The 144,179-nt window shown below is 32.0% G+C and overlaps 9 protein-coding genes across 10 annotated transcripts in view; 6 read left to right on the plus strand and 3 right to left on the minus strand.

Annotated features, from left to right (window-relative positions):
- Positions 1 to 17,044, plus strand: part of LOC134251040 (MAP kinase-activated protein kinase 2-like) — an 18,556-nt gene extending 1,512 nt beyond the window's left edge. Inside the window, exons 2-11 of the mRNA XM_062733405.1 lie at positions 4,176 to 4,328; positions 6,776 to 6,915; positions 7,207 to 7,271; positions 10,125 to 10,204; positions 10,788 to 10,914; positions 11,592 to 11,667; positions 12,089 to 12,213; positions 12,562 to 12,647; positions 13,052 to 13,132; positions 13,957 to 17,044. Coding sequence (XP_062589389.1) covers positions 4,176 to 4,328; positions 6,776 to 6,915; positions 7,207 to 7,271; positions 10,125 to 10,204; positions 10,788 to 10,914; positions 11,592 to 11,667; positions 12,089 to 12,213; positions 12,562 to 12,647; positions 13,052 to 13,132; positions 13,957 to 14,091 — 1,068 coding nt within the window. The 3' untranslated portion in view covers positions 14,092 to 17,044. The remainder of the gene's footprint in view (positions 1 to 4,175; positions 4,329 to 6,775; positions 6,916 to 7,206; positions 7,272 to 10,124; positions 10,205 to 10,787; positions 10,915 to 11,591; positions 11,668 to 12,088; positions 12,214 to 12,561; positions 12,648 to 13,051; positions 13,133 to 13,956) is intronic.
- Positions 17,045 to 35,677: 18,633 nt separating this feature from the next.
- Positions 35,678 to 38,182, minus strand: LOC134251014 (protein kish-B-like). 2 transcript variants are annotated; one of them, XR_009988651.1, is made up of 4 exons: positions 38,072 to 38,182; positions 37,747 to 37,878; positions 37,155 to 37,296; positions 35,678 to 36,563 (listed from the first exon to the last, which is right to left on the minus strand). XR_009988651.1 is itself a non-coding variant. In XM_062733376.1 (3 exons), exons 1-3 carry the CDS (start codon positions 38,079 to 38,081, stop codon positions 37,214 to 37,216), a joined length of 225 nt encoding a protein of 74 aa, XP_062589360.1. In that variant the 5' UTR covers positions 38,082 to 38,182; the 3' UTR covers positions 37,051 to 37,213. The 2 variants fall into 2 exon arrangements, 1 of the variants encoding a protein (XP_062589360.1); XM_062733376.1 differs by lacking the exon at positions 35,678 to 36,563 and having other exon boundaries at positions 37,051 to 37,296.
- A 2,094-nt stretch (positions 38,183 to 40,276) lies between these two features.
- LOC134251029 (isoleucine--tRNA ligase, cytoplasmic-like) lies at positions 40,277 to 60,098 on the plus strand. Its single transcript, XM_062733391.1, is given in 30 exon segments — positions 40,277 to 40,400; positions 41,158 to 41,294; positions 41,708 to 41,864; positions 42,078 to 42,197; positions 42,977 to 43,196; positions 43,461 to 43,589; positions 43,716 to 43,803; positions 44,194 to 44,254; positions 44,452 to 44,550; positions 45,022 to 45,144; positions 45,382 to 45,473; positions 45,667 to 45,765; positions 46,056 to 46,182; positions 46,558 to 46,631; positions 47,085 to 47,279; positions 47,666 to 47,752; positions 47,941 to 47,968; positions 47,970 to 48,042; positions 54,104 to 54,246; positions 54,538 to 54,658; positions 54,996 to 55,087; positions 55,285 to 55,362; positions 55,910 to 56,031; positions 56,485 to 56,773; positions 57,002 to 57,190; positions 57,592 to 57,687; positions 57,970 to 58,137; positions 58,694 to 58,930; positions 59,191 to 59,472; positions 59,844 to 60,098. Coding segments are annotated over 29 exon segments (3,846 nt in total). The 5' UTR covers positions 40,277 to 40,400; positions 41,158 to 41,172; the 3' UTR covers positions 59,979 to 60,098.
- A 12,650-nt stretch (positions 60,099 to 72,748) lies between these two features.
- Positions 72,749 to 90,793, plus strand: LOC134251026 (isoleucine--tRNA ligase, cytoplasmic-like). The gene is made up of 22 exons (XM_062733388.1): positions 72,749 to 72,903; positions 74,816 to 74,951; positions 75,448 to 75,604; positions 78,131 to 78,250; positions 78,921 to 79,140; positions 79,760 to 79,888; positions 80,082 to 80,169; positions 81,304 to 81,364; positions 82,865 to 82,963; positions 83,966 to 84,088; positions 84,227 to 84,318; positions 84,495 to 84,593; positions 84,760 to 84,886; positions 85,360 to 85,433; positions 85,565 to 85,759; positions 86,076 to 86,162; positions 87,120 to 87,203; positions 87,524 to 87,668; positions 88,129 to 88,249; positions 90,067 to 90,158; positions 90,333 to 90,410; positions 90,661 to 90,793. The coding sequence occupies exons 2-22, from the start codon at positions 74,824 to 74,826 to the stop codon at positions 90,784 to 90,786; spliced, it is 2,445 nt and encodes an 814-aa protein (XP_062589372.1). The 5' UTR covers positions 72,749 to 72,903; positions 74,816 to 74,823; the 3' UTR covers positions 90,787 to 90,793.
- An 8,206-nt stretch (positions 90,794 to 98,999) lies between these two features.
- On the minus strand, positions 99,000 to 103,184 carry LOC134251027 (uncharacterized). Its single transcript, XM_062733389.1, has 2 exons — positions 103,030 to 103,184; positions 99,000 to 100,810 (listed from the first exon to the last, which is right to left on the minus strand). Exons 1-2 carry the CDS (start codon positions 103,124 to 103,126, stop codon positions 99,318 to 99,320), a joined length of 1,590 nt encoding a protein of 529 aa, XP_062589373.1. The 5' UTR covers positions 103,127 to 103,184; the 3' UTR covers positions 99,000 to 99,317.
- A 9,284-nt stretch (positions 103,185 to 112,468) lies between these two features.
- On the minus strand, positions 112,469 to 114,903 carry LOC134251028 (galactoside alpha-(1,2)-fucosyltransferase 2-like). Its single transcript, XM_062733390.1, has 2 exons — positions 114,849 to 114,903; positions 112,469 to 113,605 (listed from the first exon to the last, which is right to left on the minus strand). The coding sequence occupies exons 1-2, from the start codon at positions 114,874 to 114,876 to the stop codon at positions 112,500 to 112,502; spliced, it is 1,134 nt and encodes a 377-aa protein (XP_062589374.1). The 5' UTR covers positions 114,877 to 114,903; the 3' UTR covers positions 112,469 to 112,499.
- A 1,860-nt stretch (positions 114,904 to 116,763) lies between these two features.
- On the plus strand, positions 116,764 to 119,409 carry LOC134251042 (uncharacterized). Its single transcript, XM_062733407.1, has 4 exons — positions 116,764 to 116,847; positions 117,462 to 117,693; positions 117,995 to 118,105; positions 119,072 to 119,409. Exons 1-4 carry the CDS (start codon positions 116,764 to 116,766, stop codon positions 119,407 to 119,409), a joined length of 765 nt encoding a protein of 254 aa, XP_062589391.1.
- Positions 119,410 to 128,155: 8,746 nt separating this feature from the next.
- On the plus strand, positions 128,156 to 132,477 carry LOC134251043 (cytochrome P450 1A2-like). The gene is made up of 6 exons (XM_062733409.1): positions 128,156 to 128,713; positions 129,487 to 129,696; positions 129,966 to 130,095; positions 131,157 to 131,422; positions 131,712 to 131,839; positions 132,258 to 132,477. Exons 1-6 carry the CDS (start codon positions 128,156 to 128,158, stop codon positions 132,475 to 132,477), a joined length of 1,512 nt encoding a protein of 503 aa, XP_062589393.1.
- A 3,419-nt stretch (positions 132,478 to 135,896) lies between these two features.
- LOC134251055 (protein rolling stone-like) lies at positions 135,897 to 138,426 on the plus strand. The gene is made up of 4 exons (XM_062733420.1): positions 135,897 to 136,156; positions 136,761 to 136,980; positions 137,211 to 137,321; positions 137,957 to 138,426. Exons 1-4 carry the CDS (start codon positions 136,028 to 136,030, stop codon positions 138,358 to 138,360), a joined length of 864 nt encoding a protein of 287 aa, XP_062589404.1. The 5' UTR covers positions 135,897 to 136,027; the 3' UTR covers positions 138,361 to 138,426.
- Positions 138,427 to 144,179: the final 5,753 nt, after the last annotated feature.

Below are 144,179 nucleotides of genomic sequence, written 5' to 3' on the forward strand. Positions count from 1 at the left end.
TAATGTAAAGCAGAGAGCAAAAGATTGTTTTATCAACGTTGTTCAAAGGGCCATAATTTCAGTTATCGAACTTTGTCACAAACGTAAATTATGCAAATTTTACTATATACTTACAATTAGTCGCAATGGAAAAATGTATATATAGGCTGTTTATCAGAAGGTGGAAGGTGGGGTATATTACCAACAAGAAAACTAAATGTGCTTGTTTAATTATAGGATCATTGAATGAAACTGCACTCTGCTGCAATACAATGCAACACATTGTAATATCTTGCAAATTGACCAATCAAAAGAAACTTACTAAGTGCAATTTGTTTCTTCATTGAATTCCAAATATGATTGGAAATCCACTTTATTTCTATTTTGTCTTCAGCAAAAAGGTTTTTCTGCAAAACATCCAGACGAAAAGGAAACTTGTCTTTGACTGATGAGTGTTTTTTTTTTTTCAGTTGTTTATCTCAATGAGAATCTAACTGCACTCCTTGCACTGGACTAGAATGCAATGTCAATCAAAAGAAATTAAGTCCAATTTAATTAAAATATGATTGAAAAATCAACAATTTTTTATTTTCTGTTCTGGAAAACTTTTTTAATTAAAAAGACTGGATAGGGATTTCATTTTGATTCACGATTCTTAACTACTAAGTATATGTTTTCTTTAATATGAATAAAAATTTACAATCAAAATATATCGAAGGACTTTTCGATAAAGTTACATATTACTATTTTTTCATCGAACAACTAGTTTGGGTATGCTCGGTCAAATGACTAGTTTAGGTATTAAGATTGAATTCTCGTGTTTGACTGGTGAGTAGAAATCTTGAGAATGGTGTAGATATGCACCAGGAAGGATAAAGGAATTTCATCTGAGAACAGTACTTAGAGCTGAGTTCTCATCAACACAACAGTTACTTTTGTTTGTTTGTTTTTTTTTTTAATATCGAAAACTTATTGGGTACTGGTATATGCGAAACATCCAGAGGAAATTTTGTGTTGAGTGAATTTCTTTCAATTGCAAGCTAATTCATTCTGCTTTTAAATAAAGATTTAACTGCACGGCAGTGCATAGCATGCACTGTTTGCAGTACTGTCAATTTTAAACATACTTGGTCAATATTAGTTCGGGTATGATTAAATGAAAATAAGTTGAAAATGTTTAGTATTACATTGTATTCATTAATTTCATTATTTCTTTTTCATATTAAGTGTTCGTCCTAGGTTTATATATAATCATTCCTAGGTTAATTAAAATCTTAGATACATTTTAAATAGGGTGTCGCTCTTACTATATATCTGAATTAGCAATCGAGTAAATCGACAAAATACTTTAAATAAAGTTATTTTTTGTTGCTGTAATGCACTTTTTGGGGGTAGACAAAACAGTGAAAAAAAGTAAACTCTCTTGTTTGACTAATAAACAAAGATTTTGAGAATCAATCAAACAATGCTCCGATTTACAATGTAGAGCAATCAAACGTGTTGTTTTACACTGCTTTGAAAGTAGCAGTACATATTTGGTGAGATAAACTCACACTAAATCCAAACTTTAGACGTGACATTACGGCTAATCACTCTGTCTTTATCACTTGATCTTGCTGGAAATGACACTCTGATTTGTCTTATATAGTTTACAAATTTGCCGTCTGTTAGTATTGACTGAACATTTGTATAATGTAAAGCAGATCGAGAGCAAAAGATCGTTTTATCAACGTTGTTCAAAGGGCCATAATTTCAGTTATCGAACTTTGTCACAAATGTACATTATGCAAATTTTACTAGTTACAATCAGTCGCAAGGGAAAAATGTATATATAGGCTGTTTATCGGAGCGTGGAAGGTGGGGGAATGTTACCAATAAGTACACTAATTGTGCTTGTTCAAATAATATGCATTCAGAGATACTGCACTCTGCTGCAATACAATGCAACACATTGTAATGTCTTGCAAATTAGCCATTCAAAAGAAACTTAGGGAATTTGTCTCGTTATTGAATTCCAAATATGATTGGAAATCCACAATATTTCTATTTCGTCTTCAGGAAAAAAGGTTTTCTGTTTTTAATCCACAATTTCTTTATCAACCGACAAGTGTTGGTATGCGCAAAACATCCAGTCGAAAAGAAGGCTTGTCTTTGACTGATGAGTGATTGCTTTTACTTGTTTATCTTAATGAGAATTTAACTGCACTCATTGCACTGGACTAGAATGCAATTATCAATCAAAAGAAATTAAGTCCAATTCAATTAAAATATAATTGAGAAATCAACACTTTTTTATTTTCTGTTCTGAAAAAAAAAAAATTTATACTAAAAAAGACTGCATGAATAGGGATTTTTTTTTATTCACAATTCTTTCATGTAGCTATATATATGTTTTTTAAAAATATGAATCAAAATTCTATTAAAGGACTTTTCGATAAATTAAGTTACATGTACGTGTAACAATTCTTAGGTACATTTTAATAGAGTGTCGATCTTACTGTAGGCCTATATCTGAATTACGTTTCGGGTAAGACCCATTTTTGTTCCTTGGTGTGGTTGTCTTTTAGAATGATGCAACATTTTATATATAGATTGAAAACCTTACCACAAAATGAGTATATATAATTGGAAGCTTGGTACAAAGGTCACTAATGTCAATTTCCTTATTTTCTCATTTTTATGCAAATTGTAATTAATTTTACAGCACATTTTCTTTCAGAAAATAAGAAAACAAGGAGAATTTTGTGTTGTTTTCCAAAGTGAAAATTTCAAATTTCGAAATTGCAGAAAGAAAAATTGGGATAATTGACCCTCTTGTGGCCTCCATGTATGCTTTGAATCAAAATTTATAGTGATGTTTTTACAAACTTTATCACAGTTTTAACTATGTTACAAGTAACTATGTTATAACTATATGTGGGGCCAAATTCAGTGGTAAGCATATACCTTGTCCTTTCCAAAACTATTTTCATCAATTTCGATTTTCCAGATTTTTTATTTTATTTATTTATTTATTTATTTATTTTTTACCCTTTATAGAAAAAAAATTCTTGTGTTCACTCAGAAGGTTACTTAAACATGATTGTACAGTGTATCTGTAGGCTGCAGGTGGTAACACATTTTTTAAATTTATTCATATCCTGTCACAGTGTGAAAGGATATCAAAATGATATCCTGTCACAGTGTGACGAATATCAGAAGGGTGGGAAAACTCTCGATTTCCCTTCCCATAACAAAGATGTAAAAAAAATTTAATTAATGGAAATAAATAAACCATTTGAATAAAAAAAATTACCAAAAATTTTCTAAATCCATTACAGTGTTTTCACCTCACTTGCTATGACGTCTCAACCGCTCAACTATGACGTCACGAGCCTATGATTCAAAGATTTTTTTTTAAAAATGTAATAAACAGAATATATGGGACAGGAAATTTTCAGTGGATCGTGAAAATAATAATCCATATTCAACTACAAAACATTGAATATCCTCTATATATACTCCTATATTTAATTAACAAGCCTTATTAAGCAAAGAAATATCAATCATATGAAAGACAGCTATATTACAGTAAATGTCAGCATTGCAATTTCAAAAATAAATTCCAGATATAGCCACACGATTCTTTTGCCGCGGCACAAATTAAAAAAGGTAATTGTTAGAAGCAAAGTTAATTTTGATAATTAAATTATGATAATATAATAAAATAAGGTGTGAGAATTATTTGATATTTTAAAAATAAAATCGGCGTTTGATGCAGGTACTTAGTAAATATGATAATAAGTTGTTCATTTTTTTCCTCCAATGTCATCAATAGGTATACATAAATAATTTACGGTACATATTTTTACGTTTGAACCTTTGATATAACATTGGATAAAATGAATCTGATAATTATAATAAAAAACAAAATTTTCGGGCATAATTTAATCGATTCAATAAGAATTGAAGTAATTAATTAAAAAAATCGTTTTCTTGTTCAAGCATCTCTACCGGAATACAGAAGGTTGAACTATTTGGTTCTGGATTTCATGACGAAAAAATCTATTTATAAATTTTGTCGTCATTTCCGAAAGAGATTGCTTGAAACGACACACAGACAGATTCGTTTACTCTAAGACTTCGGTGTACATTTTCGTTACGATTTCTTCCACGAGTGACAAATAAACAGTAACAGAAATATATTTTTCTTGAAGATGATGGGAGATTTCCAGACCCGGAACCTTCAACCCAAGAAGAATCCTATCAGTGACGATTATAGAATCACGGGGAGTGTTTTGGGTTTGGGTATCAATGGAAAAGTGGTCGAATGTTTTAACAAAATAAATAATAGGAAATGTGCTCTAAAGGTAAATAAATAGATAAGATTATTTTGTATAACTTTGACTTCCATTTTGTGGCTGACAAACTGGTTTTTAAACGCTGACATGTTTAAAAAAAATTAAAATCTCAAACCCTTCCCAAATTTCGTCATGGCCCTTCCTCGTCCTTTTACGTCAAAATAACGTTATAAAATGTAATCTTAGTTAATTTCGTTACATCATAGGTCTAACGAAGCCTTTAGATTGCTTTAATCCACTTATAAAAATTGGGAACATAAAAAATATAGAGATATTTAGATAGAATTCATAGCAGGGCTCTCACACCACTTTTTGCGACTGGGGCCGGGGCCGATCAAATTGGGAAAATTATCGTCATTTTGGGAAAAGTTGGATAACACAAATTCATTAAAAAAAATCCTCAAATTTTGCTTTTCTAGCATTTTATCATCAATGCTAACTCTGGTTTGAATAAACAGTTAAACAGAACAAACATGGGTACGTAGGCTATTTATGAAAGTACATTAGCTTTGTCATTACTATCTTTGAGTGTTGATATTGCGGTTATATGTCTTACTGCGTGACAGTCGCTGGTCACATTGTCCCGAATTTCCTCGATCACATGGGCAACTGTGCTTACCAATACAGCGCGAGACTAAACATGCCGAAGCACGGGTATTTTTCTAGGTGCAGCTTACTAATGTTTAAATGAAATGTCTATTTTAGAAACCAAAATGCTGGTTTTTGTCGAAACTACATACTCTGAACTCATATAGTTGTATACATTTTTGTAAAAACAATAACCTGGTTCCCCGAACCAGTTTACGAATGCATTTGGCGCGAACTAATAATATAGTAGTACAGTTTCACTTTCATTTGCAAGTGTGTTTTGTTTGGGGTTTTTTTTGCGATTAGGTTTGATGGACTTTTATTTTTTAATTAATATTTTACTCTGGATGGAAATTGGGAAATTTACACCTTTCTTTTGGGAAAAAAGGTACCTTTTTTGCATTGGGAACGGGGCCGTTGAACGGCCCTAATTTTAGAGAATCGAGAGCCCTGCATAGAATGGAACCCCTTTGCTGTGATTGTGTAGGGTAGTAGTACTAGTACCCAGTTTCTCAAGTGAAATGATATCATATAACAAATTCATTAAAAACTATAATTTTTATTCATATCCTGTCACATATAACAAATTACATTATACCCCGTTACGAAAGTTTATTCCAAAATTTCTTATGCTTCTCAAGATATGCTGGAGTTAAATTAATTTCAATTTTTTTCTGGACTCGAAATTCACATCAGCATCTGATAATTCACACAAATTATGCAAATTGTAAAGTGTAGGAAAGACAGGACAAGTCTATTCTCTCCAAATTTTTGCTTTACAGCACTAATGACAGTAGTAATGTAGAATTTTTTTTATGTATGGACAAGCTTTGAATAGAAAGTAAAATTTTACATCATATAATTTACTAGTATTTCATGGTTGGCAAAACATGCTAAAGTCAGTTTCATGTAATGTAAGTTCCATACCTAAATTTTTTCATTACATCCCTGTGTTATATGTCAAAGCTTAGCTAGGCTATATGAACTGTGGTTTCTGTTGTTTGTTGATATTTATCAATATTTGGCATAATTGGTTTCATAAATAAGCTAAAATGAAAGGCAGGTGCCATTTTTATTATCTTAAAAAAAACCATCATATTAGTTATTTTTTTAGATTCATGTGGACTTAAAAAAAGAAGAAAGAATCACCATTTCCAGTGAACATGTCATGCTGAAGACTATCCATTATATTTTCACTTTTGCCTTTTCTTACTCTAAAATTTTGCCATGCTATTTTTTTTTATAAGGGATTTTTTTGTCAGAATCTTGTTATTTTGTGTGATGTCAACACAGAATGTTAATACAGGACAAACAGGAATTCTAAAAATAGTTTTCAGGAAAAGTAGTTGTGCAATTTTCCTCATGGTTATCATTATATAACTCAGTATGTCAGTCAGTGACATATATACTGAGATATGAAACCTAAAGATGATTTCACTGTCTATTAGAGTAGACATAATGCCAGCTGCATGGGCCTTTTCTTCTCAATCCAACTTTACTTGAAGATTCTTTGGTATTTTGGTCTTTCACATAATTATATTTTAAAGCACAAAGTGGAGAAAGCTTAATATATATGTTCTAGAAATTTGTCAAAAATGTACCCATTATCAGTTTGTAAAGAATTTTTTTTTGTTAATAAGTTCCTCCCAAGATATCGTTTATATTTTCAAGAAACAGATGATACTATGATAATTTACTCTCTGCAGTTGACATATTCGGATATTAATCCATACATGGAAATTCAGTGATTTCTTAATTATGCTTTATCAGGCTGTATATACATATTTTCTGATTTATGAAACCAATGCATAATTTTTAGGTTCTACAGGATGTACCAAAAGATTCATTGTGACTCTATATAATTGTAGGTTCTACGGGATATACCAAAAGCACGTCGGGAAGTGGACCTTCATTGGAGGGCGTCGGGATGCCGACACATTGTGGCCATACTCGATGTATACGAGAATGTTTACAGTGGACAGAAATGTCTCTTGGTTGTAATGGAATGGTTGGTATATTTTAAAAGAGTTAATTTTGTGTAAGTTGTTATGTCCTCTTAGGTTTTAAGTGTGTGCTTGGCATAAAGAAAGAATGACGACTCCGAGAGGCTTTTTTATTTAAAATCTGAGAAAATAACAAATTTTTAAATCTCTCTAAACTTTGTGTATTGTAAAAAGTTAATGGTGAATCTGTATGTGAAGTTTAAAAATGCTGAAAATTAATCATGGTTCATGCTAATTATTGTAACAAATTCTTAATGCTGATGAACGCACCTTTTTTTTTTTTGTTTATTAAACAGCATGGAAGGGGGTGAACTGTTCAACAGAATACAAGAGCGAGCAGACTCAGCATTCACAGAAAGAGGTATGAAAAACTGCCATGTCCTTTCAGTTCTTTGTATATGTACCAAGTGTACTGTATTAACATTATTTCATAATTTTTTTTTTGTATTAATTTATTGGAAATATGCATAAACATGTAGTGACTTCTCAGGTTTATTTTCTGGTCTTTGTAAATTGATAGATACAAAATACTGTTTCTAATATTTGGCAGATTTTATACAAAAGTGATACATGTAAACACACAAGTCTTATTAGTCATGTTAATAAGCAAGTAATGAGGAAAGCTTGTAATTATACCTCCTGCTTCAAAGTTAATGGGCTTACAAGATATGTACGAATCACATATTTCCATGCAATCTTGTCCAGACTGTATCTTTACAAGAGAGAATCTTTTGAAGCACATACTTGGTACAAAGATTGTTTATGACTTTGGAGTGTTACATAAGTTCACGGTCACTTGCAAAGAATTGTTAAGTTTGAAAGTTTTCCAATGGAAAGATAATATATATATCCATTTTTCACTGATTCAGTATTACTTATGAACAGAGAATTTACAGATTGCAAATAGACGTTTAAAAATATAGCAGGAGGGAGTGTAATGGATTTAATGACCTCTAGTTTTAAAAAAAAAATTGGGTGGGATAAATGCAGGAATGGAAGTGAATAAATTCATTTTCTGTAAAGCTATTTTTCAACCCTCAAAACAAACTTTAAATGCAACCCTGGATTATACATGTAATGATTTTCATTTCAGTTCCTGGTACACATATAGCTAACAAAAACAAAGTAAGATGACATTTAAACAGTTTAATAGAAAATACAACATAAACAATTCTGTACTTACAGCAAGGTGTTTGTGTCAGTGTTTAAGATGGAATTTCCAGAGGTTTTCGTTCACATTAAAAAAGCAAATTTCTGCAAATTATCCCATGTTTCCAACTATCGTTAATGCCTTGGCATACCCAACAAACTAGACAGTGATTCCTTAAATAATTTGGCAAATTATCATTAAAAAAAGAGAAATTCTTATAATGACCACCTGGCCCTGTTGCAGTTAAGTTTCATTACATCAGACAACGTCATTATTTCTCTATGCCCACTCCTTCTGCCTCAATACAATTATCTTGATGAAATTCTCATGAGAATTTTATCAAAAAGCTCCTACATTTTATCAAGTTTCAACCTATGGAAAAAAACTAAGTTTTTGTAAAATTTTACGGTTATATCTGATATAAGTACGGATATCAACCTATGAAATTTACATCTTTTTTAACAAACCTTCAAAGATTATTAAAAAAAAAAAAAACTAATGGAAACCTAGAAAATATTGAAACGGGCTACAGAAAAATAAAAAGCATATAAACCTTTCTTGCTTATACAGTAAAACTCATTTAGTACGAACACGGATATAGCGAATTCACAGATATAGCGAAATTTTTATGGAACCCCAGCAAAATTTTGTAAAATTTTACGGTTATAACGAACTCTGATATAACGAATTTACGGATATAGCGTAAACTGATAATTTGGGTAGCCTGCCGAAAATTTGAGGTTAAATATAATGAAATTTACATCTTTTTTAACAAACCTTCAAAGATTATTAAAAAAAATGGTAAATTGAACTTACTTTATTTCCTTTTAGCATTTGTATATAAAATTCAATTCATAAGAAAACCTTAGTTATCGAAGATATGTCTTGTAATATTTGCTTCACTAACGTAGTTGGTTGTAATACTTGAAGAAAAACATGCATAGTGTGAATTCGCTGTAATGGTTATACGAATTCATTGTACGGATATAGCAAATTAAATTCACCGGTCCCAGGACTTCGCTATAACCGAGTTTTACTGTATATGATTTTACAATCTCTTGAACAGTTGATTTCAGTGCATATATATTGCATAGGAAATGATCCAAGCTTGATTATGTCGTCATAATGCAGTCGTCGAAGTTCAATCTCTACCACACATAACCAATGTCACTTTTCAACATGACTGGCTTTTAATACCCTTACATTAACTATGCATCTCTTCTCTCTCAGTATCTTAATAATTTTCATTTGAGAATAGTCAACTGTGAATGCCTTTTATTTTTCTGTAGCTGGTTTTAATATTTTCTAGGTTTCTGTTAGTTTTTTCCATAGGGTGAAACTTTATTGAATGTAGGAACTTTATGATAACTCCTCATAAATATTCCATTCGAAATGAAAAAGATAAATAAATAACGGAAAAAAGGAGGACTCAAGGAAGTTTGATGAAGGAGATAATTGCTTTAATAAAATTAAGTAACCAATAAATAAAAAGTGTTGTTAATTTTAAAATTAAATTAACACCTCTATATTAAACATGTTACACAAGTTGCCATTTATACATGTATAAAAAAAAAAAAAGAGCAGCATGCTTGTAAAATTATCCCACTAATTAGAAAATATCACTTTGGAAAAAAAAATGCACATTTAATAATATTTTTTAAAGTCATCCAAATGATGACTTTGGATATCTAGCGTGATATGGAAGTCATGAAAATATAATGTATATTTTCATGTATTTTTTTTCCCACCCAAATTATCTAAGCAAAAAATGGGTAGTGTACATGTATTTTACACCAATGGGCATTATATTCAGCCAAATACATTTGATACTAAAGTATATTGTTTTTTTTCTGAGCAAAACACATGTTTTATGACGTGTATTATAAGATCAATCTTTTAAAAAGCTAGCACGCATACAATAACACATAAATTATTTGAATCATCAAGCATGCAATATATGTCTAGTGCAAAAAAATGCACAAGACATAATGCTTGAAAAAGAAACTATAAAACGAACATAAGAAATAGAGAAAGGCAGTGAAAAGTTTTGTTTATTTATTTTAGAGGCAGCAGCAATTATTACAGACATTGCCAAAGCCATTCATTTTCTTCACTCTGTCAACATTGCCCACAGGGACTTAAAGGTAATTATAGCGTCAGGAAAAATCTCTTATAATGTCGTGTCTTGTTAATTTGGATGTTTGTGTTTCTAAGCAAGTTGTCCAGAGTAATAGAGTCTAGATTTCTTGAGATACATTTTTTATGAAAAGAGTTAATTTTCATTTATCAATTTAAGAAAAAAATCACACTTGAACGGGGCCTCAGCAGAGAGTTAAAAATTTATAAGTAGAATGTTATGCCTTGCACATTGCAAGAATGTATCAGACAGGTATATTACAGACCCTGCATGGAATTTTTTAATTTGAATTATACCAAATCTTTGATTTTCAAAAAAGAGTAAAATCCCAGGGTTAGAGATATCAGGGTAAAATATTTAAAGATGAAGTGGTTCAGACATAAAAATCACTTCAACATTTTCATGTTTTGTGGTCAGGATACCAACATTTGAGATATTGAAGTTCAACTTAATTATTGGTTCATAGTTGTAAGAAATTTGAAATTTGTTTGTTTTTCCAGAACAAAAAACAGCAGGAAAGAATTTGAATTTTTTTTTTTTTACTTACAATATGTAATGCCTTTGTGTTAATAAAATTGTTCATCTTACAGCCAGAAAATCTTCTGTATACAAAGAAAGGAGCAGGAGGGGTTCTGAAACTGACAGATTTTGGGTTTGCCAAAGAGATTCATTCAATAAAAAGTCTTCAGACCCCTTGTTACACTCCATATTATGTGGGTAAGTTTTCAGCTTACACTCAGGCTTAACAGACATTTATCAGATCATAGGCTTGAAATACTGTGGTTTCATCAATTTTCGTTGCCATCAATCTTCATGGATTTTGTAAAACGGATGTTTTCGAGGATACGTAAATTTGTGGACGAAAGCATTGTCTATACAAATGAACAGCACATTTCTCAATTCAATATTAAAACATTTAATTTCATGGATATGCTCAACAACAAATTCCTCGAAAATTGGTGCACAGCGAATATTGATGAAACCACAGTATACAGAGCATATGAATTTCTTAAGTATGTGAATGGTGTATTCTCTTGTATAAGAAGATCAATAATAGCAGGAGAAAATACCACTAATTATTGGTAGTTAATGAGTTTTGCTGCAGAGGCATCATTATTATCTGTAACTTAAATTGCACCAAAAAAAATTATAGGTTGAGAAAATGGAAATAATGATGATAAAATTAGTGAAAAAAAACAGAGAATTATGAGAACCTGAAGAACAATCCTTTTGACTAATTACATTCATGATGACAGTGACTAGCTAGTTTTCTTGGTAAACAATAATAATGGTCCATAAGCCAGACTTTAAATCAGGTTAACCTTGAATTGTATGTTTTCTTTTATTAATTAAAAGTACATAACAAAAATTGATTTTTCATGCGTATTTTATAGCACCTGAGGTTTTGGGTCCAGAAAAATACGACAAATCCTGTGATATGTGGTCTCTAGGTGTAATAATGTATATATTGTAAGTACATAATTAATTAACAAAAAGAATTAGGTTGATGTTGTTAATAGAAAGTTTTCTCTGATTCGTTTATTGATTCTTGAATTCATCCAATAAACTTCACACTAGAATTTGTCTTGCTTTTGCAATTACATTAAAGCACACTCATAATAAAGTTCCATGAACATTTTTTGAGCATATTGATTGAATCAGCAATTTGTGAAAATGCTGAAGTATAGAAATTAAAAACATACATGTATAATACATATTTAAGAAAAAATTTAAATAAATATGATATCATTTAAATGTACCGAAGATTAATGCTACTAGTGTGTAATTTTCTATTCAAATGATTTGTATGCTGTGAGAGTACAGTCATTTTCTCTTGTATGGTTTTTACATTCAGAAAGTTGCCTTTATGTAAATGCTATATTTGTTACAGATTGTGTGGTTATCCCCCCTTCTACAGTAATCATGGGGCAGCTATCTCACCTGGCATGAAGAAACGAATTAGGAATGGACAGTATGAATTTCCAAATCCCGAGTGGAGCAAAGTATCAAAAGACGGTAAGATAACAATTTAAACAGCAATAATTTAATAATTAATGAAAGTAAATTTTGTTGCAAAAGAAGTATTTTTGACTTTTAATTGTTAACCCTTGTGTATTTACTTCTACTGAGATTTACATTTAGTTGATCAGCCAAGGTTGCTTTTAAGAATATTAGCACAATAATGATTAAAAGAAGAATTGAGAATCAGAATATTTAACAACAAATGATTACAGTATTTATGCTTGTTGCATCAAAGTAAGATAAAATTGATTATAACGAAGCATTTCTTGCATTAGCCATTGTTAATTTTTGATCGTTTTAATCTATGTGATTCTTATAAGTGTAATTTGACTATTTTAACAGCAAAAGATTTAATACGAGGTCTACTTAAGACGGTACCCGAGGAAAGGTTGTCCATAGAAGATGTGATGAGAAACAAATGGGTCGCTGTACGTACTTCTTATAAATAATTATCACAGAATTTATGGAAATGATTAATCAGAAGAATACATTACTCAGTTCTAATTAAAATTAAGGCCATGGACTATTAAATAAAAAAGATGAATTTCCTTTTTGGAATTTCATGTATAAAATTATTGTGAAATTAAAGTGGTAGTGTGTTAGAATAGTTGAGCTAAGAATTGCACTGAAACAGAATAGCAGTATAAACAATAATAATGGACAACTATTGCTATAAATTATGTGCAACTCCTTTTATAATAGAATTGAAATCAATTGCAAAAATTGTTGAAATTAAGTTTTAAAATAAATGACACTGGTTTCAACTATTAAGACAAGAATGACTTGAAAGAGACAGAAGTAAAATATTTTAACTTCAATTTCCCTTATACAGGACAATACTGAAGTCCCTGCGACTCCCTTGTTTTCGGCTAAAATACTACAAGAAGACAAGGATATGTGGCTAGATGTCCAGGTAATTTTTTCCCTGTGTTATGCTTTAAAATTTCCCATGTGTTTTATTTGTGTATTTCCCCTGTGTTATACTTTAAAATTTCCCCTGTGTTATATTTGTGTACATGTATTTCCCCTGTGTTATACTTGAGAATTTCCCCTGTGTTATATTTGTATATTTCCCCTGTGTTATACTTGAGAATTTCCCCTGTGTTATATTTGTATATTTTCTCTGTGTTATACTTGAGAATTTCTCCTGTGTTATATTTGTATGTTTCCCCTGTGTTATACTTGAGAATTTCCCCTGTGTTATATTTGTATGTTTCCCCTGTGTTATACTTGAGAATTTCCCCTGTGTTATATTTGTATATTTTCTCTGTGTTATACTTGAGAATTTCCCTTGTGTTATATTTATATATTTCCCCTGTGTTATACTTGAGAATTTCCCCTGTGTTATATTTGTATATTTCCCCTGTGTTATATTTGTATATTTCCCCTGTGTTATACTTGAGAATTTCCCCTGTGTTATATTTGTATATTTTCCCTGTGTTATATTTGAGAATTTCCTCTGAGTCATACTTGGAAGTTTTAGAAGTTCTAAAATATATCAGATTGCTCAAGTTTTGTCCCACCAATTTTTCTGAGCATATTTGAAAAGGAGGAATTTGTGGTATAATGAATCATTCCAATTGATGTGTTTGTTTGTGTGTGTTCTCTGTAATATTTAATATATATGTCAATAAAATGGCTAGAAATTTAAGAAATATTAGCAAAAGATTAACACTTTTGAAATGAGACTTGACCTTAAACACATTTTGAATGCAATTTTTTTTCTTTGAATTTTAGGAGGAGATGACGAATGCACTAGCAACAATGCGAGTGGACTATGAACAATGCCAGATCAAGAATCTGGAGGACTCGGATAATCCAATACTGAAAAAACGCAGGCAGCAAAGGCAAGAAGGGGACCAACCCATGTAGTTCAAACCATAGACTAGCAGCAAAGAAATACAACTCATCTGATTGGCTAATCATCTCTGATCATGTGACTATAAATTGACCCAGGAGACATTCCATTTATGTTAAATCTCACATTTTTTTGAATGCATTTTAGAATTTGTTCAGGAGGATAATACCCCTTTTATTTGCATTCTTGCTTTGATCTTCTTGTTGAATTCAATCCCACCATTATATATCTTTAGTGCACCTTTTTATCATTGAATTTAAGGGTCATTTGAATGTACAATATTTTGAATTTTCCTTTTTTACAGAGAGGAAAAAAAAAATTTTTTTTGAAAGATTAAAAGTAATTTTAAGCAAGCTGGATAAATTGCTTGCTTATGTTCATTGTAAACCGGTATATATTCTACTGCTCAATTTCTGTTCAAAAACAATCAATCAATAAAAGTACAAATTTTGTCTATCTTGCTGAGAAAAGCATGCCTTATTACAGTAAATTGAAAAGCTAGACTGATTTTTTATTTTGCATTTTCTATATGTTTCTGAAATGCATATGTTTTAAGTAAACATTTTCCATATTGTGATACAATATGTTATTGGTAGTTGCAAGCAACTTTTTGTATTGATAAATTGATTAATATACTAACTTTTCATACTTTCCCTATTTATAGAGGAGTTGTATACCCCCCTTATGATCATAAATGTTAACATGCAATGTGTGTATTAAGTACTAAGTTAGTACACTGGTGGACAACAAATTATTGATAAATGGTCATATCAGATTTTGTCCATTCATGGACAAGTAAATTCCACAAGCGTTTGTATTTATGTACATCATAAATGAGACCTTCTTTTACCTTTGTTAAATATATTTGCTGATTTTTTTATGTCGCTTTTTGTTGTCCTATATTTGCCTATATAAATATTGTAAAGATTCTAGGTATATACATGTATGTTTAATTTTACCATTGTGTTGTGTTTTATATTTCATATGATTTTCAATCATTTAATCTCATACTGTAAAATTGTAGCGTTTATCCTTGTTGGAATGCACTTAAGAGGATAAAGAAAGTATGTAAATGTTATGTATGAATGATTTCGTTAGTGTTTGATTTTTCTCTCTTGTTTCACAAGTGCCTTCTTGGAATTTTTTTTTTGGTTTTCATGCTACATTTGTGGTTTCTTCGTTATAACTGGAATTTTTTAAAAAAGTCCTTCATATTTACATGAATTTCATTTTATTTCAAGGAGCAGATGAATATTATGTATGTACAATCTATTTATCTATGTATATACAAAAAATATGTTCATAATAATTATATATGAAAAAAATCTTTCATCAAATTAAATAGAGACATTCCCCTCCAGGAGAAAAATCAGATGTTTAAATAATTGCTAAATTTCAATAAAATTGGAGAACCTTTGTGATGGAATGATTTGTCTTTAAATGCGACCTCATATTACTTCATAATTACAGAAGAAATACTTTGCTGTAAGGAGAGAGTTGTTGCCCCTTTCTAAGTGCTATTGCAGAATACAACTCTTTCATTTGGCATTTCTTTTTGGATAAAGATAAAAACTAACTTAAAATTTTGACATTTTTTTCTTTAAAGGGAAATTTTTCTTCATTGAGAAAAGCACTTCGTTTTTCTAGGTTTTAAGATATTCGTATTCTATAATGTAAAGATTGAACAAATATAAAAGTGTGCTTTTAATTCAATATGAAAATATCTTGTAGAAACCCCTGATTAGTCATTTTACACAAGATGTCTCAAATCTACAGTGAAGCAAATTTCAACACCTGTTATCTCAATCTTGTTATTTGAGGCAATTCAAGATTTTGTTAAAGTTTTATAATCATGTAGAGAAGGTTTTAATGCATTTAAAAAACATTTTTCTTTCCATTTGTTAGAGTTATTTTGATGTGAATAAAACATCCATATAAACATATATCTCGGGTTAGTTTACAATTACAAATAGCTTGTGATACTAAGGTAGAAGTGAATATCTCTCTAGTATATACAGTGTATTCATGTCTACTGGTACAAATTTGAAGTAATTCTGCATGTAATTATGTAAATTTTAATATAATGCACACCTTTATTTAGTTATTTTCAAAATTGATGCATTTCTTTTATCAGTTATGTGTTTCAGTTTTAAACTATACCTAAATCTATGCAGAGAAATGCTCTTTAACATCAGGTTTCCTGTAATGTATTATTCAACCTTAAAATATTGTTTAAATTTACAGCATTCAGAACATTAGAATATCCACATTTTTAGTTATATATATACATGTTACATACATTTTTCTTCATCAATATTTGTGGACAGATTAGACTTTTTTTTTTCAGGTGCATTTTTGAAAACAATGAAAATTACTAAATTGGAATTAATACCTAATCAACATTTTGTGAAACTTCTTATTTTGAACGAAGTGTACAAAATGTTATTTTTGATGTGTTGAAAATGGCATCATTTACAATTCATTGTTTCCTACAGTTATTTAAAAATAATATACCGATAGTGTTTACACTAGTTAAAAAAATCAGAGGTTTATTACTCAAATAGAACAAACTGTGTGAAAATCATTAATCATTTATAATTACATCTTCTGTAAAAATGTCCGTCTTGTAAAAACCTGAACATTTTATGTTGTGTTTTCTTGTTTTGTTTTCACTGTCATGTTTCACACGTCATAATAACACACAGAATTTGACATTTGTACACTGGGTGATATGTAATGTGTACATTTTATTGATTTGTTTATTGCATTTTACTATTCAAAGTAGGTCAAAATTAACTTTTTGAAACTTGACTTTTGATTTTGAACAGATAGAATGAATTGCTAAACTGATAATGTTGTAGTTTTAAATATATTGAGAATTCAATACCTGTGAGACTAAAAGATCATAATTGTTAATTTAAAGGTCCATTTCTGAAAAACAAGAAAAAATAAAATTGATGAATTTTACTTTGAATTTCTCTTTTCTTTTATCTCAAGGCAGGAAAGAAACCACAATATCTTTATAAAAAATGCATTTTGTCCGAGGTCATGTGTGTGTGTCATATGTGTGTGTTAATCTGTAAAGATTTTCAGCTTCTCTAAAATCGTTAAACCAATGTCAGCCAAATTTAGCATATGGCATCTGTGGGTGTAGTGGAGCAAAATTTGTTAATTTCATGCCTAACTCCCAGGACATCAAGCAGTCAAATTGTTGACGTGATTGTAATACACGTAAGCATTGAGCCCTTACAATTTTGGTAAAGCATTGAGCCCTTTTACCAAATTGTGAAATTCGTGGCCCCAGGATTAGGAGTTCTGGAATTAGGATAGGGCTCTGTTGATCATGTGAAAATTCATGAATTCTATGAAAATCCTCTCGTCTGCTCCTGGGTTTTGATTAATGAAATATATACAAAGTTATAATGAGGAATGATGCCTCCTCCAGAATTTGTCTGAATCATCATTTTCAACTTGGCGTCAAAATGACCAAAAATTTTATGAATTCTATAAATGTTTTCATATAAAAAGAAAAATTGGTCACTTTGTCAGAATATATCAAAATTCAAAAGAAATATTGTATGAAAAGGCTGAGGGGCAATAAAAAGCAATATATCCTTCTGTCTTCAATAATTCGGAAGTAAGAAAAAAAAAACTAATTAAATTACACAAACAATGTTTAGTGGTCCGAGCTGACAAAATTTGAAAGGCTTATAATTTTAATTGAATTTTTGAGGAACTTGAATTTCATTCTGTAAGAGTTTATCCACTTTATAATCAAAATAATACAGTACATGTTTATATACGTTTTTAAATGTTTTAATATTCAGAAAACCAATTTGAGTTTGAATTATACTTTACAATGCTGAATTTCTAAACTACTAGTACAAAAAAAAAATACTTACAAAGATAGATGGTGGGTTCTGAAGAACAATTTCTGTACAACAATAATATTATATTATATTTTTAATCAGAAAAGGAGTTTATCAGATGTTGTGCTTAAAAACTCCAGGAAACTTTTAGAAAATTTGAACTTAATTTTACCAAAATTAATAACATCAAAAGGTACAAAACTTTATAAAACTATCCCCCACGATAAGTTAAAGTCCAGGTTTTTTGACATCACAGACAGTTGCTTTTTTTCAATAAAATTGGAACTGTTAAGCTAATTTTCCTTGCCATTGTTCATTTGCAAAATTTATTTGCCAAAAACATTCTGATTGTACACACAAGAAATTCTCAAAGACAATATCGGTGTGGTTTTAGGAGACCAGGTATTCCAACAAACTGTTGGAATTCCCATGGGTACCAATTGCGCTCCGTTATTATATAGTAGACGTATTTTTGTATTCATAAGAAGTAGAATGATTTATAAAGATCTTATACATAAGAAGAAAAACTGGCGAGGCATTCAATTCGACATTAAGTTTAGATATATCTACGATGTATTATCATTCAACAATAGTTATTTCTATTCATATATATGTCGATACGATATATCCGAGTGAGCTTAATAGTCTAATAAATCTGTTTCATGTTTGGATTATTTACTAGAAAAAGAAGGCAATGGTTTATGTATTACCCAAAATTTTTGAAAACTCGTGATGACCATAACTTTTCAATATAGTCTACCCCCCTTACCCATGCAGCAATATATCCATATTTTCTGCATATGAGGTTTATATCTCTCAGCTGAATCTGTCGGTAAGCAATAACATGCTCTAGATATGAATAGATTCTAAAATGAGGCCATTTATTGACAAACAAGTTGATGAATACAAACAGTTGCATTTCCTTTTTAAAGACATTATTTCGCTCTATGGTCGAAACAATTAACCATGTCAGCAAATGCAATCTATCACTAAGTCAAATGCTAGCTAAGGTTTTTAATTTTTGTTGTTATCCCATTATTTACACACTGAATAGTCTATGGATTTTACCAATTTTTTCCCGGTCATGACAAGGAGCACACGGCAGGTATGATCGGTCGGAAGAGAGGCTCCCTCTTTCATGACTCTTAGCTGATCCCACCTCTGATGTTTTAGAGGTCCATTTTTTTCTCCTAATTTGTATTGTTAAATGAACTTTTGAGCTTAAATTCTGATAGTCATCTCTATATATATCATTAATTCAATAAAGGCAATTGCAATAAATTTATTTACACTTTGATCAGTTCAAAAACACTTTCACAAATGTACTAGCAAATGAGGTTGAAAAAACTATTTTGCTTTGTTTCTTAAAACAGATTTGAGAAAATTGTTTTACAGAAAAGTTTTATGGATAAGAGAGCAAATAAAGTTCTTTTAATTAAATCATCTCACCGGTAAACAACGACGTGAATGAAAGAAAAAATCTAGTATTGCAGGTTAAAAACTTTTAAAAAGCAAATAATCATTTTATTTAATATCTAAAAAAAGGATATATCAGAGGTTGTTTGGTTAAAAATACTCTTCTTCATATACATTCATGTATCTTAGCCTAGTAATTTTGTGTATTCATTTGCCTAGCGATATTTTCATCTTTTTAAAAACAAATGCAATGAAATGCAACACATTGTTTAAAGAATAAGAATAGTCCTTTATTTAACTAATAAATGACAAAGTATTATGCCAGAACATGTAAAACTTTACAATAAAAACAACCAACTAGAGGCAAAACTACACTTCATGGGAAGGAATTAATCTTTGTCAAAAAAGGGACTACAGTAAAAAAAGTATTTTAAAGAAAAAAGCAAGGACTTACAGCCTTTTTTCAACTGAATGTTTAAAAACAATTTTAATGTTTAGGATTCCTACCTAAGGCATCATCTATTGATTAGTAAAAATTTGAGCATCATTTGTTGATTAACAAACAAGATACAGAGCCTAAAGTTCTTCATAATGTAAACAAGGCTCGTGCCTTGCTTTTGTTTACATTTAGAAAATATCATATTTATAACTAAGTGAAATTCAGCAAATCAATAGTAACTGTCGAATCATATTTAAAATTAAGAACTTTTATGAACAAATATTTCTAAAAGCCTGTTTTCTAATATCCAAAACTCTGAAAAATATATATTATCATGTGTTATTAACCCGTGTAAACAAAAACATTTCACATTACCTTGTTTACATAACAAATTAAGGTTTAGAGCTCTAAATATGTCTCGTATCTGGACAACTGACGTCCAAATTTTTGATGATCATAAGAAAGACCCTGGTAAAATATTTGTAAAAATGAAAATATAAATTTTGAAATTTTTGCTGAAACTGTGTCTATGCCCCTTTAAGAGAGCAAATGAAGGATATGGAGATAACGAACAGTATTCAATATCAAAGTCCATAAACCGGCGAATACAAAATAGGATATTTGACATCAAAATAAAAAACGTTCTACCTGCAAAGAAAACGATAGAATGATTTAATGGTGATGAAATTCACCTTTGTCAATGCACTACAATATTAACTAGTCCCTTGTCGACCGGTCACACCCGCCGTGTGCTCCTTGTCATGATTGGGAAATAACGGGAAACCCTTCGTCAATTCAGTTTATAGATAATGGACTAACATTTAGTATGAAAAAGTCAGTCAGCATTTGACTCAATAAACTGCATTTGCTGACAAGGTCATTGTATCGACCATAGCACTTACGAAATGATAACTTTAAACGAGTCTGCTGATATTCTTGTTTCATCAACTTGTTTGTCATTAATTAACCTCGTTTTAGAAATTGTTCATACGTAGAGTATGCTCTTGCGTATCGTAGCAACTGAGATATATAAACTCCATATGCAGTTGATGAAGGTATATTGCTGCATAAGTAAGAGAAGTTGACGATAGAAAAGTTAAAGTCATCACGTTTATCACAGATCGCTTGGTTGTTAGCCGCTTTAAAGGAATGTTTTAAATTTCAAAGAAATACAGAGAAGATACTGAGATTTTTGTTTTAGCCAATCAGTGCCCAAGATGCATGCGCGTGAATCGTGCTAAACCAGTCTTTGCCTTTCTGTACTACATGTAATGAAACAGACAGAGCAATTTGTACTGTAAAAACAGTGGTTTAACAGTGGTATAAATTATGAGAGTGTGTATAGTTTCAGCTTGATTGACCAAGGTCTTTTTCAAGCAACTCGACATCTTTGTTTTGTTTTGAACATATTTTATTGACAATGTGTCAAAAAAAGGGATTGGAACAAGTTAATAACAACTTAGTGCTAATAGTCCTCTCCCATACATAAAATCTGAATAGCCATACAACATTTACAAAATTTTACAATAATATATACATGTACATAGAAGAACAAAGACAATTGTTTTATGAATAAGGAAATATCAATTATTAATAATGGTGATAATAAATACAGTGTTGATATTATAAATATATAATAATTTCAATAGAGATAATACAATTCAGTGTTAATTAAAATGACCTGATTTCTGAATAAATTTTTGAACAATGCCGAATATTTTTTTCATTTTCCTGCGAAGATAAGGAATCATCTCCCCATAGCAATTTGTGCACATTAATCATTTTTACATTATGAGTTACAAGTATAGTGCATTCATCATTAAGCGTCTGGGTTCAAAATATTTTCTACAAACAAAGAAAAAATGATGACTATCCTCTTTCATACCACAAGAACAATTTGGATTACTTATGACATTACATCTATACAGATCATTATTCAAAATACAATTGTGTCTTAATTTTGTATGTAAAATGTTCAGATACCTTCTGCCATATGAAAAATACTTGGGAGGCTAATATATCATTATTATTACTCAATTTTCTAAAATTTAAAAATTCCTATTGATGGTTATTTCCCTTGTTTCGTTGCTCAGTGAATTCCATTTGCGCACAGTATGCGCGAGACAAATGATTTGTTGTATAATTCAAGCCTGCATTTAGGTAAAGAATTATCAAAAAAGTACCCAGGAAGAAGTATTGTAATTTGAAACAGTGTTTCTAACCATCGGTACAATGTTTTTTAAGTAATCAGGAGCTAGGTTATTGCGGATTTTAAACATTGTTAAAAGTTTGGCTTTGTCTCTTCTTATTATAAATTTTCTTTGCAACCTGTTTCAATATACAACGAATTTCTTGATGCTAATACTGAAAGACCAGTATATACTTTAATATACTAAATATAAAGCTTTTCAAGTTTAAAAATATCTGCATTCAGTGAACAGCCTGACCAAACTTCAGATGCATACTCAAGTTGTGGTCGAATAAAGGAAGTGTAAAATTTGGATAACGTACGTATCTCTAGACACTGAAAATTTAAGTTTTTTGAGAAGTCCTAGTTTTTTGGAGCCTTTACTGATAATACTATCAAATCTGACCAACCTAATTTAGTTGAGAAAATAACACCTAGATGTTTATGATGTGATACATATTCTAACTGACAGTCTTCAAAAAATAATTCAGGTAACTGGTTTGTATTTTTTAAGCTCAGATTGCAAAATGATACTTTTGTTTTACTTGGATTAAATTTCTATATAATAACCATTTTTTGGACCATCAAAATCATCCAGAATTTTCAAGTCATGATTTAGATGATGTTCAATGAGACGCACGTCACTCGAGCTTTTTTGTAAAGAATTATCGTCTGCAAATAGTCTGCAAACAGTTATCATGTTTTATATCAATTACATCATTCACATATATCAAAAATAAAAGAGGGCCAAGGACAGAGCCCTGGGGTACCCCAGCATGCACATTTTTCACAGAAGAAGATAAATTTTTATACATAACTTTTTGTTTTCATTGTACAAGTAATTTTCCAACCACGTGCTAACATATTACCGCAAAGATACATACATTTTTAATTTATAAATCAAACCCCTATGCCAAACCCTATCAAAAGCTTTTGATAAATCACAAAAAACCATACAACAATATTGCCCTTCATCAATATTTTTTACAATAGTATGATATGTTTCTAAAAGTTGCTACACAGTTGAGTGACCAGGCAGAAAACCTGCCTGATATTTGTAGAACAAATTATTTGTGTGAAAAAAATTATATACATGTTTGAATAACATCTTTGTTTACAACACTTCTCATATTTCTTGATATTGAAGTTGTTTTTCCATCTTATTGTCCTAGATGAAATCCAATAATCCATCAGTGATAATGGAGGTTTCACCGCCAGTCTGGTACTTTGGCTTGAATTGAGTGCATTTATTGATGCAATTCCTTATGAAAGGTCTCTTATGACTTTCCAAGGAAAATTTATGACAATTTATTTCTATTACCCGACATAAATATGTATCTTTAATGAAATAATTCCCATCAGTCTTCCACTATTTGATTTTAATGCAATGCATTGTGAATTTAGACTTCATATGTTAAGAAAATGGATCTAAAGGTAACCTTAAGGTAACAATAAAAAGGCAAAGAGAAGTTAAAGATCAAACATCTTTGATGTGTAGTTCAACATTTGTACAAATGTATCAGAAAAATTAAATGAGGTCTGATTTGAGAAAAGTGAGGTACACAGAAAAGTTGTATGGATTTATGCTAGTAACAGAAAAAACTGTAGAATTTTAATCATCCCGTTTTAAATCATTGTCTATGTGTAAATTCACAAAAAAATTCCGCTAAAGCTCTCGACTACTTTGTTAAAAAGACAGTGAATATGTTAATGCAGTAATACTCTTCTTCATATACATGAAACTTTAGCAGGTAAATTTTCGGCGAATTTCATGTAGGCCCGGTAATTTTGTAAATCATCTTTATGGATAACTGATAGGTTGGTGGTCAGGTTGACGCAAAGCAACACAACACATTTTTGAAGGAATAAGAATAATAATTTATTTATTTGTAAATGACAAAGTATTATGTCAGAACATATAAAACTGGACACAAAATACAACTAACCCAAAAAAAAATAAAACCCAAACAATACCATATTCCATGAGAAGGAATTGTGACAAGTTAAAAATTCAAAAAATGCCGCAATTCTAAATGAGAAATACAATATAACAATTTTTAAAGACATTATTGAAAGGGGAATATGACAAAAGTTACAAGACGAGAAATTTTCGTAGACACAAATAGTATACACAAGAATTGTGTCAAAGATGAGGTATCTTTCGCTACAGTAGAAAGGGGGAATAAAACATGAAAAAGGTGAGGAGGGTACTGGTAAAAACTTCCACCCAAAACATCAAATAAAATGGTGAAGGATGCTATTAAGTTGCGCATGCGCAAGCAGAAAAATAGTTTAAGACATTTTAGAACATAAGACATAGAAAATATGAAAAACATAAAGCAAAAAAGAACTTTTTACTTATTTTCCCCACAAATCAGTTTATTTAATGTAAGCATAAAAAGATTTCTTTGCAAGATTCTCGTTTATTTAAAGAAAGTATTTGTCTTATATTTTCTAAAACTTAACTCACTAATTTGCTATTTCGTTGACTCATGAAAATCCTTCAAGACTTTCATTGTTAAAAATATGAAGTAAATTCAGTATTTTGTAGTAGATTTGAAAAAGGTTTCCTTCGCCACCATTGAAAATAATTTAAAAATTAGTCCCTACTAGTTTTTAACAAAAATTTCAATTTATATGCCAATTTCTGCATTTGTGACGGAAAACGTATGTTGTAAATTCCAAAAATTAAAAAAATGATATTATACTTTATATATCATTTCTTTAGTACTTATCATATTTCCAATAATCAGAAACCAGACAGGAATCATTTTTTAATATAGATTTTCTTTAGTCATCGGAATTTCTTAGAAATTCAGTTTACCTCTTAAAACATAGAAATATATTTTTAAGACACTGTATCCGTTGCAAAATTTTGTCTCCGAAGCGCAGTGGTAGAGTGTTTGCGTCTTTTGTCACTACAAATAGGGCTCATCTGTTGCAGTTTCGAATCCCACCGCGGGATATGAGACACGTGCTTCAGATGAGACCATTTAAAAAAGTGCAGTCGGTTAAAACTATTTACCCTTATTTATAGATATTTGCAGGTAACCAACAACTGCAAGATGAATTTACTAGTATATATTTTGCAGAAATTCATATAATAATTCTTCACAATGGACTTGTTTAAAACTAAACAGAATTATAAAAAATTAAACGTCTATTTATAGCTTTTTCTGGTTATATTCCTTTAAAGGATTTTGTACTCATATTCAGACGCTAGCACTTCCTGTGGATGACTGCAAATTTTATACTCGGCATGGTGAACAGTGATGGATGTTTTACGTGTCAGCACTTACTGCGACATTGAACTTAATCTGGTTTATGCCGTCTCATCTGAAAGAAGTGTCTCCACACCTTACACAGTGGCTTCGAACCCGCAATGAAAGGTCGCCACACGTATGACGCTATTTGAAATATATGGAGATAACGAACAGTATTCAAGCTCAAAAGTCCACTAAACAAAACAAAATAGGAGCAGAGCAAACTCAGACCTCCAAAAAAAATCAGAGGTGGGATCAAATACCATGGAGGAGTGAGCATCCTCTACCGACCGGGCACACCCGCCTTGTGCCCCTTGTCATGATCAAGAAATAACGGGATAATTCGTGAATTCAATATGTATATAATGACCTAACAATAAGTATGAAAAATGTCAGTCACCATTTGACTAAATGGTAAATTGTATTTGTTGACAAGGTCATTATATCGGCCATAGAGCTAACAAAATTATTATTTTTAACGAGATTGCTGCCAATATTGCTTAAGCAACTTGTTTGTCAAAAAGTTACCTCGTTTTAGAAATAGTTCATACGTAGAACATACTCTTGTGTATCGAATCGAATCAACTGAGAGATATATAAACTCCGTACACAGGTGATGAATTTATATTGCTGCATAAGTAAGGGAAGTTGACGATTGAAAATTTAAAGTCAGTATGATTATCATAAAGCTATCATAAAGTACTAGAATACTAGTATTACAATGCCTTGTAAACATATTGATCTATCTTGGCCTAGTTAACCACAAATAAAATTATCACAAATAGTTGAAATACATGAGCACAAAACAGGTCACTATAATCATGACAACACGTACTTTAATTCTATACAACAGAAAGTAAACGAAAATAGGTATAACATTTACAATTGGCTCAACCTTGGTTATATTTATGCTTAATTGTCCGAAGGAAGCTAAGACTCCAAACCTGATGTTTCCATGGGTATTTCACCAGTACAACGTGAGCTCCTTATATTGGACTTTCTATGTTTAAATTTATCGGGTACAACCATTTCTTGAATCATACGCTTGACCCTTTCATTAAAAACGAATGAAATCATAACATAAAGCCCCTGTGATCCATTAAGAACAGATACCAAGTAAGAAAACGGAGATATTTCAAAAAGTCCATCAATTATCTGAAAGACCCATGTTATTCCTGTGAGCAGAAACAGCTTCAAATAAATGGAAAGGTAATTTCGCGAGGGACCATTTTCAATTTCAGGAGTTCTGTGAATTTTAAAAAAAGTTACCGAGAACAACAGGAAGTTAACAAAGCAAAAGACTGAAATTGGAATGATAAAAATGAATAATTTGTATCTCCCGCCGTTAATGAAACAAGCGATACCCCCAAAACCAGTCAAGAAGGAAGATGAAAAACTCGCATGATATCCAATAGTGACAACGATAAAAACCAGAGGAGTCAAATATGTGAAGAAGATGTAAGTTAGGAGGGTACGATTGCAAGGTTTTTTATTGTTGAACTGGGCATCAGAAGCAAAGACTCTGAACATGTGAATGCAGCAAGAGGTTGCACAAGTAAACGTAGAAAGCCAAAAGTAATACGTTACAATACCAACAGTTGCACAAGCCACATGATCATAAGTGAAAAGGCCCTTAATAAGGGAAAATAGTTGTGCAAAAAAGAGTGAAAATACAAAACACATCAAAGTTTGACCAGGTATAGTCCGCAGACTATTGAGAATGCCGTACACGGTGAAAGTTATTACAAGCGAGACAAGAGAAATACTTGTTGAAATGATAGTAAGTACTTGAAGCAAATTTAAAGAAGTTTGACGAGAAAGGGAAGGACTATTACTAGACATGTAATCACTGGCACAAATCCGTACTGTGTTGTCCTCAGCAATAGAGAATTGATTATAATAGAATGTTCTACTCAAAACTGGAACGAAAATTTGAAGTCCATCATTTGAAAAAGTGAATTCCATTACTGAAAGTGATATTTGTGGACAGAGAAGAAGCTTTGTAATATCTCGACTAGTTTCATCGACTTTCCTTCTTTTTACCTGAAAGCGCTTATTACAGTATGAATGTAAAGGTAAAACCCTCTCTACGTTTTGCATAAACCACCCTTTTACGTCGCTAAAATATTCAAAAGAAACGTTTCCAATTGATCCTGTTTTCAAAGTGGCTTTATAAAGGCGGTCTTCAATGAGAATTAGATCTACAATTTCTTGTTGTTTTATAAACATGTTATGAACGTATATTTTCATGAACACGGTCAATATTAGTGGATGTGTCCCTGAAAACGTCACGATCTTTTGACATTCCTTGTTAAAGCGAAAATGGTATTCTAAGACTGTGAGAAACAAATTGGTATCTTTGAACATTTGATCTGTAAAAGAGGTCGTTATCGATTTGATTAATAAGTCGATGTCCATTTTCTTTGGACCTACTTTACTGCTATAAGTGGCAGTAAATGCAACATTGTATGCTGTAGAGGAAAAGGTTGAGAAGAAATAAATACATTCTCCATTTACAAGCAGCTTTCCGGAGGAACAGAGGAGTTTGCGACAACGTCCCTGAAAAAAATAAAGACAACTAAGAAATTATAAACAGCGTTTTGTCCAACGATTAAGATGTTTTAGGAACTGAAATTCTGTCCAGGCCATCGTTAAAAGAACGAATTAATTCTCTTACCAAACTGACATGTCTGCCGCAAGTTTGCAACAAACAAAATTGCTCGTGGTAAGAAATATTCTTGTTCGCAGATGATTGCCGCTAGCTGCGATTGCAGCAATTGCTGCAAGCTTGCAGCAAATTCGCAGGAACCAAACATGTTTGCAGGAACATAGCAAGAAATATGCAAGCCAATCTAATGTAAGCAGCAAGTTCGCAGGAAATAGTTTGATTGTTCGCAGGAAATTCACAAGAACAGTAAACAAATCAAATCAGCCAATGAAATCAGATTGTACTGGGTTAACACAGTATTCGCAATTTTGAAATGTTTGAATTGAAGTTGTATGCAGATTTGCCGCAAACCTCATTTGCATGGTAAAATGTTTGCAGAAAGCTTGCTGCATACTTGCCACAAACTTGCTACAAACAATATTGCTTTGTATAGACTGTCATATCTTCTTTAGCTACTTTGCTACAAGCTTGAGACAATGTCTGATGAATGTTTGCATCAATGTTTGCTGCAGACTTGCAGCAAATATTTGTAGAAAGGCAATATTTTGGTAAGGTAACTGACAAAAAATTGCCCCACTCAAAACTTTTTTTTCACATTCCAAGACACGAATTTTCCTCTTTTTCTCTTAATTTCTAAACAAATATGGCGAATTTAGTTGAAAAAAAAATATCTTCTCACATACCGACCCAATAATTTTACTTCGAGTCGACAGAGGACAGGCAAACATTATTTTAAAGATGGTCTGAACATCAAAATTTTATATATAAGAAGAAGAACCTTACCTTATGATTATCAAATATTTCATTAGATGAGCATTGGCTTCAACAAGAACGACCAAACCTTATAATTATCAGATATTTCATTAAATGAGCATTGGCTTCAAGAAAAATGACCATACCTTGTAATTATCAAATATTTCATTAGATGAGCATTGGCTTCTGGGGTTTTTATCATCTGATTTATCATCGTTTTCTAATATCGAGAATATTGAACGAAGATCGGGGTTCCTATCATCGACATCTGGGCAGTTTTCACCAGCTTTACTAGATCGTTCACAAAGGGAACAGTACAATTTTTCTACTCCTGAAAACTCGCACTTTGGTGGTAAAAAAGTCAGGTATGGATGGACTGTTATAGAACAGTTTCTTGACATACTTTTTTGCATCATGGACTCAAACTTGACTTCGTGTTTAAAGTTGTAGATGTTTGGACATTCAAGGTTAATCTTCCATGGAATCGTTTGAATCTGCTCTGTATCACTCGTGTTCGAATTAAAACAAAAGAAGCAAAAATAATTTTTGTAGGTTTTAAGTGTTTGGATCTCTGTCACTGGAACAAAACTCAGCATATTAATGTACTTATCTGATTCACAAAGATTCCTTATAACAGCATTCTTGTATTTATTAGGACATCTACTTATCATAAAAAAAGAAGTTGGTCGAATGTCATAGGATCGTGGAAAGGATGTCGGCTCACATCCCCACTTCCTAATTTGCTTCAGTATACTTCCCTGAGCTTTACAACAACTGTTTTCTTTACTACAGTTAGAGATACAGGAACAAGGAGGTTCATGCATGATTTGACTCAAAGTTCGATTATCAGGAAAGAAGTATTGTTTTGCTTTACGACACCATTTCTTCTGCTTAATCCAACCGAATTCTTTCTTATCCAGTGGAATTGTAATAGTTTCCATTATTCCAAATTTAATTTTTGGTAGAAATTGACTCATTGTGGGATTTTTTGAATAATTAATTGTAGTTATTGTTATTTCTGATAAATAAAACTGGTATGGTGATTTCGAGGATTTTTGGACTGGTTTGTTGTAGATATTGACTGATATTACAGCGTCGGACATCTGAATATCTCCAAGTTTTGTTTTCACCAAATTACATTCTTCACAGTGCTTGTTTTTATATGGATATCGCAACAAATCCAAATTTTCATTGAGACATGTTTTCCGTAAATCATCATCAAAATTGCCCATCCTTCCCGATGTATTGCACATAGATATCGGTGGGGGTATTGTCTCATCTCGAATGTTACACAATAGGCAAAAAGGGTTCTGGAAAACTCCCGTCGGCTGATATAAAATGGCGCAGGCTTTTTCAACATTGTAATGAAACATACTAGTATAATTACGTGTCACACCCGTGGCATTACATCGCTTGATAAGAGAAGCATCGCATCTTTTAGGTTCTATCAACTCAGCCATAATTTCGATCGAAGGAATATAATGAAAGGAAAGATGCTCGTCCAGAATGAATTTCCACAATTCATCCTCAGAGGTGAAATCCTTCAGTTTGACGATGCATTTAGTATCACCGATCCAAGGTAAAACATCAAAATCATTGTTACATCGGGCACAATAAATATTACTATAAGTAATTTTGGTTGATTTGGAAGTAACTGGATTTTTCTTAAGCATATTTTCATATGTATTTGTAATTTGGCATTTGCTGATAAGTTCCTCCTCTGCGCCCGGGGGACAATAATTTTTCATATGGTACATTTCATCGGGCCACTCTGAACCGTGCGATGTTTGCACGCACGAGCTGAACGCGATGTCCAAACAACAGTTTCCAGTTTTTGAGCATGAATCATCACAGCTACACTTCAGACACGTCATTGAAAGGTTTGCTTTTGAATTTGAATATTCTACCGGAGTAGTATCGTAAAGAAGATTTTTATCACAAATACTTTCATTGCCACAAACATAAGCATACTCCTTTAGAATATGTTTCCATTCTTCATTAAAATTCACTGCACTTGTGCAGGACGCCAAAATCCATAATGGGATTATCAGCAACCTTATTATGTCAGCATACTTTTCACCTGCTAATGAAACACAGGAGGTATTTCATAGATATTACTTTTTTTAAAAACCATGGAGGTCAATACAGTGCCTCTTCAAACGTTAAAAAGCATCGTGCCTTTGTGCCATTTTACTGCTTTACTTTTATAGAGACTGTGAGAGTTCGTTTAAAAATATTTGAAAATGAACTATGGAATTTCATAAACGACGACCAACTGTTTACTGCCGATTTGTTAGTGCCAACTACTAGTACTTGAGCACTCCTTCAGGCACGTAGCCACGGGGGGCCAGGGGTTGGAGGGCCTGGCCCCCCACTTTTTTTGCCAACAATACTTTTACTATTGAAAATATTCGTCTAAAGACTGGTTGCCCCCCACCCCCCTTTTATACTAAAGGTAAGTATAATAGGAAGGAAATGTAGTATTGTAAGCTTTAAAAAATGGATATTGAAAGGAATTGGTAGTGAAAAAAGTTTGCCTCTACACCCCCCCCCCCCCCGAAATAGGATACTATAGTATTCGACTTCGGAGAGGTTTTCTTTCTTTCTTTCTTTTTTTTTTTTTTTTGCTTGTCAACTTCTTCAGGTAAGTAAAAAAAAATTCTGTGGCTGGCCCCCCACTTTCAAAATCGATCCTACGTGCCTGTCCTTCATGTCAATTTCTATACTGATTACCGATGATAAAATTAAACGAACGCCTCTCATAAATATATTTTCCAAATAACCAAAGAACATATCAGTGAAATTATTATCTCAGACTCTTTAGTGTAACTAATTTGACTTAATCAACCAAGTTTTAAACTTTTGAAATGTGTAAAACACTCAAAAAATATTTTCTTTTATAAATTGATATGTAAAATAATCCAATTTACGAATACATTTTTTTTTAACAAAAAATGTTCCATTCTTTTAAAATTTAGTTTGATTATTTTGATAAATTATCAATTAAGGTTTTTTAAAATTTTGTTATGACATGTATAAACATTTAATTTATTTGAAATCCATATGAAAAAAAATTCGGTTTACTTACACATGGTGGTTTCTGTCGTTATGTTGACATAAAATTATAAATTCCTTTTTATTTTCACCGAGATGTTATCGTACAGTCTTACTTTACTATTTGGAATTGGCGCTATGCAGCGAAATATATGGAATTTATACTACGTTGTGCTGCTATGCACACGGCACTAAATTGGAATGGATCATAATGAATTTGAGATCAATTAAATATAATTATTACTTAAATTCATTAGAACATGGTATTGTCAAAATTTTAATCTGCTTGTATAGGAACGTTTTTGTCCAATGTACTGATTTAAAATATTTGAAGCCATTGTATCGTCTCATTACCCATCACTTAACATTGTATTTCTTAATAAGAAAAACAAATTAATCTAACTGAAAAATTAAGCTTTATCCACCGAAATTTAATTCTGTTTTAACTACAAAAATTAACTTTGGAAAAAGTATTAGGTTTCGAGTTCAAGAAGATTAGAAAAAAAAAGCGTGAATTCGAACCATGATTTTATATATGTACTTACATGTATATGATATGTTTCGTTAGACGTTAGATTTGAAGACGTTGAAAATAAGATCATGCAAATACTTTTAAATATATTTTCTATATCTAAAAATTGCTGAAAAATATGTTGCACCTGTTCCCACCTTTGGAAGTTTTATCCCCTCTTAACATATTTGTATTATGTATAGATTTTTTTTAATCGAACACAACTACTGTTTGTTATTTTCACCTTTTAGATTGTAAAGAATTTAACAAAATTGTTATAACCGCTCAAATTCGGAATTAAATTTTTCTACCCATTGTATCAGTTAGGCTTATATCTTTATTATACATGCAAATTTTTATCAGAAAGCATAATCTTTAACTACTTAATATTTGAAAATTAATTTCTACAATTTTTTTTATTTGTTCAGAGTCAGACGAGTTAAAAAATGGCTTTGGACAAGTAACATTTGTTGGCAAATCATCCAATGAACAGGAGGATATTTCTTGTGTAAAGACAAATAATGACCCCGACAGTTCATGTTGAACTCTGATTTATATGTTGTTTATTATTCTAGAAGAGAAAGTCTAATCCAGCAACATTCAAAGCAGATCTTGCATTTTCCTTGACTTATTACCCAACCAAATTTGGAATATTTCGGCTTATTTTTCCTTGCATGCCCTGCTTCAAGACGTTTATTTTAGTCTTGTCGTTTATCTGAAAAATATCCAAACTGTGACTGATAATGTTCACATGTGGATACTCTCTATCCATGAACGTTAAGCTCACTGTCCATGGGAATGGACCCTCTACAAAACCATTATGTGTGCGCTCATCATAAAATTTAGCTCATATCCAGCTCTGAAGCAATTCTGGTAGTGGTCATCTCTAGATGCATCATCCTTGCACGATTGGTAAAGGTAGAGCTTATATTGTCCGCGTAATACTTATAATTAACAATTTAGATATCTAAAAATGACTTAGAGTCATAAAATACTAATACATTAGGTGGAATATATGGAGATAATGAACAGTATTCAAGATCAAAAGTCCATTAAACAAAACAGTTTTGAAGCAGAGCAAACATGGACCTTCCGGCAAAACATCAGAGGCGAGATCAGGTGCCATGGAGGAGGGAGCATTCCCTGCCGACCTGTCATACACGCCGTGTGCTCCTTGTCATGATCGGGAAATAACGGAAAATCTGTAAGCAATTCAATGTGACTAACAGTTAGTATAAGATGTATTTGCTGACAAAGTAATTGTATCGAGCATAAAACTTACGAAACGATGACTTCAAACGAGACTGCTGATATTCTTGTTTCATCAATTTGTCTGTCAATCATCTACCTCGTTTAGAAATTGTTCGTGCGTAGAACATGCTCTTATGTATGGAATCAACTGAGAGATATACAGTGTATGCCCCATATGCAGTCGATAAGGGTACATTGTTGCACAACTTAGGGAAGTTGAAGATTGAAAAGTTCTAAAATTAAATCATCACGTTTATCATAAAGCTTGGTTAGATAACCATTAACGTCTTTAAATTTTTAAGTTAAATATCCAAATATGATAAAGATGTGTCAGACTCTTAGGTAACTTATTTAGGTCAAATTTCTACATTTCAAAAATTCAAACTGATTTCGGTTACATGTACATGTACTAGTTTTGAAATTAGATATTTTAATTTAAAAAAATCTTAATTTTCAAATTTTCAAACACGTTTTTAAATATAAGGTTTTTAAATTTTTACATTAAATATTCAAAAACATTTTGGTATTTTAAACATTGGAGTTTTAAAACTATCGCTTGTTCAGAAAGTGTACGCTTAACAATCTTAAGTTCAGAACCTTTTTTCGTTTTTTTTGATATTTAAAATCTTTTGTCTGTGTAACACTTATAAAATCTTAAAATAATTTGGAGTTTTAGAATTTTAATACAGTAGTTCAAAATTCTAAATTAGAAGAAAAACAATGTACGAAATCATTTTGAGTTTTTGAAATATAGGAATTTGATCTTATTTAGTTTATGTATTAAAATTCTAAAACACTAAATCATTGTAGAAGTGAATTGTTGAGTGTTACATGGACCTTTTTGCCCTAAAATATTAAATTTCAATATACGAAATCGGTAAAGATTTTGAAAATAAAAATTCTATAACTAAATCATTTTAAAAATTTGTTGGTTTTTTTTGTGTTACACGGACCACTTTAGCCTCAATATCTCTAATCTATGGATCATCCATATCATTTTTCCATGGTTGCACAGAGTCTGAAATCATGAGGTTTTATTGTACATATTTATATCAATTTATATAATATACAAGGTACATTGTACAATTGATCTTTGGTATCTTGAACACCGATTACTCAGTACCTGCATTGAATACCAAATTTGAAGATTTTCCAAGTCCTAATCACATATTCTTATACATGTAATAGGTATTCAACACATGCTATCTTGCAACCTCAGATCTCTCTTTTTATGCGCCTGAATTTATTCGGGGCGTATATTGTTTTTGTCCTGTCTGTCTGTTTTCTGTTGTCAACTTTAACCTTCGCCATAATTTTTGAACCGTGAGAGATAGAGACTTCATATTTGGTATGCATAGTTTACTCCACTAATTAAGCATTCTCAACTGACATTAAGGTCAATGACCTTGCGACCTTGACTGTGACCTACATGCTAAAAATAGCTTTTTCGAACTTTCGCCATAACTTTTGAACCATAGGAGATAGAGACTTCATATTTGGTATGCATACTCCACTAATTCAGTGCTTTCAAATGATACCAAGGACAATGATCGTGTGACCATGACTGTGACCTATTTGCTAAAAACTGCTTTTTAAAACTTTGCTGCCGCCAGGTGCATAGTGTTTCACAAACACATCTTGTTTTTATTGATTCCAACAAGCTCAAGATAAATAGATTTTACTGTATATTGACTAAGCAAAACAAATTATGCAAGATTTGTGTAGGTTTTATTTAAAAAAAAAATAATTCATTATTTGAGAAACAAACTTTCACATCAAATACGGGAAAGAGAGATTTCCCCATTGATACTGTGCACTACATATATATTGCTCCTGGGTTTCATTTGACGCTCCCTTGCATTGAAATGAATCAATTAAGAACATTTTAACTTGACAAATGAAAACCCACATGTATATGTCAATACATGATTATGAAGCACAAACTTTAATGAGTTTACATGATGAACATGGAGAATAGGACTAAGAAAAATGTTCATGGTGTAACATAGACAGAAGTGTGAAAAGTTAAATTTCCATAAAAAATTCTTTAAAATATAATTCATCCACTAATTGTGAAATTTATACAGGATTCTCAACAACTTTGACTATGAGAAATAAAAATTCATCCAATATAGTGAAAAAGTAATTCTTAAAAATATAATTGATCATTTCCATGTACAATATGCACCAAAAATGTTTTTTCCAACTTATTCTCTTCAAAGATGAACATAAAAAAGAATATTTTTTTTCTTTTTATTTAATATTTTACAGACAATCAAAAAGCATGAATAATAAATACACATATTTAAAACTTAAGAATATATACATTTCATATACATGTATATGTTAAAGAATGATCCTGCTGTGTGACAGCAAACATTCAGTAACACTGAGTACATATTATCCACAAAACATCTGTTTGATAGTGATGTTTCTTCTACTCTATTTAATAAGCAGAATTCTACTATTTTCACTGTAATTCTGCTGCATACATAAAAAGTGTGTGATATGAGCTGGTACAAATGGGTACATGCACTGTACAGTACAAAATCATAACAACATTGAAAGGTACAGATAAACAAAAATAATTAATAAAAAGTTCAGATCCCTTCTAAATCGTCTATTCACTGATGTTTTTGATTTAACACCCAGTGTTTCATTTCACAGTATTTTCAATCCCACTATAGTATTTTCAATACATACATTCTTTTTTACTGTGCCTGCATCACTAACACCTTTTGTTAACAAAAAATACAAATTTTAAAAGATAAAGAAATCACATTTTTGAAACATGATATTGCATTTATTATATATAAGTCCTCTGGACCCTTACTCTGTTGCTTCCCAACCCATCTCTATTAAAAGTTATCACTTGACTTTGAGAATCCATTTCTTTAATTGTTTCTATCAATTCTTGTATTTTGTTTTGCAAATGTTACACCTACTGAATACACATATTTCATATGTAAATGTCAAATTACATCACAATTTTACAAAACAGAGCACAATACTTTTATCACAGCAAAAATGCATTGTACCATACGTCATGATTGTACCCACATGTTGTCAATGAACTAGGGCTGTCACGGTTAACCGAAAACTCGGTTAACCGCTCCGAAATGGCATTCGGTTCGGTTCGAGTCAGGTTTTCCGGAATTCGGTTCGGTTTTTTTTTTTATCTTTTATATAATACTAATTTGCTTGCAACACGCTTTGTGATTGGTTGTTTATTTCAATGAAGGGTTCTTTAACCAATGAAAATACAAGTAACATCGAAGACATTTAAACATGGCATACACATGTGGAAGGAAAACCAAATCACAAGTGTGGGAATACACCACGTTTTGAATGTTTCAATTGTTTGAAACAAGATAACTCTAGTCAATAACTATATTTATTTTATTTTAAACAAGAAGTTTATTAGTTTGTTATTTTTTGTTACATTTAACAACTTGTTCTGTTGAATAAAATGGATAGAAATTTGTGTCAGCAAAATAGTACTTTCTACAATGTCCTTAATCCTTATTATCCTTTGATATATATAAAGATGTTTTATTTAAATTCTCAAAATGAAAACCGAACCGAAAAAACCGAAAACCGAGAATTTATTTTCTGAACCGAACCGAACCGAAAAATGTCTGAACCGTGGCAGCCCTACAATGAACACCATTCTTTTTTTAAATATATATACATCAGTCACTTTCCTTCACTTGTTTGATTCTTATCACCTCAGAAACAGAATGTAGAACGCCATTAATATGCAAGTCAAAGCCACAGGAACATGAAGTCTAGTACCAATCACAGACGCTGAAAAGAGAATCAATTAGAAATTTATTTTAAAATCAACAATTCTTTTTTAAAAATGAAATAAACACGATATCAAGATCTTTTTCATATTTGTTGTTGATGAAGCAATCTTCCACCCTTTTAGTTACAATAATCGAACTATGTTTTGGGACAAGCCCTCACCACAGCTAAAATAATTTTCTCTGGATTGTTTGAATTAAATGCACTGGGTTTGAGTAATCAACTTTTTTTTATTTTGCTACATTGCCAATACATGGAACAAATTTCATCCCTAAACCAGGTCCGTAAAACAATGTCATTTTACTGAAAGAACATTCTATCTACCACCCCTCCTCTTGTTAAAGGCCAGTCAGGTATTATAAAGCTCCAAAGGGACTTAAAATATTTATTTTAGTTTTTAACCTTATTAAAAAGAATGTTTGATCTTGAACACTTTTTATTCTCATTTACCTTTATAGAACACCCCAAGAAACCCCTTTTTCTCTGATAAAAACCACTTTTTCAGTCGTGGAACTCTTCTCATGTAGGCACAGGTGCAGATGACCAACATACTGAACACAATGATTCCCTCGAACGAATATGCTAAAATAAATAGCAAACTAAGATAAAGTCATTGATATAAAACTACACTTACAAAATATTAATCTATTTTCATTTCCTTTCAATTTCATATTTTACATTTGATTATCTTAAATTCTCCTCCTTTCTGTTTGTTGTTTTTCCTTGAATTAAATGAAAGAGGTAGTTATTGTACATAATTATAAATTCAGCTTACCGTTTGTCATTTTGCCGTATCAGAATCTTCTAAATAAAATGGTATGCAGATTCAGACACAGTCAACAAACTCTACCGTGGCATTTTCTCAAAGCGGAAATAAAATTTGTTCGCTAAAAATTAGAGTAAAGCGGTACAAATTAATATATTCCGGTAGAGAGATGTACCGTTTAATTGGACTAAAATGATGAAAGCTTGTCCACTTCTCTAAACAGAATATGATGAGTGTTGTTGAAGAAAATATAAAGTTTTTTAAAAGCTTCTCATGTTAATTTATGTAAAAATCATTCTAGCTTCTTTTCTGCCACCCCCCCCCCCCCCAACAAAAAGGGGGGGGGGGCATGAAAAAAATTCACAAAGAGAAAAAATATTATAACATGCCCGAAAAATTTATTTCGTGTGTATAACTGTCTGAGTGTGCGTGGTTGTTTCTCGATTTCATTCTTTGTAAATTGCAACAATTAAGATTTTAGAAGAGAGGCTTTAATTAAGATGAAGCGATAGGGAGAGGAGAGGCCTAAAATAAGTTTTGCCTGCTGCCAGCGGATGCCCCATTCACTTTTACTTGTGAATATAAAATTGTATGAATAAAAATCATGCAGCGATTTTACTTAAAGAAAGAATGCCCCCCCCCCCCTCCACTGATCAAATTTAAACAAACAAACAAACTTTATAGTAGCTGTTAACCTTTCGATCTCACTCTGGTCCAGTCGTCTTTCAATGAATTCACTTCAGGGAAGTAAATTAATCGAGTTGTTCGGCATTTACGTTTTGAATGTATAAATAGAGAGATCGATAATATGCATGCATGCATCACAATTCTGGTATTTTTTAATTTTCATTTAAAAGTCTTGTCTGCAGACAGTAAACGGTAAATCGATGTCAGCAAAGAAAACAGATACTCGCAAAGAAAACGTAAGTGACCATAGTGACAAATATAAATTCTTATGAATTTTTTCAACTTTTTGACTTTTGATGATTCTGAGTATCTTTTTTTCATTCAAAAGGAATATATCCCATTGATTAAATCCAAAAATGGGAAAACAAACATAGGTAAAGTATATACTAGTATAGCTCTTTTTCGATCACGTTTATATACGCTGTACAGATGCGAGAGAATTTAACAAAAGGACTGACGTGTGTAAAAATATTAACTGTTTCCTTTTTAGCATGAAATGTTCTTATTATATTTTTTTGCTTACAGTTTTTGTGCATGTCATAAAGGAAGGGTAATCACAAGAAAGGAATTGAAGAAATCCGCGTCATAGAAATATTACAGTATTATTTAAATAAAATTATAAGGATTTCTTTGGATAATTTAAACAAAAAAATTAAGGACTTCATGTCAAGGCACGGTCTGCAAATCGGTTTAAAAGGTGAGGGAATTGATGATTTGTAAGTTTGACCTCGAAAATGATTCCTGTATGCATGTATGATGCAATCATAATCTAGGTCACTTAAAAAAGATCAATACTTTTAATTAGCGATTCAAAAAAATTTTTTTACATTTTTTTTATATAGTTTCACGATACATGTAATTTGATTTGATTAATTCCATTTCGCTGCAACAAAATTAAAGCAGAGATTTTTTTTACATCAAAATTTAAAAAAAAAGGAATTGTTTTTTTTTTTTTTTTCTGGCAACCAATCTTCAATGAGGGTGACATTCCTGATTTTATAGAATGAAGAAAACAAGCATTCACAACATTTTGATAGGTTGTCAAATCGCAGTATAATTTTCCTTTATTGCATACATGTACCTAAACAGTGAAACATGAAAAATATCAAGAAAGATCAGGCGCGGATCCTACACACGCCTTCCCCATCGGGGGGGGGGGGGTGTTCTACCCATTCATGGAAATTGGGGGGGGGGGTGTAGTCGATCGCTTCCAAACCGTCATACTGATGACTTTTCTTACCAACTTAGGTCCATGATGTCTACGGCGGAGGGGGTTCTGTCATTGATCGAGGTAACTTTTCTCGGTTTGGATATAAGGGTTAAGACCCCTAATTAATTGCAGTAAACTAATTGAATTAATTTGATTTGTACATCTTACCCCGCAAATTCCGCGTGTGTCTGTGTGTGTGGGGGTGGGGGTCCTCTGGATCCTACGTGCATTAAGATTTTAAGGTGAAAATTAAATATAGTTCGGATGAAAAAGAAAATCGGAAAAAACGCATCTACAATGATGGTTTTAGGTTTTATATAATTTATACTTCCGGTACACATGTTTTATACCGGTACAAACTGATGCAACATTTGTGAAAGTATTCCTCGGTTATCTAGCCTTGCGATGGTCCATTCCTCTTAAATTTCTCAAAATTAGCAGGTTTGTATCTTGTAAAAATAATCAATCTTTTTAAGATGATGTAAGAAGGCCAAGTTTCCGTGTATCCGTTTCAATGCTCAGTGACGTAAAGTATGGTTGAATTCCTAAAGCATGTACTTTCATTTTGATTCTTTATATTTTTTTTGTTGCTTTAATTATTTTTTCTTTGTGTCTGAAAGCAATTAATCTAATATTTCAATAAATTACTGGCAACTAGTATTTGAGCTACATGTTAGCTGCAGATATCTGTATGGAACCAGCTGCCAGAAGACACCATCACCACGGCCATGTCCCTGGAGTCCTTTAAGACCAGGATTCAGGGAAATAAAGCACCGTAAATGAAGCAGGGCATGTTTTAATCAGATTTAAAAATTGTAAATAGACGCGTGGACTACCCCACACATACATGTTTTTAAGCAAAGTGAGAAAATGCTGCAGCAGCGGCCCTTCACTTCATAGGAAGAAGAAAACTTTATATGCTTGAACTATCAATTCAAATATTACTCAGTTGATGGGCAAGTGTTCCTAGCATACATGTATGCTGTTGACTTCAGGGCTCATTATTTTCTCTTTACTTCAACAGGGTTAGAGATTGATTCAGTGCTTCAAGTCACACTAACTTTTAGATTGCTAAATAATGACCTAAAAAATTTTGGTCTTCATTTCAGAATTTCTGGTCGCCATTAACAAATACTTCTCTCGCCATGGCAAAAACATATACAACAAAAAGCAATATTCTTTGATTCCTTTTCTATAGTGAGATATACCTGAAATGGCACAGCCTGTACCTTCCACAAATATAAGTTTTCCAGATGAGGAGGAGAAGGTCCTTAAGTACTGGAAAGAAATTGATGCCTTCCGTACATCATTAAAACAGTCTAAAGGGAAACCCAGGTAATGAGGTGAAAAAGAATATTACCGTAAATGATTTAATTTGTCTCTCTATGGACACTTAGGAGAATTCTTATCCAAGAAATGTCATATGTCAAAGGTGGTGAAAAATCAATTCTCAACTGGGACATGAACCCAGGGCCTCTGGCATACAGTGGCAGTGCTGTAACCACTGAGCTATATATTGAGACCCAATATATCGACTAACTAGTGACACATGTTCAAGAAAAAGTTCAAAGAACTGTGTACATAAGCTTCTAAATTGAGTTAAAACCCAGGGTTCCAAACCCTTAAATTGATAAATGATAACAAATTTAAATTGTGAAAACTTAATAACTATAAGAAAAAGTTTTGTTTCCAAAATAAGAATGAACAATTTTCAGCACAGTCAATTAATGGAAAAATAATTATTACAGGTACACATTTTATGATGGACCACCATTCGCTACTGGACTGCCTCATTATGGACACATCTTAGCAGGAACCATAAAAGACGTAGTCACCCGCTGGGCCCACCAGACAGGCTACCATGTGGAGAGAAGGTTTGGATGGGATTGTCATGGTCTCCCAGTGGTTAGTTCTTAATATCCTTAAGGCTTAATTGAAACTAAAATTTTAAAAATGAACCGACTCATTTTTTTTAACCCCCAGGGAGAAATTATTTTTTTTATACATTCTAGAGAATATGTTTTCAAATTTTATTATTCAAATTGAAATTTTCAGAGAAAATGATTTTTTTACCTAGTGTTGGTACGAAGTGTTGGAATATTTAAATCTTTATAATAGGAGTATGAGATTGACAAAACATTAGGGATCAAAGGGCCAGAAGATGTGGAGAAGATGGGGATAGCAGCTTACAATGCAGAGTGTCGCAAAATTGTCATGAGATACTCAACTGAGTGGGAGGTGAGATAGATATAAATTGTCATGAGATACACAGCTTAGTGAAGGTGAGATAAATTATCATGTAATTTTCTGCTGAGCTGGAGGTGAGATAAATATAAAACGTAATGAAATCATCTTCTGGGTTTAGGGCTGTGTATTGAGCAAAAAATTTCGATACGATACAATATTTTTTGAAGTGATATCCGATATACTGGATTCTAAAACAAGTCCATCAAAAAAGGCTTATTAATCATTTAATGTATGGATTTCATAAAAAAAATTGTGTTTTATTACCCATTTCAAAGTTCTCATCAAATAGTCAGTAAATAAAACACTTCCAATCGAAACTTTTAATGACTGTAAAATCAACATGTTAAAATAAAATTGTTATGCAATTTACAATAACTATAAAACTGTGTTATTTCTTTAATAATATGATTATTGATCAGTTTTAATTCAAAAAAGTTAAATATAATCTTTGCTGATTAAAATTCCCATCTTTTTAGCCGAATTAGAAGAAAAACTGCTTGTCTGATACGTATTGGAAGTAATTTTTCGATGCGATTTTTTTCTTGAATATCGATACGTATCGATATATTGATACAGCCCTATCTGGGTTCAAGGTGAGATAAATCAAATTTGTTGGGAAGTATTCTGCCGGTTGGGAGATGAGATATATGCATATTCAAAACTAGAATGATATTCAATTCCTCCCAGCACAATTAATTATTACTTAATACCAGTATTAATTAATTATTAAGAATTATACTACACATACTGTACTTTGATGGTCATTGTAGGAGATTGTGACCCGCCTTGGACGCTGGATTGACTTTGAGAATGACTACAAAACCATGTATCCCACTTTCATGGAGAGTATCTGGTGGGTGTTCAAGGAGCTGTACAATAGTGGACTAGTTTACAAAGGGTCAAAGGTCATGCCCTTTTCCACGGCCTGTAACACCCCCCTGTCAAACTTTGAGTCGGGACAGAATTACAAGGATGTGGTGGATCCAGCAGGTAATTTTTTTTTTGAGCAACAATATTAGACAAAAAACAACAAAGATATAAGAAAGGAAAAAGAAAAAGAAAATATATTTCTTTGGATATATATGTAGATGAACTTGTTGGTAGATGATCTGAAAATTAATTTACATTTTGCCTTTTTTGTTTTATTTTGCAAGTTATGCTGATTTTAGATATAAAAAAAAAAAGAAAAAACAAAACAGCGTTTTAAATCTAAGCTCTATGTATTTTTGAAAAGCATTTTAATCTTAATTTTAGTCATTGTGAACTTTCCCCTACTTGATGAACCTGGTGTAGCAGTCATTGCCTGGACGACAACGCCTTGGACATTGCCTAGCAACTTGGCTGTGTGTGTGAATCCAGAGATGATTTATGTAAAAGTCAAAGGTACATTCTCTGAGTAATAGTCACCGTAGCTAATACATGTAATATGCTGAAGATACTTACATATATAAACTCCCATTTTGTCATAATGATATGGCTCTAATAAATTAAAATTTTTGTTGTTGATAGATAAAGCCACAGGAAAGGTGTACATAATGATGGAAGCTAGACTTGAAGCTTTGTTCAAGAAAGAAGATGAATACACAGTTTTAGAAAAGTAGTGATTTTAATCAGTACATAGAGGATCTTGCTAACGAGGTCAACCGCAAGAAAATGCATCTGAAAAATGACTGATGAGATGTTTCAGATTTAGCTTTCAATTACTTTAAAAGCAGAAATATTCCTGGAAAAATAAATTTCATTTATAGTGTTTATCACAACTATCGATCAGATTATTTGTATGAATGTATATATATGAAAAGGGGATTCTTTTGAAATTCAGCATTTACAGCCCATGAATCCTTTCAACCCAAATCAATGGAATTTTAGCTCTTTCATGGAGAGACCTATAGGTCATTTTGTGCATGTGTTCTTGCTGTCCATGTTTATATGTCAGGCAGATTACATTTATTTGAAAACTCAGACTATCAATTCATTATTTTCACAGATTTCAAGGAAAGAAGCTGGAAGGCAGAAAATATGAACCAATTTTTCCATATTTCAAATATGTGAGTACCATGCCTTGGTATTTCCATATGCTCTATCCTTTCAATCTTGAAAGTATCATCAATTGAATAACTGACAAATAAATAATGAACTGCTTTGAAGGAAAGACTATTTTTGTAATAAACTTACATGTATGTATGTATAGATGAATTAAATGAAAGTTTTTGATCCAAATTTTAAAAATTTGATTGACCTGTAGATGAGAGAGAAGACTGACGCCTTTAGAGTCTTGATGGATGACTATGTAACCGCTGAGAGTGGTACAGGGGTTGTTCACCAGTCACCATACTTTGGAGAGGTACCTTAATTTTTGTCTTGCATTGTGTTTATATTCTATTTGTGAACATACATGTAACTCAGTCTCATTTTAAATAATGGATCTTTTTAAAATGATGAATAAATCATAAGTTGCATATAGTATCCCCTGTTTTCTAACAAGTGTACTTTTTGTAAAAATTTGTAAAGATATGGTAGTTCAAGAATGTACATTGTATTTTAGATCAATGCCATTCCCCTGTTTATATTTGCCTGTATGTTTGCAGCTGCAAATTTGGTCAGAGCTTTTAATGATAATATGAGATAGACACTATGTTTTAATTATTGAAGGTTAAGGTCTAACAAATGAATGTCAAGGTTACATTTAGAGGTGAAAGATTATATATATTAACAGAATCATAGGAATTGCCAATGAAATGATGTAGAACAAATATACAGGTATTTAGACATTTGTTTTTGTTTTTGACCTGTATCATGCTGTTTTGTCCTCCAGGACGATTATCGAGTGTGTTTGAGGTATGGTGTCATCACCCGAGACATGAAAATCATATGCCCTGTTGATGCCTCAGGAAAGTTCACTGAAGAGGTCACAGACTTCAAAGGTCAATATGTCAAGGTAAGTTAATTTTATTTCTTGAATTATACACTACATATATTAACTATAAAGAGTTAAAGCATTTATTTATTTATTTGTTTCATATATATCTGCGAGTTCATGAGGTGCATGGACTGCAAGTATGTAATTTTTGCAGGAAATTGAAAATACATATACGTCTACCTGTATATAAATAGGCATTGAGTCTTTAATATTTGTAGTGAATTTGTTTTGATGTGTTGCTGTTCTTCTATATAGGATGCAGACAAAGCAATCGTGAAAAACCTGAAACAGAGGGATCGTCTCGTTCATCAGTCCACATTTAAGCATAGCTACCCATTCTGTTGGAGGTACAAGCTCAAAATGTCACTTTGTTTTAAATTTTTGTAGTGGATCTTTTAAAGCATGAAAAACATGTACTTTGTCAGAAAAAAAATGTTTTGAAATTAGTTGTTACAGTACAAATGAAATGAAAATACACTCACTGACTAGGTATGATCTTATATAGGATATTGTAGCAATAACTTGGAATCTTTTATTCAGGTCAGAGACACCATTGATCTACAAGGCTGTGCCCAGCTGGTTTGTGAGAGTGGAACAAGCAACAACACAACTTCTAGAGAACAACCAAAAAATATACTGGTCAGCAAATAACCATTTCATTTTTCATCGAAATAAAATTACCAACTACCACATAGTATAGGAAAACTCCTTTAGTACAAACACGAATATTGTGAATTCACGGATATAGTGAAGTTATTTTGGGTCCCCAGCTATATACATACGGATATAACGAATTACTAAATAGCCCGAAGTAATTACACAGGTCCCAGTTACTTCGTTATAATTGAGTTTCACTGTATACATAAAACTTTAATTTGCTTCTCATGGATTAAATCAGTTAAGAAAACTTACATATCTTTTTTTTTCAGGGTGCCAGACTTTGTGAAGGAGAAGAGGTTCGCTAACTGGCTGCGGGAGGCGCGTGATTGGGCGATATCACGTAACAGGTACTGGGGGACACCGATCCCCCTCTGGATCAGTGAGGATGAGGAAGAGGTAGGATTTCGAATACAGAAATGTCTTTTATAAATAAAATACAAACAATTATAGCATAGCTTGCGGGGCAAAATTGGACAAAAAAAAAACCACTTGAACTTGACAATTCTATAAAGGAATAAGAGAAATTTATGTCATTAAGAGTTATCTCTCTTATTAGAGTATCAATGAACCTTAAAAACCTAAGAGATTTGTCAAGATAATTACATTATGGCATGAGAATTCTTCTGATATCCATTTTTTTTTCTAAAAAGACTCATGAAGTAGCAAAATTATTACTGATTAAGAAACTTTATTGTAAAAAAGATGTTCTGATGTACACTGTATGCCTTTTAAAAAAAAAAAAAGTGCTTTATTTTGTTATGTGAATTTCAGATTGTGTGTGTTGGGTCCGTGGAGGAGCTGAAGAAGCTGTCTGGTGTAGAGGTCAAGGACCTTCACAGAGAATCGTAAGGGAGATTCTGTCATTACATTCAATAGTCACATAAAGGAATGTAGACACTTTAAGGATCACAACCCCTCTGCTCACTCATACAAAATATTTTGTAACTCTTATGGTTTTTTGAAGAGAAATGAATTAATTTTGTTGAATAAAATACAAACAATTATAGCATAGCTTGCAGGAACAAATTGGACAACAAATACACTTCAACTTGACAAATTTTTAGAGGAATAATAGACATTTATGTCATTAAGAGTTATCTCTCTTATCACAGTTATGATGAACCTTAATCAAATATTGTCAAAAAAAAAGCATATGTTTACTTTATACAGAGAACTGTGATGCATTCCAATTGAATAGAAATGGAAATAAATAAAAATTATTTTATTATTTAGAAGGAGAAATCTACCTGAACATTAATTGAAACCATGTGATTTTTTCAAATTAAATTTTTGTTAAGAGTGGATCATATCACCATTCCATCTAAGATGGGAAAAGGAGTTTTGAGACGCACCCTAGAGGTGTTTGACTGTTGGTTTGAGAGTGGGAGCATGCCCTATGCCCAAGTCCATTACCCGTTTGAGAGGAAGAAAGAGTTTGATGATGCGTTTCCTGCCGACTTCATTGCAGAAGGAATAGACCAGACCAGGGGATGGTAATTCTATAATGAACTATACAGCAAAACTCCTTCAGTATGAACACTGATATTGTGAATTCACAGCTATATATAGTAAAATTAACTTTGATCCCCAGCTATATAAATTTAACAAATTCCTTATATGGATATACTTAGTTGAAATATTTTTCTACACTGACAACAGTACTGCAGGGATCAAACTTAACTTTTTGAATTATGAATATAGCGAAGTGATTTCACAGGCCCCAGTGACTTCATTAAAACCAAGTTTTACTGTATTCAGTTTTCATGATTTGTTATATAATACCTTCATTTGTAAATCTGGACATTTAATAAATTTAGTATTATAGAAGCTATTTCTAAAGTAATATTTTGAAAATAAAGATGTTTTGCTTCTTTTCTAGGTTCTATACCTTGCTTGTACTCTCCACACTTCTGTTTGGAAAGCCCCCATTCAAGAATCTCATCGTCAATGGAATAGTGTTGGCTGAGTAAGTCATTCTAAAAGACAAACCTCTCAAAAAATTCTGGGATGCATCACACATACATAAACATAAATGAAAAATCATTGTAAAAGTTTTGTGTCAGTTTGTGCTTTCAAACTCTTTGTTAGAGACATGGATAATATACATTAAAAATTTAAAAATACTTATACTGATATGAACATTGAAAAATTCAGGGATGGAAATAAGATGAGCAAAAGATTATGACAATATAAAGAACTACCCAGTTATAAATCCAATGCTGATAGTCCACAAATATGGTGCTGATGCACAAAGGAATTAACAGGTAAGAATATAATCAGTCCAAACATCTGGAAAATTACATAACTTCTGTTGTATCATTGAAATTCTCTTCAAAAAAAGGGAAAAAATGTTATAAAGTGTACTGTAGGTTTAAAGGACATTTAAGTTAAAGTTGAAAAGGTAGTTAATAGAGATAAATACTTATTTAGCCTGTATGAAATTTACTTAATCTGTAGGTCATGAATTACGTGATTTAGAACTGTATTCCTCTTTTTATCTTTACACCTTTGTGAAGTATTATTGTGTTGGTGTGAAACTACACTAACAAAGATTTTCATTAATTAGTACCACAAATTTTCATGGGGAGAAAATTTTACAATTTGTCGAATATTTGTGCTCTTACACTATTTCTGTTTGTGAATCTTTGCTGTACTGTTGACTTCATTAAAACCAAGTTTTAAAAGATTTTCATTATATCTGTCTATAATTCCTGGCTGTACTGTTTCAGACTGTACCTGTGTAACTCCCCCACTGTGACACTACTGTAGATTTTCATTATATCTGTCTATTATTCCTGGCTGTACTGTTTCAGACTGTACCTGTGTAACTCCCCCACTGTGACACTACTGTAGATTTTCATTATATCTGTCTATAATTCCTGGCTGTACTGTTTCAGACTGTACCTGTGTAACTCCCCCACTGTGACACTACTGTAGATTTTCATTATATCTGTCTATTATTCCTGGCTGTACTGTTTCAGACTGTACCTGTGTAACTCCCCCACTGTGACACTACTGTAGATTTTCATTATATCTGTCTATTATTCCTGGCTGTACTGTTTTTTATTTTACCTGTACCTGACACTACTGTAACATTATATCTGCTGTGACACTGTTTACTGTATTTGTGCTCCACCTGCTGTGACACTATAGATTTTTCATTATATCTGTCTTTATTCCTGGCTGTACTGTTTCAGACTGTATACCTGTGTAACTCCCCCGCTGTGACACTACTGTAGATTTTCATTATATCTGTCTATTATTCCTGGCTGTACTCAAAACAATTCTTCTTTCAAACTGTGACACTGCCATGTGTAACTGGCCCCCTGTACCTGTGACACTACTGTAGATTTTCATTATATCTGTCTATAATAAGGGTACCTGGCTGTACTGTAGAATTATACAATTCCTGGCTGTACTGTTTCAGACTGTACCTGTGTAACCCCCCTGCTGTGACACTACTGTAATTTTCATTATATCTGTCTAAATTCCCTGTACTGTTTCAGACTGTATTGTAACTCCCCCGCTGTGACACTACTGTAGATTTTCATTATTTCTGTCTATAATTCGTGGCTGTACTGTTTCAGACTGTACCTGTGTAACCCCCCGCTGTGACACTACTGTAGATTTTCATTATATCTGTCTATAATTCCTGGCTGTACTGTTTCAGACTGTACCTGTGTAACTCCCCCACTGTGACACTACTGTAGATTTTCATTATATCTGTCTATAATTCCTGGCTGTACTGTTTCAGACTGTACCTGTGTAACTCCCCCACTGTGACACTACTGTAGATTTTCATTATATCTGTCTATAATTCCTGGCTGTACTGTTTCAGACTGTACCTGTGTAACTCCCCCACTGTGACACTACTGTAGATTTTCATTATATCTGTCTATAATTCCTGGCTGTACTGTTTCAGACTCTACCTTTGTAACTACCTTTGTAACTACCCCGCTGTGACACTACTGTAGATTTTCATTATTTCTGTCTATTATTCCTGGCTGTACTGTTTCATACTGTACCTGTGTAACCCCCCGCTGTGACACTACTGTAGATTTTCATTATATCTGTCTATAATTCCTGGCTGTACTGTTTCAGACTGTACCTGTGTAACTCCCCCGCTGTGACACTACTGTAGATTTTCATTATATCTGTCTATTATTCCTGGCTGTACTGTTTCAGACTGTACCTGTGTAACTCCCCCACTGTGACACTACTGTAGATTTTCATTATATCTGTCTATAATTCCTGGCTGTATTGTTTCAGACTGTACCTGTGTAACTCCCCCGCTGTGACACTACTGTAGATTTTCATTATATCTGTCTATAATTCCTGGCTGTACTGTTTCAGACTGTTGTGTCTGTGACACTACTGTAGATTTTCATTATTTCTGTCTATTATTCCTGGCTGTACTGTTTCAGACTCTACCTGTGTAACTACCCCGCTGTGACACTACTGTAGATTTTCATTATATCTGTCTATTTTTCCTGGCTGTACTGTTTCAGACTTACCTGTGTAACTCCCCCACTGTGACACTACTGTAGATTTTCATTATATCTGTCTATAATTCCTGGCTGTACTGTTTCAGACTGTACCTGTGTAACTCCCCCACTGTGACACTACTGTAGATTTTCATTATATCTGTCTATTATTCCTGGCTGTACTGTTTCAGACTGTACCTGTGTAACTCCCCCGCTGTGACACTACTGTAGATTTTCATTATATCTGTCTATAATTCCTGGCTGTACTGTTTCAGACTGTACCTGTGTAACTCTACTGTAGATTTTCATTATTTCCATTCCTGCTGTACACTACTGTAGATTTTCATTATATCTGTCTATAATTCCTGGCTGTACTGTTTCAGACTGTACCTGTGTAACTCCCCCGCTGTGACACTACTGTAGATTTTCATTATATCTGTCTATAATTCCTGCTGTACTGTTTCAGACTGTACCTGTAACTCCCCCGCTGTGACACTTGTAGATTTTCATTATATCTGATTCCTGGCTGTCAGACTGTACCTGTGTAACTCCCCCACTGTGACACTACTGTAGATTTTCATTATTCTGTCTATATTCCTGGCTGTATATCTGTGTAACTCCCCCGCTGTGACACTACTGTAGATTTTCATTATATCTGTCTATAATTCCTGTCTGTACTTTTTCAGACTGTATCTATGTAACTCCTCCGCTGTGACACTACTGTAGATTTTCATTATATCTATCTATAATTCCTGGCTGTACTGTTTCAGACTGTACCTGTGTAACTCCCCTGCTGTGACACTACTGTAGATTTTCATTATATCTGTCTATTATTCCTGGCTGTACTGTTTCAGACTGTACCTGTGTAACTCCCCCACTGTGACACTACTGTAGATTTTCATTATATCTGTCTATAATTCCTGGCTGTACTGTTTCAGACTGTACCTGTGTAACTCCCCCACTGTGACACTACTGTAGATTTTCATTATATCTGTCTATAATTCCTGGCTGTACTGTTTCAGACTGTACCTGTGTAACTCCCCCGCTGTGACACTACTGTAGATTTTCATTATATCTGTCTATAATTCCTGGCTGTACTGTTTCAGACTGTACCTGTGTAACTCCCCCGCTGTGACACTACTGTAGATTTTCATTATATCTGTCTATAATTCCTGGCTGTACTGTTTCAGACTGTACCTGTGTAACTCCCCCGCTGTGACACTACTGTAGATTTTCATTATATCTGTCTATAATTCCTGGCTGTACTGTTTCAGACTGTACCTGTGTAACTCCCCCGCTGTGACACTACTGTAGATTTTCATTATATCTGTCTATTATTCCTGGCTGTACTGTTTCAGACTGTACTGTGACACTACTGTAGATTTTCATTATGTAACTACTGTTTCCTGTACCCTCCCCCGCTGTGACACTACTGTAGATTTTCATTATATCTATCTATAATTCCTGGCTGTACTGTTTCAGACTGTACCTGTGTAACTCCCCCCTGTGACACTACTGTGACACTATCTGTATTCCTGGCTGTATGTTTCATTATGTCTGGCTGTGACACTACTGTAGATCATTATATTCCTGGCTGTACTGTTTCAGACTCTACCTTTGTAACTACCCCGCTGTGACACTACTGTAGATTTTCATTATTTCTGTCTATTATTCCTGGCTGTACTGTTTCAGACTGTACCTGTGTAACCCCCTACTGTGACACTACTGTAGATTTTCATTATATCTGTCTATAATTCCTGGCTGTACTGTTTCAGACTGTACCTGTGTAACTCCCCCGCTGTGACACTACTGTAGATTTTCATTATATCTGTCTATTATTCCTGGCTGTACTGTTTCAGACTGTACCTGTGTAACTCCCCCGCTGTGACACTACTGTAGATTTTCATTATATCTGTCTATATTCCTGGCTGTACTGTTTCAGACTGTACCTGTGTAACTCCCCCGCTGTGACACTACTGTAGATTTTCATTATGTCTATAATTCCTGGCTGTACTGTGACACTACTGTAGATTTTCATTATATCTGTCTATAATTCCTGGCTGTACTGTTTCAGACTGTTGTGTGTAACTGTGCTGTGACACTACTGTAGATTTTCATTATTTCTGTCTATTATTCCTGGCTGTACTGTTTCAGACTGTACCTGTGTAACTCCCCCGCTGTGACACTACTGTAGATTTTCATTATATCTGTCTATAATTCCTGGCTGTACTGTTTCAGACTGTACCTGTGTAACTCCCCCGCTGTGACACTACTGTAGATTTTCATTATATCTGTCTATAATTCCTGGCTGTACTGTTTCAGACTGTACCTGTGTAACTCCCCCACTGTGACACTACTGTAGATTTTCATTATATCTGTCTATTATTCCTGGCTGTACTGTTTCAGACTCTACCTGTGTAACTACCCCGCTGTGACACTACTGTAGATTTTCATTATATCTGTCTATTGTTCCTGGCTGTACTGTTTCAGACTGTACCTGTGTAACTCCCCTGCTGTGACACTACTGTAGATTTTCATTATATCTGTCTATTATTCCTGGCTGTACTGTTTCAGACTGTACCTGTGTAACTCCCCCACTGTGACACTACTGTAGATTTTCATTATATCTGTCTATAATTCCTGGCTGTACTGTTTCAGACTGTACCTGTGTAACTCCCCCACTGTGACACTACTGTAGATTTTCATTATTTCTGTCTATTATTCCTGGCTGTACTGTTTCAGACTGTACCTGTGTAACCCCCCGCTGTGACACTACTGTAGATTTTCATTATATCTGTCTATTATTCCTGGCTGTACTGTTTCAGACTGTACCTGTGTAACCCCCCGCTGTGACACTACTGTAGATTTTCATTATTTCTGTCTATTATTCCTGGCTGTACTGTTTCAGACTGTACCTGTGTAACTCCCCCACTGTGACACTACTGTAGATTTTCATTATTTCTGTCTATAATTCCTGGCTGTACTGTTTCAGGCTTACCTGTGTAACTCCCCCACTGTGACACTACTGTAGATTTTCATTATATCTGTCTATTATTCCTGGCTGTACTGTTTCAGACTGTACCTGTGTAACTACCCCGCTGTGACACTACTGTAGATTTTCATTATATCTGTCTATAATTCCTGGCTGTACTGTTTCAGACTGTACCTGTGTAACTCCCCCACTGTGACACTACTGTAGATTTTCATTATATCTGTCTATTATTCCTGGCTGTACTGTTTCAGACTGTACCTGTGTAACTCCCCCACTGTGACACTACTGTAGATTTTCATTATATCTGTCTATAATTCCTGGCTGTACTGTTTCAGACTGTACCTGTGTAACTCCCCTGCTGTGACACTACTGTAGATTTTCATTATATCTGTCTATAATTCCTGTCTGTACTGTTTCAGACTGTACCTGTGTAACTCCCCCGCTGTGACACTACTGTAGATTTTCATTATATCTGTCTATAATTCCTGGCTGTACTGTTTCAGACTGTATCTGTGTAACTCCCCGGATGTGACACTACTGTAGATTTTCATTATATCTGTCTATAATTCCTGGCTGTACTGTTTCAGACTGTACCTGTGTAACTCCCCCGCTGTGACACTACTGTAGATTTTCATTATTTCTGTCTATTATTCCTGGCTGTACTGTTTCAGACTGTACCTGTGTAACTACCCCGCTGTGACACTACTGTAGATTTTCATTATATCTGTCTATAATTCCTGTCTGTACTGTTTCAGACTGTATCTATGTAACTCCCCCGCAGTGACACTACTGTAGATTTTCATTATATCTATCTAAAATTCCTGGCTGTACTGTTTCAGACTGTACCTGTGTAACTCCCCGGCCGTGAAGGCTGAGGGTCTGAAGTTTAAGGAGGAAGGGGTAGAAAGAGTGCTTAAGGACGTCTTCCTGCCTTGGTACAATGCTTACAGGTTCTTCATGCAGAACGTTGACAGATATCAAACAGTAAGTTCACCATAATAGGAAGTGTTCTTATATCTTATCCAATATCTGTGATATAAAACTGATTGTCCAGATGAAATTCTCAAGTTGTGAAAGCAAAATTTTGTGCCTAAAATTTTCGTCTTGGAGGTGAAGCATTTTTAAAATTTTTGGCTTTTGGATTATGACTATGATAAATTCATTGTTTGTCGATCAACAAAGGGACTGAAGATTGGGAGAGTTACTTTTTTTAAATAGAGTACATCTTTTTTTCTACCAAGAAATACATGTAAAAAATATTAATACTATTTTCAGGAAGAGGGATTAGAATTTTTGTACAATGAGAACAAGATGACTAAACGAGCCAACTACAAGGACCGGTGGATTATGTCACTGGCTCAGTCACTCATCAAGTTTGTCAGGGTGGAAATGCAAGGTATGTTTAAGATAAGGACATCATGATATGGCTCTTGGATATTCTTAATCAAAAGCAGAGCTTCAGTATTAAATATATGCATATTTGTAGACCTGCTACTGTGATGTATTTGGATTGTTGTATTTTGATAATTATGTTGATTTCTTCGTCAAAAATTGAAGCTTGTATTTGTACAATTACTATCTTAATGAAAATGTTAAATATCAAAATTAACTTTTTTTTCATACATCTTTAAATTTCATAAGGAAATCTTACATGAACTCTGTACATAATTATGGTGAAGAGTGAGTATGATACACTGTTATCATGGTAATCAGCTATTATTTTTATTTTACAGCCTATCGCCTGTACACAGTAATGCCTAGACTTGTCAAGTTTGTAGATCAGCTCACCAACTGGTATGTCAGAATGAACAGAAAGAGGCTAAAGGTGAGGATTATAGCAGGGAAAAGAAAACGTCTGTAAAAAAAAAAAATCATATTTTTTCATATTCTTGAAATATATAAAAAGGGTAAAAATGGCAATATTTCACAGTGTATCTGTGTTAGCATTAATGATTTACTGTCGAATTTGAATAGGAAGCACTCTCAGTTATAAATGTAAAAATACTGTTTTCTGTATAACAGGGAGAGGGTGGCCAAGATGACTGTAGGGAGGCCCTGGAAACTCTTTTCTCTGTACTGATGACCATGATCAGGCTTATGGTGAGTGGTAGTGTGTTTATTATCAACAATTATATCAGTTGCTCAAAGTTAGATTCACAAATACTTCCTTCCAGGATGTTCAAAAGACTGATCAATCTATATTGGAAAATGATTTATTAAATAGACATGTTCAAGTGTACATTCATTTTGATTCATCTTTAAGATTTCCCTAAAATTATGTATAATTTTTGATAGTAAATGATGGTAATCAAATACACTTCAAGTATCAAATATTTATTTTAAATCTATTGCAGTCTCCGATGATTCCATACATAACAGAGCACATGTTCCAGAACCTGAGATAATTACTATATAAACACTGCCACAGGCGATAAAACTAAGGAAACCCTAATAGTAATTACTGTATGTACAAGTGAAGCGTTAACCGGGTACTCGTTGACATCCCTATTAAATAGACATGTTCAAATGTACATTCATTTTGATTCATCTTTTAAGATTTCCCTAAAATTATGTATAATTTTTGATAGTAAATGATGGTAATCAAATACACTTCAAGTATCAAATATTTATTTTAAATCTATTGCAGTCTCCGATGATTCCATACATAACAGAGCACATGTTCCAGAACCTGAGGAAGCTGATAGACCCCGAGTCGGTGGGAGCTCAGGACATACGTAGTGTCCACTTCCTCATGATTCCATCCTACCGGTTAGTAAAATCAGTACATGATGACTTAGTATGTATCAACAATGGTACACCTTGTGTGACTTTCTGTGATATATGAAATAGTTCATGCATTTTAGGTCTTGACATTAGTCAAGTATTCCAGTAGCATTCCTAAACATGTACATGTGTATATTTCTTCTAATAATTATGAAAGCATGTCCTTTGAACATGAATTAGATAGTCAATACCATCATTTAGGTTTTCAGTAGCCCAACCAGCCAGCTGGCAAGAAGACTAGTAATGGGTTCAATGTGAAAACGCCATGTCAAAGTCATTTGTATTATATTGTATAGCATAAGACTGTCATTATCTAATAAATTTGAGTATATGCATGTATATAATATTACTCGTATGATACATTTTGATACTTTTATGTTTAAATGCATGAAGTATAGATTTCAAACTTTCAAGAATATTTTTTTGTATTAATTGTAGTGAAGATTTCATTGATACCAGCATAGAGACAGCAGTTGCCCGTATGCAGTCTGTCATTGAACTGGGGCGAGTGACCAGGGAGAGAAATACATTACCCCTCAAGTACCCCCTCAAAGAGGTGGTTGCCATCCACCGCGACCCCCAGGCCTTAAACGACATCAAGTCCCTCCAATCGTACATCATGGAGGAGCTGAACGTCAGAGAGGTCAAGGTCACTCAGGACAAATCCAGTTACGGAGCACATCTAGTAGCCGAGGCAGATTTCAAAACATTAGGAGTCAAGTTGAAGGTGGGTAATTAATTTACCTGTGATCTCTTTGTTGATTTTTTTATGCTGAAATTTTTACAGCTGAATTTTTTTACTAATGTCAATGAAGTGATATGTAAAAATTATGAATTTTATGATAATATTTAAAATCATAAATCATGAGAAAACAGTATTTTTAATAATAAATCTTGATATAGAAATCTAATTTTATATTCATTTCTTTGATTGATATTTTGATACTTTTTGTAGGGAGCTGTGAAGACAATTTCTAAAGCTGTTAAGGAACTAACCGATGGTCAGCTTGAAGAGTTCCAGATGACAGGAAAGATAACTGTTGCTGGACATGAATTGGTAGAGGGAGACCTTAAATTGATGTACAAGTTTGACAGTTCAAAGGAAGGAGCTAAAAGTTCATATGATGCCCATTCTGATAAAGAGGTGAAGAATCTAATACATATATCTTCTATTAAATTTTTGAACTGAAAATTTCAAAGGAAAAATTGGCTTTAGTTTACTTTATTTAGTACATGATATATGGTCATGAACATGTAAATTGGTAAAATTTTTGTAAAATTTCATTGTTGGGGCATTGTTTCATTTAGTTAAGGATTCCCTATAGCTGAATATATACATTGTGCTTTCTGCTCTTATTTCTGATAAGAGTACATGTATTAAAATCAGTGAATCGATGTAGATTAAATATTATTTGTCATTTGATTGGGGGGGGGCTAAGAAATATTGAAATTGTTATTTCCATGTTTTAATCCTAAATTTTGTTACTGTAGTTGATTTTGTACATTGGTAGATGTTGTTTAATGGTTGACCTAATTCTTGTTCAGGTGTTGGTACTACTAGATATAGTCCCCGACCAGAGTATGCTGGATGAAGGAGTAGCGAGAGAAGTCATAAACAGAGTCCAGAAACTACGGCAAAAGGTGGGACAGAATTTTTGTTGGTTTTGTTTTGAATTAAAAACAGAAATTCACATGCTGTTATTGCTGTTGAATTACTGATTTATTTATTCATTGATTTATGTTCATTTTAAAAAAAAAAACCCATTAATACTAAACAAATACCTATAATGAATTTAAAGAGAAATTATTCTGTCTTTGCTTATTTGCATGAATTTGTTTAATGTTAAAAGAACTGTAGTTATAAAGGTTAAAGAGAAATTTATATTTGTGTAATGTAATTTACATGAATTCGTCTTTATAAAGGGAGGTTTGGTCCCATCAGACAAGATCACAGTGTATTACAAGGCCTCCGAGAATCTGGAGAAGATAATCCAGGAGTTTAATGACTACATCTGTAATGCCATAAAACAGCCCTTCTTACCATTCCCTGTGGCACCCTCAGAAACCGTCTTCCTCCAGGAGGCCATGAATGTAAGTCTTACAGTTTATGTTTGGTTCAATGAATGGGATTCAGATTAAAGATTTCATTAAGCTAGCTCTCTGTATTAGCAAAGGCTGTCTGTCTTAGCAAACTTTGACATACCATATATTAAGTAGAATTTTTAGAAAGGATTTAATTTTGGCATTATTAGCGAGGGTGCTGACATCGCTAAAATTGAATATCGCTAAAAATTAATTGAGTATTATTTGTAATAACTTCTTTAGTTAGCATTTTAAAATCGCTAAAATTTCTTCTCACTAAAAATTGAATACCAGTTCTTAAGTAGAAATCGCTAAATTTGCATCTCGCTAAAATTTCCACTTTTACGGTAATTATATTTTGCACTTCAAAAGCTTGTTAAATATATAAAAGTGATTATTGATTGGACACAAGGATTCAAAGTTTTGTATTATTTATAAAGGATACACTGCATGCATGTGAATTTTATATATGTTTCAAACCAAACTATTTGAATACATGAATTTACATATTCATCATTCTAATGATAAATCCCAATTATTCACCCGATTTCAACAATTTTTGCAGGTGAAAAAGGACAAACTAGAGATGGCCATAGTAAAACAGGATGAGTCCAGTGGTCCTAGTGAGGCTGTCAGCTTCCTTCCTCCTGCCCCAGCCAACGGGGCCCCATTCTGTAGGTTTGTGAATGCTGTCCTGGTGGGGATGCCCTCGCAGGAGGGAGTGGAGGGGAACCAGGCCACCGTCCTTCTAGAAAACCCCGCAGGAAATGTGGTGCCAGATCTTCAACAGCTGACTGATCAGGTAGGTAATAAGTCCAAGCAAGAACAAAGAAATGATAGGGTATTTCTGGTATTCTGTGTTAGTTTAAGTTTGAAGCTTTGTGTATGTACATGTATATTATATTCTTAACCATGAGGATATTTTGTCATGATGATTTAAATTTTCCTTTGACCAAGTTGTTAATTTTTTCAAATATTGTAAATCTGAATAATTTTTCATCATTTGGGTATTTTATATATTAAAGTCATGAAATAATCCTTTTTTTTTAACTTACTCATTAGATCAAAGCAGTATTTGGAGTTAGGGGAAGACGAGTCCATCTATACACAGACTCTGGACTGAAAAATGAACTCCAAGCTACCACTAAACCAGAAACCTTGGCAAGTCAAACGTTATACGTGGCGCCCATGGCAGGGGCACAAGGCGTCAACTACACAGCAATGGCCACACCAGTATGTCATTTTGTGAATGTGGAATATTCAAAGGGAGGCAATAAAAAAGGGACACTACTCTTAGAAAATCCAAGGGGAAATAATCTGAATTTGGAGCAACTACTTGCACAGGTATGGCTGTTTTTGGGCTTGTACTTATATAAATCACAATTTAAGTGGAACACTTGGGTATTAAACTTTGAATTGCAAGTTTCTCTTTAGCATTGATGTACTATATGGATTCTTTATTTTAATTTTTAAACCTGAGCATGTGAAATAGATGGTACATTGTAACAATGTTAACAGGGATTTTGTCACCATTATTTAATTTTAGTACTGTCTGCCTTCCTTGCAAGAGGTCACATTGAAAAAGGGTAGATTTCAAATGACAGCCTCATCTCTTTTACACAACATATAAAATTCTCAAGTGTGAAAGGGCAAAATTAACCCTGTATTCAATATTTAAATGATTTAATAAATAGATATTTATTTTTTCATTACAGACAGCAGCTGTGTACAGTCTGAATGGCAAGAATGCAGTGCTAAGTCGGACGAAGGATAAGTCAGGAGCCTTAATTGCTGATAATACAAAGAATATAACAGATTTACATGGCTCAACGCTTCAACTTCTAGTGTAACGACAGTCATAGCTAGACCTTATTGACTTTAGGAGGAACAGAAATAATTGCATTATTTATTTTAAGTTAATGACTACATGTAACATATAATGAAAGACTGCGGAATTGAAATATATACATTGTACTAATGATTATGAAGTTTTGTCATTACTAAGAGTGCTAATCTGATTAATGGAATTTATTGAAGAATTTTTTTATTTCACTGTGACTTAATATAATGCTTGGAAATATTTTCCTATGTAAAAAAAAAATAAAGGGAAAAAAGTAAAGTTTATTTCCTGATTTTTTTTTATGTTTCTAATTTGTGCTCTTTCTTTTTTAAATGATTAATTTAAGAGTGGGTTACAATAGGACAATATTCCGTCTAAATCATTCAAAGGGATTTAATACAATCTGCAATTATGTAGCCCTCTCCCCTTTTTTTTGTTGAGGGGGGGGAGAGGGCTGCAATCTTTAGGATCTCTGTAATGATGCAAGTGTGGGAGTGATTCACAGATTGAATAAAAATTTAGTCTGTTATAAGTTAGTTGATTGTAAAAATAATTAAATAAATTTTATTTTGCCGGCAGTCGCCCGTATTTGAAAGGTATATCTGCACAATTACGGAGATGCTGTAGAATTGTATCCCTCTCCAGAAAATATCATATAAAAAAATCGGAGAGGCCTACATTATTGCAGCTAATTCCATACATGTTTAGAGTAGTTTCTAAAAGTAAAAAAAACTAGGGAAACATGGTGTTCTGTTATACTGTGTAATAGTATTTTCTGGCCCTGCTCTTTAAATTTAATTTTAATGAATCTTATATTAACAAGAAGCCCATTGGCCACAACACTCATCCGAATAACTTGTTCTGTTCACCAGATTTTTTCTCTCGTTATACTTAATGTGGCTGAGAACCTTACCACAGGGGTCATGATTTGAACTATTTAGAATCTACATCACCTCAGGAAACTTCCACATTAAAGTCTGGAATGTTTTCTGGCTTTATATTGAAATTAATAGGAAAAATCTTTAAAGAACACCTGGGCTAGAAATTCTAAAACTTGTGTGGAAGCATCCTTGGGTAGTAAAGATTCTAAATTGTTCAAATCATGACCCCGGGGGGTAGAGTAGGGCCACAATAAGTATTACAAAGCAGAAAATCTGGATAGCAGAAATACTCAGGTGAGCGTTGCCAGGGTGCACGGACCTCTTGTATTCGATATTAAAATCTTCTCTGATTTGGTACATTTTAAAATCACATGAAATAAAAAAAAATCAAAACTTAATTGGAGAGTTCAAAATTCCAACAATGAAAAAATATAACATTTTTTAAAATTATATCTCTTTATTTTGTTGTCAACCATCCCATAGAACAGCTATACATTCTTTGAGTGGTTTGTTTAAGACCACAATTTAGATCAGTACCATGAACTCACCATTCTAATGGCGAGTAGTATGCTTTCACATCCCTTTGAGGAAGGGACGGCTATTCATATCTCTGGTTGTCACTCGGAATCAGGGCGCATTAATGCAGGAATTCTTTATGTACCTCAATATCCGCGCCTTAGTTTACCTACAGGTATCTTTGCATCTTCCCAAGTCAAGGATGGGACAGGGTGGATCAAAAACGTCTGACTTGGGAAGATGTTGTCTCAGCGAATAAACTGATATTAATTTTGATATTGTTTAATACTCTAGACATACCCTGGTAATTTAAATTACAGACTTAATGAAATTCAACAAAATATCGGGGTTTTAAGTTTATTATACAATTATAGCCTTTTGATGAGGTCAATCCCTCGATATATAGACCTTAGAGAAAGCATATCGAAGTGCGAGGTAGATATGCTTTCTCTAAGGTCTATATATCGAGGGACGAGGTAGATATGCTTTCTCTAAGGTCTATATATCGAGGGATTGACCTCATCAAAAGGCTACAATTGTTTTATTATTTTTTATCAGTAAATAAGAAATGTCTTTAAATCCTTCTTTCTAATACTTCAGTACCTTCTCATACAAGGTATTTTTATGTCATTTGCATTATGACGTCACAGTAATGAAAACCAGCTGCAGTATCTGTTTTTAGAAACATTCAGTTTATAAAGACTATTGTGACGTCAGCACTATTGTTGCTTCGCAGAAGAACGTTTCCAATTTTAGAAACAGCGGGTTTATAAATTTCTGTAACACTTTTTATATTTGATCATGTGATCCAGTTTGAGCCAATCAGATAGTTGGAACAATAAAGAAAAATAATAATAACCTTTTTGGCATATTTATGGTATGTGGAAAGCTCCAACTATAAAATTAAATAATTATTTTTCTTAAGGTCAAGATCTAGTAAATGACTTTAGAATAACTTTTTGGTGCTAGATCCATTATGACGTCATAATCACTTTCAACTTTCTTTTTCCCGTACTTTACGGCTCTAATAGAATTATGTAGAAAACAACCTATTTTCATGGAATTCAATTTGAAATCACATGAAAAGTAGTCCGGATACCTATATATTTTTTGACATTATTTTTAAAAAGCGCCACAGAACATACAAGTTACCGTTTTCTGAGAAACTGTAGGCAATCTGGATACATTTTCTTTGTCTGATATGGAAAAAAAACTCCCATTTTCTTGACTGATTTTTGTTAATTTTTCATTAGAAAAGAGAGTTTAAAATATGATTTCTCATCTTGTTTCCCTACAAATTATGCCCCGAAAGTCCTTATTTGACCAAGCTAAAGTTATAAAGCACATTTAAAGAAATTAATTTCTCAAATTTGATAAATCTGTAGACACCTTTCATTCACTAGATCTTGACCTTAAGTGACCGTTCCACCGTTTCATTTAAAGAGCTTTAAATGTCAATGTCCTTTTGGATTTTCCGTAACGATAGGAAGGCTGAATGTTTTTCAGTATAGCTGCTGTGATTTTTCAATTAAACATTTTAATTTTTATGTGAAGAGTGAATGCATGGTTGAGTGTGTTACATGTACTCCTTATATGAAAACGTTTCATTTACATATTTCTTTTTTGACTGACCCGATGAAATAAAAAAAAAAATAAACGGAGAAAAAATTTAAATATTCAAGAAGTATAACATCATATTGGTTAATTTCCCTATATATATATATATATATATATATATATATATATATATATATATATGTATGTATATATATATATATATATATATATATATATATATATATATATATTTGATTTGATCTAGCTAAATAACCCTAACCAAGACATTTAACCTCAATCCTCAGATTCAAAGTCGATCCTTAACCCTTACCCTCAACCCTCATACACTTAATTATCATCAACCATAATAAACAAATATATAGACATTGATCACGGAATAAATGTTTCATTCCAGCAATTATTGGGATGATCTATGGCAAGCCCTTTTGCTATTTATTCGGAAAAAAAAATTTATCTTAAAATTTTAGAGAGAGATATCTCTTAAAAATAGAGATATCTCTCAACTTAAAGGGATACATGTATCTCTCATTTTTAAGAGATATCTCTATAAAAAGAGATATTTCTTATACTTAGAGAGATATCTCTTATACTAAGAGAGATATCTCTTTTTATAAGAGAGATATCTCTCTTGCTTGAACAGATATATCTTTCTCCTTGAGATATATCTCTTTTGTGAAAAGAGATATCTCTGATTGTTAAAGAGATATTTCTTACACCTAGAGAGATATCTTTTTTTACTTTTGGAGATATCTTTCGAAGTTTAAGAGATATATCTCTTAAAGTAAATTAAAGAGATATCTCTCTTAGTTTATCTTAAAGGATATCAGAATCTCTCAAAGTGAAAGAAAAGTGTCTAGAAGAAATATCTCTAAAACAAAAAGAGAAATCTCTTTATTGCAACGAGATATCTCTCTTCATTATTTTTATGTAAATTCAATTTGAAATGACTTCTCCCTTTACCGGAAGTAAGCTTTTTATTTGCGGAAGTACAATAAAGTATTTCTTTTTTTTTTTAAATTTCGACATATTCATGATATACTTCATTATACGTAGCTTTACAGAACATGACAGGTAAATCAGTGTTGTTTAGATTTCAAATTAGTAATGGTTGATTATTCAATAAGCAGAGAAAAATTCGGTCCATTGCATTTTAGATTTTATGCTTATACTTTCGTTTTCCTTAATATTAAACTTTTAGCAGTTTTATCAACGAAGTTGCCATTATGATTTGTTGTTTCAAACAGGGATTTATAGCATTTTTGTCTACATAGTACATATATTATTCTGGGTATTGCATGCTCCGTCTTTTTTCTTATAACAGCGAAATTATTCGAGAGACTTTACTTCCTGTTTCGCTTTCGTTTTAAAGGGAAGAATTAATAATTTTATTTTAAGGATGACTGAAAAAGAGATATCTCTTTCATTAAAAGAGTTATCTCTTTAGCTTAGAAAGATATCTCTTTTTGAAAATCTAAAGAGATAACTCTCTAACTAAGAGAGATGTCTCTTTTAACCTTGTTAAAGAGATATCTCTCTAACTTAGAGTTATCTCTCTCGATTAAAGAGATATCTCTCTTACAAAAAGAGATATATATATGGCAAGCCCTTTTGCTATTTATTCGGAAAATAAAATTTATCTTAAAATTACTGAGATATCTCTCATTTTAGAGAGATATCTCTTTAAAAATAGAGATATCTCTCAACTTAAAGAGATATCTCTCATTTTGAAGAGATATCTCTATGAGAAAGAGATATCTATTAAACTTAGAGAGATATCTCTAATACTTAGAGAGATATCTCTTTTTATTAGAGAGATATCTCTTCCACTTGAAAAGATATCTTTTTCTCCTTGAGAGATATCTCTTTCGTGAAAAGAGATATCTATAAACGTTAAAGAGATATCTCTTTCACCTAGAGAGATATCTCTTTTACTTTTGGAGATATCTCTCAAGGAAAAAGAGATATCTCTTAAAGTAAAAGAGATATCTCTCTTAGTTTATCTTAAGAGATATCTCTTAAAGTGAAAGAGGTATCTTTCAAAAGTGTCTAAAAGAGATATCTCTTTCACTTTAAGAGATTTGTCGCAAAGAGATATCTCTATTCATATTTTTTATTTAAATTCCATTTCAAATGACTTCTCCCTTTACCGGAAGTAAACTTTTTATTGACGGAAGTATAGTTTATTATTTCATAAGCTGAGAAAATTCGGTCCATTGCATATGCTTACTTTCGTTTTTGTGAATATTAAACTTTACGCATTTTTCTCAACGAAGTTGCCATTATTATTTGTTGTTTCAAGTAAGGGATTTATAGCATTTTTGTCTACACAGTACATGTATTATTCAGGGTAATTCCTTGGTCAGTCTTTTTTTCTTATAACATAGAAACAATTCCACAGACTTTACTTCCTGTTTCGCTTTCGTTTTAAGGTGGAGAATTAATTATTCTATTTTAAGCATCACTGGAAAAGAGATATCTCTTTCATTAAAAGAGATATCTCTTAAGCTCATAAAGATATCTCTTTTTAAAAATCTAAAGAGATATCTCTCTAACTAAGAAAGATATCTCTTTTAACCTTGTTAAAGAGATATCACTCTAACTTGAAGAGATATCTCTCTCGCTTAAAGAGATATCTATCTAGCTTATAAAGATATCTCTCTAAGTAAAAGAGATATCTCTCTTACAAAAAGAGATATCTGTTTTGTTTAAAGAGATATCTCTCTAAGGTATAAAGATATCTCTTTTAGATAAAGAGATATCTCTATAAACTAAAGAGATATCTCTTTATGTTAGAGAGATATCTCTCTTATTGAAAGAAAATTTTTATTTCACGAATAAATAGTAAAAGGGCTTGCCATATATATATCTCTCTAAAGGTATAAAGATATCTCTATTAGTCAACGAGATATCTCTATAAGTTAAAGAGATATCTCTCTTATTGAAAGAAAATTTTTATTTCACGAATAAATAGTAAAACAGGCGCGGATCCAGAAATTTTTTCCAGGGGGGGTCCACCCCAGTCAAAAAAAAATTCTTGACGAGCAAAAAAAAAAAAAAAAAAAACCTAAACTCGCCCAAACGTCAAAAACCTAGTGGGGGAGGGGGGGGGGGGTCGTGACTTTTATTGCCTCAAATCTTTCACTTTTCATACCCATTTCACACATATTCGAGTTTATCCTGCAACTACCCCTTGCATTGACCTAATAAAGATAACCTAATAAACCAAAGCTTTATCCAGTCACTGCCCTAATAAAGCCTCGTGCTTGTATTCCGACGTTCTAAAATCATTGTGACGTCACGTATACTGTAATTTTTACGCCATGGCGTCATAGTTTCAACTGCAGAGATGTACCTAAATCTGTCGGAAATAGCTTGTTTTGGACGTTCAAATGTAATATTTTGTTGCAGGATAAACAAAATACATGATAACTGTTTTGAAATATTAGCGATATTTGGGCTCGGGTCGAAAACGTAAGAGGGCTCGGCAAGCCTCGCCCTCTATCACGTTTTCTTACCCTCGCCCAAATATCGCTTTTATTTCAAGACAGTAACCATGTATTTTATATTTACCAGAGGGGGGTCAGCGTTTTCCAGGGAGGGTCCATGGTAACTTTCTTCTTGTTTTAGTATATACATTTCTTAACCTGGTAAATTCCAGGGGGGGGGGGTCCAGACCCCCCCCTGACCCCCCTCTAGATTCGCGCATGTAAAAGGGCTTGCCATAATGATCACTCACTTTTTTATTTTTTTTTTTTCAAATTTATTTATAACTGAATAAAGTGCACCTTTTGAGTTCATATTTTTTTCATTAACACATTTATTCCGTTATAAATTTACCTCGGAGTGTTAATTAAGGAAGAAATGACATGGTACATTCCAAGCAATCATTAGAACAATCACATGCACCCACCCCTCCTTCAATTTCTCACAATTTCCCCCCTAAAAATATTTATAACGGAATAAAGTACATCTTTTGAATTCTTTCCATTTTTCATCAATACATTTATTTCGTTATAATTATAAATATTAAATTCACTTAGGGGAGGAAAAAAATCAGCAATTATTAGTACCCCCCTTTCATATGTTTACTTACTTTACTTAGGTTTACTTAGGTCAGTTTTCCGATTCAGGATCAGATTTGTTCCTCTTCATCGGACTCTGTTTCTAGTACTTCACCACTTCCGGTTATTGTGGCTTTATATTTGAAGTCATTGTATAATTGCTCTTGATTAATCCAGTATTTGTCAAGTCTGTTTTTGATTGAATTAGTAGTGGGTGCTGTCACAAATTTCCAGGTAGGTTATTCCATGTAACTTAGCTGTTCTGATGACAAATGAGTTTTTCCTGATTTCTGTCCTGGCTCTTTGAGGGTATAATTTCATTCTATTTCCCCGTACCCCTGTTCTTGATGTCATATCATTCCATAGTTTAATAAACTGTGCAGCTACCCTGTCATATTTGTGATTCAATATTTTGTATATATCTATCATATCTCCACGGGTTCTTCTGAAGTTCAATGATGGTAGCATCAATTTCTCTAGTCTTTCAGTATATGTAAGATTTTTTAATCCTGGTAGTTGTTTTGCTGCTCGACGTTGGACATTTTCAATCATATCAATATGCTTCATTTTATATGGATGCCAAACGGAACTTGCAAATTCAAGATGGACTCTTACTAATGTTTTATAGAGTGTTACAAATGTGCTGGTATCCATATATTGGAAGGTTCTTCTCAGCAGTGCAAACATTGAATTTGCTTTGTTTACTTTTTCACTGATGTGTTTGTCAAATATGTATTTTTTTCAAATTTATTTTTCACGAAATAATGATTTTTTTTTATTCTTACCATTTTTCATAAATACATTTATTCCTTTATAAATTTACTTCAGAGAGAAGAAATTAAACAATAATAATTCATACTTTAATCAATAATCTTTCACGCCATTAACGTCAAAAACGTCAAAAAATATCAGCATCGCAATGCTAATAACAGGATAATATACAATTATGGACTCTTTTGGTGTTGAATATGGTTTGTTATCTACCAGAAAAATATTCATATTGACCGAGGCGGATGCCCATTATTATATAGTCTATTTATATTCCCTATATATATAAGCTATTCAAGCGCAAACGGTTCATAACACTACATATTCACCGGATTTGAGGCCGTATTCACCGGAGGGTCATTGAACTATTCCCCGAGGGCTTGCCCGATAAGTCATAAGTCGTTTTTACAATAACTTGCCTAAACTTAGCGCTCAAAATCGGTCATGTTTCAACATTAGATCAGGTTGATTCCTCCGAACTTTCGTTCATAAAAAATTTTTCCTGTTCTTTGTAAGCAAAAATTTATGAACTAGGCCTAACCCAAAGTGATGGAGATGTATTTAACACAGTTACGATCTCTGAGAAACTCTAACCCTGATCCGTCGATCGCATACAATTAAGAAATGAATTTAATTTTTGAAGATTCATGAGGTTATGAACTGCGACGCTTCACGCCGGCATATTTCATGAAGCGCGTTATAGCACTTGATGATAAATATGCCGGTGTGAAGCGTTGTAGTTCATATACCTCATGAATCTTCAAAAGATTAAATTCATTTCTTATATTTACATTATTTTTCTGATGGCTTGCCATTGATTTACGCCGTTCAACTGTCATTTTTAAAACAAAACAGTTTGCACTATATTTTTTGACTTTTTGACGTCAAGAGCGGTATTATGACGTAACAATGGAGATATTCATGCTTATTCGTGGTACATACCTAATGTAGTTCATGAGAAAATATACTGCATTTTATTTTGTAAAGAATCATAGGGGAAATTTATTGGAAATGTAAATATTACAACGCACCCACATTTCATTAACGGTTTTCTTAATGTTTTAACTTTTACATGTTTCATACTTTATTCCGGTAGGATAATATATTGGCACTATTCAACATTAGACTGATTCATGCAAGCTTTTGGTCACAAATGGCACTTAGCAATGCCTTTTGTAAGCAAAAATTACATGAATTAGCCCAAAGTCAGGAAGATTTCAAAAATTCTATACGAAAGCCAGGAACCTTGTCAATGTCCTTAATTACAATAAACAAGCTATGAGGCAGCAATGTTTATTTACAAAATTAATATTTACATTTCCAATAACTTTCCAATATGATTCTTTACAAAATAATATGCACTTCATTTTCTAATGAACTAAGTTACATTACATATATGTACCACGAATAAGCATGGATATCTCCATTGTTACGTCATAATACCGCACTTGACGTCAAAAAATATAGTGCACACTGTTTTGCCTTAAAAATGACAGTTGAATGGCGTAAATTTATGGCAAGTCATCAGAAAAATAATGTAAATATAAGAAATGAATTTAATTAATTAACGCGCTTCATGAAATATGCCGGCGTGAAGCGTTGACATAGTTCATAACCTCATGAATCTTCAAAAATTAAATTCATTTCTTAAATAAATCAATTAAAAACGTAAAAAGGTGCGATGTTGTTTTGAAAAGTGATAGAGAACTGAGTTGCCACCCGTACAGTTTATTTGAATTTAATTACATTCAAATGCACTTAAAATGCATATATATGTTAAACAACTACCTAGCCCGCTGTTTCATCAAACCGAGAAGAAATCAGATTTCACGACGGTAGGAGTGCAGTTGAATTAAAATTTCGGGTTCATTTCACATAATTGATTAATTCTTTTATATACTTGCTTATGGAACGCCTGGACTGTCTTAACATGACAAAAAATAAATTTTTGATGTGCATTTACTTGTTTATGATGTGTTTTTATCATTTTATGATGTGCTTTTGTCATTACGTGGTGTACATAGGTCATTTAAGAAATGAATTTAATTTTTGAAGCTTCATGAGGTTATGAACTACGACGCTTCACGCGCGTTAGCGCTTGATTATAAATATGCCAGCGTGAAGCGTTCTAGTTCATATACCTCATGAATCTTCAAAAATTAAATTCATTTCTTATATTTACATTACTTTTCTGATGACTTGCCATAAATTTTCGCCATTCAACTGTCATTTTAAAACAGTGTGCTATATTTTTTGACGTCAGGTGCGGTATTATGATGTAACAATGGAGATATTCATGCTTATTTGTGGTACATATGTAATGTAGTTCATGGGAAAATGAACTGCATTTTATATTGTAAAGTATCATAGGGGAAATTTATTGGAAATGTAAGTATTACGTGATGTGCTTTTATCATTACGTGATGTGCTCTTATCACTGTGTGATGTGATCTTGTCATTATGCAATATGCTTTTATCATTTCGTGATGTGCTTATTAGTTTAATATGACACAAGTGTGCATGGGAAAACAGTGGTTAAGTTTCATACTTACTGTATTCATTGATATTCTTTCTTGAAAAACTATTCTCCCCCCCCCCCACTTTCAAAAGGCTCGTTGCAGTGTAGTCAAAGAAGGGTAAGTGGTAGTGTTTGGGGAAAAAACCTATCCCTTCCCTTTGACTTTAAACTGTGTCTGATATTTGAATTCCGAGTCGGGAAATATATCGGTTATTGTTTTAAATCTCGGATATCTATTGATTAAAATTGTGTAATTCACAGGAAAGTCCTATCTTTACATAACGTAACAAAACAAATAGGAAGATCTTTTTAATTTTAATTATCAAGTCTGAATTTATCAAAAATACGCCATATATGACTTAACTCAAAAATTATCGGACAAGGATTTATTGTATGAAATATTCCTTTTATACTAAATTTTCATTTAAATATATTTCTAAAACAGATATTTTGGTTTTAAGTTTAGTGAATTCAGTTTCTCCTAGAGTGAAATATCACCCTAGCTATTTGTAGTATCTGCCTAAATAGAGTAACTACATACGCAGATCCAGGAATTTTAAGGAGAGCATTTTTTATTTTGACAGATATAAGGGAAAAAAACTCGTAAACGAATTTCTTCAGACATGAAACCTATTTGAGGGGTGGCTTGGGTTTGTTGTGCTATATTAAACTAGAAAAATAAAAATGAATTAAATTCAGAGAAAGGGGGGGGGGGCAGAGGGAAAAATCAACTTACTGAAAAAAAATTTATCCAGCCAAAAAAAGGGGATGCCAAACTTGAAAATAATATATTTCTTGAGGGGGGGATTTCTTTCAGTACCAAATTTCATTTTTAAACTACCACATTACCCTTCTTTGACTTGAATGCACAAAAAGTGTTGGGGGAGGGGGGAGGGACCGACCTGTTCAATAGTAAAAAGGTGTGTTTAGAAAAAAAAGTGATGCTAAGTCCTTTAATTTAAACTTTTCGAATAAGGGGATTTTTTTTCATGCAAATTATATACTAGTCAAAATTTCTAAGTCCCCAGGCAAGTTTTTGCTTTACACCGCTCTTATATTGAATTATTTAAACAATATAATTTAATAAATATACAGGATGAAAAAGTAGAAAACAATTTTTCTCACTTAATTTATTTTTATTGAAGCACTTTAACACAATATGCAGAAATGTTAAGGCACCCTAGAATTAAAAATTCACAACGTTAAATACTGCATTATCCTCCATTCAAACGCATTCACAACAAGACATCCGTTCCTCAAAGAGTTCACACTATTTAAGAAAAAATCTTTTATTGAATGTTTTTCAATGTAGAGACTAGGTCGTCCTCTAGTTCCGGTAGATTCTGCTGCTGGAAAAAATGTCTCACACTCCGGTCTATCTTCTTCAATACACGTTAGGTGGGGTTGGGATTAGGAAGACAAGGGGGTTTTCTGAAAGTGCCTGTGCATTGCCGACAATAGTAACATGATGTCTCATTACATGTATTCCCCACTCCTCCAGTTTGACATTGAGGGGAGGGCACTTCCGGTTCCGTTTCCATTGATTTTTCCGGATAAACTCTAGGGTGAATTTGTGGTGTTTGTTGAAAACCTAGCCATTTCTAATGATTAAAAGAAATTCAGTTATGCTTTGTAGGTTTTTTGGGTAGTAATTATAAAGGTTTTAAGTAAAATAAAGTCATACAGTGAAAGGACACAGCACTCTTGTTAACTACGACCAGTTTGGGCCATTTCAACTTCACTTGCACATTGTGTGGACATACACCGCATTTAAATCAAACTTTTTTCTTTTTGTTTTTCGTTATCAATTAAAGATGGAGAACACATGGAAGTAAAAAATATGAAGAATACACCCGAAAAAAATATGGAACTCGAACTTCATGCTTTTTAACAAAAACGGTCACGGTCGAGTAATTACACATTCAATTACAATTGTTTTGGCCTTGACAGGTAAATATTGCAAATTAAAGGCAAATTTGTTAGCAACTAGCAAATTGATGCTATGGTTTTTATCTTTTTGAAAAAATAAAAGTGGGGACTTAGAAATTTTGACAAGTATATATCTATGTTGATTTTTTAAATTATATCGTTGTAAAAGTGAGGGAAAACGTTTCCACCACGATAAAATTTAACTTGCACATCACGTAAAGATGTTTGCACCACACATGAGGACTTTTGAACACGACGTAATGGCTTTTGTAAGTACACGATCTAATGAAATATACACTTCACATACTGAAAAATGCACACCATATAATGACTAAATCACGCAATATAATGACAAATGCACATCACATAATGATATTGAAAGCACAACACAGAATGATAAAAGCACATCGAGAAATGACAAATGCACATCAAATAATGACAAAAGCACATCACACAATGATAAATGCACATCACATAATGACAAAAGCACATCATGTAATGACAAAAGCACATCATATAATGACAAAAGCACATCACAAAAAAATAAATGCACATCAAGAATTTAATTTTGTCATGATAAGACAGTCCCGGCGTTCCATACTTGCTCATATAATATCCGTACAATGACACCTCTTTTCCAGTAACTGCAGTCGACGAATTTGTGCTGAAAAAAGACGCCAAGCTGTAAGTATTTAAACTTTTATTTTATATTTTAGAATATTTTTGCATTTTTCTTGGTATTTTATACTATTTAACCCCAAAGTATGCTTTAATTTTTAGATGTATTTTTACTCTTTTATATAAATGCATTACTTAAAAAATTACCTCTAAATTACTTATTATCTTAATATATATAGTCAATTTTGGTATGTCTGACCGTATTTTTAGAGCTTTATAGAAGAATGATAAAAACAAGTTAAAAACAACATTTCACTGGGTCTTAACTTGCTTTTTCCCATGCCTATATTCGAACTGCCAACGTAGAGACATTGAATTTCTGTATTTATTCTAAACGCTGTACCAACATACCTCTAGACACATGTATATTTCTGTTTCATAGGTCTGAAATTGATTTTCATGCACTATTTGTTTTTTTTTAAATTTCATATGCGTCGGAAGCAAATTGAAAAGGGGGGGAGGGCTAAGTGACAGAGAAAAAAAAATCAATCCTACAAAAAAACTTGACAAGCAAAAAAAAAAAAAAAAAAAAAAAAAAAAAATTGAAAAGGTGTCCATTGGTCCATTCTCCAAACATGGAAAAGCCTATTTCGGGGGGGGGGGGGGGGGTATAGGATCAAACTTCTTTCAGTACAATTCAGTACAAATTTTTTCTCCAAACACTACCACAAACCCTCTTTTGACCTAAACTGCAACGTGTCTACTGAAAGGGGGGGGGGGCTAAACCTACGCCCTGATGTTCACTATATTATATCTATCTTTACAAAAAAAAGTGTTTAAATGAAATTTTCACTTTTTCACTGTGAAAAAAAGCATATTCCTGTAAAAATAGTAAATGTATTTGATGACACAATTTACAGCATTTCACGGTTGAAAAAGCTAAGTAATGAACTTTGTAAGAATGTGCACATTTTTGATCTTCTATGAAATTATTTTTTTTTTTTTTAGATTTATATGTCCAAAGGAATAAAAATCCTTTCGGATCGCCGGGCACCGGCTATAGTGTGATTGACCTTTTAGCTTAAAATTCCCGATTTTTCAACAAACTTGTTTGGTACATAACATATATCTAAAAGTTCTTTTAAATGTTTATATATTTCGTCCTATTTAATTTTTCATTCGACCATTTGCACCCCCTGCAGCTTGCCGTTCATGAATGTCAAATGCTTTATCTCTTCTCCCTCGGTCTCTCTGTGTGTATATCCTATTTTATTTTTTTCCAATTAAAATTTCTTTTCCTAACTTAACTTTGGACGAAACAACCTTTACTAGATTTAATTAAGGAAAGTTTTAAAGTTTTGTGTGAGTTATTGGCGAGTAAGTCAGGCAGACTTATCACGTACAGGCATATTTGATGAAGCGTGCTAGAGCTTTATGAAAAATATGCCTACGTATGCAAGTCTGCGTGAATTATACAGCCATTAACTCACACTAAATGAAATTTAAAACATTCCTTATATTTACATTTTAAATCTTTAAATTCCTCCCTGCACTATTTAGTTTCATTTACATTTAAGCATCCCTGATGTCTCCTTTGACCTTCATGAACAGCAAGATACAGGACGTGCGAATGGTCGAATGAACAATTAAATAGGACGAAATATAAACATTTAAAAGAACTTATTTGAAGCATTGATATTTTAAAATGAATGAACTATTTCTGCAGGGAAAATATTTATGTGTTAAGTGAAAAAAAAGGTCGGATCATTTATCATATATGTAACTGTTATTGTCAACAACCAAAACAGAACAAACAAACAAACCATGTTAGATATAGTTTTCTTACAGAGAAAGACGAACATGGTTTCTACCGATCCAAATCATGATAAATATAGGAAGTAGAGGTTTTTTTTTTAAATATGGATCGAAATGATTCGAAAACAATTCTAATATTAAGACTTCAATAATTCAATTTCAGATATAGTCATGAATCAGACACAGGAAATACCAGTAGCAAATATTAGTTTCCCAGACGAAGAGGAAAAAATCCTTAAATATTGGAGAGAAATAGATGCTTTTCAAACTTCCTTAAAACATTCATCAGGGAAACCAAGGTACGTTGTTGTTTTTGATATGGATTAATATTTTTTTTATTAGTTCACCTGAGTAACTCAGGTGACCTATTGCTACCTGTTTTCGTCCACCGTTGTGCATCAAAATTGTGAATTTCATGGCCTCTGGTTTAAAACACGAAGCAAATTCAATTGTTGGAAAGTTGTTGCATGATACTCAGGTGACCTATAAGGCCTGTGGGTCTCTTGTTTATTTATTTTTTTGTTTGTTCAACTTCACTTTGAAAATTTTTCATTCGTATTGAGACGCCAATTTTGGTATTGTCCTTTTTGGTATTGCTTCCTTGCAAAGCCAGAGATACTGTGTCAACCCTTTGCCGTCCATGCAGAAAGAACAGTATTTTACCAGTGGGAGGAATTCTACTCGTGAACATATTCTGCTGAAAGATTAAACTGTTACATTATTCTCGATTCCTTATAACAAAACGACTCGAACAAAGAAATCGATAATAAAATAGAAGTATAATTACTCTCTCAGGTACACATTTTATGATGGTCCACCCTTTCCAACTGGATTGCCTCATTATGGACACATTCTGGGAGGAACAGTAAAGGACGTAGTTACCCGCTGGGCTCACCAGACGGGCTACCACGTGGAGAGAAGGTTTGGATGGGATTGTCATGGTCTCCCCGTGGTAGGTGCAGACTGTTGTGTTTATCAGTTTACTGCTGCGTTTATCAGGGTCGTATTTGGTTATTTTACCAAAAAAAATTACGATACTGCTTTTTCTTACAATAAAACTTTATGATAAACGTGATGACTTAATTTAATTTTTCTACTCACAATTCCCATAATACCTTTTCACCTGCATATAAAGTTTATGTCTCCCAGTTGATTCGATACAGACGATTTCTAAAACGATGCAGACTACATCTTTGCTAGCGTATCAGAATCCATTGGCTAGCGAAGATGTGTAATCTATTGACAAAGAAGTTTAAATTAACAATATCGTCCATCATTTTGTAATTTCTATAATCGTTACAATGACCTTGTCAGCAAATACAACCTATCATTAAGTCAAATGCTGGCTGACATTTTCATGCTAATTGTTAGGAAAATATTTACACACTGCATTATACAGACTCCGTTTTTCTGGTCATGACAAGGAGCAAACGGCAGGTGAGACCAGCCAAGAGGGGATGCTCACTCCTTCATGGCACCTAATCCCACCTCTGATGTTTATAAGCCCCTGTTTGCACTCCTCCCAATTTTCACTGTTTTAATGGACTTTTGGCCATGAATTTTATTCATTTTCATACTTGTATTTCATTTAAAAGATTTGAATACCAAAGTTCTTGCCAAACTTATATCATTAAAGATTAAAAAAAAAACGCGATTGCAACATATGGCAATATTTTTCTATATACGTTTGTCTCTAAATGATGATTTATTTCTATGACAGTGAAATATGTACTTTAGTACATTATCTACAAGTGGTAATCCACTTATACTCATACTTCCCTTTCTAAGGAAGAAATTCTTCAAAAACATGTGTCAGTTTTGAATATTTTTGATATTCCACACAGCCAAAATGAATTTGAACTACCTCATATATATTGGATTCCGAAACTTCATAAGAATCCTTACAAACAAAGATACATTGCGGGTTCCAGTAAATGTTAACCAAGCCTCTTTCGTTATTCCTCACTAAGATATTAACAGTAGTAAAGGAAAAACTTCTAGAGTACTGTGCAACTATATATTCAAGAAGTGGTGTGAATCAGATGTGGATTCTAAAAAATTCTAAAGAACTTTTGGACAATTTGAAGTAACATGATTTTACAAAAATCAACAGCTTAAAAACTTACGATTTTTAACTTTATACACAACAATTCCCCATGGTAAATTAAAATCCAGGCTTTTTGATGTCATTGACAGCTGCTTTTTCAATAAAAATGGAACTCGTAAATTTACTTACCTGGTCATTGGTCATTTGCAAAATTATTTTTCAAAAACAGATTCTGATTGCACACACAAGTACTCTGAAGTTGACATCAAGAAGATGCTTGAGTTTCTGATTGACAATATCTATGTGGTTTTTAGAGACCAGTTTCTTCCAACAATTTATTGGAATTCCCATGGGTACCAATTGCGCTCCGTTATTAGCAGACCTATTTTTGTATTCATATAAAGCAGAATTTATGCAAAATCTTATGCGTGAAAAGAGGAAAACACTTGCTGTGGCCCTCAGTTCGACATTTAGATATATCGATGACGTATTGTCAATTAACAATGGTAATTTTTATTCCTACGTCGATGCGATATATCCAGAAGAGCTTGAGATTATAGACAGGGCAGAGTCTGACACATCTGTTTCATACTTGGATATTTTACTTGAAAATCTTAAAAAAAAACGTTAATGGTAACCTAACAACCAAACTATATGATAAACGTGATGACTTTAACTTTTCTATCGGCAACTTCCCTCACTTATGCAACAATATACCTTCATAACCTGCATACGGAGTGTGTATATCTCATTTGATTCGATACGCAAGAGCATGCTCTACATGTACGTATGAACAATTTCTAAAACGAGGTAAATTATTGACAAGCAAGTTGATGAAAGAAGAATATCAACAGTCTCGTTTAAAGTCATTATTTCGTAAGTTCTATGGTCGATACAATGACCTTGTCACCAAATACAATTTATTATTGAGTCAAATGTTGACTTGCGCTTTTCATACCAATGGTTAGTCAATTATTTATACACTGAATTGACGACGAATTTTTCCGTTATTTCCTGATCATGACAATGAGCACACGGCGGGTGTTACCGGTCAGCAGGGGATGTCCATGGCACCTAATCCCACCTCTGATGTTTCGGAGGTCCGTGTTTGCTCTGCGCTTATTTTGTATTGTTTTATGGACTTCGAGATTAAATACTGTTCGTTATCTCCATATCGTTCTTTTGTGTAATCTAATTTGTGAATGTGTTTTTGGATTTCGTTAATAAAAGTTTTTAATATTTTACTATGCACTATGCACTAAAGCTACATATATGTGATAAAGTTATTTTCAAATCATGAATACTAGTATTAAATTGATCCAGTCTTTGTATATGTACATAAAAACATATGCATAAGTATGATATATATATGCAGAAAAAATTAATAAAACAGACGTAATTGAAACTTGTTCTTTTTCTGATTTATTAAAGGAATATGAGATAGACAAAACTTTAGGAATCAAATGTCCCAAGGATGTTAGGAAGATGGGGATTAAAGCTTACAATGATGAATGTAGAAAAATTGTCATGAGATATTCCACTGAATGGCAGGTAAGTCCATTAAGAATAATTCTGCATTAAAGAAGCTTCAAAAGAATACAAAGTATCGTCTGATTTTATTTCATCCTCCGAAATTTTATGCTACGCAACTATTTTTTTATATTACATCCCCATAATAAAAAAAAATCTATTAATAAAGAATTTGCATCACGAATAAATGAATTATCATTTATAATGAAATTAAACAAAAACAATAAACTGAAAGCAAAGGAAATAAGATCAGATTTAAAATATAAACAAAGCAAAAGAAACAATCGGACCTTAAATTAAGAAACCTCTCTACACTAAAGAGTTCCGATTCTAAGGTATTTTTCTGCAGTTAGAGTGATCTGCCCTTAGAAATTTCTAAAAAATAGAAATTTACACAATATTACTCAATTTGTAATCAATTCAAGTATTCTCAACATTTTAAAAGGCCAGGATAAATTAACTGAACGTGTTATTTACATGTATTTTCTCTATTGAAGTAATTAACAGCGATATCTATTCACTGATACTGTGTTGTTTTTGAACATTTTTCCCGGGGGTAAATGCCACGCACCATACATTGAAAATTACATAGATAAGCACAATATTTACTCCTTTATGCAATAACTTTTTCTCAATGTCCAAAGAATATTTTGCACTGGTGTAGAGAGGGTCCAAAAATGCGATTTTACAGGAGATCGTGACCCGACTGGGACGATGGATCGACTTTGACAACGACTACAAGACAATGTACCCCTCCTTTATAGAGAGCATTTGGTGGGTGACTAAAGAGCTGCATAGACGAGGTTTGTTGTATAAAGACACAAAGATTGTGCCCTATTCCACTGCCTGCAACACCCCTCTGTCAAATTTTGAGGCTGTACAGAATTGTAAGCTTGTGGAGGACCCATCAGGTACTAATTATTTCATAGACAATTAAATGTTCTTCAAGTGATTATCATGCGAAAAGAAATGTGTTCGATTTTTCATTATTTTGTGCTTTTTCTTCTTGAAATTTAGAATTAGATTTTTTTAACCTACTTGCCTTCTCTATAATTATTATATTTCATGACATATGGAGCACAGGAAATTTGGTTCTTTAATCGAAGTAAAATTATAGTATCGTTCATCCGTAAGTTTTCAAATATACCGTTCGTATCAAAATATATATTAAGCGTGGTAACATAACTATTCTGATAAAATTTAAAATAAATCTTCCTTTATGTTACTCTTTCAGTAACTGAACTACTGAAAGAAGAAAATAAAGCCACACTGTATTAAATTCTAAACGTTTTAAATAGTAAAGTTATAAATACAGTTGAACTTCAATATCTCAAACTTTGATATCTCAGATGTAATAGATATGTCGAATTGATTTGAAAATTTCCGTCACGTATTCTTAAAGCAGTAATTTACGCCTGAAATTTCGATTCTATGCGTATGTCGAAGATTTTTTGCAGTTCCATCGATTTCGAGATAACGAGGACTGACTGTTTGTACTAGTTGAATGACACTCACTAACTATATTTGCAGTCATTGTTACATTCCCTCTACTAGATGAGCCAAATGTTGCTTTGATTGCTTGGACAGCATCTCCATGGACATTGCCAAGCAATTTATCCCTTTGTGTGAATCCAAATATGAACTATGTCAAAATTAAAGGTAACTTTCGTTTGTAATTTACTTGTAATTAATAATTAATTGCTTTTTTCGCATCTAGAAATTAAAATATCCACATTTGTATCATAAATGCTTTTGTATACCCATACATTTTAACGAATTCAGCCTTCATTGCTGTTTCAGTTGTGGAACTCTGTTGTATTTATTAGAATTTGAACTGTTTTTGTCAATACAGATAATGCCACAGAAAAGGTGTTCATTATGATGGAAGCTAGACTGGAGACTCTATTCAAGAAGAATGACGAGTATACAGTTTTAAAGAAGTATGGTTAATTTTTTTTAACTGTCAATTTCTACAAATTAGAAAACGATGAAGGAATTCGAAGGATGCAACTAAAGAATCAATTTAATGATATGAAGCATGTTGAATTTTATATACGAGGGGTGATCAAAAAGTTCGCGAACTAATTGAATAACTTTCGTAAAAGAAAGAATATTTGGTGTCAATGTTGATTATATTTTAAAATAATCTTATCCGATTTTATTGCACATCAACCATCGTTCTGCGCATGCGCAAATCACGTGATATTTGCAGTCACGTGACTCCCTCCGTAGCGTTCTGTCACAAAAGCCGAAAGATTTTTCTGAGTTTTATATTTCTTTCCATGTAAGTTAATTTTTATGACAAGAACAGTTCATTTGTCAGAAATGGTCAAATCTCGGCAACAGAATGGGTGGATAAGAATATCCTTTCCAGAAATAAGCATGGTGAAGATTTAAACACAAATCTTCTGTCTCGGGAGACGTTTATTCAAGGTGGATAGAGAATGGGTGCCCACTTTTTATCATATCTAATATGTTTAAAAAATCTAAAGTAAACGATATCTTACGTATTTGACAATTATATTATTGTTCAAATATTCAACTATTTTTCAAAGTGTAAATTGGAGGTCTTTGATAGCAAATTGCTTAATTAAAAACACATATCTTTTCAAACTTGCTTTCACTGGGCAACATGACAAGTATCATTTTCAACCATCTGCCTTACTTCACTAAAACGATCAATCCAATCATTGATTGAATTTATAGGAAGTCACTTATCTTAATAAACTTTGTACAAATTATTATATGATACTGCACAGGGATTTCTAAGGTATACAATATAAATTGTACAGTCGCTTGTTGAACGAGTTCGACTGAGACAACCATTTTTCGTCACAAGTGACCTATATAGTGACGTCATTTACACATTTGACGTCACAAACAAGGAGTAAAACTTTATTCAGCGTATGCTATTTATAGAACTTGTTTATGGCTATGTGTGTACCAAATTTTATTCTAATCTGAATTGTGGTTTTGTAGATATAGAGATAGTACGCGAACTCTTTGATCACTCTCATAATTATATAAACGTATGATGTATGAAAAATTTATGATAAGAACAAAATTCTTTGCAGATATGAAGGATTGGCTCTTGAAGGCTTGCGATATAATCCAATCTTTCCATACTTTAAATATGTAAGTTTTACTTTAGACAGCGATTGCATCTTTCTTTACCAAGCGTCCGACATTAAAAATGAACGTCACGGGTCTCTCGGATAAAAAACCGAAGTTCCTTCTCTGCAGTTTTTTGGTACAATAAATAGCCCTTACAGCTCAATGGCTGTCTGGAGGTGATAGGTATATTGCTGCATAAATAAGGGAAGTTGACGATTGAAAAGTTAAAGTCATCACGTTTTTCATAAAGCTTGGTAGTTAGATTACCATTAACGTCCTTTTCAATTTAACATATCTAAATATGAAACAGATATGCCAGACTCTGTAGCATCTTTTATTTCAAGCTCATCGGGATATATTGCATCCACATAAGAATGGATATTACCATTGCTAATTGACAATACGTCGTCGATATATCTCAATATCGAGTTGAAGGCTAAAGCAAGTGTTTTCTTCTTTTCACGTAATATATGATTTAGTACAAATTCTGCTTCATATGAATACAAAAATAGGTCTGCTAATAACGGAGCGCAATTGGTACCAGTGGGGATTCCAACATATTGTGGAAGACCCTGTCTCCAAAATCCACATAGATATTGTCAATCAGAAACTCAAACATCTTTTTAGTATTAACTTCAGAGTACTTGTGTGTACAATCAGAATGTTTTTTAACAAAATAATTTCGCGAATGACCAATGACAACGTAAGTAAATTTAGGAGTTCCATCTATGAAAAAGCAGCTGTCAATGATTTCAAAAAGGCTTTCAATATACGGTGTCGTCTCAATATTAGTAAAGAAATACGTGATTGAGACTAAAGCAGCATACTATAAGATAAAACAGTCAATAGACCGATCACTGTGGCCTTGTGTCCTTAGTCCTGGTTGGGTAAGCGGAAATCAGTGTTAAAAATGTCCTAACTGTTTGTATGAAAGATATCGGTCAATGTTCAACTTAACGATAGATTGTCATTGCAAGCAAGGTATATCTTATACATGTATATTATATACAGTATATTATATACGAGTATATCTTATATATTCTTGATATCAAATACTTTATTATGTTCTAACACTAAGTTTTTAATATAGGCCTACTAACACTGAGATATTTGAAGTTTTGTTAATATCGTGTTTAAAATGATAAAATTAATGTGATATAGATATAACATTTTATTACAAATATATTATGTCGTTTAAAGGACACATTTTAAGACTGACCAATCGTTTGTTTTAAAATGAAACAGTTTTCCGATAGAGGTCTCAGAAATGAGAAATTCTCAAGAAAATGGACGTACATATTTTCTTAAACAACATTTATATACATTATATAATTATGTAGATATAAATCGAAAATTGAGAAAAATTATTGATCAAGTTTCACTATTCAATGTCATTTTTAGGTCGGTCCTGGTGGTCAAGAGACATTTTTAACACATATCCAATCTCAGTAAAATCGACTGGATCTACCTATTACTTGCAAACATAATTTTTGATTTACATGTATATTTCATCTTTTGCAGATGAGAGAGAAGACAGGGGCGTTTCAAGTTCTACTTGATGAGCAAGTTTCATCTAAGAGTGGGACAGGGGTTGTCCCCCTGTCACCCTACTTTGGAGAGGTACTATATATCGTCTTTGTAATAAGAACAAATTAGAATCAAATCAAATTAAATTGAAACAAGGAACGTATAAATGCATTATTCAGAATATTTAAGCATTGGATTTTTCTTCGAATATATCATCATTAACTATGTCATGAAACATACATGTATAATTGAAATTTTGTCGTAATCAAATTATTAAATTCGTGTCACATGAAACTTGGACTCAGAATCATGAAACAGACCTCGATTTAAGTCAAAATTTCACAATCATCTATAAGATGTTAATTGTTTTTAATTAAATTCTTTAATTATTGAAAGGAATCACTTTCCAGTTAGTATAGTATGCCAGGGCATCAACAATTATGGGAAACATGGGATAATTTGCATAACGGGCGAAGCCCGTTATCCACAGATTATCCAATGTTTCCCACTATTGTTGATGTCCCTGGCTTACTATACTAACTAGACAGTGATTCCTTATATTTCCATTTCATTGTGAAATAAATTTGTAGATTTAGACTTTAAAAATGCAGACATACATTTAAATTACACGAGGATTCCCATCTCAATTTAAATAGTCCTCACCATCTGACGTCAAACACAACGGCAGCCGCACGAGATTTCATGCATATTTGGCCTCGTTAGCGTCAGACTCAGAGACAGATGCACACGAGATTTGCATGCATATTAGGCCTTCTTAGCTCCTGACATATTGACCTGCCTAATTTACATTCCGGTAGAATTATCAAGAAATTAACTCCGCTAACTTTCAGAAAGTTATATCAGAAAGAAAAATAAGAAATGGAAGTACTAGTATAAGAATATAACAGCAGATTTAAGATGCAAAATTAAAAAGCATTTTCTTTTTTGCTTGCTAAACATTCAAATAATTTTAATGCTACAAATATTTTTTGACAATTATGCTTAAGAAGTTTCATGATCCCTGGGCCAGAGTTTCAGTCTTTCAGAATTTCTTGATATTTAGCTTACATTCATGAGCAAGTTGTTAAATATTAGGATGATTATCGCGTGTGTTTGAAGTATGGTGTGATCACCCAAGGCATGGACATTATAAGTCCTGTTGATGAAACTGGAAAATTTACGGATGAGATTGAAGATTTCAAAGGATTGTATGTCAAGGTCATCCATTTAACTTTATCATTATTTTGTCGTATTAATTTTATAACTCTTTGTAAATTCAACAAGTATTGTTCTAAACATAGGTCAGCGTAAATTAATATTATTCACATGTTAAAAAACTTTTTTAACTTTTCATAGGATGCCGACAAATGTATTATTAAGTACTTGAGAGAAAAAGGTCGTTTGGTACATCAGGCAACTTTCAAACATAAATACCCATTCTGCTGGAGGTTAAGTATTTTATGCCCTGTAATTATTCATTTCTGTCTGCAGTTACTAAACAAAAAATTATATTTTTCATTCACTATTTACTTAATGTTGAAGAAAAACAAATGACAATTCCTGGTTTCATTTTTTTTTCAAAATCAGTATGTTTCATTACAAACATTAACATATTATTGAAAAGGTCGGAGACACCATTAATCTTCAAAGCTGTGCCCAGCTGGTTTGTAAGGGTGGAACAGGCAGCATCCCATCTTCTAGAGAACAACCAGAAAACATACTGGTGAGGAATGAGAACGTCGATTATCATAACCAAAATACCCTCTTTACACAAACATATGTATCACCTAATTATAATAAACCTTTTTCAAAAAATGGTTCACCAAACATGACGTATCTTTATTTTACACTACCTCTGTACAATTAAAAAAAAAAACTTTTTTTTCAAGGGTTCCAAATTTTGTGAAAGAAAGGAAATTCGCAGATTGGCTCCGTGAACCCCAGGACTGGGTAGTATCCCGTAACAGGTATTGGGGAACACCCATCCCTATTTGGATCAGTGAAGATGGAAAAGAGGTACTTGTATATGAGTGTAAGATAAAGAATACTCAACAACAACATAAAGAAGTGAAACAATAGTACATTTTAATAGTTGAAGAAATTATGAGTACATGCCGTGAGTAATCAAAAACAAATTTCACAGCCATGAAAAAAATGTTTTATTGGATTTCTGAAGTTATAAAATGCAGCTGATGTCGGCCGTTCATTCATTATAAATAATGTTGGCGACTTTAATTCGTTCATTATTGTTTATGCATTGCATAAATCGAATCTTTTCACTATATTTCGAGTTTACGGTGTTCCAGACATATCGTTATTCATTGTCAGTTAAAATCAGTTTTGGTAATTTCTTGCTCACTTAAAGATTTCACAATTCTATCCCAGTAAGAGAGCAAAAATAAAATAAATTAATCAGAAGCAAAAATAGAAGAAAGAGGGTCGTACATTTAGTGGAAGACGCAAATTATTCACCTACCTTTTATTTACAGATTGTTTGCGTCGGATCATTGGAGGAACTGAAGCAGCTGTCGGGTGTAGAAGTCACAGATCTCCACAGAGAATTGTAAGATGAGAAAAAAAAACTTTTTCAAATCAAAGTAGCAAAATAATCATTACATAATATAAATTTAATACAATGCAATCTGACATAAAAGCAAAGATTGTAATGAATTAACTTCAAATTCTTTATATTAGTTTGGACAATGTCACCATTCCTTCCAAACTCGGAAAAGGATTGCTGAGACGTACCCCTGAAGTGTTTGACTGTTGGTTTGATATTGGCTGCGTACCGTATGCGCATATTCACTATCCCTTCGAAAGGAAGAATGATTTTGATGATTCTTTTCCTGCCGACATCATTGCTGAGGGTCTTGATCAAACAAGAGGATGGTATAGGATTTTAATCAATTGTAGATACTGATTAATTAGATAATTTCCAAACCAATGGAAATGATTAGATGTAATCTGCAAAAGTACAAGTAGCATTATTTATAGAAGTCTTGAAGCATATTTTTAATTATCATTTATCATCATTAATTAAATTTTATTTCAAAACCACTAGCTTTGAACGTTCTTTGAACGTTTAATTTCATAACACAATCGTATATCGATTATCCTCAGAATTTTCACATCAACTTGGTAAACTACTGCATTCTACTTTTTAGACTTTATTGTTCTGTTAACTTACAAATGCTTGTTTGTTTAGGTTCTACACACTGCTTGTGCTATCCACTCTACTCTTTGAAAAACCGGCATTCAAAAATGTCATCGTCAATGGAATTGTCTTGGCTGAGTAAGATCACTTTTTGTATCATTTGTATAATTATTTTTGTATGACCTTTATTTACTCTAAAATTAATAAAAAAAGTTATTGCTAGATATTAAATTTAATAATAAACTCTCGAATGTCACAGAAGAAAGTAATTTGGCTGACATATTTCATACCAATTGTAAGACCTTTGTTTTTATGGAATAATTTAATGATTTGATTTGATTTTATCTATTTTATATAATATAACTTGCCTACGTCACATTGAGTTACGTCAAAAAACGTTTTACTCCGCTTGACATTACTTTTATTATTTAATCAATGTGAAGCCTGAAAAATGCATTGAAATTAAATTAAAGGGTTTATTTCAACTCATGGTACGTTTTCTTATAAACCGTTTCGCGGTTTATAAAGCGTAAACTGCCCCAAGTTATGTTATATCGTATAATATAAATTGAAATAAGCTTCATTCCTAAATTTGTATGACAATTGTGCATTTGGTCGGTTGACAAATGGATGTTTACTCCCCCTAAGAACCTAATTCATCTCTGAAACTTTCAGGGGTGTGTGTTTTATATCCTGATTACAGACTCGTATTGTTAATCAATTTTTTGAGACCGATTACAGTTTGTTATCATGGCCTTTTTCATTTCAAATATTAGATATGAATGAAATATTTCCTACATGTGCTGATGACATTTGTACTGGGATTTTATTAGCAATGATACATACTTGAAATTCATTGATTTAAATGCATATTTAACAACAAAAAAAACATCTTCTCACAATGACAGTACGTTTTATTGTATTTCAAAATGGCTGTAGCAAATTGAATAATTGATCAAAGCAATTTAGAGAGTCTCAGAAGATAAATTTTTACAAGACATGTTAGTTAACACTGACATAAAAAAGCAACACAAGTCTTTCTTACACAATTCTAAATAATTCCCTGTAGTACATGTATCAACTTATTCTTTAAAGGGATGGAAATAAAATGAGCAAAAGACTGAAGAACTACCCAGATCCAATGCTGATAGTCCACAAATACGGTGCTGATGCACTCAGGTATTAAAGAAAGACTGGACTGCAAACATTTCTAATAAGAGATGCAATTTAGGAATCAACAGTTCTTGGCACTTTCCTCAAACATGTCAAATGTACAGTTTCCAATAACTATATAATATGTTTAAAAACTACAACTTCTTTAAAGCATGAAGGAAATATGAATGTTCTTAAAAGCCAAGTAGTTGTGATGTGTTTATGTATGCATGTATGTTACATTTGTACACAATGAAATATGTCACACTCTATCATGAAACCTGTCAGAGATTATAACAATTCTAAATTATGCTATTATCAAGCTAATTTCAAGTATTTTATTACAGGTTTTATCTGTGCAACTCCCCAGCTTTGAAGGCAGAAGGTCTAAGATTCAAGGAGAAGGATGTAGAAGGAGTGGTGAAGAATGTGTTTCTTCCTTGGTATCACGCCTATAGATTCTTCATGCAAAATGTCGACAATTATCAAACTGTAAGTTATCTTACATATGTGATAGATGAGTAAATTTATACGAGACGTTAATAAAGAGTTTGTCAAAGCTACTTAAACATGTCACATAAAAATCTGTTTTTCTTATATAATCCATTGGGGAAGAAAAATAATTTTCCAATTTCAATTTTTTAAGAGTTTGACTTTTTAAAAACGTTTAGAGCATGTTATTAAAATTTTCAATATTTTTCATATATTGATATACAAAAGACAAGGATAAATAAAAACTGTTAGGGCAAATAAAACATTACAAATAAAATATTACATAGAAAATTCAAAGAATACATTATTAATATATTGTGATTTGAAATAAATATAAATCAAAGGTAATTTACCATATTGCAAAATCTACTTGAAAATCAAATATATAGACAATGGATCTGTTTTGTGTAATATAAATGGATTTTTTTTGCTTTGAAATGATTGTATGGTTTTGTTTTAGGAAAATTGTTTAAATTTTCTGTGCAAAGAGCATAAGATCAGGAAACGAGCCAACTATATGGATCGCTGGATTCTGTCACTGGCACAATCACTTATCAAGTTTGTTCGAGATGAAATGCAAGGTATCTCAATTTTGATGTTTCATTTTTAGCTCTACTGGTCAGAGACCAGAAGAGCTTATGCGATAGTAATGCGTCCGTCGTCCGTCCGTCTGTCTGTCTAGCTGTCCGTCTGTCTGTAAACAATTTTTCAAAACGCTACTCCTCCTACAGTTTTGATCTGATTTCAATATAACTTGGCACACAAGTAGACTACACAAAGATACATAAAATGGTGCATCGGATTTTTATTTCAATGACCGGTGTTGCCATGGTTACTAAAAATAGAATTTTCTGTGAAATTCCTTTAAAATGCTACTCCTCCTACAGTTTTGATCTGATTTCAGTATAACTTGGCACACAAGTAGACTACACAAAGATACATAAAATATGTGTATCAATTTTTGATTTTGATGAATGATGTTGCCATGGTTACTAAAAATAGAATTTTCTGTGAAATTCCTTTAAAACGCTACTCCTCCTACAATTTTGATCTGATTTCAATATAACTTGACACACAAGTAGACTATACTAAGATACATAAAATAGTGCATCGGTTTTTGATTTCACAACGGTGTTGCCATGGTAAAAATAGAAATGTGTGAAATTCCTTTAAAATGCTACTCCTCCTACAGTTTTGATCTGATTTTGATATAACTTGGCACAAAAGTAGACTACACAAAGATACATAAAATAATGCATCGGATTTTGATTTCGATGAACGATGTTGTCATGGTTACTGAAAATAGAATTTTTTTGTGAAATTCCTTTAAAACATTACTCCTCCTACAATTTTGATTTGATTTCAATATGACTTGGCACACAAGTAGACTACATAAAGATACATAAAATAGTGCATCCATTTTTGATTTAGTGGTGTTGAATATAATGTGAAATTCCTTTAAAACTCTACTCCTCCTATAATTTTGATCTGATTTCAATATAACTTGGCACACAAGTAGTCTACACTATTATACAAGAAGTGCAATTTTGAGATGAACGGTGTTGCCATGGTTCTAAAAAAAGAATTTCCTGTGAAATTCCTTTAAAATGCTACTCCTCCTACAGTTTTTCTGATTGCAATATAACTTGGCACACAAGTAGACTACTCTAAGATATATAGAGTAGTTTATCGGTTTTTAATTTTGATGAAAGTGTTGCCATTGTTACTAAAAATAGAAATGTGTGAAATTCCTTTTCTCCTTCTACAGTTTTGGTCTAATAGCAATGGCTTCTTTTCTCATCCTTTGTTATAAGCACAAACCAGTAGAGCTACAGTCTCAACAGAGACTTCTGGTTAATAATGCTTTGACATAAGCAGTTTCCATAACAAATGACAATTTTTTTTATTATTTTGGTAAGAACCTATATGGATTTTTTTTTAAAAAATATTAATTGTGCTTAAGATACGCATGTGAACTTGAATTTTATATGAACGTCTGCTTTTTCTTTCAAAAGCTGTTGAGGAATAATAGGGTTTCACCAAATATGTCAAGACATGTGCCAAACCCCTAGAAGGATGAAGTCTCTCAAAATTATGATAATGATAATAAACCAATATTTTGATCTATGCACTATGTCATTCCTTCTCGTTTCATATTAGATTTAAATAAAGTAATACTGTGAAAGCAGAAATATTTGTTTGGGATTAAATTACGTTTATTTTGCTATTAACCATTATGAACGAAATTAAATCCCACACGAAACTTTTATATGACTATTTATCATGTTTATTGAATAGGGTTAAAAGATGACAAATCAACGAAATTTTACCCCCACAAAAATTTGTTCTTATACAGTATGCTGTTTGTGTATGACATAAGATTTCCTGTATTTTCCAGCTTATCGCCTGTACACGTTGATGCCAAGACTCGTACAATTTATAAAGCAGCTTACCAACTGGTACATTAGAATGAACAGAAGGAGGATAAAGGTAAAATAACAAATGAACCGCATTAAGGGTCAGTACTATAACTAGGGGTTATAAAAGTTAAAGGTAAATAATTGTCTTTCTGGAAACAAAATAGGAAAAACCTTTCAATAAATGAATTGTTAAAGCACATTACAAATTCTGTAAATTGTTATGCTATTTTCTTTAAATTCTCAGGGAGAAAATGGCCCCTCTGATTGTAGGATGGCCTTGGAAACCTTATTCACTGTTCTAATGACCATGATTAGACTTCTGGTGAGAATTCAAATTGGTGTTAGTAGGTTGTCATATCATAACCTTAGATAAACTGTTATTTCTTAAATTCATCTTTCTTTGCATGAAAGTTGTTTGATCATATACCACAAGGGTTAAAAATTAACTTGGTTTATATTTGGAAGATGCATAAAACATTCAATATATTAATTTGTGCTGCTAGGGAAATTTTTTTTTCATTTTCATTGTTATCATTTAGATCATGATTTTATAAATCTGTGAATATTTCCAGGCTCCAATGATTCCATATATCACGGAATATATGTTCCAGGGTCTTAGGAATTTTATCGATCCCGAGTCAGTGGGAACACATGACACTAGAAGTGTTCATTTCCTTATGATACCCAGTTACCGGTAAGAAATGGAATCAATTCCAAGCCTTATAGATTAACTTGTTTTATTAATTTCAATTGAAACTGGTTCATCTAATTTATCATCTGCCTTGTTACTTCTGCAATGATAAAGAATTATGATTTAAGCCTTTATTTTTCAAGTCAATCATTTCAAAATTTTTTAATGTTCGACGCTTAAATGTTACGACTTAGATTATTAATTACATGAACAGATTGTATGTTTTTCTTAAGCACTAAAACTCTATAGGAAACAGAATTTATTACTTATAATTCAAATATTTATTAGAATTTTTTTTAGGGAGAAAGTAATTTACTAAAAAATAAGTTATACTTTGGATTATTTCACAAGGCCTTAATTAAACATGTTAAAAAGTCATTATTTAAAATAACTTTCCTATCTTTAGGGAAGACCTGGCCGACAATGCAGCCAAAAAAAGCCGTGCTTCACATGCAATCTGTCATAAAACTGGGACGCATTATAAGGGCAAAGAACAAAATACCCCTTACGCATCCTCTCAAAGAGCTCATCGTCATCCAAAGTGACCCCGAGAATTTAAAAGACATTCAATCACTCAAGTCGTACATTATGAAGGAACTAAATGTACAAACGGTCAGAATAACTGAGAAAAAGTCCGATTGTGGGGCACATCTTGCTGCAAAAACCAACTTTAAGTCATTAGCAGAAAAAATGAAAGTAAGTGGACGATAACAAAGTAACTGTTCCAATTATTCTGATTATGATTTTGAATTAAAAAAGAAAATAATTCTTTTGGTGATAATATATTAAGACCATGCATGTTAACGATCCTGAAAAAAATGTTGCCCTTACCACAAGGCTGCGAATTTAAAACGGGGCGAATTAAAAAACTTCAGTATAATTTCTTAAACAAAACTACGATTGGGCGAATTCAAAACGGGGCAAATTTGTTTTAATGTTGAAGTGCGAAAATAACATAAGGTGAAAATAACCCATGCAGTATACAGGTAAATTTTTTTTGGTGATGATATATAGAGAGACCATGCATGTTAATTTCCATGCAATGAATGATTAATTGATTGTAAAAAAACCCTTCTCAGAATTTTTTAGTCATATTGAGAGAGTGTACAGGAACTGTCAAATGGAGAGCTGCAATTTTTTCCACACGGGAGGACACTCAGGGCAATGTGAGGGGAGAAGAGACATTAAATTAATGTTGAAGTGCGACAGAGCTAAGGTGAAAAGTTCGTACGACGCAAATTGGAATAAGGAGGTAAATCTTTTTGAAACAGATTATTGATAGAGAGCTGGTATTTTCAACCATTTCCATGCAATCTGAGATGAAAATATTTGATAGGATTGCCCAACTGAATCAATTTTTAATGTAATTTTTTCCCAATACAATGAAAGCAGGAGATATAATTAGAGAAAAAGGAGTCATGTGTCGTTTTTAAAATAATATTTTCTAGGTTCTTTTTCATAAACTTTGTAAAAATTCTGTTTTGTTCTCTGATTGTAATTGAATCAAAGTGTTCATTTGGTGTTAAATAGGTGCATAAGAAAGGGCCTTGACACTTGAGTATTTGTCTTTTTGTAGGTTTTAGTTTTAATCGACATAAGTCCAGATCAGAACATGCTGAATGAGGGTTTAGCCAGAGAGGTCATCAAAGGAGTCCAGAAACTACGAAAAAAGGTCAGTCAATATATATTTTAATATACAAAGCAGAGAATTTATAGTTAACAATGAAACTAATTCACCCAAAAATAAATTAAGAGGGTTTTTTAAAAAATTTTTTTGATTGTCTGTTTTACATTGCTGTTTGAATTTTTTTACTCAGATTACTCAAATATCACATATTGCATATTCTTGATAACTCTTTGTGGGTACGATATCGAATCCAATTACATAATGAACGTTTCTTTTTGTTTAACTCATGTAGAAGGCGCAAGAATTTAACTGCAGAGCAAATCACATTTAAATTAATTTAATGAAAAAGAAAATTCACATGAATTTTAAAATGACAATTTTCTTATAGGAAGGTTTAAATCCGTCAGATCAGATTTCTGTGTATTACAAGGCGTCTGAAACTCTGCAGAGGATATTACAAGAGTTCAGACATTTTATCTCCAATGCCATAAGACATCAAATATTACCCTTCCCTGTACCGGTGTCACAAAAAGTCGTATTGCAGAAAGCAGTGAAGGTAAGTACTACAATATAGAAGAGTTAAAAACTGTTATATTTCTATGTGTTCTTAAACAATAACTTTTATAATATAATTTAAACTTTATTTATTAAGAGATGTGAAAACATACTAGCATAAGAGATCAGAGTCAGAGACTGAAGAATGAAATTATCTACTGCTTTGTCAGTTATGTGAAATATATTTCAGAAAATATAGTATCCCGTTCAAAGACATCATTTGAGATCAGAATAGCTGAACAAATCTACCATAAAGCTTTTTACCCTTTTACTTAATTTTACATTTGTGATCATACAATGCTATGTATTTGCTCGGTGATAATTTTATTTCATGAACTGTATTATTCTTCATGTCACTTAATAATTACCTTTGCCATTGAACACAATGAATATTTGAACCTTTGACAAATCTGTATTTATGCATCACTCAGCTAGTAGTCTATAGGTTACAATTTTATATATTTGTATCAAAATGTGAGCACAAGTACAAGGTTTCTTCAATCTTATCAAAAAACAATGCTCAATACATAATACAACATATATCTCCTTTATCTCATTAATTTACAGGTGAAAAGGGAAAAATTGGAGATAGCCATTGTAAAACTGAGAGCAAACAGTGGTCCAAGCAAAAACGTGAGCATTCTAGCCCCTGCCAGAGCTAATCATACCTCCTTCTGTAAGTTTGTTAATGGCGTCATAGTCGGTGTACCCCAGTAATAAGAAGTAGAGGACAACAAACAGGTTTTTCCTACGCTTTTTCAGAAAACCTCACGGGCAACACAATTCAGTGCCTTCTGACTTATCATGCATAGAATATATGTTAAAAAAAGTGGACATGATAAATAATCGTAAGTTTCTGATTATGATGGGAAATGCTTTACCGTGTCATTTTAGCATTTTTTTTTACATTTTGCTATTCATATTGGCTATAGGTAATTAATTACATGTATCGCAATAGAGAAGCTAAATATTTACCTTCAAGAATTGGGTCATATAACAGAAATAACAGAAACTCGTAAAGTCATACGTGGCACAGAACTGTTATAACTATGCTTATCAAAAAAGCAAAATTATACAATTTTATTATTATGCCCCCCTTTGAAGAAGGTAGGGCATATTGCTTTGCTGCTGATTGTAAGTCAGTATGTCGGTCAACTTCTCTGTCAGTCGTTCCACCAACAGTTTCCATTCATTTTCCTTTTTGCTGCTGAAATTTGTACAGATTTATCAGAAGTATTGATTGATTGTCAACTCTCCAGAATATTTCACTGATATGGAGACGTCACCATTGCCGGTGATGGGCTGCAAATTTGGGCCTATGTTCAGGGCCATTGAGCAGGGAGTTATGCCACACCTGCTGTGGACTTTAAAATAATCAAGTTCTATTATTTTTTTTTTACAGAGTTATACCCCTTGGACTTAGGGGGGGGGGGGGGGGCATAAGTGTTTCACAAATATTTCTTATTTAAGTTGGTTTTATTTTTGTTTTAGAGTTGCTTTATAATGGTAAAAACTAGAAATATCTGACTAGTTCTACTGGCTTGTACTTAATACACAGGAAGAAATAAAGTTATTTAGTTGAAGTTTTATATATAATTTATATATATATATATATATATATTAATCTGATAAAAAGATACATATACCTGGTATTGGTTAAGTCTATTTGTAAATTTACTTTGAATAAAATACTGCCATTATCATAGTTGTCTTTTGAAAGAATATTTTTTAAAAATCTAGATTTATCAATCTCGTCAACACTCTCATTGATAAAAAAATATAATGAATGTTTCACATGCGTACCAAATAAGTTGAAAATTGATCAAATTTATAGAGTTAATGTGTTTCGAAATTACAAAAAAGTTCACCGCCTGCCAAGCAGATAGCTAGAAAGGCAAACAGACGATGAACATTTTTCATGGCACTTACATGTACTCTTTTCATTTTAGAACTTTAAAGCTATAAAACCGTCACGGTAGCTCAATCGGTACAGCACTTGTTACGTTATCGGAAGTTTTTGAGTTCGAATCTCAGCCAAGACTGGCCTAAGTCCATAAAAAATAGGTACATGTAGCAACTGTTCTTTCACCATGCGCTAGGCACTTTGAAATGAATGTTGCGGGTCATTCAAATGAGACTTAAAAACCGAGACCCCGTGTCACAGCAGGCGTTAGCACGATAAAGATCCCTCACTGCTCCATTGCCCTGAGTGCCGATTAAATGTCAAAAAATGAAGCCCTTCACCGGCATATGGTGACGTCTCTGTATAAGTGAAGAATTCTCGAATGGGACGTAAAACACTATAAAATCAATTAATTAACCAATAAAACCATAAAAGCATAATGTAGGTTCTGTAAGGTCCAACGTCCCTCTGATAAAGGATACCGGTAACTTCAGAATCGTATAATTCCAAAGTATTCTACAATTCTTATTATTATTTGACGAAATAATCTATCAAAGCATTTGCTCAGTTATAATATTTCTTTGTTGTAATCATGTCAAATTGACAAATAACAAATGATGGAAACACCCAATTATATTCCCTTTTTAAGAACAATTTTGATAGTTACTCATACGTTTTGGCCTAAAATTGTTCACCCCGTTTTATTACCAGTTACAATTTACGATATTTCTATATTTTCATATAAAATTTCATTTCTAGGTTAAAATTTTATGAACTATCTAATAGTATTTTTATTTTTTACGACACAAATGCACTAGTTTTGTTCTTGGATGCATTTTTTGAAGCATAGTCAAAAATGTGATATTTTCTCTCAAAAAGCATCGCCTCATTATATGTTATCTTATATGAATTTATTACGTAACACACTCAATATCGTTTGTGTATGTACCTCTTCTTTAATTTTGTAATAAATGATTGATAATTCTATTTAATGTGTCGGTTTTCCTTTCTTTAAATCATGACTTTTATCATAAAGTGTTGTTGTTAGTTTGCTATTAATGTCTTACTCTCTCAAATATCAAAATATGAAACAACTGTTTTTGACTCTTTAATTTCTTTGATTTCGAGTGCGAAAAGGTATATTAAATCTATCCAAATCTGAATATTGGTCTGTGCCAATGCTTGTAAAGACCACAAATTTTACATCTTAATAATATTTTTTTCTAACATTTGAATAGGAATATTATTACATCATTATAAGGTTAACACTAAAGGGAAGTTTAATACAGACTGATGACTGATAAACTTATTAGTCTGTGTTGTTTTATGCATTGCAGTTTGACGTGTACTCGGTGGACTTGTTTATTGACCAAAGCGTTTTCTTATCATTAATCACACGTTGAACGTGTATATTAAAATTGTTACAACTTTGTGCTCCCTTTCAATTGCTTGTAGCGAGCAATACCATTTTAAAGACCATTTTTACCGCACAAATAATGCTAAATTTATGTACCTTAATTAAGTTAATTTGAAAATTTCTACAATTTTATGTAATTCTAATGTGTCAAAATTCATTCTAAGAAATAGTTTGAGTTCATTCTTGAACATTTAAGCTGTCAAATGTTAAGGTTTATATACACTGAAGAAAAATTTTAAAATGTATTTATACGTATAATTTAATAAAAATATTGCATCAGAAAGGAACTCTAATAACTTTCCCATATTTTGTTGGGATGGGGAGTGTGGAATCTAACCTGTAAGTTTTGTAATGAAATTAAAGGCAGTTATATTTTATTTTGATACCTCTTACTGCAATAAACTAGCCAATTTCACTAATAACTTATTCTTTTTAAATGGTCTATTACATTCAGTAGAAATAAAGATTTCTCGGAATGTAGAAACAAAAACAAATGTTGCGATTTACTGTATGTGTACTTAAAAAAGCGGGCTTCATATTTTAGGGGCTTTGGCAGGGACACTGATGCACTAATTTATGAATATCGCTAAGAAATGATTTATAAGCACAATATACGGCGCGGAAGTGTATGGCGCTAATTTATAATTACGCCAACAACGCCATACCCAGTGGTTGCACTAAAATTTGAATGCGCAGATTTATGTACACATACAGTACCTCTTTCCGTAGCTGTACATTTTATAGTAGTTTTAGATGAAAATGAATCGTGCATGCATTTTCACATTTAAACACTTATTCATTAGAACTTTAAGTCTGATATAAACCAAAGACGCCATATCAACTTTTTTTGCTTTTATCAATTTTTCTTATTATGTAGCAGTAAACCTTTAAAACCTGCATATAGAGTTTATGCCTCCCAGATGATTTGATACACAAGGCATGGTCTACTAGGAACAATTTCTAAAACGAGATGGACTATTAACATACAAGTTAATTAAACAAGGATACCAAAAGTCTCGTTCAAAATCAATATTTCGCAAGTTTTATGGTCGATACAATGAACTTATCAGCAAATACAATCTATCACTTAGCTATACTTATTGTTAGTTTAAGACCATTATTTACGCGCTGATTGTCTACGGATTTTGTCGAAGAGTAAACAGCCGGTGGGACCACTCGACAATGATTACTCCTCGATTGAACCTGATCCCAATTCGGATGTTTTAGATGTCCGTGTTTGCTCTGTTCTCGATTGTATTACATGTATTTCATTGGAATTTTGAGGTTGATCATCTCTGTTTTGCAGTATATTGCTTCAGATCTGTAATTCTGTATTCAATTTTATAACCTATCAAATTTTTATTATTTGAAATTTCATTGTCATTTTAATAATCCTAATGTACGTACAAGTGAAATTTACTAAAATAAAGAAAAAAAGTATATTCTTTTCATTAAAGAAAACAGGCAGTTTGGAATGAAAGGATGTATTCGCTTTAACAAAAGAACTGACCCATAGGAGAGAACAATTTCCCGGAAAAAACAACATTTAAAAATCAATCTTTATTTGTTGTTTTCTACCGTATATATGTCTAAATTTTTCAAATTTGTATTTGATACCTCAAATTTATTATTTACAACTTTACAATAAACCTCCAAAGTTGACCGAAACACCATTTTGTCCATAAAAGCATTGATTTTTGCATGAATTTTGGCCTTAAGTCCTTCAGGGCAGGCCTGCCCCTAAATAAAATTGTGATATTTTCATAGGTTAGGATGTAAGGAATAAATTAAGATAAGATTTTTTTAGGGGCACTCCTGCCCTAGGGTCGAAATTCACAGAAAACCTACAAAAAATAAGGAAACCTGATTTTCATCACCTGCTTGAAATTTATGCCACTCATTCTTATAGTCAGACTAGCTCAGTTGATATAAGCGCTGACTTTTGCACCCTTGGATACTTTCTTTTTAATGTCGGGGGTTCGAATCCACCTGGTACAACACTTTTAAACTTTTAAATTTCGCCTTTTCAAAGACTATTTAGATTTTTTATATAGATTTGTGTATTTTCCTTCAATTATCTATCCTTTATGCATGCCCATTCTTGATATATAAGAAACACTAAAAGAGATATCAAATCCTAACAATCCAATGTACAGTTCTCAGTCAGGCGGAACAAACCTCAGTATAAGCACACTTTCTTCGAGGACAAGAATAACTCACTCTGTGTTCCTCAATATAGGTATTCTTGGCAGGATTGAGCTGCGATGAATTTCAATTGTATATATTCCTTATAATTAAATCACATTGACTTTGGCTACATATTTCAGTAAATGCATTCCCTTGGATATCATTTAGGTCTATATAATTTTGCATGTTTTATTATATCCACGGATAAATGTCCTAGACATGAAAACAGAATTTCAGAGACAGTAGACACTACCTTTATGAACCATGAGAAGTAAAGACAAATATCAGTTAGTACATATGGAAATTACAAACTCAAAAAATCAATGAAAGGGTTCCTCCTACCTGTACTAACTGAAATAAAAATTCAGGAAAAACAAATTATTATATGTATTTAGCCTAATGTCATTAATCGGAACGGAAATCGACAAGCTTTTTGTAGAGAAAAAAAACCAAACCCGGTCCTATAGGTCAGATCCCTATTTATAATGAAGTGATCCTTTCAAGAAAAACAAGTCAATTTTTAGATCATTTATGTTCAGTAAATTTATTATGCATATTTTCATCTTTCACATAATTCATCAAGCATATTAATTAATGCATATAGACATATCTCCTTAAAATCATTTCCATTTAATTAACATACTTTTCTTCTTACTTTTGTCACCGATATATGTAAGATTCACTTTGAAATAAATATTTAAATTATTCAGAAATATTTTCAAATATTAATTGAAACAGATATTTTTTCAAGATTAACGCATGACATTTTTAACTCAAAAATTGCTATAGGAGTTGGTTGACAATATGTCTTTGTGTTATGTTAAGGAACATTAAATGGAGATTGAATTTTTAACTTGTATCCTTTACAACTGTTTCTTCATCTTCTATTTCTGTATCGCTGTCACACTGAGTGCTCATATCCTTAGTGCACGTGTCCTCCTTTGTCTCCATTTCAAAGAAATACATCGCTGCTTTGAATCGGTAGAAAATCACAAGTGGAAAAACAATTTTATTGAATATTTTCCACCAGATGTCATTGTAAAATTTTTGTGATGAATATGTAAAAGGAGGATATCTTTCTTGTGCTAAGGAATCGACCATCCAAAATGCTAAGTTATTGATGGCAAGCAGGAAAAACATAACGCCCAAGTGCTGCTGGTAGGTTTCTTTGTTCTCATTATGATTAAGAACAACCAGATATGTAGTTTGAAGGAAAGTGTTTAGCATTACAAGGATTGCATTTGCCCCTCCAACGTTTTGTCTAATTGAAAAAGCACCAAAACAGCTAAAAAAATTATATGAAATGTTTGCAAAGGCGCATATTGAGAAGACGATTGTGTCCAAATGCATGTTTGCCTGCCAAAACCAAGGATAGGTTGCAATTATAACTATCAAAAGGAACAAAAATTGTAATATTTCAAAACCAAATTCAGTATTGCAATAAACATGGTATACTTTCATATTCAATTCACCAGGCTTAGGTTTAACAATCACGACAATTATTGCAAATAAAACGAATAGAAAAATGAGGAAACAAAAGATTCCTTTAATTGTAAATTTGATTTGCTGTTTATCATTTAATTTTAATAAAATCTTCTGAAGACAATTTCGGTTTGTCACTACTTCATTCGAGTGAGTTCGTCCCATGCAGGTAGGGTTTTTGTCGTCCAGTTTCGATGTCAGTAATTCTAAAGCCATGAGAAAATATTCGATCTTTAATGGTGTTGAGAAAGGATCAATTGCATCTGAAATATCGTCATAAAGACTTTTCTGTTTTGCATTTCCGGTAGCATTTGAACTAAAATTACCGGAATCAGATATATGGAAAATGTTGTAAATTTCCTCTGTTTCTGTATCCAGCCAAATGCATAAATTTACCGCCATTAAAATAGAGAATGCAACACTGGTCAGTTTATATATTTGAAGAAAATGGGAATCACTTGAACATAGGTAAAACGTTTGAATAGTCGTAAACGTACAACACAAAATGATATATAGTAACGGGCAGGAGTTTTCACTGTTGAATGCCTCAGCTAAGAAAGATGCGATTGTGAAAAAGCCAAGGACAAGAAAAAATAGTTTTTGCACAGAGACAATGACCTTTCCCTTACAGCCACTTTTTAGGAAGGTGGCAATAACCAAAACGAGATAACAAAAGTTTCCAGCCGCAGCAATGGTGGTTAGAATTGGACAAAGAGGGTATAGGTATTCGGTATCGCCATGTACTTCTTTCGATAAATCAGATAGAAATCGTAAACATAGTATCGTGCTGGAGACAAGACCAAAGGAAAACAATGTCATCAAATATACACAGCATTTGACGTCACTTTTGTTGTCACCAGCTGTAATAAAAAAAAAATGAAAGTAAATAATTCAATTAATCTTAAAATTGAATAATTTCCATGAAATAAGTGATATAGGATTTAAGTGTTAAACATGTCTTTTAAAAGAAGTCAACTGCAACCGTTCCACCAATGCGCGAATCACGTGATCTGGGCGCTCACGTGACGTGCTCCGTAGCGTTCTGTCACAAACGCTTAAAGATTTCTCCGACCAATGCAAATTTTTCATCAAATAACGAAAACAGTCCACTTTTATTAAATGGCTTAGACTCGACAATGGTATGGGTGGATAAGGATATCCTTTTCCATCATAACCCGAGCCCTTTGTCTTTGGAACATCATGTATTCAATGTGGATAAAGTATGGGTGTTCCGTTTCTATCAAATCTGATATGTTTAGTGTCTAAAATAGACGATTTTAAAAAAGAATTTGATAATTACACTATTGTTGTTAAGATATTCAACTATTTTTCTGACTGTACGTTGGCGATCTTGCATAACAAATTGCTTAACAAAGGACACATCTCTTCCCCAGCTTGCTTTCACTGTGCAACAGAACAAACATATTTTTTAAAATCATATCCCATCCTTTCTTAAAACAATCAATCCAATTAATAACTAAACCTGTGGTTAATCTTTTATCTTCATAAAACGTTTGCAAATTATTATCTACTACTGCAAAAGAATTTCTAAGACATTCGCTTAAAGAAAAGCCGTGACGCACAAAGGGGGAAATTGACAAATGTAGAATTTTTGCAAAATCTGTGTAATTTTTTCTCAATTCCCAAAAGTATTTGGTTTCAGAAAATAACAGGTTTCAGAACGTAAAAATATCTATTTTATGGAGAAAAATAAACGTAAAAATAGTTTCAGTATGCCCTATAATAAAATATCGCTTTAAGGTAGGATGCCTCTCCAGTTTCTGAGTAGATGAAATGTTCAATGTATATTTGCTTATATGTCTTATATATTTAGGTGAAAGAGATTTAAAAGACCATATTTTTCTTTCTTCATCACAATTTTACAACTTTAAATAGAAATGGTAAATTATGTTCGAAAACTAGCAGGGACTATATTTTTGGCGGAATGGTGTCGAATGAAAATAGCTTCATTTCTGCCCCTCAAAATTATTATAGAACAATGAATTTAGGTCAAAATTTTTACACAATCAAAGACTAGAAAAATATTGCAAATGTTAGCTATATTAATAATAAGGAACTTAAGCTTTAAAATTTATCAAATAAATATGAATTTCCAAACAAACTACAATTATGTTAGCTTTTAAAAACTTCCAATCTAAATACAGATATGAGCCAAAAATCCATAGAAAGTGTTTTTACTCTCTTACTAAACGGTCAAAACTTTTTGTTTTTGTATCATTTTGTATCTCTATATGATTTCTTTACCATATGTGAAAATAAGAAAAATCTAAATATAGTGCACATTTAAAAATAACTTAAATATTCTAAAAATTTAAGAAAAATAGAGAAAATTCGGATTAGCCAAAATCCATTTTGTGTCAATTAGGTAGGATCATCTTATAGACCCTATAAAGTAATATCTTTTTATGCAAAAAGAAAAACATTTAATATTTTGAGATAGAAGACCCTATCTCATGATTTGATGCAGTTATTTTTATTCTTAATGACCAGGGTAAAGGTAATGACCTTGACTTGACCTTAACTCTAATATAAAACGGTCAAAACTAATCTAATTGATACCATCACTTAAAAATATTGTCTTCTTGATTATGTGAAAATTTCATTAATTTCAAATACAGGAAATACAGTTTTGGGTGAGAAGAATCCTACCTTGATTAATTCTTCCTCCCTATTGTACATGTACGCGTGAGCAGAAAAGTTTGATTGAGTTTCCATAGTTACATATGCCTCTAGGTGTGCCAAATTTAATTTTGATTTGAACTGTGGATTCGTAAATATAGAGATAGTTCGCGAACTTTTTGATCACCCCTCTTATATTAAAGGGTTAGTTATTAATTAGTTTTTGTTTGTTCAAAAATACATGTGTAATTATTATATTAAAATACCCGGACGGTAAACAGCATCTTTCACTTTATCTCATGAAAAAGTTTTCCTTTTAGTTCTATTATATATATATATATATATATATATATATATAGAGAGAGAGAGAGAGAGAGAGAGAGAGAGAGAGAGAGAGAGAGAGAGAGAGAGAGAGAGAGAGAGAGAGAGAGAGACTTGCCTGAAGCAGTTGGTTCGGTTTCTTCTGCTTCTGTCTCTGATTGGGGAATAAGATTAGAACCATCCCAAACTTCTATTATATTCTCGTCAAAATCCATTCTCAAATTTCTTTCTGCTTCTTATTCTTGTAATCTGTAGTTAAATTGGATGTCTTGTCGATTATTATAGACATATATTATTTTTCTTCTCTATGTAAAATGAATAGAGATAATTTGCATATTTTTACAGGTTATTTCGATGGCTCGAACATCGATCGTTAAAAATCCTCGATAATCTCAAAATAAAAAAACAGCTTATTTCTGGTCCCTGTATTCTTAAGATTAATTTTTTAATCACCAAAATCGAAAATTAGGAAATATATAGTTTTACGCTATCCGTCCGTCTATCTGTCTCTTTATCTGTTTGTCTGCACAAACTTTAACCTTGTCTATAACTTTTCAGTGGGTTCGGCTATGCCTTTCATATTTCACACATGAATTTCATACAACATTTTTTAGGTAGCTCCAAAGACCTCTTAACTTTGAAATTAATTGTAAATGTATTGTTTCAAACAACACTCAGAAATGTGTGAAAGCTAAAGTGCAAATAGGAAAACAAATCTTACATGTATGTTCACCGCAGAATCCCTTTGAAACCAATTTCTTTGTTAAATTCTGATTTGATGAAGGGGTTTTGCAAACTAGACGTGAATACGATTGTTCTATGGTTTCGAGTGCCAAATGATGTCTAAATTTGTGGCTGAAAAGTTCTCAAAAGGCTTGAAACAACATATAATCAGTCGAATAGCACATAATTTTTGGAAGAAAAAAAATGAATTAAAGATTCAAGGCAGATAAATGAAAACATTTCCAATTGTTTCTTCTTTTGTTTTGCCTCGATCACTCATTGATGAAAAAGTACGGAAGCCCAATAGTGCAAACCAAAAATAAATAAAGAAAAACGAAATTATTAAATAAAGAAAAACGAAATTATTAAATAAAGAAAAACGAAATTAATATTTAAAGAGAAATGAAATTATTAAATAAAGAAAAACCAAATTAATATATAAAGAGAAACGAAATTATTGAATAAAGAAAAACGAAATTATTAAATAAAGAAAAACGAAAATAATATATAAACAGAAACGAAGTTAATATATAAAGAAAAACGAAATTATTAAATAAAGATTAAATATATCATTTGGTTTTTCTTTATTTAATAATTTGGTTTTTCTTTATTTAATAATTTGGTTTTTCTTTATATATTAATTTGGTTTTTCTTTATTTAATAATTCCGTTTCTCTTTATATATTAATTTCGTTTTTCAAGTAGAAAACTGAAACTAAAATACGGAATTTACAGATGTGCATGATAAGGGCCTTAACCCATAAATCATTAGCGCACGCGTCTGTTAGACCTGATTTTGTTTGCCTTTGCACTCACCGACTCCCACATCGAATACACAACCATTACAATAATGTTTCAAAGAAAGTGCACGTGACTCTCATCAGCCACGTACCTCAAATCACTTGACTCGACACTAATCTAGTGTTTCGGCGGTGTGATATATACGAGGTTTAAGATTTTGATATTTTAATTAGCTGCAAATCCGCCATCATCAGGAGCCTATTTGCACATCTGTTATACAGATTATTAAATTAGTTAGAAGAGGAGCATATAACTCAGATTTTTAATGACACAATAGGTTATTCTTGGAGGATTGTATTGCAATCCTTATATATTTCTTAGAATATGCCGGTACTTTAATAATTTTATACATCGGTTTTATTAGCGAATATCGCATACAGAATGGGGTTTCTGACTTAGACCCCATCGCATATTCAGTTATTTCTTTGTACATGAATGGTTAACATTTAGTATCTTAATAGTAATATGCCTAGATTTGTGTTTTTATCATGCATTAACATGATTAATGTGAACTTTAACCAGTCTGATAATTTGGCCAGTAATTCGGTGAGATGTTGACTTTAACAATTGATTTAATAACATTAGCTTTCTTAAACCCTCTGCTCGAAAGGTCTAATGATCAGCAAATAATGAATCTTGACACGCAAATAATGACTTTGGAAATGAAATATTAAAGAGATAATCAATAAATTGCACAAATATTTAAGATAAACATGAAGGTTAAGATTCCGTTGTTATGTACTGTTGAATTTTTAACATTTAGTACATGCATTAGAAAATGCCGTAAAATAATACGTTACCGATCTGTCTTTGTGGGTTTGTTTGATATTGTAAAAAAATGTTGAAAGAGAACAAGTGAAAAAAATTAAACAAGTCAAAGTGGTTACAATAAGTAGATTTTAATGATTGCTCACTGTATAAGAAATAAAGCAAAACACTTCTGATGTCCTGGTCTTAATAAATGTCAAATTCTCAGTCTGTACTATTTATAAGTCAGTGGTACTTTATGACTACTATAGAACTTGATTTCCCATATTCTAAATGACAAACTCTCAATCTGTATTTATAAGTCAGTGATATTTGTGAACAAACAATGCACACACTTGCATAAAACAAATCCCACAAAGTAATCAAATCATTTTTCTCTTTATAGTTTCAACAACCTAAGATGTATGGGTACACAGACAGGACGCTAGGTTATGTTCATGGGAAATCAGTAATACGATACTCAAGGTCTTGACCTTTTCGCGATTCACGAGCTTTATTGGAATGTCATTAATTTTATGCAAACAGAAACAGCCATCCTCGCTAAGTCCAGGCTTACAGACTCCAACAATAATGTGCGGATATGGAACAGCAACAAATTCACGTAAACAAAATTGAATAAATTATGAATTGTTTACGGAAATGGGAATTTTAGGCTGTGTGCACATATTTTTTCTACGTTTGTTAATTTTTTGATATTTATATCTTCTTTAATTTTTCATTTCCACTACACATTTGTAATGTCGAGATAAGGCGTAAAGAGTTACGAGGTGATGCTTTATAACATGTGCGCTTTATGGAATGATTCATGGGTTCAGGCCCTTACCATGCACATCTATAAATTCCGTTTTTTTTTTCCAGTTTTCTAATTGAAAAACGAAATTAATATATCAAGAAAAACGAAATTATTAAAAGTAAGAAACGAAATTATTAAATAAAGAAAAACCAAATTATTAAATTAAGAAAAACCAAATTATTAAATATATCATTTCGTTTTTCTTTATTTAATTATTTGGTTTTTTTTTATTTAATAATTTCGTTTCTCTTTATATATTAATTTCATTTTTCTTTATTTAATAATTTCGTTTCTCTTAATACATTAATTTCGTTTTTCTTTATTTAATAATTTCGTTTTTCTTTATTTAATAATTTCGTTTCTCTTTATTTAATAATTTCGTTTTTCTTTATCTAATAATTTCTTTTTCTTAATAAATTAATTGGTTTTTCTTTATATATTAATTTCGTTTCTCTTTATTTAATAATTTCGTTTTTCTTTATATATTAATTTCGTTTCTCTTTATTTAATAATTTCGTTTTTCTTTATATATTAATTTTGTTTCTCTTTATATATTAATTTCGTTTTTCTTATTTTAATAATTTCGTTTTTCTTTATTTAATAATTTCGTTTTTCTTTATTTATTTTTGGTTTGCACTATTGGGCTTCCGTAAAAAAGACCTATAGACCTCAAAATCTGGGTTTTAATTCCTATGAAGAATATTGTTTTCCTATATCCAGATAGAATTACCGATTCATTTCCATAAAAAACTTCTTTATAAAAAAATCATCTGATTATAATATATTTTCCATAGTATAAATATAAATAAACATTACATTAGACTATTTTTTTCCTCCAATACTTATCATCTTTGAGGACTGCTCAATAAATAATTTCCTCGGTAGTCAGAAAGAAACAAATTACGCTTTTCAATGCTTTTGTCTTAATTATTTCACTTTAATATTCTCTTTTAATTAAAACAAGTGTCAGTAAAATTCTTATCCAATTTCTGGTTTTTTTAGAAGAAATTTTTGAGTATGGCCCTTCTTATACTTGAATATGGCAGATCTTCTGATTTCCTTTGGAAAATGAAACAAATCAAAGGGTGAAAGATCTCGCGAATTTAATGGTGTGACAAAACTATAACTTTCTGTTGATCCCCCAAACTCCTTTACTTTTCATGGCGTGTGGCCGGGATTGGACGCTGACATGAAGAAATTTAATGCAGTAGATTCCTTATTCTGGTTACTTCCTTTCATAAACCTTTCGATTTTTTTGGCAACAATTTTGCTTTCTAGACTCCTCCAGAAATTGAACTGCCTCCCCAAACAAGAATTTGAACCACAAGACCACTTACACTTAGGAAAACGGCATATAAGACTGTTTTGTGCTCTTGTGATTCTTTGCTCTTTTCCGACCTTTGCTGTTTTTGTCAAGTGCATCTTATTGTAAATTTGTTTTGAGGGTTTAAAGCAAGGTTAGCTTCAAGTTTCATTATCTGTTTGAATTTTAGACAAACGTGCATAACTACATTTTTTTTTTATTTTTAAAAGTGATTTTTTAGATATTGTTACTTGTTGTCGTTTTCACTCACTTTTCAAAACACATGGTGACCATTGAGTACTAAGCTTTTTTTTACTGTCAACTATTTCTTTGAAATAGTGTGAACTACCCACAAAATAATATTCATTAAATTTGCTATGTATCTTTAAGACAATCAAAAATCATCAGTTATAATTTGTTGAATTTTGGCAAACAGTTTATTTGCCAGGAAAGGTACCCATTTTTATGCCCATTACATAATGTTGTTCATTGATATCCACCTGCTCATGCGTCTATTAAACAGACATTGGTTACTGTTAATTTCACATATTTCAGTGAACATTTCATTGTGATTCTTAACAAGTTTTACAACAGCTTTAATATCGCGTTTAATTTCTATTTAGTTTACAGATTCTTTATATCATTCATTTCAATGCAGCGTCTCGAATAGCCTTTGTTTTCCAGCTTCTCACAATGAAACGATGTGATGAAAAGTGGTCACTTTTAAACTGTAATCAATTCATTAAAGATTTAACCATAAGAAAAAGTCCAGCTTAATGTCATATGATTTCTATGTTGTATGTCATAGAGCTCAGGATATCATTTATTGAACAGCCCACGTATAATCTACTACTTAGTAATACTGTACACCTTACTTATGTTTTTAGCTCATGAATCGTTTCCGAAAACACAAGGAAGTAAGTTGAAGTAAAAGTACATCAAGGGCTTTTATACTTATCTGCATTGTAGAGAATACTCTTTTTTCAGTCATTTTAAGATAAATACTGTTTCATCGTTTCCGTCTAGGTCAAAGTGAATTGTTTTCCGTTAAATCGCATTATTTTTGACTGCAATTTGATAACTTTTCTGTCAATGTTATTTATTGAGACTAAAATTCTTTACAATATTCCATTTCCAACAAAGTCAATGTAGATAGAATCAATATACATATACTTTTTAACACATTTGATGTCAGTTAATTTTTTGAGATGACAATGTTTCAATACGAAGAAATATACATTGACTGTCTCTAGCAAGCATGTCTAGGCATACTCTTCCTTTATTTTAACATATGTAAAAACGACATAGGAATAAAATTTTACCACATATTATGAATGATCATGGTATTCAATAAATGATGACTTTAAACGAGGTTGTAAAAATCCCTGTAACATCCATTTATCTGTGAGTAGCCTGTCCTTTTGTAAAATTTATCGTACTCTGAGCATGCTCCCGAGTACAGAATGAGTTGGGAGATATAAACACAAATACATGGGAAAGCGGAATAGGGAAAGTTGACAATAGAAAAGCTGAAGTCATATAGATTTCAATTTAATCTAATTGTCAGTTGCTATAGTCTGTGAAACATTCAAATATGAACAAACTATGGGGATGGACTTTGTGTGGTGTCTTTTATTTCATCTTAGGTGGTATATCGAATTCACAAATGAATGGCATTAATTATTGCATTTTGATAAAATGAGTGATATACGTATGTACATTGTTTGATACAGTTGAAAACCTTGTGACACCTTAGAGCTCTTAGTATACGTAAAGTGAATCATTCCTCATTACAATGTTGTTTAAATATTGATGATGTTTTAATTTTTTATTTCATTTGATATGCAATAATGATACCATAATGTATGTGATTTTTTTTTCCGAGTTTTCAGACATAAGCGTGCTGTGATTATTTAATGGAACTGGTTTGTGTATTTTTCATAAAATATTAAATTTTACAATATTTTTTATATGAAGATAATGAATCAACCAGTGTGAAATCTAAAGGAATAATAAAGTAAAGTGCGTTAACTTCAAAGCAATATACATTGTTTTAAATTAAAGATATCAATCTCTTTGCTGAAACATGGATGCATTTTAAACTGAATTTTCATTAAACTTTAATAATATTAATTACCGAGTTCGGTCTCCCTAATTCATCTACATACATCCTATATACTCCATATATATTCTGTCTTCAATGAAGACTTTCATCAAACTGAATCTACAGTATACGTAACATCAGTTATTCTAACCTAATTGTTTTTCTTTTGCATGGAGCTGAGGAAGATTTTCCTTTTAGTTTATTCCACTTACGTAGCTATAGATTCATTAAAACAAGAAAAATGGAAAATAAATGAGGGAATGAATGACGTCAACACTAATTTGTCCGTCAGTTCCTACTACCCAAGCGTTTCCGGCTTAGAGTGTGCCATGAGGTCCTCGCTTGAAAATCGTGGAGCATTTTCGTATCACAATGGCAGACAGATTTGTGTCATATTCGGTGTGTGTCATGTCATGACTCTCCTGCCTTCAGGGGTTTGGAATTCTGAAGAAGGCTGGAGATATTTCTGTAAAAGTAAGAACTCTACAGATTAAAATTTGTCCGCTAACTTTGTCTGTTTTTAGCCTATATGCAGAATTACTATTTTTTATTCAGTCATTATTTCTAATAAGCTATTTAATTCCTTTTTAAGGGTTTCTATTTAGTTTATCTTATTTTTGGTTTAATAACCTACATGGAATGATATTATCTTTTTTTCATCGTAGACATGCATCTTACAATACAGAAAAACCCTTCTTGGACTTACACAGGGATATCGTTAGCAAGAAGAAACTCGATTCGATTCAAGGTAAAGATATCACAAGACGCAGATATTGCCCTGTCGTCCGGTAATACAACCACTGACCCTGGGTAATGGATCATATTAGGAGGTGTGAACAATACAATGTCATGCATCAGAGTTGAATTCAAATTTGGCGCCACTTGCTACTTGCTATATCCGGGATCTGTTTTAAGTGGGTCGACATTTAGAGACTTCTGGATCACGTGGAGAAACAATCGTGTTCGAGTTGGTACCGGGGATATTGTCGATGTTAGCGTAATCATGGACCCTACTTTTGCCAATGACTTTTTTGTCAAGTCCCTTTTGATTAAAAACGCATACACCGCAACTAGTCAGTGGATAATTTACTTATAAGCACAGAAAAGAAAAGAGATTAACATGTATTTCATGTTTAAAAATAATTATTTTACATTTGTTAAATGTTTTCTAAATACATTCTTGTGAGATTCTTGGGATAAAATATACTGAGCAAAATAAGTTCAGCAATTTAAGACATTTAAAAACAAATTAAAATAAATAAATACAGTACTTAGAAATTAATTTGTGATGTGAGCTTAGATGTGAGACAAGAATAAACTAAAACCCAATAAAAAGAATGACAAAACCTGTTTATCATCGGGTTTTTAAAATGTTCGAGTCTGTGAAAACCGAAAGTCCCGAGGAACCATTTCCAGAAAGCGAATAAAAATTTTTTTATGAATTTAAATTGCATGTTGAATATAGATTGCTGTTTTACTAGTATGTAGAAGTGTTTTTAGTAATCTATTTCTTTTAATTCAACAAAATATTTCTTCAAAGGATTTAAAAAATATCAGTAAGAATTTTTAACTAATGAGATTGCATTAGCCTACAAGGTCATTGTATCGACCATGGATAGGAATCAATGAAATCTTAATTTTAAAAGATACTGTATACACTTAACAAAACTTCCAAGTGTTCACTTTAATAAATGTATTTATTTAAAAACTACTTTGTAGAATGATGTGATATTTTCAAATTATTACAACAAATGAGTCTTCTCAACAATTGTTGAAAGAAAATTAATATCATTGAAAACCAATGCTAAAAATAATAAATGACTTTTGTTTTGTATAATTAGTATCTTTTTGTGATTATTATCAAATTTTAAAAAATGGTTTCACTAAAAAACACAAAATATTGGCAAACTGAATATAAAATTGGAATGTTGATATCTGGACAATCTTTGCACCACGTTTTACTCACTTTTATTTTAGTGCTTAATTGTACTTGATATTACTTTTAAAAATTAAAACCAGTATCAAAACCCATTTAAACACGTTTTCCTATAGGCTGTGTGTCATTTTTCATCACCAATTTATCACAATTTGAAGGTTTTTGACAAATTTTAACCAAACCGGAAGTGACCTTGATTTTCGTCTGAGGCCAAAATTTCGCGTCACACCATGTTAAAAGAGTGTTAAATTATCCTGAAACAATCTTAGAAACATGAAAACAAACAATTTCAATCGTACGAAAATGATAAGAAATCGGTGCTCGTGACAGTCTAATATCAGCTCAAACAGTCTGAATTATCCTTAAAGAGGTGCACTTACGTGCTAAACACCTTAGGATATTGACCAAAAGGCAATTTGTGTGATGCTACACTCTCAAATTCCCGGATCTGAATCCAATTTAACACATTTGGGATTTTATAAGAAATGTGTCCCCCCCCCTTTTCCACACAATTTCAAATGTTAATAATGGGACAATCTCCTATTCAACATGGTACAACTGTTATTACAGTCTTGTAGTATTTAGAGCGAGTGATGGTCTACTCCATAGAGATTTTTTATGTGAATTTTCATTTTGAGGGTACTTCGTTTCCTTGAACACTTTGCTTAAAAACTTACATGAAATTTACGCAACATCCAACTCAAATAAGCATCATTAATCAGGAATTAAAGAAATTATTTATTGTTTGCATTTGTTCTTTAAAACTTCAAAAATGTTAGGTGAACACTTAGAAGTTTGGTTCAGTGTATATTCATGCTTTATGACTTGTTTGTTAAGAACTATCCCCGAATATAAAATTGGATGTACGTAGAACATGATCATGCGTATCAAATCAAATTGTAGAAATGAATTTCATACGCAGATGATCAGAAATTAAAAACAAGAACTATACGTTCTGATTGTAATAATGTTAATAATAAAGTATAACACAGCTTTGAACAATGAAAATACAAGATTATATAATTAAATGAATGTTGCTTTGGAAATATTACAGAAAATGTAATTACAAAGTTTTTTTTATTATTTCCTTGTAAGAAATGTTTCCAGCTTCATTTATTATAAATAAAATAGTTTACATGCATTCAGCTTCATAAAAATATATTACATTAAGCCGACCCAACCAGGATAAATAAAATCAGAAGTGTCACCACCTCGAAAGGCACTGGAAAATAAAGAGCCAGGGGTATATAGATGGTTATAATACACAACTGTACCACGTGTCATCCACCCCGCCCACCAACCAAACGTCCCGGATGACATAATCACGTGATTACACAAAGATAAGATAGCCATATCAATAATTGGAGCATTGTCATGCAGGAAAGAAATATTTTCTTCCTCATGAAGTTTTTGTTTTAACCATTCAATCTCATTTGAAGCAACAATAAAGAAAACTCTCTTTGTTTTAAATCTTTCCCTAAAATATGTCATAGCATTGAGATAATACGTTTCATTTGGTGTGATGTAGCCATAATTTTTGGCAGGTTTGGACACGTAATCGCCTCTTCTCGAGTGAATACCAATAACGACATCCTCTGACGTGTCTTTGAATCCCATTTCATATAAAATAGCGGATAGTTTTTCCTGAGCTTCGTCCTGAATATCGGTCTTGAATGTGAAAAGTTCCCTGATTTCATCTTCATATTGCCTCCAATACTTCCACGACTGAAAATATCCATGAAAATAAACTCTTTTATTCTTGGAGAGTTTGAAAAATTTCTCATCATAAGAACACGGCCATCGTTCAGCTTCACGAACAACTGTGTTGCATTCTTGTCTTCTTGCACTCTGCTCTTGAGATTCATATTGAGGTAAATTGAAATATCTAGACAACTCAAAATCTTCGGGAAATATAGGATATAAGTTCTTAATTTTGGACATAACGTGGAGAAAGGCATATTTAAACATGAGATTCCCTATCCTCCCATTAAATGTCATGCATGCAATGGACTTATTCCCTGCGGTGTAAGCATGTGCATTGCGAACAAATGTAGACTTCGTTGTATATATTTTCAAAACGTCAACATGTTTTGTAAGCATTCTTTCTTTCGTATCATTGTGGAGAAATACTGAGGTCGAGTGGTATGGAATCTCATTTTGGTTATTCTTCTGCAGAGAGAAATTTTCATTTCTGTTTATTTGATTTTGTCTCAAATAAATGTTCTGGACAGAGAGACAAATGATGGTTATAAGTAACAGCAATACACCTGAAAAAAGAAAAACAATAATTTTCTTAAAGTAAGAAAAAAAAATCGTGAGGAAATATATCTTCTGTAAAATAAAAAAATAGTGGTAACTGCATATATTTTTATAGATGGTTTGTGATTTAACTCTTTCTTTTTATTATTACAATTGGTTATCACATTTGTTTAAGTTGTAATTTAGGAAACAATGCTGAACTTAACCTAAGATGTGCCTCTTAAATGTGAGGGAGATATTACATGTAAGAATGAGCAACGATTGACAACGATATCGAAACATGTAAAAGTGCAGCAAACATATAAACGTGCATTGTCTGATATGTATTGAAAACCATTATTAACAATGTAATCATCAAACATAAAAAACTGCAATCAAAGAACTTTGCAGCTCAATAGATATTTGTTGTAGGTGGGTGAAATTCTTATTCTTAGTTGTAAAGAAATTTGTGAAAAGGCCCACTGGCCATCAAAATGCGGTACATAAAGATACACAATGCATAAATAGCTTTAAGCTATCTTGATAAAATATAATAATGATTCATGATATTCATGATCCCACGGTGATCAAGATGGCAGTCTGTTCGAGTGGCACAGAGGTTATGACTTTCCCTCTAGGTCGCGGATTGAGGAGTTCACCCTTAGTCGCGGGTTCGAATCCCAATACAGAGAAAGGTCCGAGGTTTCGAACGTAATAGGGGAAAATTCTTGTAAAATGTTTGTTGTACAAAATTATTTGAATCAATCTATAAAATTCAAAACAAGTTCACGCGCAACTCTGTTGGTTTAATCCATGTTTTCATATAAACTTATAATTCATTTAGTTTTTCGATCATAAAATTTTCTAAATAGTCAAACGATTATTATCGTTCTTTTGATAAAAAAACAAAACTAAGCAAAAATTCCTTCAAAGACAAAAGGTTAAATTCAACACTTTGCAGAAAAAAGCAACAAAAGAAGATCATGCACAAAAACACACTGTTTTTATTTACAGTACAGTTCTTTGAAGTGTGTATATTCAAGCATCCACTTATTTATCAGAATTCTAATCTAGCTAGGTGAGGGGTCAAATAAGTGCGATACATACATCCGGGGTTTATATCCTATATACGGGATGTTATCATTCAAAGCTGTTTCTTACGGATCTGACCAATGTATAGACTATTCAAATTTAGATTAGATAAATTTAATATGTATAAATGTTAAAACTTTCTATCTCATAATCCTTCCAAATGAAATTAATTTTACTCACCCAATTTAGACTTCGTAAAATTATTCATTATTTGCCTCCCTCTGCATTCCGTTGTTAACCTTTGTATTGTGTTTACACTGATTTATCAATGTATGAGTTTGATAAAGCATAGATATGAATCTTTGGTGGAGTCCCTTATTGTTCAATGATAAATAAATATAATATTACAAACCATGTGATGGTTTAAACAAGAAAAATAATCATATTTGTAAATAAAGCATATTGAGTTTTACTTGATGGCATTTTTGATGTAATCAAGTATAATGATATAAGCATAGACATAAAGCATTTTCAGATACATAACATGTGTAGGATTCGTTATTCATGTTTAACTTCTGAATTGCACAATTACATGTACATTCTACGCTTTATTTAAATAAACCCTTTATTCACTATACAAATATTGCTTATTACAAAAGATAATGAGCCTTGCTTTGCTATACATAAAACAGCACCTAACATTTTCAATCTTTTGTTTATTATTAGCAAGGCATAATTCTGTAAAGTCCATTTACAAAGCTGTGAAAAGTGTTCTACAAATTTTTTGTAGAATAACAAAACACGAGAAAACAAGAGTCTAGATCTCTTGTTTTAGAAAATTTTTGACAACCGAAATTTAAAACACATTGGAACTAATTAACCAATACAAATATTATACAAAATTCATTTTTTTTAAAAATGTCAATAAACAAGAACTATGAGGGAATATTTCTCATGGTGGAAGAATATTTAGAAGAAAATTCTTTAAATCTATACACATAAAGTTTAAAAAATTGAATATCTTGGAACTTAAGCTGTACATTTTTTACTCAAAGAATTTTCATCAATATTACACTGTATATGCTAGGAATATTTATCATAGGTTTCAATGAATAATTCAAAACAAACAAAACGCATCCACTGAACAGATTTTGTCCAGGAAAAAAACATTAAGATAAAATATAAGCTCTTTTTGGCATTAAAATTACGTATTTTTACCGAAATCTCAAAACTAACAGCACTGACCCCACCTAATACGTACTAGTTCGTTATCATGTTAACTTTGCAAAGATTATGACTTAGAAATAGAAAATGAAAAGTAATGATCAAAATTAAAAACAGATATACTTGTATATAAGAATCAATTATTCAATGTTATTTAAAACAAAAATGATACTGATTCAACAATTTGACTTACAGCATACCAAAAACAACATTTAAAAGAAAACAAACTAAAACCCTAATATTTTTAAGTCAATCGCTAATCTGTTATTGCCCAATACATTAAGATACTGTACTCTCTTGCATTGTTTATCTCCCATTTTCGCGTGCGAGAAATGTCCGGTAGTTTTGCGACTTTCTTTAACTCGCATATATTAATCGACGCGAACAATTTATTTCGTATATTGTGCTTACAGAGAATGTTTCCGCAGTCACGAAAATTAATTATCGGGGATAGATTTCAAACTGACGAATAGTGAATCAAAAGATGACGCGGATAATAGTTCTTGATGTCTTGAGTTTAAGAATCATTTCTACATATTTGATACACATGTACGTACAAAAACTAGAATCGATCAAAAGCTAATCCACAAAATAAATAATGTTCACCAAAAATTAAAAAAAATATCTGCAGCATACAATATAAATAACTCAAACAATTCTTTTTTTCATTTTAATAAAAATCATAATATTTGTATGAAATGAAAACTCGATTCATACACGTTATTGATAACATGTTTATTAAACTCTTATTCGAGGATTCCGGATATTTTGTAGTTATATCTCTGATTTGAATAAATTAATTCATGAAACAGGACTTCGTATACAAGCATCTAGATCCTTATTTATTCTGCCTACAGCATTCTCCGTGTTTCAAACTTTTTACTTTTTCTAAAGTCTTTACGGATTTTTATACATATTTTCTTTTGCGAAGATGGTGAAAACCGTGAAGGAGGAGTTTCAGGTTAAGTGTTTAAAACTCGATCATGCCGAGCCAAGGAATTTTGTCATTTCTAGAGTAAGTCCTTCTATGAAAGTATTTTATCTCTTTCTAAATATTTACGTATAATAAAAATTCATTTTGTTCTAAGGTACAGTAATAGTGTTTAAAGTAATAAATATATTTTGAGGAAAAATGGAAAAGGAAACTTTTTACTTTTCGGAGTACACTGATGTAATCGTAAAAATGTATTATTTGATAGATGATTCAGATACTTTAACTCTGTCATGTTCGGTTAAGATATCACAGAATTCAACTAATTATCACCTAGATTTACGTAGAAAGATATGCATAAAACAAAATTAGCATAAAATACCGTATATCCGTTTTTTCCGCATTCCTCTATTTTTCGCTTTTTCTGCGATCATTTTTATTTCGCAAAATATGAAACACGCAGAAATTATGCTTGCTATAAAGTGACATAAAAACATTACCAGTTTAAAAAAATTAAAAACAAAATCTTAGATCTCAAAAAATAACTTAATAAAATGAAAACCGCACAATTCTACCCCCTTTTTGCAATATTTCGAACACGTCAAAAAGTCGGTTATACGGTAATATGTACTGTAACACTTTTGAGATTTTAATTTTATTTCAAATGCCTATACTACAGACACTTTCTTGTTTTCCAGTTGATGCACATGTTTTTCTACCCAATATGGGCAGGGATATGGGCCGTTTTTCATCTAGTCAATTTGATCCTGATGCCATACTACAGAATAGACCTAGCTCCCTACCCCCAGCCCTGGCCGTTTTACCTGTCTAATTGGGTGTGCCTCATTCTTGCTGTCCATGCGGTATTAGACTTCATTGTTACATTGTACGTCTTTCTGAAAAAGCAACCCCTTCTTGTTCCTGATCCAGGTAAAAAATATCACAAGCGCATTGCACATTATTATAAAAAACAACAACAACAAAATGATGACGTCATAAGATGTTGATGTAAACTATAAGATAATACATTTCTACATGAATTTGACAAGTGACATAACCTTACACACCAATGTTTAAAGAAATACACATTATTCATTTTTAAAGAGGAAGGTGGTTATATTATTGATGTGAACATTATCAAGATTTTGCAGGTAGATAGTGTAGTTTCTATGTGATATGGGTGTTAAGTAAAAGAAATGATTGTAAATAATACATGCATGTTATATTTCAGCCGGTTTGATGGACACTCCCTGGTATCAGCAATTACTGTGGGTGACGTACAACATTACAAACGTGACAACTCTGACAATGACCATTCTCCTCGGCTCTCTTGTAACTTTCCGTAAGTTAAACTACGTACTGAACCACTTCATGATATTCGAAAGTATTCATAAATTCAGTCCCTTGTGGAGATAACGAACAGTATTCAACCTCGAAAGTCTATAAAACAATACAGTACAAAGCAGGAGCAAACACGGACCTCCAAACCAAACCTTCTCGTCATGATTGGGAAATAACGGGAAAATCCATCGTCAAGTCAGTGTGTAAATAAGGGCCTAACAATTAGTATGAAAAACGTCAATCATCAATGGACTCAATAATTCTTGTCTCATTAATTTGTTTGAAAAAAATCTACTTCGTTTTAAAACTTGTACATACGTAGGACATACTCTTGCGTATCGAATCAACTGAGAGATATAAACCCCGTGTTGAGGTGATAAGAGTATATTGTTGCATAGAGAGGGGAAGTTGACGATAGAAAAGTTTAAGTCATCACGTTTATTATAGAGCTTGGTCGTTAAATTACAATTAATGTTTTTTCAAGTAATATATCCAAATATGAAACAGATGTGTCAAATTCTGTGGTATCTTTTATCTCCATTTCAGCAGGATATATTGTATCGACATAAGGAAGGAAATAACAATTGTTAATTGACAATACATCGTAGATATATCTAAATGTTGAGTTGAAGGCCACAGCAGGTGTTTTCTTCTTTTCAAATATAAGATTTTTGTCAAAGTCTGCTTCATATAAAAACAAAAAAAGGATCTGCTAATAATGAGACCCATATGGGAATTCCAAAAGATTGTTGGAAGACATCTCTCCAGAAACCACTAACTTATTAAAAGGATCCAACTGGTCGTTAAAGATCTTGATTAACTTCCCGTTATCTTTTTTTTTTAATTTCAAGAATTAATTTTACTAATATCATGAATTTTATGTGCAATCACTACTGTTAATGGTAAAATTTGTCAGACCATTTGTGCCATTTTATATGCTTATTCAGATAATTCATATATTTCACAGGTGATGACGCCCCAAGCATTATAATACAAATATTCAGCTCCTTCTACATCATTTTTAACATCTTAATGGGAGGCAAGGAAACCCGGATTCTGCATGTTTACCAACCAATGATTTATATGTTCCTTTACCTCCTGTTCAATTCGATTTACTCGGTAGCTTCCGGTAAAGCGATTTATCCATACATGGATTGGGTGAAGACGCCTGCACACGGACTCCTCTGGATTTTCGGTATCATCCTGCTTATTGTGCCTTTGGTCCACCTTTTTGTTTATGGCCTTTACAGACTCCGAGAATGCATTGCTGACAAATGTAAGAAAAGTGACGTACCGGCTGTATAAGAAACTTCTGAAAATGTTCATATGATGATTACTTTATTCACTGTTTGATTATATATATTTAGTGACCAATAATATAATAGTCATATTTAACCATACACATGCAATTTACATGTGACATTCCTAAAATATGATGTACATTTTAATCTGTCTGTTTTTTTTATTTGATCGTATTTACTTCCACAAAATGTAGGTCAAATCTCTCAATGATTTTTTGCGCTAATATATATATTGAAAAGTTTTTTAGTTACTATTGATGTATGATGTAGATTGTTAGCTGTCTTGCATTGTTATTTTTATTTGATTGTATTTATTTACAGAAGATGTATTTCAAATCTTTCTTTAGGATTCTTTTGCAATGTATAAATTAAATTGCATTTTTGTTTACTTACAATATCCATTCATTAAATCATTGCATTTCAGACAATGAAAGTTTATGCAAGTTTTCTTTCTAATTTTTTATGTTTGAATAACACATTCGATTTTCATCATAAAAACAGATTCTAGCATAACAACAAGAGACATTGATAACAAAATGGACTTCAGAGAAATATGTTAAGTGTATCGGATATATACATGTATGAATATTTTGTGTGCACACATTTTGGATATCGGTAAGGCATGCACAATGGCAACGGAAAGGTGCTTTAAGATAACTAGGAGTTTTTTTTTAGACGTCTTAATATGTTTTATGCCCCCGTAAACGAAGTTTCGGGAGTATACAGTTTTTGTCGTGTTCGTCCGTCGGTATATAGCTGTCTGTTTTTCTGTTTGTCCGCAAAAACCTTAACCTTGCCAATGACTTTTGACTGGGTGGGAATATGGCTTTCATATTTCACAGTGTATTCCTTGTGACAAGACCTTTCTTTGGGCACCACCAAATTTAACCTCTTGACCTTGGAGTTTGACACACTTTTACACCAAATTTTCGAACTTTAAACTTGGCCATGACTTTTGAACGGTACGGGCTAGGGCTTTCAAACTTCAAATATGAAATCCTTGTGACAAGGCATTTCATTGGATTATTTTGACCTACTTTTAAAAAACTTAAACCTACGTTAAGTGTATCGGGTATATACATGTATGAATATTTTGTGTGCACACATTTTGGATATCGGTAAGGCATGCACAATGGCAACGGAAAGGTGCTTTAAGATAACTAGGAGTTTTTTTAGATGTCTTAATATGTTTTATGCCCCCGTAAACGAAGTTTCGGGAGTATACAGTTTTTGTCGTGTTCGTCCGTCGGTCTGTCTAGCTGTCTGTTTTTCTGTTTGTCTGCAAAAACCTTAACCTTGCCAATGACTTTTGACTGGGTGGGAATATGGCTTTCATATTTCACAGTGTATTCCTTGTGACAAGACCTTTCTTTGGGCACCACCAAATTTAACCTCTTGACCTTGGAGTTTGACACACTTTTACACCAAATTTTCGAACTTTAAACTTGGCCATAACTTTTGAACGGTACGGGCTAGGGCTTTCAAACTTCAAATATGTAATCCTTGTGACAAGGCATTTCATTGGATTATTTTGACCTACTTTTAAAAGACTTTAACCTTGTCCATAACTTTGGAACGATAAAGGCTAAGGTATTTATAGTTCACTTGTGTAATCCATGTGACAAGTAATTACACTGGATACTAACAAGTTTAACCTTTTGATGTTGTTAAGAAAAAAAGTTAACTTTTAAGGTATGTCACTCGTTAGCCTTTTAGAGAAGTTTACGCAGAACCCCTTAGTTCAAAACTATTTCTTAAAATTCAATTTTTATAACATATTTAAATTTAACAATGTTAATGTTCTAACATTCAACAAAAAACTGCTCAAATAGCTACAAAAAAAGCAAGATTTATGAGGGATTATTTCTTGTGGTGGAAGGATATTTAACAGATAATTCTGCACATCTGCACATATATCAAATTTAATATCTTGGAACTTTAGCCTCAGATACTTTTACTCGGAGAATATTATTTTCCATTATGATATTGCTAGGAATATTTAATATTGGTCTCAATTTATATTTTTAGAACAAGTTTATCACCTTCCTTCAACAACCTTTGCCAAAAAATGAAGATACGTCAAAAAAGTCAAGATAAAATTTACACCATTTTTTGCCTGAAAATCACATATTTTGACCAACATTTCAAAATTAACATCACTGACCCCAACTTTTTCTTTCATTATTTTAAAGTACTCGATATTTGTGACTGATCAGTACTGAAGCCGTAAAAAGCTTGATTTAAGAAAATGTTTATTTCCTATTTAGTTTTTCAATATCTCAAATATGTTACTTTTTATTGCAAAAATGTCACACAATAATTTACGCGCATTAATTTGCAAGATTTGTTCAATGATAAATATTGTTCAAAATTATAAATTATATTTATTGCCATGGTTACATCTGATAAAATATGATAAAGGTTAAAGTAAGTAACCAAAGAGTCAAAATTTATGTGCAAAAAGGTCAATTTAATTGTACCATAGATCAGTAAGATGCACACTGACACCAATTTTCTCTGCGATTTTAAGTCACAGTATATGAGACTGATCAAAAATATACTTCTCAAAAAATCCTTGATTTAACAAATTTGACGAATGACATACATATACCTTAAAGTTAAGATTGACCTACTTTTAATAACCTTAAACTTGGATATAACTTTTGAACGGTAAGGGTAAGGGTTTTTATACTTCACAAATGTAATCCTTGTGAAAATACCTTTCATTTGATACTAAAAATTTTGACTTTTTATATTTGACATTGGATATTGACTTACTTTTAAAAAAATCTTACCTTGGCCATAACTTTGATACTAACAACTTTGAAATTTTGACCTTGACCTTGGAGATTGACCTACTTTTAAAAAACTTAAACCTTGGCCATAAATTTTGAAAGGTAAGAGCTCAGGTTTTTATACTTCACAAATGTAATCCTTGTGACAAGACCTTTCATTTGATACTAACAATTTTGACTTTTTGAATTTGACCTTGGAAATTGACTTACTTTTAAAAAAAACTTGTCCATAACCTTAAGGTTTTTATATTTCACACGAAATTTGTGAAAGGATACTAACAACTTTGAAATTTTGACCTTGACCGTGGAAATTGACCTACTTTTAAAAAACTTAAACCTTGGCCATAAATTTTGAAAGGTAAGAGCTCAGGTTTTTATACTTCCCAAATGTAATTTTTATGACATTTGATACTAACAATTTTGACCTTTTGACTATGACCTTGGATACTGACTTGCTTTTAAAAAACTCTATCCTTTGCTATAATTTTTAAACGGTAAAGACTACGGTTTTCAGACTTCACATATGTATTCTTTGTGACAATACCTTGTATTGGATACCAACAACTTTGACCTTTTGACCTTGACCTTGGAGTGACCAGTTTTAAATGAAAGTTAACCTTGGCAATACCCTTTAATGGCTTTCAAAATAAAATGACATTTCATTGGATAGAAAACCTTTTAAAGACATCCTTTTAATAACCTTTAACTTTGACCATTACTTCTAAATGGTAACGGCTAGGGCTTCCATACTTTACATATGTTATCCTTGTGAAAAGACCTTTCAGTGGATATCAATAATCTTGACCCTTTGACCCTCACCCTGGAGCCTGACATACTTTTAAAAATCTTTAACCTTGGCCATAACATTTGAACGATTAGGGCTACAACTTTCATACTTCCCATATGTAATCTTTGTTTCTTTCTTTAGAAAACAACAACCTTTACCCTTTGACAATAAAGTTTGATCTACCTTTAAAAACCCTTAACCTTGGACATAACTTTTGAACAGAATGTGATAGGATTTTTATTTCATATTTGTATTTCTTGTGAGAAAGCCCACCTTTGGGTATCAACAAGTTTGATTTTCATTTGAGAAAATCTAACCTTCGTTATGTTGCCATACGGGGACATCAGTGTTTCATTAACACATCTTGTTTTATTCATCTAAAAATTAATTTCAGATGCTTAAACCATAAATCACTGGCGCCAATGTGAACAGGGAAATGATATTTACTCTCAATAATGTGATGCTTGAAATGGTCTTCGAGAAATGAATGTGACATGTACACACCAATTACATGAACAAATCTACTTCAGGGAATAGTGGAATGAGGGTAGACACATATAACCAGCTCCAGTAGGATTGTATTATTATATAATTGTTTTTGCTGACAACAAAATGTGTCGATGTAGCCAAAATTGTAATAACGATAGGTGCATACTGTTACGGGATTCTTTTAATTTCTAGATTCTTGGAAATAAAAGATAAAGTTTTTATCTAATTTACTGGAAGTCTGTCATCAACAAACAATATGGTGTCAGCACTGTACAGCATAAAGTCGTAACCTTATTCAGGTTGAAAACGCTTCTCGTTCCTTATTCAGTAATGTTTGCCTTATTCAGGACTTTCTTGGCACCTATTTCCTTATGCAGGAACTATTGTTCTTATTCAGAACCACGCGAGCCAACAGATTGACAAATGAACAAAAATTATGGTTTATATAAAAGTAATAATGATCACGTTATTAAAGCAACATCTATACATTGAACCAAAGAAAGATAATCATAAAATAAACATTAAAATTATTAAACTTAATATTTGTACAGTCACAGAAAGTATTATCAATAAAAGCCATTATTAATAAAGTCCGCATATAACAATACATGTTGTCGACATCATCAATATATAACCCCACCCTCAAAAAAATCTACCATTTAAAAAGGTGAGCTAATCATCTTACCATATAATGTTAATGCACACAAATACTCATTTTAACCCCGCTCAACACGTAAACAGACATGCAATTGAACAATTTACACCACAGAGTCAATTCACATCGACATTTAAAAAGGCGAAAAAACAGTGATGACAATATGCAATTAGATTACTGAATTTCTGTATATTCGATTCAGCAAAATAAACATTTAGTTTCAACTCTAATTATGTACACATAATAAAATTATAATATTTTTCTTCATAAATACAGTACGAGTTGTAATCAATGCAGGCATATTTACACCAATCTTCAGTTTTGCGAAAGCACAGGGGCATAAATCTCGTTTTTCTGACAATATATCATTTTTTCCGTCTGTCTGTCCGTCTGTCACAAAAAAAATTAACCTTGATCATAAATGTTACAGTTAAGACTTTCCGAGCATGCTTTGATTTTGACGCCTTGACCTTGACTTCATGTTTGACCTAATTTTCAAAAAAATTCATTTTGGGGCTCAATTTTGAATGACATATAATAGGGTATTCTTATTGGACACATGAATATTAACAATTATTTGAATTTGCTTGTTATTACAGTGTCGAAACCGTTAATTTCAGTTTTTAACATACCAAAAAGAAAATCATTTTTATTGTTGAAGTTTACATCCCCATCTAAAGTACAAAACAATTTCATTTTTTTTCCATTTAAACAGGTCGGAGAGAATACTCGAAATCGGGTATAATCCGTGAAATCGCGTATAATACTCGATATTAGGGTATCGTTGAATCCGCGGAATCGGGTATAGGAGGTGTAAACACCTAATAAAACTTAAAGAATGGGATGGCGCATGTTGCCGAGTTAACTTTCATCTAGATACACATGTTTTTAAAGATATCACTAGCCAAGTAAGAATTTGGATTTCAAGATTAATGCCTTGACAACAATTACCCGTGGAGCTAGTACATTTCATGATCTGCACACAAAAAGGCGTTCGATTTGCCTTATATTTTACCTTATGTTGAAAGTATATGCCAATGTTCATTCCCAACACAACAAGTATCTGAATTTTAATAATTCCACATGCACGACAAACATAAAATTTGTAAATAAATCAAATGAAACACATTTCACACACCAGATATGATGCCATGTATAAACAAGAGATTGTCTATTCTATCTAATTATGCGTAATTAATTCTTTCACATTCATCTTGTGCATAAAATCAAATTTATTTTTGACAAATGAAAATGATAAAAATTAAAATGTAAGAATGCTTTTTTTTTGAAAATCTTTTTTTTTTATTTACATGTTCAAACATATTTGCAGAATAATCAAAATTTTAGCAGAGACAGTGAGAGTTTCAGGAATACAATTTATGAGAGAACATAATGATCGTTTAATTCACTAGGTCATCAATATTTTACCATTTCCAGGCGACTTCAAAAAATTTCTTGACCACCTCTGACAAAACAACCTCGACTGTTTTTGTCTAAAAGACCTCTCTTTGAATGTCACAGGTTTTGGTCACATATTTTTAATCGTTGGGTTCGAACTTTAACCTTAATTTTTCTCCAAAACCCATTTTTAGCCTATACTGGATGGCACTGTGGAAAGTGGGGGGGGGGGGCTTTACTATGTAACAAGGTTCAATGGAGTATATATTGGGAAAAAAAAAGCCGCAGCCAATGATAAAAAAGGAAATGGCTACGATTTTTATGAAATTTTAAATGGATTTAACCTTAAGTTTGGCAATTGAACATCCATTATTTCAGATTGTTTCAGATTAACATGTTCATAAACATATAAGAAATGTGAAAATTATGTAATTCATATATTTCTTCTATATGAGAAATTCAATGTATTTTAACTTCATGAAAAGATGTACTTTTATTTATACCCCCCCCCCCCTTACGAAAATCCTGCATTTTTTGCTCTCTGTTTTCACAAAATGAATAAAATAAAGGGTATATTTTTTACATAAATGCAACCAATTTGTCTTTGAATTAAACAATATATAAATTGACATTTCGCTTCAATTAGCTATTTTCAAACTGTTTTCCGTCGTATTTATTTCACAAAAAAATTAACCTTGATCATAAATGTGACAGTTATAGACTCTAACTGTTAGCATGCTTTTATATTTGACGCCTTGACCTTGACTAAAAATACATAACACGGCGTTACCTAATTTAAAAAAAAATCATTTTGGTGCTCAATTTTGAATGACATATAATAGGGTATTCTTATTGGACACATGAATATTAACAATTATTTGAATTTGCTTGTTATTTCAGTGTCGAAACCGTTAATCTCAGTTTTTAACATACCAAAAAGAAAGTCATTTTTATTGTTGAAGTTTACATCCCCATCTAAAGTACAAAACAATTTCATTTTTTTTCCATTTAAACATTAATTAAAAAATTTCTAAAAGTTTTTTTTCATTGATATAATTATGTTTTCGTTATTAATGCATTGAAAAAATGGTGAGGTGATTTAAAAGTCAGGCTCTGAAGACATATTCATTTTTACGAGGTTATCGTTAGGCTTTACCTATTGCCCTTTTTCTGTTTATAAAGCCAAGGGCACCTACATATTTCAGTATGTAGATAACCTCGTGGACAAATCAAATCTAGCGTATAATGTCTTATCAATAAATTTGACAAATGTAGCTTTCGGCTGTTATCGACTGTTACTTGGACTTGAAGGTATGACATTTATTTAAAATATTAATTTAAAAAGGAATTAAAAAGTATCCATTTTGAAAAACCTTATTACAGAAATGAGTGCAATTGATTTGTTTCAGAGTAAAGTACAATTCATAAAAAAATAGCCCGATCAGGTTCAATACCTTTCTTTAAATAAACTTGTGAAAAGAACATTTGACCCATATTTTTAAGCTCCCACACACATTTCCGGAGAGTCAAGTTTATATCATTGATATTTTCTAATAAACATTAAAATGTTTTCAAACATTGCGTGAAAGAGATAGAGAAGACTTTTTAATAATTTAAAGCAATATGAGCTACATTTTTGAGAATTTTTCTGGTAAAATGTGTTGTTATGATATATGTATTCTAAACCCTTAGGGTCAATAAGACCAAAATAAAGTTTTAAAATGTTTCAGAAGATATGATTCTGTACAACCGAATATACAGTATTAATGTACAGGACGACAATAATTCAATTTTGCTTTAATCAAAGCCTATAAAATGTTCTTCCATAGCAAATATGAACAACAGAAGTTTATGAACGTTCTTTATTACTGTAATTGATATAGTTAATTACAAATTTGAAATATTTTTTCCGATGTCTAACATGCAGCTCATATGGCTTTAAGATTTTAATCTGGGCCATTTTTATTGTAATCTTAATAAATAAAAGTATAAAAAAAAAAGAATAAATGGTTCATTAGATCTTGTTTATTTATCATTTTTCTAAAATCAATTTGTCTCAGATCGAAAAACTTTAGAATGGCCAAAACAAAAAATCACGTTTTTGGGATGTTGGAGTTGTATTATATTCTTGCCAATTTTTGCCCTCATTCTATTTTCCCCCATTCATTAAAATGGAGCTTTGAATATTTTTTGCAGACGCAAATGTGAAATGTAATTTTCTTTAAAACAATTTGTTAAGGTACATTATTCTGAAAAATAAAAACATATTTTAAAAGATGTTAAATAATTTTTGAATTAGAAAAATAGGGTAAAGTAAACTAGTTGAAGGATATTGAGATAACGAACAGTATCCAATATCAAAGTCCATAAAATAATAAAAATAGAAGCAGAGCTAGCAAACTCGGACCTCCAAAACATCAGAGGTGGGATCAGGTGCAAAAAAATCTCAATATTGAAGTTTATTTCAGTTTTTTCATGTTTCTTTAAATTACTAAAAAAGTATATCACTTTACAGCAACAACAAACATCATTATCAATGAGAGAATAGGCTACTTTGTTCGACAACTAAAAGGGTGGGAAAAAGAAGTACAACCACAAATTCTATCAATGTATAGAAGGTGCCATCATGTTGGAATATACACTTGCAGTTTTGATTGTGATTTTGTGTGGATTTACTTTTGTTAAAAACTTTCTAATTAAATCAAACAGTCTAGGTCCCCCGGGACCAAAAGAATGGCCAATCATAGGTTCGGTGCTAGATGTCGACATCTCAAAATTGCACTTAAAACTTTATGAATGGACGCAACTGTATGGCGATGTATTTCAATTTCAATTGTTTGGCCAAAAATTTGTCAGCATAAATTCGGTAGAAATTCTGAGAGATTTGTTTTTAAAAGAACCAAATGCCACTATTGCTTCTGACTGTCCTTTGACATTCACCGGTAAATATGCTTACAATGATTATGCAGATGTTGGATTTTCATCACCAAGTGTACTGTGGACAAAGCGAAGGAAACTTGCATTCCAACTTCTGCATACCTATGGAAAGGGATTAACTTGCTTAGAAGGTCAAATATTGAAAAATCTACAGACATTTAAGGATAATATTCGGGTTTTATCTGGGAAGAATATTTACCCTGTGGATTTCGTGGATGACTTTATTTTCAGTACTGTTGAAGTTTTGGTAAGTCTTTGATACCGGTATATGATACGGCATCATTCTAAGAAATTTGAACTTAAAAATTCACCAGCTTTAAAATTGTCAAAAAGTGCTGTATCCCAGGGAATATAAACGAGAATAGTACGAAAATTTGACATTCGTTTTGCATATAAAAAAAATAAAATTCAAGCTTTCTGGGCAGATCTGTTTCAAGAAATAGTATACGATTGATTGATTGTGTACTGTTTAACGTCCCTCTCCAGAGTATTTCACTGATATGGAGACGTCACCATTGCCGGTGAAGGGCTGCAAATTTAGGCCTATGCTCGGCACTCAGGGCCATTGAGCAGGGAGGGATCTTTATCATGCCACACCTGCTGTGACACGGGGCCTCGGTTTATATGGTCTCATCCGAAGGACCGCCCCATTTAGTCGCCTTTTACGACAAGCAAGGGGGTACTGAGGACCTATTCTAACCCGGATCCCCACGGGGCGAAATAATATACGAAAGTTTTATTATATCCAAAATAGGAATCTGCACTACATTAATTTTAAAATCTGGCATTGGTAGACAATAGATTTTTCAGTACAACAACTGAATATAAAAGCGGAGATTTGAATGTAAAACAAATATTCCTCTTCCATAAATTTTTTCCTATTCTTTTTATAATTCTTAAGTCTATTTTAATTCTAACGTTAAGAAATAGATTATTTTTTTTTTTAAATTCATACTTAATGAGCTGAATCATTCTTTAAAAGAATGCATTTTTTTCAATAAAATTAATTACGATTAACAGATAATTGGTCGTAGTTTTGGAAAAGGGAGTCAGCTGAGAAATCTTCTCATAAAACAAAATGATTTGCTGAACGAAGTTGCTAACCCAGGCACCGATTCCATCTTCGCTCTGTTTCCCTTTCTACGACATTTTCCTCTGTCTGGATCATTGGCCTTGTGGGAACTTAAAAAATCACAGAGTTGTTTGTTGGATCTATTAGATACGCTGTTGGTAATGCAACATTTTTTTCTTATTTTGATTTCTTCATTAGTAAAAATTGCCATTTTCATAGAGAACATACTAAATTAGAAACCTGAAGTTTCTTTCTTTAATAAAAATAACGAAAAATTGGGACAAAATCAGGCATAGACGAAATGTAAATTAATTTCAATAAATATAAAAATAACCATTATTCTCTTCGATCATCAAAGAAACATTATTTAGATAACCAAATTTTAACCTCATAACCCTGCATAATCTGAACATTCCTATTTGTTAAGGAAGAAGAATGTGAAGAAAGAGGAATATATCACACAATGAAGGAAGTAATGAAAGAAGAAGACAAGAACGGGAAACCCTGGTTCACGAAAGTAAACCTGGCAGCATTATTACTAAATCTTGTTACAGCCAGTAAGTAATTTCAGCCATTTTTATTATTTTGTATGCTTCATAAGCAAGAGGTCATCCAATTAACTTTAATTTTTGAAAAAAAAATATTTACAGTGGATATACAACCAAATCTTGACATTGATTTCCTCTTCACTTAAGTACAGGGTTTCCCATAATATATACCATTTCATGGAGTTATAAAATATAATGTAACGAATATTGAATTACAACAAATGCACTATAAACATTGCATATGTTGTCCAATTTTATTCACAAAATTTTGTGGACAATGAAAGGAACAGGACAAAACGAGTTCACTTTGAAAAATCCTATTGTTTTTAACAAATGTCCTCTGAATGACATCCAGTCTGGGTAATGATCACGTCTACACATTGCACAAAATACCATAACTTAAGACAACAATGCGCTTTTCTTTACTTATAATCTAGATTTTCATTGGATATATACCTTTTTAGATAAATTAAAGATTTATATTTAGTTTTGGTAACAATATTTTGAGACTGGATTTGATAATTACAGTTTTGAAATGAGGGTATCCAACTTAATTGATAAATCAATTTTGGCTCAGATGCAATATTTAGCATTTTTTTGACGTAATTATGTGGCTACATTACTCCAACTATGTAAAAAAAAATTTAACTGAAATTATTTGTTGCTAAAAATTGTATTCACTCAAATATTTAATGAGACAAATTTCAAAGAAATTGGTCTAGACCTGCGTTTCCGACAATAATTTAAAATGGTATCATATATTATGGGACACCCTGTATATTATATCAAAATGCGTTGATAATTCAGTGTGTATATAATAGCCTAATAATTAGTATGAGAAATCTCTGTTCACCCTATCATGACAAAGAGCACATATTTCAATTTTCTAGCATCACATAGACTGATAAAGGATCAATTGGCCTTTGACTATATTCTTTAATTTCATGTTTCGTAGTTATAAAATTTCAATGACATTACGATGCGGAGAAGAAGCTGTATAGTATTTCAAGTATATAACATTCAATTAAACATAGAAATAAAAACTTCATACAGTTCTCGCGTTATTACAGGTTTCCTGACAACTAGAGGAACACTTCTTTCACTAGTACATATACTTGCAAAGAGACCAGAACTTCAGAAAGCCCTACAAAAGGAGGTGGACGATGTTATAGGAACCAGACGGGAACCCAGACTGTCTGACAGGGAAAATTGTCCGACGCTCGAGGCTGTCATTCTAGAGACTTTGCGATCCATTTCCCATTTACCAGTCTTTGTTTTCCACTCAAGCTCCGATTCTTTGACAATTGGTGACTATCAAATAGATAAAAATACAGTGGTAAGAAGATGAAATATAATTTTATTATGAATTAAATTTTTATCATAATTCAAAATCATTTATTTATGAACTAACACATCTAGAATAGAAATGTAAATTTAAAACAGCTAAATTTCTCTCTTGCATTCAATGCAAGGGAGAAATTTAGCTTTTTTTAAATTTACATTTCTATTCTAGATGTGTTAGTTTTACATCCTGCAGAAATTTCAGCTTAAGTTGTAGACAACAAGTTGTTAATATTTACTTTGGTAGCAATAGTTGTGTCTTGTTAACATATTTTTTTTTATAGATTATTCCAAATGGATGGACAATGCATCATAGCGAAAAATACTGGGAGGACCCGTTCACTTTTAGACACCAGCGCTTTCTAGACAACGATGGTCAGCTATTGGCTGCAACTCATCCAATCAGGAAAAGGTATTTTCAGGAAAAAAACGCAAACTCATTGGAATAAAAGTGATATCAAAACTGAATAAATTAGTATATACTTACACATATATGTGTATACTAGTTCACATACATGTATACAAACATGCATGTGTACAGAGTAAAATGTTAACAGAGTAAAATGTTAAAAAATTATCTTTTGTATAACCTTTTTATAAACAGATCTAAAGAAAATTTGTGGAAGTAAATAAATGTATTAATCTGTTGAGATTAGGTATAGTAGCCTTACTACGAATCTACATTTAAATGTCGAAATGGTATTATAAAGCATGCTTGTACAAAATATTCATTATTAAATCTCAAGGAAACGATGTAACCTTATAAAACATGATAACATATTATTCAATGCTAGCCCCTGAATTGAAAATATTTTGTTATTTCTACCCAGGTTGGTGGCATTTGGACTAGGCAAAAGAAGTTGCATAGGAGAAGTATTTGCAAAATCCCGTATCTTTCTTTTCTTGTCTACATTGATGCAAACAATAACGATAGCTGAACCTGAAGGCAAACCCTTACCAGACCTCGATCCGAGAGAAATGATTCCAGGACTTGTCTTACAAGCACAACCATTTGAAGTTCGTTTTTTACTTCGAAAGACTGAAAAATGACTGGGTAGAGTCAACAATGGTAAAATACTATAGCAAGGAATGAAAAGCTTGCTACTATTAGCGATCGTAATATTATTCCCTTTAAAAATATACAAAGATTACCCGCATTGGTACTTTTTTTTATTTTATGAAATCAACAGTCGCCTTTCTATTTGTTATTTGTGTTTTGTGTGCTTTTATTTATTTACTGCCATTTAATTCGGATATAACGAAGTGACTCTATATCCTACATATTACATACAAAAGTTGTAATCCGTCATTAAAATCGGTAAAACACAACTTGGAATTTTATAGATTATATTATTTTGATAAGAAATGTGCAAGTATATTCATATAACATACTTAACATTCATTCATACTTTACACGCAATTCACTAAAATTTTAAAAACCCATCAATAGCACACTTATTATATCGACTATATATTTAAATGAATTTAAATAAATGTATATACAGTGTATCTTGAAAAAATAAATTGTTACAAATAAATATGTAAAGTCCATCAAACAATACAATGAGGACCAGAGCAAGCATGGACCTCTAAAACGTCAGAGGTTGGATCAGGTACCATGGAGGAGTAAGCATCCCCAGTCAACCGCTGTGTGTTCCTTGTCATGATCGGGAAATAAGGGAAAATTCATCAACAATTCAGAGTGTACTTGTACATGTAAATGATGGCCTAGCAATTTTCATCAAAAATATCAGTCAGCATTGGTCTTAATGATAGAATGTATTCGCTGAGCAAGGTCGTTGTATAGACCATAGAACTTACAGAAATGATACCTATAAACGAGACAGCTGATAATCTTACTTTATCAACTTGTTTTTCAAATTGTTTGATTAAAGAAATGAATATTTAGATAAAATCTTACATCAACCTATATCTTCATTAATGAGAGAAATGATATTTAATGTGCTTCTACCTTGACCATGTGCCTTGGATTTGGAGGACATAAAATGTACATGTCCAATATACAATGTATCAGTTATTGTTTAAAAAGCTCTCTCAACCTTATAAAAGCTTCAAAAAGTCCAATTTCTGACCCGGATAAAAAATATCTTGATCCCCACAAAAGAAAAAAATTCCCTTTAGTTTTAAAACTAAATTAGAAGCTTTCTGATCAAGTTGTTGTCTATTTTAAATCGTTACAGCCATGGATGAATATATTTGAAATACTATGTTATTTCTTTCATACAAAGTCCAGAATACAAATCTTGCATCTATACTTAACGTAAAATTATTATGTTTTTGCTGGATTTTTTTAAGAAATAAGGTATCATTTTTTACTTTTATTGGGATGTAAAATGGGTTGGTCGCGTGATCAAATCCCATAAAACCCGAAGGGCTTTTTTTTTTCAAAGAATATTATTCAAAACTTATATTTATTCCTCTCACGAAACATTTCATATAATATATAATATACTTCTCAACACGACAATGTACAATGTAGTAGCACTTGATCTACACGAGTGCGATAGAGCAATTGCACTCATAGCAGTAGCAGTTGCGTCTATAGTCCTATGAATTCAGTTGGTGCCTACATGTTCATAGTGGGAGAGAGCAGTGGATATGCAAATATTTAAAACAATAAAATGCTTTCTTTGTTTGTTATTACTGAATTAACGGAAGCAGCTGTTGCAGGAAAAATACATAACCTGCGTAAGCGGGTTATGTTAATGTTTTCTGCCATAGCTGCGACCGTTAATTCCAGTAATATCAAACAAAGAAAGACATTTTATTCTTTATATTTATATCTGCTTAAATAATCATTTAAAGTAGGATTAAAAAGATTAATTATTGTATTAATGATGTGCACGTCTTTATACGTTTCATTGATGGAACGGCAACTATCAAGAAATCTGTACAGGCGACATACCGACTGTAGTTCATGCAGTGATTAACGCAATGGGTTTTCTTAAGAAATAAAGGAGAAAATATTCAGCGGATGTAAATATACAGTTATAAATACGCTTGCTTTCAGTTGTGCTATATAAAGGAAAACATTTGCAAATGTAAATATTGACTTTTGTTGTATATATTAGATGTTTTATAGAATATTTGTTGAAACTCGTCTGAATTAAAATTGTACGCGTGGGTACACAAACAAGTAGACACTTTAACAGATGGTATACATATATGTTAGTCAATTTTTTTTAGAATGATGTAACTTATTATTGAAAGGGTATTTAATTAAAATGAACGAAAAATTACTATTCTTAGTTGTAGTTAAGCGAGAGGAAATTCACACGGTAAAGTATTCTGTTACCGATATTATTTGAAACCCGATTAGATATTGTAGGCCACGGTTAAAAACAAATCTAATTGATCCTAATTAATCTAAATAAGATCAAAACACCACTAGTTATTACATGTATGTCAATGATTTAATGTTAAGAGGCACTCAACAAATTCATTCGTCCATATTGGATTATAGTGACGCATGTTTATTACGGAAAAACCAAGATCAGGAGAGGTTATTAGCAGATTATATTAGAAAAATTAATAATTCTAACTAAGATTTTAATAAAACTTTTATAGAACTTAGATTCCATTCTGCAGATATAGTCAATTTAAAATTATTTTCGTTTATAATACATATAAAAGAAATTCCTTATTTTATATAGACTTCTGTCTTAAACTTTTTTTTCTACCTAACTAAATATTTTAAAAATAATTAAGAAAATAAATGAATAAAAGTATAAATGGTTTCATGTAAATGATTATTATTATTTCTTTCAATAAAAATGTTTAGTCATGATTTTCATCTTTAAAAAGAGAACCCTTAAGTTTCACGCTGGCAAAATGAAAATTAAGAAACTCATATAAAGGTCAAGTAAGGAAAAAATGGGCAAGCAACGTAATTAGAGATAGGTAAATAATCATGAACAAGTTTTGAAAACTGACACAAGAAAAGAGTTGATAATAGTATGTGCGTTACAGAACCAGTCGCTCCAATTTAATCCCACAATGCGTATCAGAATGTATCCCGCGTCGCTTCAGCGTTTTCTTTCCAACCAACAGAAACCCTAATCCGTGTTACAGATTGTACTTTTATATGTCCCTACAGCTACTCGCCTTTGTAACAGTTATGAAAACAGATTAAAGTATTTAAACTCGCATCCGCTCGTCGTAATTATTATAAAACCTTTAATACCGTGGTCATTAAAAAAATTTTACTAGAGGGGGCTTATGGTTGTTTGAAAATGGTGTGGTGGTACTACTTGTGAAAAGAAGAAGTAATCTTGTAAATAAGAGCGTAAAAAATCCCCGGCAAGTGAGGTTTAACATAGATATTAGAATTCCGGGCCAGTAGGGCAGCTCCCCCAATTTCTTTAACAGGATATTTGTTCATTTGTTCATTGCCGTATAAGCGGAAATAAAATGAGGTAGATATGAAGTAATACTTATTCAACATCGCCATATCGTTCGACCAGTAACAGTCCATTGACGTTTGGCGCGGGTTGTTATGGAATAATGTTTAATACTCCTACATGAATCGTGTGGAAAAAGATATCAATGAAGACTTGCTGTGTTTTTGTGGGAATAAAACATGACTTTCAAACAAGAAATTAGTGTGGATGCAATGGATTCTTGTCGCTGTCTAATCCTAAAAGAAGAGTTCAGATTGCGCAATTTATCATTAAAAAACAACAAAGCAAAAGCTTTCGTGACTTCTCAGGTATGTAAGCGTGATATATTTTTGTTTTAATTTTAAACCTAAAATCAATCTATTATATTATAATTGCCAATTTTTTGTTTCATTTTGTCTTCTTTGCTTGTGTTTACTGAATATGTTTTTTTTTTTATTATTTGTAAATTTAATTCTAAAACATTTGTATTGATAACTTTTAAATAAATGCTTAGTTTTAAGTTAAGAAACTTTTACCATTGGATTTTAATATTTCATTTATGCAATATAATTTAAAGAATTTCCTTGCGGAAATAAACAGTACTTTGTTGACCATTTAAATTCTACATTATATGTACAGATGTAACTAATGATCGATTTCTTCAAAGTTTGCTTGAGAGTAGACAATTGCAAGTATCTAGATCTGTTTTCTCCATTTTACTCAAAATATCCACCATTTCCTTTTTCTTGATTCATTTTTACCGAGCACCTGGTGACAGTTACCCCTTTGCTATACTTTCCCTTAAAAATAAAGGAAATTGAAATCAAACTTATTCCCAAAATCATTATACAATATGTAGTTTGAATATTTAGTTAGTAATAAGTATGAAAACCTTACCAGTGCAATGTTCTATTGCTTCCATTTTATTTGTAGTGCGGACCACGGTTTTTCTACCCTGTATGGACAACATTTTGGGCACTGTATCACCTGTTAAACCTTCTGCTCATGCCTTACTATTCTACAGAATGGCCAAATAACCTAGCTTGGCCTTTGTATTTGACAAACTTAGGATACGCAGTGCTAGGAATATTTTCAATTTCTGATTGTGTTGCCACTATTTACGTGCATATAAAACGACCGGATATTTTGTCTGGTAAGTACAAATACTTATAAATAAATGTAATGTAAAACTGATCTTGCTGTTTTGTTGCGTACATTTTTGAAACAGTTTTTTTCTATATCTCTTTGAAAAAAGAACTGAAGATTTGTAAGAAGGAAAATAATCTCCAAAATTTAATCAAAAAGATGCTTTTTTCTTTCATGTATTGAATGTGATGAAATATCTGAAAGTATTATACAGGAGAGACCATTTTAACTTTTCAGGGAGTGCGAGTGAATCTCCATGGTACCTTCAGTTGGTGTGGTGTCTATACAATATCAATAACGTGGTGGCCCTAACGATATCTCTGTCATATTATGGTCTCCTTACAGTCAGTAAGTTAACACTATAATGTACCTTGCATACATGTAAAAGTAATACATATTCTCATTTTGTACAAGACAAGTTGCTTCAGAGAAGACATTTTACTACGAATTGTTTGCACATGGGCGATAATTATTTTAAAACTTTCTTTGGCTTCAGTATAAGTATACGGAAATTTCAGGGATTGCAGGGAATTATACTAGGCAATTAACATACATTTTAAAGATCCTTATAAGCTTTCTAACCCTTCATTTATCTTATTTAAAAGAGATGCAAAATCTTAGTATAAATGTGCATGTGCACTAAACATTGCATTAAAAAAAAACCTCACTTTAGTATTATTACTTATTATTCTTTTACTATGTTTTGACAAGTTATAAAAAGGTTAAAATTACCTACCAAAGATGGTTCGTTAGCAACTTCGTCTTCTGGATACATCTGCATGAAAATAATTCTTTATAACGGATTGGGTTTTTATAAGTACTTCTGTTAATTTCTGATAAAAGAAAACGTCTTTTCGTATATGATGTTCATGTACGTTAATACATGTATTAATGAATTTTATGCTATTAAAAGCTTCTTTTATCGAATCCCCTCCCATATTAAAAAAGTTTCTTAACTTTGTTGATATTTTTTTTCTCTGCAGGTTTTGATCCACCAAGCATTATCACTCATATGATGAACGCTTTCTTCACATTTGCCAACATTTTAGTATGTGCCAAGCCAACAAAACTCTTACACGCATACCAACCTCTTCTGTTTTCTGCATCCTATCTCATTCTCTCCCTTATTTATTACGCCGCGGGAGGATCAGCGATCTACTCTGTGTTGGACTGGAACAATTTATCAGTGGCTCTTCCAACGGGACTGGTTGTAGCATTCGTTTTAGGATTACTGGTGCATCTTTTTGTGTTTGTATTGTTTAAAATTCGTGTGCTATTTCATGAGAGACTCTGTAGTCAGACAAAAGTTGACGCAATACAAGTGTGCATCGTTGAAAAGGAAAAGGAAAAATATGCGATTGAAATTCCTAAAAAAGTTGGACCATAATATACATACTAAATGTATATAATTTGAAAATACTACCTCTTGTAATTTATTTATGTCTGTTATGTTCTAGTGTATGTTTTTATCAATCTATTTTCAGTTATATTCAGGGATAATAAATAAAAAGATCTTTGAAAACAAATTAAAAATATTTATTAACTACAGCCAAAGCTGAGCGTGCCTTTAAAATTTCACAAACATTTTGCTTTCCTTCAGCAAAACATCAAATAATTAGATAAATGTGATATCATGGAAAGTAAAATAAACTATGTTGGCATTGCTTTCTGAAATTCTATTTCAAATGAAGATGGACTTTACAAAATATGCAGTGATGGTAGATGGATATTTCGTGATGCCGTTTACATATTTTTTTTTATATATTTTGTCGCCTTCTATAAATTGTTGTTGATGGTGACAATATTTGTTTACCCTGACTGCATAAATTGTCGTCAACCGGTACATGGCGATAACATACATGTATGTCAAAGTGAGCCTTAAAATTAAGCTTGCCTCTCTTTTATCTATCTCTGCTGAAATGGCAACAGGGTGTACTTACATATCAGTTTATTGTGGAATCATCATTATTGTTGTGTACCAATGCTCATGAATTTCATTGGGGTGCCATTACCCATCCATACGAACATTTATTTTGTAAACATTATTGAATCTACCAGATAAACGAGTTACCCACCAGAAATTACACCCCCACGAACAAGTACTTTGCAGATGACCAAAAACATATTGCCCCAATGAATGAAAAAAAGACAAATTTTCCATACCTTTTCCCTCCAAATTCTAAATAGATCAATCAAATAAAAGCCTTATCCCAATTATTACAATACTGTAAACGTGGTTATATTGACGAGTTGAAAAATTGACAATTTTGTATTTATGAAAATTGTCGAGTATTAAGGACATACGCAACGTACCTTACCTACTGATAATTTTTCAAGATATTCTAAATTTTAACTTACAATACCATTACATGTTCTTAGACAAAAAATCATCATGCGTTACCAGGGGTTTTGAAAAGATATCAAATTGTGAAAAATTTTGCATTATTCAAAAAAAAAATGTTCAAAAATTACAAAACATAAATTCCAGATTTTTTTTTATCAAAAATTGTTTTAGAAGAGGTGTACAAATCCATATACAAATATTGAAATTATTGCACATGGATCCTTCATTTAGTAGAACTCTTCAACTCCAGGGAAGAACCAAAAAAAGTTCAAATTACATTGCGTATGACCTTTATTTTGACGAAATATTGAATCGAGAGTTATGTATCTTTGATTTCACGAAGTAACAAAAATGAATACCAGAGTTAGAGTTAGACCAACTACAGTGTGTAAAATTATACAAACCTTAAAACTGCATGTGTAAGATTCAATTACCCTTTTGTATTTTGCATTTATTTTAAGACGTCGAGCACAGAATTGGGGCTGATTTTCTAACGTCAAAATACACTTTTCTGACGTTATTGCATATGTCGTTTAAGCGTAAAAACGTCAAAAATTCGAAAGCGTAAGATATCAGACTAGACATTCAATTTTTGCTCCTGTTTTTTTTTTTAAAAAATGGCCTACTTTTTAATGTTTCTTTAAATGCAAAATTTTATGTATTTGCACATTTTAAAAATAATATTTTATCTGTTAAAAGTTTTCCCAGCTAATAAAGCTCACATTGGTGTTAAGCGCCCGATTAAATACCATAATATGCATATTTGTGTTGTAGTAACAAAACCGACTAGACATCAAAATCGCTCAATTAATCTCTCCTACCGCTTGCTTATACTTTTTTAAAGAAATATTTGACTTAAGCAAAGCCAATTAATTGTTATGTAACTTTTTTATAATATGTATTGTAGATTTTAGTTTTAGTCATTTGTTATTTGAATAAATGACAGTTTCACTCATTTGTGTTTTTAATGATTTATACAAGAGGTTAAGCAAAAACAAGCTTCGAATAGCCAAAGTTGTCTTGTCTCATTATCAGGATTATTTGTGGATATAAAAATCTTTATCAAACATTCTATCTTTTCTTGTAACTTGTCAAGATTACGGCATGTTACGGAATCCTATTTTACGAACAGTCGAAACAGTCTATAAATTAGAAATTTATTAATGAATGTTGTGTGACAACATCACGGAAAGTTATAGAAGTTTGGTACAAATTGCCAGAAATATCCATGTAGCCAAAACGATAAAACGACCAAAAATACCATCGCCGGTCGTTTACAGTGTTACATGTTACGCAATTTCAAACCCCAATATTATGCGCGACGTCAGAGCGATCAGTTGCCTGAGGTGACAAACTTGGTCTAGCACGGCGTAATGATTACGCTAAGTTACACATGCAAGCATTTGATACACTAGATTAGAGTCAATGTTTTTTAAAAAGTGGGATTAAATATCACTATGTTTTTATAACTGACTGCAAAGGAAATTAACAGTAACTTTGGTCCAGTTTTAATAGGGGAATTGTGAAAATTTAGCGGTAAAGTTGTGCAATGGTCAATGTCAGTTGTTACGCTATATATATGATTTGAAATTTGACGAGTGTAAATTTTGAGGAGGAAAGAAAAATCGTCAATATAGTCAAAGTTAGCACATCATCAAAATTTCCACGTTTACAGTATGTGCAATTCTTTGATACACTTTGTGAAAGATGTCAACATATATTATGGGACCACAAATATCAAAAAGAAATCAATCAAAATTGAAGGGAAAAACTCTTTAATAATTGCCTCGGCACTAATTTTGTGATGATTTCATTCATTAAGACAACGTACTACATAGGCTAGAAATCTTCACCCAGAAAAGTAAATCCTTGAAAACTAATATAAAGGTCGGTCTTATCTTATCGTGAGCTCGACAAGCAATTCAGCATCCTTCCATTGTTTCCTTGCTTTATTAGTGTTTGTAATACACTCAAACAGTCCCTTGAGATGTTTAAAGAATCAGGATTTTTCCATGACATCAATTCTCCAAAGTGTCAGCTGCTTCCATTCAGATGTATTTGAAATCCTTTCTGTTCATTATTAAGGTCTTCCGTTTCCAACGGAAGACCTTCTACTGATTCTGATGATTAAGATTATTCTTATTAAGGTCTTCCGTTTCCAACGGAAGACCTTCTACTGATTCTGATGATTAAGATTATTCTTATTATTCTTTTTTTTTTTTCTTCCTAGACGCCAACTATGAGGCCTCATATCTCGCTCATTTCTCAATGGATTTTGCTCAAATTTTCAGACATTATCGACGATAATAAACCCTATCAGAATACTGCCTAACATTTCAAAAATTTACTTCCGCTTATGAGTTATTCCCCTTTAAACGAAAAATTATAGGCTTTCATTTCCAGATAAAGGCTCAGAGACCACTAAAGATGGAGCAGAAATTTTACTGTTTTAGATAACAGAAGGATTGAAGTTGTGCACATCGGTTTTTGTTTTTCGATTTCTGTATTCAAAATGGCGCTATATAGGGGTCAAAAATTAGAACGCCTAAAAAAGCGAAAATTTACACATATTTTCCTTTATATCTTGAAAACTAAAAATATTTTGTTAAGACATGTAGAACAAAAGTTGTGCATAATTGCAGGGGCTTTCATATAATACTACTCAAAAGGGGCTGGCCCCTATAATTAGGGATTTAGGGAACGTGAAAGCTTTTGATTTATAACTCGAAAACGGTAAAAATTTCGATCTGGATCTTACGATCAAAATTGTTCTTTGACACCTTTTTGATCTGATGAAAATGTTGTTTTGCTCGATTATACCGGGGGTATTGCGTAACACGAAGAAGAAAGCAGGCCAGGTAAACAGGTAGCGTTTTTTATTTGGAAAGGAAATCAGACCTCTTCATGTGTATAATTTACACAGACTTCCTATCAATAATATTCCCTATGGTATTTACTGTTAAATTTCTTCTAAAAAGGTCTTTATACATGCTTTACGGTTCACTATTAAATTTTTTTATAACAATTAGTCTTTCTTTTTATGTATTATTAATTAGTTTTATAGTGAACACGTCTTCATCGGAATATATTTAATCTATCTTTCTACATTAATTATTATTGTAAGTAATTTTAAACTTTATTAATCGAATAATTCACGATCATTTAGTTGATCTTCACGTTCGCCTAGCTGTTATGTAATCCAACGCGCTTATCCCACGGTGCCTATCGAGGTCACTAGTGTACCAGCCACCTGTTGTCGTAAACAAAGCAAGTGTCTGCATAGTCTGTGATCGTGTATAAAATCCATTGTGTACAAAGACCCATCAATTAATAGAAAATTGTGTTTTTAATTAATCGAATCAATAAGAATAATTCACCGATCGTACACTAAATCACAATTTCTAACACTGCATAAATCATTTTGAATTTTGATCGCTTTCTTTGGCCTGTTCACCCAAAATTGTTTCTCTATTCCGTGTTAATGTATTTTATTAAAATTGTAATTGAAAAGGGGCTTCGGCAAATAATTATAATTAGTGATGGAAGTCTTGAGATAGGTAATGTACTATATGTACGTTTTATTTTTACCATCACTCTTTTGTTTCTCCATTATTTTTTTAACGTGCGTGGCCACAGAGAGCCGCAGGCATGTCGAATGTTAAAAATACATCGTGTACTCCAATAGTGGAATCATGTCGCCTCTTTCATATTACCGAATGACGGGAATTTTTTTAGGTTTATAAATCCGTTAAATTTAAACGCGTAAAATTTCACATAATTTATAAAACGGCTCGTATAAATTTTTAACATGGTATGTGTAAAAGTAATGCTAATTGCTATTAAGCTCATGTACTCCATGGAGGCTATACTGTTAGTATTTTGAGCACTTTTAAGCCAATCATCGATTGGGATCATACAGGTAAATCTAAATTAACTTGTATATAAATTATAAACACCGTCAATTTATTTATCAGTTAGACCTACCTGGTTACTCGTTTTAAGTTTTTTTTTCGAGACGCATAACTTCTGATAAATACTGTTTTCTGTAAATATACCAGACGTGCACGTGTGCCTAGCTATGTGTTTAAAAAACATGAATAAATGAATGGTACATTGCTTATGTATATAAAGGTTATTAAAAAAACTATAAAATTCATTATGTAATTTGTTGCATCGTTTATATTGATATATCAATTTAATAACTCTCTCTCTCTCTCTCTCTCTCTCTCTCTCTCTCTCTCTCTCTCTCTCTCTCTCTCATAGAGTTTTTGGACACATTATTTGTACGAATGCATTCAATATGATCTGGAATTTTAGTCTGATGTTTTTAATTTTTACGGACATATTCAATTCGTAAAAGATCAACATGTAAAAATTTAAATCACCATTTTTGGACCGAAATTCGTAAAAATATACAGCAGTAAAAATTACCCGTTATATGGTATTTTATTTCACTTTATCTCATATTTGTTTTAATCAATCGTATTCGCTTGTGCATTTATTAATTTCAAGTTTTATACCTGATGGAATCAGGTACTTTGGATCTTTTTCATGCCAGCACCTACATGTACCACGACACAAGACCTTGATTTATCCGGTCTCATCCATAGGATCGGTCTCCACGCATAATTTCACAAGTCTCCAAATTTCAAATAAAAACATTCTCATTGAACCTTTGATGCTTCCCCATAAAAAGGCTGGGCATATATTGTTTGTCATGTACGTCTCCCATTTTCCGTCTGTCCCTCCGTACCGCTTTGCATTAACCTCAGTTCAAAGCTCAATTTAAAAGAAACTGTTCAATTTTTTTTTTATATTAAACGTCCTATGCTGATTAACATTGATGAGAGCTATTTTCGTGC

The sequence above is a fragment of the Saccostrea cucullata genome, unplaced genomic scaffold (genome assembly GCF_032062105.1).
Source record: "Saccostrea cucullata isolate Sc308-1 unplaced genomic scaffold, CSIRO_AGI_Scuc_v1 ctg746, whole genome shotgun sequence".
In the NCBI taxonomy this organism is placed as follows: domain Eukaryota; kingdom Metazoa; phylum Mollusca; class Bivalvia; order Ostreida; family Ostreidae; genus Saccostrea; species Saccostrea cuccullata.

Bases quoted from the DNA above. Each gene is read 5' to 3' on its own strand.
- LOC134251014 (XM_062733376.1), bottom strand. The intron at 37,297-37,746 runs GTAAATGAGAAT...TTCTCTTTTCAG, and splicing joins TCTTGGGGTGTTCTATAAAG to CGTCTGTGATTGGTACTAGA.
- LOC134251026 (XM_062733388.1), top strand. From the start codon at position 74,824: ATGAATCAGACACAGGAAATACCAGTAGCAAATATTAGTTTCCCAGAC. The intron at 88,250-90,066 runs GTATCTCAATTT...TGTATTTTCCAG, and splicing joins TGTTCGAGATGAAATGCAAG to CTTATCGCCTGTACACGTTG. The intron at 90,159-90,332 runs GTAAAATAACAA...TTAAATTCTCAG, and splicing joins TGAACAGAAGGAGGATAAAG to GGAGAAAATGGCCCCTCTGA.
- LOC134251027 (XM_062733389.1), bottom strand. From the start codon at position 103,126: ATGGATTTTGACGAGAATATAATAGAAGTTTGGGATGGTTCTAATCTT. The intron at 100,811-103,029 runs GCAAGTCTCTCT...TTTTTATTACAG, and splicing joins AACCGAACCAACTGCTTCAG to CTGGTGACAACAAAAGTGAC.
- LOC134251028 (XM_062733390.1), bottom strand. From the start codon at position 114,876: ATGAATAATTTTACGAAGTCTAAATTGG. The intron at 113,606-114,848 runs GTGAGTAAAATT...TTCTTTTTTCAG, and splicing joins TTTTACGAAGTCTAAATTGG to GTGTATTGCTGTTACTTATA.
- LOC134251042 (XM_062733407.1), top strand. From the start codon at position 116,764: ATGGTGAAAACCGTGAAGGAGGAGTTTCAGGTTAAGTGTTTAAAACTC. The intron at 117,694-117,994 runs GTAAAAAATATC...GTTATATTTCAG, and splicing joins CCTTCTTGTTCCTGATCCAG to CCGGTTTGATGGACACTCCC. The intron at 118,106-119,071 runs GTAAGTTAAACT...TATATTTCACAG, and splicing joins CGGCTCTCTTGTAACTTTCC to GTGATGACGCCCCAAGCATT.
- LOC134251043 (XM_062733409.1), top strand. From the start codon at position 128,156: ATGTTGGAATATACACTTGCAGTTTTGATTGTGATTTTGTGTGGATTT. The intron at 131,423-131,711 runs GTAAGAAGATGA...TTTTTTTTATAG, and splicing joins AAATAGATAAAAATACAGTG to ATTATTCCAAATGGATGGAC. The intron at 131,840-132,257 runs GTATTTTCAGGA...ATTTCTACCCAG, and splicing joins ACTCATCCAATCAGGAAAAG to GTTGGTGGCATTTGGACTAG.
- LOC134251055 (XM_062733420.1), top strand. From the start codon at position 136,028: ATGACTTTCAAACAAGAAATTAGTGTGGATGCAATGGATTCTTGTCGC. The intron at 136,157-136,760 runs GTATGTAAGCGT...TTTTATTTGTAG, and splicing joins AAGCTTTCGTGACTTCTCAG to TGCGGACCACGGTTTTTCTA. The intron at 137,322-137,956 runs GTAAGTTAACAC...TTTTCTCTGCAG, and splicing joins TTATGGTCTCCTTACAGTCA to GTTTTGATCCACCAAGCATT.